The following is a 139,344-nucleotide window of genomic DNA, read 5'->3' as shown; positions in this document are numbered from 1 at the left end:
GGAGATACGGCGGAGTTTTTCTTCAATCGACTTCTCGGAATCATCTCTCCGGTTTCGGAAAACTTCCAAAACTTCATGCACGATTGATTTAAGAACAATCTCCATTAAAGAGTGCGCCCCAGTTTCCAGATTAAGCAATAGATTCTCCATTTTTTTCAGAGTCGATCTGAAAAACACAAACTATTCCTGCAGCTGCAGTGGCTGTAAACACGTGGGTTTGAACACAAAAAGCGAAACATGGTCAAACAGAGGACTTCCGGGTTATCAAATGAACTTCCTTAGTGACCGTTGCTATAAACCACAAAAATATTAGTCTAATAATAATAATCTGAAAAAAAATAGTCCAGAATAGATGTTTGCGTTATATTATAGTGTAACGTATACGACCGACATTTTTATTTTATTTTTATTAAATGTGTAAATAATTTTCAAATACAACTACAAGAGCAGAAAAGGATACAAGAAAAAAAAAACACGAACAGAAAAAAAAATTAACTGCCAGAGGTAACGAAGTAAATTAAATTTTTTACATATATCAAATGTTTTCCTTGCTTTATTTGATTGATTTTTATAGAATTTAAATAATATTTCAACTCCATCTGAAAAGTACTAAAAAGGGGAGTATTATTGGACCATTTTGATTTTATGAATGTGAAATGTACTAAGAATGACTAATAAATTTGCTATAAATAAATGCTTTTTAAAAAAAGTTATCTTACACAGTACAATATCAAAGTCCTTAAACCTAAAAAAACACCTTTAAATGCCTACAAACAAAATTCTGCAAGTCTGTCCAAAACAACTTCACAAACACACACCTTACAACTAAATGTACCAAAGGTTCCCTTTCAGCCCGACAAAAAATGCACAAATCATCCTGCTCATGCTTAAATAAGTACTTTAGAGAGTACTTATTTAACTGGATAAAACCTACGAACAATTTTAAATGATATCTTTTTAACTTTATTTGTAATACAATATCCAACAGGAGTTGTCCAAACTAACTTCCAATTTATATTTTCAAATGGTGCAATCCAAAAAGATCAACTTGACGCACATGCCTTTCCTGTATAAAGTAAAAATCATCTCTCATTTTTTTACAAAACAAATCGCTTTTCTTTTTGCAACATTTCGAATACCGTTAATTTAATAGAAACATCTACCTTAATTTCTTATTTATTCCGCACATCTGCAGTCACTGTTTACATGTCTGCATTGTTTACTTGTACGTTGTCTACTGTTTGTACAGTATATTGTCTTGATGCACTGTCTGTACTTTGTGTAAAGTATCTATATCTATGCTCTCGCAGTCTCCTTCCTCACCGCTCCTGCTCGCTCGACACTCAGTCTCTATGCCTGGGCTCGTTGAATCTCTGTCCAAGTCTTTTGGATCTTAATGACTATATGAACAAAAAATAATTTCAGGTTTACAAATTTGACACCTACTCAATTCAGAGTGCACATGTTTCTTGTTACAGAGGGGAAAAAATGCACATGAAATTTCTCATGCTCACCTATAAGGCTCTGCATGGCTTGGCACCTCATTACCTGTCTGAACTATTATCGCCCTACTCCCCACCTCGCAACCTTCTCTCTTCTACTTCTGCTCTCCTAACTGTTCCCCAAGCCCATCTACATTCTGTGGGTGACAGGGCCTTCTCCTGTTATGCCCCAAGCCCTGGAACTCTCTCCCCAAGGATATCACAGAGTCACCTTCTCTAAACTACTTCAAATCCAGACTCAAAACCCTCTTCTTTAGAAAAGCCTTTACTGAACTGGTTCCATTCTTCACCCCTCTGCTTTTCTTAGTACCACGGTCTCCTCTTTATATTGTAATTGTGTTTTATCTTTTGTATTTTTATTTATTGTTGTTGTCATTCTGTAAAGAGCTTTGAGAAGCCACCTTTTAAGGCGCTATCCCCATGTACCCCATGTATTAAGAAGACCCCCCTATTCCAGTATATTACCTGTAGTGTTATATTCAAAAAATCATAAAAAAATAAAGAACACTTTCACAACCCAAAGCAAGGTTGTATGAGGTGAGGGGGGCTGTCTGGTGTGTAAAACACTTGGTTGTAGCATTGTGAATGTTGTGCTTCAAATGCTATTGAGTCATGAAGAGGACCTCCCTATCCCAGTTTATTACATGTCTAAACGGTGCCGTATTGAAAAAATCATAACAAAAACTGAAAGAGGTTTCACAACCCAAAGCAAGGCTGGGAAAGGTCAGAGGACCTGCTTAGTGTGTAAAACACTTACTTGCAGCATTGTGGATGCTGTGGTTTAAATGCTATTGGCTTGTGAACAGCATCCCCCTATTCTAGTGCACAGTGCCACATTCAATAAAACCATGAGAAGAAGAGATTCACAACCCAAAGCTCTGCCAGTCTTCTGTGTAAACAATCATGGACATCATGATTTGAACATCATGGGTGCTGTTTTTAAAAAGCTGTTGAGTAAAGAATAGGAATTTTCATGCAGAATGAAAACAGGAAATAAAGAAAGGGTTTCAGAAATAAAACAAAGCTGACAGTCTGGGTAATTGGAAACTGCTGTTCTGTTTCCTATGGTCATATATGGGTTTTTTCGCATGAAACTCTATTGAGCAGTATTTCTGCATTGTGAACGTATGTATGTATGTATACAGCGGTCCCCCAGTGTTCCAGATGGTGCGTAATTGCGCATCAATCAAAACCCCGAGTGTCAGAAAAGAATAATTAGCTCACTGTTATGTTTATGGAGGGGTTGTGAAAATTTTCTTGGTCTTGGTCTTGGTCTTTAAAATGCATTTGGTTTGAAGGCGTTCTGTGTTATATGATATGTGATATGGACACAAGAATATTCGTGCGTGGAATAAAAAGACAAACTGAAGGCTGTGAGAACATCCACAATGTACTTTGTACACAGAGCAATTGTATATACAAAGCAATTGTTTCATCAAAACACTACAGGCGTGGCAAAATCATTTTCGAACTTCAAGCTAACTTTACCCAGGTCAAAGTGATGAAGACACAGACATTCAATGAAAACGAATTTGATTCACTCAAGGCTCCGCTCTTTTGTTGTGATGTCATTTTAATTAATGTTAGCTGTGATTAGTTGTCGTTTTTGTCTCTTTTAACTTGAGAGTTAAAGAGTTTAAGAGTCTGCTCCTTTCTTCCTGGTATAGAAATAACATGTTCCATGTTTACAGCCACCACTATAAATTATTTGTTCAGCTCTAACGCCTGTCTGCGTTGACAAGGCATACATGTTTCCATGGGATATTTACTCCTGCTCCCAAACCAATATGCTGCAGCGATATCTGATAATGGTACTGTCACTGCTTGTGAGCCATGTGTTTCAGCTGTCAGCCTACTATCAACCAACGCTAGTAATATTACTGTTGTAGTAGAGGAGCAAGAGAGGTGCAGTCGGTAGAGCTGGTTACCCTTAAGTTCAGAATTGTGGATTCAAGGTTTGTTCGTGTCCTTTCTGATCCCTATAATCTTTTAGTAGGACAGTGCAAGCAAGATGTCATAGCGTACATGTCACGCCCTCTGCAGCCAGAGGGCGCTCCTTCTCTGTCCTGTCCCTAGTTTCCGGTCTGCTGTCCTTCCTGTCCCTCTCTTTCCCTTGGGCTATATATTTCCGGCTCTTGCACTCTGTCCTCGCTCAGCATTGACGTTCGGATGTCCTGAGACCCGCCTAGCACCAGGGCGCCCCACGTCCGCTCCCTGAGGGCATAGGTTTCTATACGGCATTCCTGAACTCTTTGCACTAATGAGCCCGGGCCTTTTTCCCGTCTCGCCGCTACGCATATGGGTCTTTTTCTGCTCTCCTGCTCCCCACGGTTAGTCCCTTTTGGACGTCCGTGACAGTACAGTGACAACCCAATGTCTTTGTGTAATTCAGCTTTCTTACCACTTTGGGGCTCGATTCAGATATCGTTGTTAATGCAAGGGGCGAGCAAAGGCTTTTCTAAATCAAGGTTGGTCTGCTCACAAGTAAATATAAACACTTGAGCGTTTGCTGTTTGAAGACCGCACTTTGTCAAAAATACTGCGGATTCTTAATTTCACATAATGGTATTTAGACGGGGCAAAGTAGTGTAGCCCTTGTGCAACTTTGATTAGCGTTTGTTATTCGGTTTTGAGGTTTGAGGAGCGTAATGCAAATCGAGCTGGTGAATAGAAAATGAAACAGGAATCATTTCTTGGGCTAAGAAATCCAAGAAGCATGGAAACCCGTGGATTTTAACAGTACAGAACACTCAAAAATCGCAGTGTTGCTGCTTTTATATTTCGGTCTTTGACTTTTGAATGCATACCTAACCGGAAATCTTTCTTCACTTACAGACAGCTCAAAAAGTTCTTAAGGCAGAAATCGGAGCCCATCTAAAAGTTCCTTTCTGCTAATCACATTTATCACAAGGAAATCACATTTCCCTGCCCATCATGTTCTTGAAAAGCGGTTTCTCTGTTTTCCTCCTATTGTCATTGTCAGCACAATAAGACAGGAACAATGCACAAAAAATAAAAAAAGTAGCTATCAGAAGTGGGATTTAATCCCATATTTCCATTTGGAGACCAGAACACCCAACCAAGATGAAAGACATCAGTTCTCAAGTCTGACACCTTAGACCACTCAGCCATCCTGACAAGCAATGACAAAAGCTGTGCTGAATTCACCAGTAGTTCACTAAACTGAGTTTCTTCCTTGAACAGATTTGCTTGTCTACAGAGTAAATTGCAACATCCACGTGTGCAAAGCTCATGGAGACTTATTCACAAACACTTACTGCTGTAATAAATGCAAAAGGATCTTCCACAAAGTATTAGTTGGAGGGGTTCACACTTATGCAACCAGGGTGTTTATTAGTTTCAATTATTTTTCCAAAATTTTTCTCTTGAATTTTGTTGGTTGCAAGGTCACATTAAGGATGGAAAGACATCTGACATGATTTATCTTGATTTCTGGGTTAACATCACAAAAACCTGCAATTTCAATAAGGGTGTGTAGACTTTTTTATATCCACTGTACAGTCACTTCCTTTGTTAAGCTCCATGGGGCAACCTAGTTATTGTGAAAGGCGCTATATAAAAAATAATTTAATTTAATTTAATTAATCCAGAGCATCAAGGCACTTTACAAAACATGCATAGAAAAGTAGAGTATAAATGTGTAAAACCGTAGTTTCTGAAGTAACTGCTTGGATAATCCAACTGTCACTGTTGTTACTGCTTCTGCTGCTAATACTACTACTGTTACTACTACTACCACCATGACATCAGATTCTAATACTAATTCTGATACTAATACTCCTGCTACTACTACTGCTGTCATTACTAGTAATAGTGATAAAAACAGGGCACTCACAGATCTGTGGATGTGGGTCTGGACTCTAGAAAGTGATTCCATTCGCAAACAGCTCAGGACCTCAACACCTGTTGATGGATCACTTCTGTCAGACACACCAGTGGAGCCCAAGCCCACCTAAACACACACTCACACACACTGACAGATATACACCCACACACTCACACACATTATCACACACTGACAGACACACATCCAAACACTCACACACAGACACTACACAGACTCACAGACACACACATAGACACTACGAATACTTATAGACACACATCCACACACTCACAAACACAAATTCACACACTGACAGACACCACACACTCACAAACACATACGCTCATAACTACAAATACACTAGAAATAACACTAATACAAATACCAATTATATCGCAACAGTAACACTATCACTAAGACTTACACTATCATCATCACTAACACTGACACAAAATACTACTACACTTATAATACTAATAATAACAGTAATGCTATCAATAAAACTAACATGACTACTAGTGTAAATAATCTAACCTTATCTATATAATTATCATTAATATTAACAGGAATACTAGCATTAAAACAATCAGTAGCACTATCATCATTAATACTCACATGAACAGTAGCATTAATGTTAAAATTACCGATTGTACTCACACTAATATTAACATGAAGACAATATTAGTATTAGTTGCTGTCCGTGACGTCACACCGCTCTTTGTGACGAAGGCGAGACACCTAGCAGTGCACAGTGACGTGACGTCTGTCGCCGTGGTTACCATACGTATTATTTGTAAACAGTGGAAAAATGCATTTAAGCTTTTACTTACACAAATTTATCAACTTGGAATATAGTTTTTAAGAATTTATCAACTTGGAATATAATTTTTAAGCTCTAGCATACAATTCCTAAACAATCATTTGAATAATAATTATTTAATTTCGGATTGAACATTATTAACACTAAGGCGCTATTGAAATTGATCGATACAGGCTGTATTGACTGTTTTCTAGATATTTAAAATAGGGTCAAAACGGGAAAATAATTAGTACTCACCAATCATTGAAGTTAATCGATTAATCTACGGTTCTTCAGTTGAATTAATTGGTTGACGATAGATAAGTGATCAATAACTCTCTGCAGTGCGCTCCGCGCGCCTCCCGCGGTCTCGCTCTCTGATCCCGTCGCTCTGGCTGGTGTCTGTGACGTCACAGGGCTCTTTCTGACAGAGCAGAGCGCGTCTCCGCTGGAGGAGACTCCTGTCCGGAGGCCGGGGGGCTTTTCTTACACATATAACATCTCCAAAAATAAAGGCGATTCATAACAGCTGGAAATGGAGAGCGACAAACCGAGGAATACAATTTATGAAACAAAAAAAATAGTTTACTTCGCAGACTAATGCGTTGTATAGCATACTCCCGTAGAGCAGAAGAGAAAGGGCACAAGTCCCTGTAATAAGCGAAATTCGTTTTACACGAATCTCCACAGAACAGAAGCCAGGAGGATCAGACTCCTGATCCTGGATGTTGAAGAGCATCTCCTGGTTTTATTTCCACTCGAGCTCTCAGTTCCTCAGCCAGTTTGATGATTTAATTAACTGTATAACTGTTATCAGACTCTGTTTAACTGTATATTTAGAAGACTCCGTGAGAGACGTGTGGGAGACGCTGTATCCCAGGGCTGGTGTGGAATCACACACAGACAGGTCTTCTGTGTGATCTGAGTCCCACTGCTCAGAGGTACAGACTGGTCAACTGGTCACTATTGTAGACAAGACCATCATTCTGCTGCTGCTGATAATCATAGATAATGATAATCATACACTTATAAGAGTAGCAATACTGCTGTTCATTAAATCAGTAAAAAATAATAATAAGAGATAATCACATATTGCTCAATTTTCAGTAAAACACTTCTGACACTAAGAGAAGGATGGAGATGAGTTTCTGTCTGTTCATGAGGGAGGAGTTTGGGTAAAGTACTGAGGGATTCAGAGCTCTGTGTGTGAGTCTGAGCTGTGAATCTGACTGAGAGGAGATACTTTTTTTTATTCTGATTCTGAGAAGTCTTTTCCTTTGCCAAGCAATGTTACATCCCCTTCAGATACTCTGCACAGACTGTCACAGTGAGAGAAGAGGAGAGAGAGATGGACAGATAAGAGCACACACTGCGAGAGAGACAGAAAGGGGGAGAGAGAGGAGAAGGAGCAGGAAGACAGTGCAGGTGCTCAACCACACTGTGACCACAGGAGACAGGAGGCTTTTCTCAGCTGCTGAGGAGCTCAGTGCTCATGGCCACTCAGGCTCAGAGGCTCTGGCAGCAGTCAGGTCTGAGAGCTTCTCCTCATACTGACACTGGAGCTCTGAGAGTCAGCCTCCATTCTGACAGGAACAGCCCCTCCTGTTCAGCCCTGAGAGTCACCATGAGAGAGCTGTGTGGGGAGAGGACCTGTCACCCTGTAGAGCTCTGAACACTGGACTCTCCTGTGTCTCCCTGTGCAGCACTGGAGCTCTGAATATTGGGCTCCCTGTGTGTCTCTCTGTACAGCTCAGCTCTCAGCTGCCTCATTACACTGACACCCACAGCCTCACAATAGAACCTGGCTTCCTGTGCTGGAAGAGCTTGGAGGAGCACAAACCACAGACTCACTGCAGAGTCTGACCTGTAGCTCCAGTGAAGCTCTGCCTTAAATCACCATTGTATTAACAAGGACTAAACTTTGTTTTTCATAATTTTGTTGCTTTTTCAAATTTGAAACTGACTCCTGCTCTGTGGCTCCTGATGCTGCAGCTATTATGGTGAAGCTGTAACACAAGAACTCTGCTATATTGAACAGGAGAGTTTAAATACAGCCTAACTGCTAATACTACTACTGCTATCACAACTGCTGCTGCCACTGATACTACTGCTACTACTAATATTTTACTGCTGCTCCTACTGCTGCTCCTACTACCTATAATAATAAGGAAGAGGATGTGAGCTGTGCCCTCACACTGTTCAGACTGGTGGTGTATCAGTGTATCAGTATCAGTTCAGCTCCACTGTGCTGTTAGAGAGTCTCAGTCATGCAGTTGGCTCCACACAGAGAGACACTGGGGTCACAACTGGAGGGGTTGGAACATCTGTGTGGATTGGAGCTGCACAGAGACAGGCTCAGGGTCTGAGGGAATCAACTGGAAGAGCTGCTGTCCACCAGGCTCAGTACAGAGGGGACAATCACTGCTGAGCTTTTCTTTCTTTTTCATTTAAATTATTGATCACAGTCACAGGACAGCCAGTTCTTATTCAGTCCACCTTGTCTCTGTATTCCTGTGCTGACCTGATTGACCTCACTGCCACCTTGAGCACAAGCTCTCCTCACACTGCCCTTGACCAGGACCAGAAGACATTACTGTCTGGAGACACAACAACTCTGTGAGTCACTGCAGGACACCAGTCATTGGACACTGCCTGACACAGACAGCAAGACACACAGGACCACATTCTGGACACCAGTCACTAGACACTTCCTGATACAGACAGCAAGAATTACAGGGCCATATATACATAATTGATTATCTTGATACTGATTTAAAAATATAATACTTGTCTACAATTTTTTTAGTTTAATATCTGATCTCTTCCTGCCCCTGCAGCACCTGCAGCCCTGCTGTCTGTATCTGTATCTGTGTTTCCTCCAGTGAGACACAGAGCTGCTCCTGTCTCTCCTCTCCTCCGCACTGCTGGGAGTGTCTTCAGGGAGAGGAAACAGTGATGTGTCTCTGATATATATGGAGAAGACTGAAAGGGCCCTGTGTGATTGGCCGTCCCGCCTGTGTGAGAGGTTCCTGCTGTCAGTCTGAAAAGGCAGTGCTGTGTGTGATTGGCGGGGCGGAGGGCTGTGTTGTTACTGGGGGTCCAGGGTGCGGAGCAGTAGCTCAGTTGCCCTGTGGGCTCAGGGGTGAAGACAGGGGTCTCAGCTGCGCTCTGTCCTGATGACAATGGAGAGCTGCCTGTCCATCTTCTCTCTCGCTGTCCTGGTGCTGCACAGCTCAGCCAGTAAGTGACCAGTCTTCTCCTGTCCAGACAGACAGACAACAACTGGAATTAAATTAATTAGATTTTTTATGGAAATGGAGCAATAAGTGGGTTGAACAATTTTTGAATTTTTATTTAACATTCAGCTTTGTGGGTATTCATCAAAAATATTATAACCATATTTTATCTTGTTCTGTAAGTAAGGAAATATAATTAGTTGTGTCTAAATATAATTAGTTGCTTTTAATTTTTATTGGATTTTCTAAAAATATTCTTAAGATTTCTAAACATTATATAATAATAATGTTATAGATGGATAGAGCAGAAGCTGGCCATTATCACCCTCTATTGATAATTTGTGAAAACATGGAGTGTATAAAATCTTTAAAAAGTTATTTAACTTAATCGTTACTGTAATAATAAACTTTATATATAAGTGATAATTTGAGTGATATGTTGTGACGTGAAAAAGTCTTCATTTACTCGAAAACAAAAAAAGTGTGAGCAATAAAAAATGTTTCTAGAATAATATCATATTATACAGGATGATTCAGAAATACCCTGGGTTGTTTATTGTTTTATTGTGTTCAATTCTGACTCCTCTGTATTGTCTTATTACAGACTGGTGCATTAATAGAGATACACGTGTTTTTAAATAGTGAATTATTATTGTGACTCATATTAAATTATTACAGACTGATGAATTAATAGATATACAGTAAATGTGTTATTACCACCTAAAGTGTTTACGCTAGAGAAATAAGACTGGAGTTTTAATGCTGCCATTATATCTTTGGTGTATTCAGACAGTCCAGGTTTCTATCGTTAGGCTGTGTGATATTCAGTTGCTGTGAAAACAAGTAGTTCCTCTAGGTGTTATAAGAATATGTGTTCCAATATGATAGGAAGTTATGAGTTATGAGCTCTTGTATTTTTATAGTATTAAAATAAAACTGATATATGTATTACCTGGTTCATAAAGACCAGGTTTGCTTGTTTTCACATTGAAAAGGACAGGCTGATAAAAGTTACATTCTTTATTGCTTTATAAGTTATAAAATGAAAAATATTAACACAATTGTGAAAATTCTTAGTATTGTAGGTGTATTATTATTAACTGGGGTCTCATCAGAAACTGAGGTGTAACATTAATAATTTAACAACTACAAGACATTGTGGCATTACAGCAAGAATTAAAAAATGGTAGTTGTGTTTTGTGTTTATACAGGATTTGTCTATTATTTAACAGCTAAATAACTTATTTTGTGTTTTTAGGATAGTTATCTAATGACAGGTTTTTTTTGTAAATTGTGAAGTTTTAATAAGAATGCTTTATTGTTTTTGACTACATTCGAAATCTGAAATTATTATCAAATGCAATTATATAAGTATGAGTTATACAAATTAAATATTTAATTACATGTTATCATACAAATGCAATATTTAAAAATTAATTCGTAATCACAGGACTCAAGTTTAGATTTTTGAGCAGTTGCTCAGGACAACATCATAATACATGTATCTGTGCCTATATGTTAAACCTGTCTGGTATTTTTGAAAAATGTTGTTCTTTAATATAATTTAATCTGATGATCATGTGTTAAGTTTAGATGTTGGCAGGTAAAGGCTAGAAAATCATTGTCAACAATTCATATACAGACAATGGGAATATACACCTCACACACATTTCAGCACAACATGTGAAGTACCTGTCAGCCTCTGACCACTGTTGTGACCACAGGTCCCAGTAACACAGAAACACTGGTCCCAGGACTTGGAAGCCACAGAGTTAGTACAGTGTCCAGTACAGTGACCACAGTCTCCTGGAACCCAGGACCAGCCATCTGAGGTTCTACAGTTATTACAGCCACTGCCCGCCGTAGTGACCACAGCATGCAGAAGTGCTTTTCTGTTTAATTTAAAACTCAGCTTTATGGATATTCCTTAAAATTATAATTGATTTTATTCTGGTGCTATAAATAAGGAAAAATAATAAACAATTTGCAGTATTAACAAGAATTTCACCTCTACAATTAATCATAATATTAATTCAGCTTATATGTTTTTTAAACTATTTTCTATTAATGCTGTATTAATAGTTTTATATGCAGTTATACACTATTACACACAACACAGACTAAGGATAATGTTTTTTAAGTACTAACATATAATTATTATAACTATTAATATTGTAGATATTTAGCAACCTTATCACAAATGTTGTACAACTTGACAATCCCTTATCTATTACCACAATAATAAAATACAAAATTTTGGTTGTAATTTGGGTCATGTGCTAGGACTTGTGGAAATTTTCCCATTTGCAAACAAAATGGAATATAAATGTTTTAACAATAATACAACATCTTCAAAATATTTACCAGGGGTTGTTTATTTCATTGTGCTCAATTCTGCCCTCTCTAACAGGTATAATAACAGACTAGTGTATTAACAGAGATCAGTGTGTTTTTAAACACTGTTGTATTGATCGGACTGATATTTTATTTTACACACTGATGAATTAATATGTTTAATATGTAATAAGTAATTAACTGATGTGTTATTAAACACTGGAGTATTTTAGACTAATATTTTAACTGAGATAAGTGTTATTAAATACTAGAGTATTATTGAGACTCTAGTATTATTACTATTGATACATTTTATATTTACTGTATTATTAAAGTAACATTAATAATAATAAAATTATAACATTATGGAAATGTTATTAAAAATAGAGTATTTTGAGAGAAGGTGACAATTTTAGTGCAAAGAACTATTACAGACAGGTGATCAGAGATAAAAGTATATTTAAGGCACGTTTCCGATTAACAAATAATATTAGTAACTTGGGCCCTATTGCAGGTGAATGTGCTAATACAAATAAGAGTACTGAAGGTAAATGTATTAAAATATTTTTGATCCATGGTTATTTTTGAGAATGATTACAGTAGTTTTAGATACTATGGTAATTATATTGCAGAAGGATCTAACATTGTAACATGATTGAGGACAAGACATATAGTTGTGTTTATTTGTTATAACAGTCACATTCAGGTGGTAGGTATTTGTATTGCAGTGTGTTGTAGTTTTCTGACCTGAATCCATACTGGGTGCTTTTAGACAACAGTGTCCAGTTTCAGTAACAACACAGGAGTCCTGAGGCAAATCTTGTAGTTTTTTCAACTTTAAACAAAAGTTTGGGATCTGTTCAGACTGGAGTTTTATTTGAGAAATGTGTCTATTATGTTGGAAGAAATGTGTATTTGACCCGGAAGTCCTTCATTTTGAAGAGAGAAAGGTTTAATTATTTTTTCCATGTTTATTCTGCATTTGACTGATACTTCACAGCTAAATGAATTATTGTTTGTTACTCTTAGATCACTAATGATAGGGATAATTTTTCTTACATTATGGAATTAAAAAAAAGATTAATAAAAACAACTGGTGCACTGTGATTCTAGAATATATTATTAAGTGCAACTATAATTCAATCTGTGAATTATGTACTAAGAGGTAAAAGCTAAAACACATTGTTCACATATTTATCATGTAAGCATAGCAAAAAATATATGAATAAAAAATAGTATTTAAATGAATTGTAGCATATAGTGTGTAATGGAAAAAAATATTTCACACTCCAAACTGAAGGTGATTGAAAATGTAATCAAAAAGAACAAATCTAGTTACTGTAAATGTGCCCTGGACAGTAAGTATACACACTTCACGTACAGTCTGGGCTGGGACTGACTTGCGTCAACAGCAACATTCCCTCGAGCACTCACCCTGTCATTCAGACTGGGTCAGGATGTCTTTCAATTAAACCTTCAGTCTTTCATTCAGGCTCCCAGTCACACTAATCACCTCTTTATTTGAAACTGTTCAGAACACCGAATCTCCATCATTAGAGCTAAACCTTGTGAACCTAGCGATCGCATTCCTCTCATAGTCAAGTTTATCACTTGGTTATTTTAATTTCTCACTACTCCTGCTCTTCGATCCTGAAATATTTTCTGTTTTTTAATTCTTTCCTTTTCCTCGCTGACTCTCCAGCCTTTCTTTTCTTTATTTCAGCTGGGAGACAGGTGTCCCTCTTTATTTTTTCTTTCTGTTCACCTTTTTCATTCAGCCCAGCAGCCTGCATGTGATCTGTTACTCCCTGATCATTCAAACTCTGAAAGAGCTCAAAGTCCTGCGCCTGGGTTTCAATTATATCTCCTGCTGCAGATTTTCCATCTTTCTGCAGCATTACACTTCACATATTTCAGCACAAGTTGTGAAGCATCCATCTATTAAGAAAATATTTTTATTGATTCTGTTTCGGATTTTATAACTTATTTTCAAAGTAGACCATTAAAAAGATCAATGTTTAAATCTCTTACTTGATACAGACATGCAGGCAGTGTGCACTGTTAAGTACATGTGGGGCCTGAGACCCAGATACACCAGATACACCAAACCTGGTTTCAGTCATTCAGCCTTCTGACACCACAGCCACTGTCCACTGTACTGACCACAGCTCCCAGAAACACAGGAACATCATCATTACAGCTACTGACCACTATACTGACCACAGCTCCCAGAAACACAGGAACACACTCATTACACCCACTGTCCACTGTACTGACCACAGCTTCTAGAAACACAGCAACACAGTCATTGCAACCACTGACCACTTTACTGACCACAGCTTCTAGAAATTCAGGAAGACCGTTATTACAGCCACTAACCACTTTACTGACCACAGCTTCTAGAAACACAGGAACAGCGTCATTACAGCAACTGACCAATATACTGACCACAGCTTCTAGAAACTGAAGAACATAGTCTTTACACCCACTGTCCACTCTACTGACCACAACTCCCAGAAACACAGGAACACACTCATTACAGCCACTGTCCACTGTCCTGACCACATTTTCCAGAAACACAGAAACACCGTAATTAGAGCTACTGACCACTATACTGACCACAGCTTCCAGAAACACAGGAACTGTCACGCCCTTTACAGCCAGAGGGCGCTCCTTCTCTGTCCTGTCCCTAGTTTCCGGTCTGCTGTCCTTCCTGTCCCTCTCTTTCCCTTGGGCTATATATTTCCGGGTCTTGCACTCTGTCCTCGCTCAGCATTGACGTTCGGATGTCCTGACCCGCCTAGCACCAGGGCGCCCCACGTCCGCTCCCTGAGGGCATAGGTTTCTATACGGCATTCCTGAACTCTTTGCACTAATGAGCCCAGGCCTTTTTCCCATCTCGCTGCTACGCATATGGGTCTTTTTCCGCTCCCCTGCTCCCCACGGTTAGTCCCTTTGGATGTCTGTGACAGGAACACCATCATTACAGCCACTGACCACTGTACTGACCACAGCTCCCAGAAACCAAGGAACACAGTCATTACAGCCACTGTCCACTTTACTGACCACAGATTCCAGAAACACAGGAAGACCATCATTACAGCCACTGACCACTCTACTGACCACAGCTCCCAGAAACACAGGATCACAGTCATTACAGCCACTGACCACTATACTGACCACAGCTTTTAGAAACACATGAGCACAGTCTTTACAGCCACTGTCCACTGTAGTAACCATAGCAGAACAGCCCTCTGCAGTCACACAGTGATATGGACAGAGAGATATATAACAGGATCTGGACACAGGTGTGTGGAGGGAGAGGTAAGATGGCTGCTGGTGGACTTCCTGTCACTCCACTGTCTCTTGTTCCCCATGGGAGAGACTAGCAATCCAATCAAACAGGTAAAACAAAATAAAAATTCTAGGTGTATATCTAAAATGTCTTAATATACAAATATCCTGTAGACATGGTGATAGGGATTGTTTCTCTCTCTCTGCAGGCAGTGCTGATGTGAGGCTGGTGAATGGTGCCAGTCCCTGTGAGGGGACAGTGGAGGTGTATCATGGTGGAGAGTGGGGGACAGTAACTCACTATGACTGGGATCTCAATGATGCTACAGTGGTGTGCAGACAGCTGGGCTGTGGATCTGCTGTATCAGCAAAAAAGAGCGCTCACTTCGGGCCAGGGTCTGGATCAGTCCTGCTAGATGAAGTTTCCTGCAGCGGCTCAGAGTCTGCACTGAGGGACTGTGTAAAAGATGAAGTGAAACAGAAAGGCTATCCTCACATCTGGGACTCTGGGGTGATCTGTTCAGGTAGGAGACACAGACTCTCTCCAGTCTCCAGCACTGAGGAGAATTAAAACTCCTCGATTTATCTAGAGTCCATCATCAGGATCCATCTGTCCATCCTCTCATTCCCACTGCTACTGTCCTGCTGAGAGCTGTGACAGCACCCCTCAAAGTCATTTGTCTTTTCTCCTTCTGGATTGTTTTTCCTGCAGTGTGTAGAAAAGATATTGAAAACTGTCTGAAACCCCCAACCCCACCTGTATGCTTTCTGTTAGGTTTTACAATTGATCAATAAAGAGGCCAAAGGACAGAGTTTGATCATAATGCTATAAATCTACAAATAAATTTACAGTATGTGACCGATAAATCTGTATAAACAAATGTATTCTTGGTCTTGATTTGAAAACTCCAGTTTGTCCTCCTTGTAATTCATCAGGATCATTTTCACTTACAGTTCTGCTATGTCTCTCTTACTTCTCCCTTTTCTCTATTTAAATTCAGATTCAAAGAGCTGTATTGATCAAAGAATTACAGCATTGACATTGAACATCAGTTGCTTTTCTCTGATATATTTACAAACATAACAACAATGACCGCATTCTGTGAGATTGAGTGAAACAAATTAGTTACAACAATATCTAAAAACTATAGAAATAAAAACTATAGAATAAAAACAATATGACTGATATGTATTCTCAAAATGTAATCTATTACAAAGTAGAGGAGATCTCTCAGCTTCCTGGTCCATTTGGTAGTCAGTATTGATCCAAGGATCTCATCCACTGTTTCTTCAAGAAAGCTGGGATATCTGGTAACCTGTTCCATATTCCTACAATCCTTTAGCAAATGTGCCCTCAGTTCTCAGTGTACATATGTAACCTTTTTTAAATACATCATGAATACATTCACGTTCTTAAAAAATAACTAAAAAATCTGATATAACATCTGTTTCTCTAGGGAAAAATGTCCCTCTCCCTCTGTTTTATGTTTTCCAGGGTTGAGGTTTCAGAAAATAAAAACGCTTTGTAAGTTAGTGTCAAACCCAGAAGCCAGCTGCTGTATACAGGCAGCTATTTGGATGAACACAAATAAAGCCTTCATTTCCAAGGTAGTGTTTAATTATTTACAGAACAATAAAAACAACCCAAAAACAAAAAAACTAAAGCTAAACATTTGAATGAGCATCTTCACATGAAGGAATACAACAGGCAGTTAAGCTGTTTACCAGCTCTTTAATAACTTTCTCAAAAGTGATCAGTCCCTTCCTTCTGCTCCCATCTCATCTGGGTGAACTGCTTCCTGCTTTTAAATGTCAGCTTACAGGTGACTGAGGATGGCAGATCAATCTTCATGGGTTTGACAGAAATCACAATCTTGTCTTGTGTCCACATACTCATCGCTTTACAAATTAGAAAATAATATGTAGGCACTGTACCTGAAATAAGTTTACATATGCACACCTCCATAGCCAATATATACTGTAAATACATGAAGAATAATACTGTTTCTATTAATCTTAATAGAAGTGAGCTTCGGTAATTGAGCCTATACTTCCTCAGGGTCTGTTTCTCTTTACTCTGTCTTACCCTCAGCTAGTTTGTGTTGTCATATTGTCCAGAGTGTCTGTCAGTGCCCAGGTCAGTCAGTCCTGCTCCAGCAGTGCCAGGATGTGACAGTCCTGGTCTTGTCCAGAGTGTGTGTCAGTGCCCAGGTCAGACAGTCCTGCTCCAGCAGTGCCAGGCTGTGACAGTCCTGGTCTTGTCCAGAGTGGGTGTCAGTGCCCAGGTCTGACTGTCCTGCTCCTGCAGTGCCAGGCTGTGACAGTCCTGGTCTTGTCCAGAGTGTCTGTCTTTGTAGAAATAAAGGCAATTTATTTCAAGTTCCAGGTCAGACAGATGTCCCAGCAATGCCAGTCTGTGACAACTCACAGTGCCTGTCTGTGGTCTTGTCCAGAGTGTGTACCAGTGCCCAGGTCAGACAGTCCTGCCCCAGTAGTGCCAGGTTGTGACAGTCCTGTTCACAGTTTTTGTCAGGGGGCAGGTCAGGCAGTCCAGCTGCAACAGTAGCTGGACTGGGTGTGATAGGCTTGGTTTTCTATAACCTCTGCACCACTTTGGACGTGACGTCTAAAACAACTTTATTTTTTATGTAAGTGTTCATTTCTGCTTTATATTGAAGGACATTGTTTAGTTCCCAGGTTTTCTCCAGGTTTATCAGGAAGCTTTGGGGTAGAATGTGTTCTTCATCTTGGTTCAGGGTCTCAGATATCTGCAGGTCAATTACTTGTGTTTCACAACCAAATTTCCACTTTGAAGCCCAGAGTTCTAGGATGTCAGCTCCTATGACACAGTGGGGTGCGCAGAGGTTCTGGTCATTTTACTTATTTTTCATTGATCTCTCAGTGTTTCTGTGGAAGTGACTTGATCTGCAGTGAATGTGTGCTTGATAATTTACAGATTAATTTTTGGCTGAGCAATTTCCCAAAATTCCAAAACAGTGCATAGTTTTTCGTATTCTTTAGAATTCATCACAATTTTGTTAAAATAATGAATACTCACTCTCTATTCCTGGTCTCTCTTCCTATCTTTTCTTATATTCAAGCATATCGAGTGGTCAGGGACAGTGATCTCTGTTATTGTTCTGATATTCCAGCTCATTGAGGGGTCAGAAAGGTCAGGGACAGTGATCTCTGTTATTGTTCTGAAATTCCAGCTCATCGAGGGGTCAGAGTGGTTGGAGGCAGTGATCTCTGCTCTGGGAGACTGGAAGTGCAGCACGGAGAGACCTGGGGCTCAGTGTGTGACTCTGACTTTGACTGGCAGGATGCAGAAGTTGTCTGTCGAGAGCTGGACTGTGGGGTTCCCTCACAGGTGCTAAAGGGGGCTCATTTTGGGAAGGGGGAAGGACAGGTCTGGACAGAGGAGCTCCAGTGCCAGGGAAGTGAATCGCACCTGTTCTTCTGTCCAAAGTCCTCCACAAAGACACAGAGCTGCACCCATGAGAACGATGTGGGACTGGAGTGTTTTGGTAAGAGGAGGATAATTTATTTCATTCTGTCTTTAATGGAGCTCAAAACTGAAGTTTAAAAGAGAAACTGATGATTGCTACAATAACTGTGTCAGCACTGGGGGTTGGTGTTTAACCATGAAGATTAACTACACCAATCTTCTTATTAACAGTAAATTAATTCAACTTTAAATTGCCACCTTTGCTAATGAATAAAGCATTCAAATTAAATTGGAATTCAACACGTTCAGGTACTTGTAGGACAGTATTGGTTTGTGTAAGTGTGAAGAGTGTGTGTAAGTACTGCACAATTCCTAACTATAATCCCTGTCCTGTGTGCAGGATACACAGGGTTCAGGCTGGCAAACGGCTCAGACTCCTGCTCTGGCCGAGTGGAGTTGCAGTACGACAGTAAATGGGGGACAGTGTGCGACCTGTACTGGGACCTGAGAGACGCCAGTGTTCTCTGCCAGCAGCTGGGCTGTGGGGAGGCTGTAGCAGCACCTGGACAGGCCTGGTTTGGACAGGGCAGTGGACCAGTATGGGCTGATGTGTTTGAGTGCCGGGGTAATGAAAGCCATCTCTCACACTGCGCTGTTTCCTCATGGGGGAGAGCAGGGTGCTCTCATGGACAGGACGCAGGAGTCATCTGCTCTGGTGAGAACCAATACCCATTTACATCTTGAATATTAAACATTGTAATTATGATGGAGCAATGATTGGCAGACATGAGATAGTTTTGCATGCCTTTATTACGTGCAAAATGAGAGACAATCTTGACACACTTTAGATGTTTTATGTGCAATCACCTTGAGTCAGTCTGTTGTCTCCTAACTCATGAATTAACTTCTTACACTTATATAGCACTTTTCTGGACACTCATCTGAAAGTGCTTTACAGGTAGTGGTGACTCCCTTCCACTTCCACCAATGTGCAGCCCCACTTGGATGATGTGACGGCAGCTAGAGTTTGCCAGTTCACTCACCATACAAAAGCTCTCAGTGGAGAGGAGAACAATTCATAGATGGGGATTATTCTGAGGCCATGATTGGCCAGGGAGGGAAATTTGGCCAGGACACCAGGGTGACACCTCTAAGAAACACCCTGGGATATTTAATGACCCCAGAGAGTCAGGACCTCAGTTTTATATCTCATCCGAACGACGGCACCGTTTTACAGTATAGTGTCCCCATTGCTATACTGGCACATAAGAACCCATACAGGCCGAAGGGTGTGCATCCCCTGCTGGCACCTCTAACACCTTTTCCAGCAGCAAGCTTAGTTTTTCCCAGGAGGACTCCCATCCAGGTATTGACCAGGCTCACACCTGCTAGCTGTAATGGGTTACCAGTTGTGAGTTGCAGGGCGATATATCTGCTGGTTGAAAGGAAATCCTTCAAATTATTAATTTGTATTTCTGAATTAAATGAAATTTGGAAGGGGTTATAAAACAAATGTTTAAAACCATTCACACATGGTTGACTGGTCTTATTCGCTGGCTTCACCCAGACTTTTCATGAGTAAAATACATTGATTGGAGTAACTAGCTGTATCCATTTTTCCTTCAGTTGACCCATGATGTTCAAATGTGCAGGACTTTCATTGAAAACGAGTCTGTGATGATGGGTAACACACAGTTTTCCATGAAGGTAGTTGTTACGACCCCAAGTCTAGGGGTAAAGGGGTGTAGCATTTAGGATAATTCTTTTGGAAGCAGGTAGGTTTAGTGAGGGACTAGGAAGCGTGATAACAAGGGTAAGGAACTAGAGTGGTGCCAAAGGAAAGAAAATAACAAACAAAATGGAGCTGGCTACGACAGTGAGGGAAAGCTAACCTAACTACAAAAGAAGACTACGGTCTTCGGCGTCTTCAACACCCTAGCTAACCTGCACTGAGTAACCAAAACCATACAGGACAAATGGCACTCACCCGTACTAAACTAGTGTACTAATACAAAATCAACTAAGTGTGTAAGTGTACCCAACAACCTAAACTAACCTTCTATACAAAAGTTCACACAAAAACACAAGTGAACCAGGAATACAAATAAGGGAAAACAAGAGTAATCAACAGGAGCAGGGTACAAAAGAACACAAAAGTTGAACATGTAACACTGGGGCAAGGTAATGGCAAAACAAGGATGAACACACAAACAAACCAAAGTACAAAGAAACTAACGTAAAACCAACAAAACAACAAAGCCGAAGCTATACGAAAATACACACACACACACACAAAGCAAAACAAACCAACAAACGAAACCGAAGCAATAACCAGAAGCGAAACGAAATGAACCGATAATCAAAACCAAACGGGACCGAAGTCAAACGAAAGGCCTTTTCTTCCTGAAAGCCTCCATGTTACATAGTGAATAAAATGAGTTCTGATTGGCTGAGAGCTAATTCATCATCACGACATCATACGGACATTGTGGTGTAATGGTGGGCCAATGGGGAAGGGAGAACAATCAAGGGTCAGCAGTGTGGACATAACAGAAAAAAACACACACAGATCATACACTGGGACGTAACAGTAGTCAATCAATGTAATAAACACACACCTAAATAATAACATGATGTACCAACAACATTTGGTTGTACATGAGATAATGGATATTTTCTGATAGAGAAAACAGGGACAGTTCATGTTAAATTTTCCCAAAGGTTGTGATTGTGCATTTGACAGACAAATAAAACAAGTGAAATCAGTCAGATGTTACTGTAACCTGGAGAGGATGAAGCCTCTCATTCTAAATGCAGGTCAGGAGGCAATGCCTCTGTGAGCTTGGATTACAGAGTTGATGTGTGATGATGAAACCTGATGATTATTGATTTTTACAGGTTCCTCCCTGTCAGCTCTAGACGGTGGAGTCCGGCTGTCAGGAGGAGAGAGTCACTGTGATGGCCAAGTGGAGGTTCACTACAATAGCACCTGGGGGAGACTCCTCCAGCACTCCTGGAGCTACAGAGAGGCCTCTGTGGTCTGCAGACAGCTGGGCTGTGGCTGTGGTGCAAATATACCACTCCCCTGTGTTTGAGACAGGCGACAGTGCACTGTGTCTGACAGGTATTCAGTGCTCTGTAGTACAAGTCTATACCTCCTCTGTGTATGGGACAGTGCTGTGTGTCTGACAGGTATTCAGTGCTCTGTAGTACAAGTCTATAACTCCTCTGTGTATGGGACAGTGACAGTGCTGTGTGTCTGACAGGTATTCAGTGCTCCGGGGACGAGTCTCACCTGGTGAACTGCAGTTCTCCACAGACAGTTAGCTGCAACACTGGACAGGATGCTGCCCTGCTCTGCTCAGGTAGGAGCCATTCAAAGTATTTTTTCAAAGTAATTTTTTTTAGATGCACATTGATATGTAGGACAAACACAAACCTAAAAATATTTGTCACAAAATATAACAACTGGACCTGTCAGCAGCAGTTAATATATTGTATGAAGTGATATTTGTTTTTATTTTAAGTCCATTAATATGGACTGGCAATAAACCAGTGATAAATGTATGAAATTTGAGTATGATTGTAGAAGAGATTCCATATATTGTTCAATACAGTCATCCCATACTGTAGAGATGCAGTGTTTAGTCATCAGGTTAATCCACTGCAGATCACAGATGTGAGGCCTGTGCTTCTAATTAATGAAGATCTCCTTTGTTGCAGTTGTAAGCAACAGAGATAAAAAATGAGAATATTTGCATGATAAGTCAATAGATTAATTAAGACAGCTGGGAACGATGAAAGCCTACAGCCTAAGGAAAGAAACATTTTATCTATTTCTTTTTTGAAAAGAATGATTGGTGGGCATTACCGGAAAGTATGGATGTAGATGCACTTACTACTTCATAAGCATTGAAAGTACTGGTACATAAAAATAATCTTTTTAGTTGTATTAATGATATATAATATATAATGATATGTAATATGATATATAATTATATATAATATATATGTTTTATAATGAATGAGCTGGATTTCCATTGATATAACAAGAAAAAAAATATTAAAACATTCAGAATTTTAACAAATCCATTGGAAATGGAGTCTCAGGTTGTCACAGAATCCAGGGAAAATTTCCGCCTGGAAGAAAGTGCCCTTAAACATTTTGGGGTGCAATGTCTTGTGAAGTATAGACAGTAGAGGCCTGGACCAGGGCTTGAATTGAAGCTAAATCCTTGGATATTAAACCTGAATCATCAAATTTCTCGTATGTCCTACTGTGTGCTCTCACTCAAAAGAAATATGGAATGTTTTTTCATTTTCACCAACAAATAAAAAAATATCAAAAGCACTGAACTAGGCAGTGCTAAAGAGGCTATATATAGGAGTTAAGCAGTAAAAAAGAAGACGTCTTACTAACTGATTGCTAGCAAATAAGAATCTGATGAAATTGACATGCAGACAATGAAGATTAAACAAAAACTTGGTTTTTGCTCAGCATTGCCCCAAACAGCAATGATATCTCTCTAAGCCTCCGAATGGTCAGAATTCACTGACTAATAGCTATTTCTATTTGGATTTTCTACAGACAGTTAATTTGAAGACAGGCTAAAAATCCATAGTTTACCCCTTGTTATATAAAACTTTTTTCCCTTATAACTCTATAATCTGAAATCCTCTAAGATGCGTAAACAGGCTGACCAGAGAATTACCACACCACCTATAATGATATATGTCTCTATATCACTGTCTCTCCTAGCCCAGCGCTCCCTCAGGCTAGTTGGGGCAGGTAGTGACTGTGCTGGGAGGCTGGAGGTTTATCACAGTGGCTCCTGGGGGACAGTCTGCGATGACTCCTGGGACCTGGCAGACTCTGAGGTGGTGTGCAGGCAGCTCCAGTGTGGGACGGCCCTCAGTGCCCCAGTGCCAGCCTCCTTCAGCCAGGGAACTGGACCCATCTGGCTGGACGAGGTGGGCTGTATGGGGAACGACTCGTCTCTGTGGGAGTGTCCCTCAGCAGGGTGGGGACAGCATGACTGTGGACACAAGGAGGATGTGAGAATCCTGTGCTCAGGTAAGCGAGCTAAAAAAAAATAATCCATATTCTCGAATTCCACATTGTGGATATGGTTTGCATTTAGAGTGTTTAAATATATCTTATTGAGAAAAATTCAATTCAGTACAATTCAGTTTTATTTGTATTTTTACAACGGACATTGTCACAATGCAGCTTTACAGATTTACGGGCCTGAACCCCCAGTGAGCAAGCCTAAGGCGACAGTGGCAAGGAAAAACTCCCCTAGACTAAAGTAGGAAGAAACCTTGAGAGGAACCAAGGCTCGAAAGGGGGAGCCTATCTGTCACACCCAGTACACCTAGAGGGCACTCCACTTCTGTCCTGTTCCTAGTTCCCTGTGAATATTCATGTCTTTCTGGTGTGTCTTGTTGTGTAGCCTGTTTACTTCCTGCTTCTGCTCTGCTCCTCACTCAGCATTGAGGTTCGGATGTCCTGAGACCCACCTAGCTCCAGGTCACTCCTGTCCATGGCCTGAGGGCGTAGGTTTCTATACAGCATTTCCTGAACAGCTGAGCCCGTCCTGCTGCTACGCATAGGGTCTATTTTCGCTCTCCTGCCATTCCACGGTTCGTCCCTTCCAACATCCGTGACACTATCCTCCTCTGGCCGGCACCGAGTTAATTAAAATGAACAGATATGAAAGTCATCTATATTATATTACATGGTGGAAAAGCAGACTGGTATTTTTAGTTCAGTAATGTATGGTAAAGTCCAGCAATGTCCGGAATGTTCAGTAGTTTCCTCTAGTTGAAATTTCTCTGGGAAGTTGAGTTCGACAGGTAGAAGGAGCTGGATTCTGGGCCTGGGCTTCCAAACAGTCCACCTCAGATTGGATGGATAGAAAAGAAATAAAGTGAATGACAATGAAAGCAGAAATTGGTAGGTTGCATGGCTTGCTTTTCCTAAATATATATCGGAAGGCTAGACTAAACAAATATGTTTTTAACTCAGATTTGAACATTGGGAGTGCTTCTTCATTCCACACATCTGCGGGGAGGCTATTCCATAATTGGGGAGCTCTATAAGAAATTGCTCTGTTGCCAGCTGTGACTTTTTTAATTCCAGGAACAACTAGGTAACCTGCTCCTTGTGATTGAAGTGTACGAGAGGGATTATAAGGGACTAAAAGATCACTCAAATATTTTGGGCCAAGATCACGCAAAGCTTTGTAAAAAGAGACTAAGATATAGTTATGATACAGCTGGGAATGCACATATTCACATCCCAGTAAAAATAAAAATAAAGAAAGAAAGAAACTCTGGCACTGAATGTGAATTCCCCTCCACTATTGAATGGGGATATATTTATCTCAGTCCTCCAGTAAGATCTAGGATCCAATCTTCAAACTTCTCACATCAATTGTCTTTCATGATTTTCTGCCTCAAATGTTTCATTTTGATTTGTTCCAAGAATGGCTTCCGGGCAGATCCTGATGACCCACACGGTGTTAAATGTCACCCTGAGCCTCGTTTTCTCCATTCATAGTGCAGCGCCACTCACCCTGAGCCACACATTCTACTTTCATGCCTCAGTCTTTTAGTTGCGCTGCTGCAAAATAGCCAAGCTGATCAGAATGACGTTTAGGATCAGAACCTGATCATGTAATGGGATTTTAAAGCTCTGTGTGATGCACTGTCCAGATTCTGAATGAACAGAACCACACACTCCTGTCACCTTCATGTCAGCTGTGTCATTGTACAGCTGTCCTTGTTTCATTACGTGAGTCAGTTATAACTGGATTAGTACAGGAAATGAGACTGGTTGTTGTTCACATTGTTTGCTTGTTGTTTCTTTCCAGTTCAGAACTAAACGTTGGGCTGTCTTGTCAGGGTTTGTTTCCTTTGACTTTCCCTGCTGTCTTGGCAGATCACACTCTCCTGAGGCTATCTGCAGGCTGTTCAGGACAGGCAGAGGTTTACTACAATGGCACCTGGGGCAGCATTTGTGCCAACAGCATGACAGACATCACAGTTGCAGTGATCTGTAAACAGCTTGGCTGTGGAGACAAGGGCACCGTCAGAGAGACAAACTCCAGGCTGAGCCCTGATCCCAATTGGCTGGACTTTGTCTCCTGTCACAAACACGACTCCACCCTGTGGCAGTGTCCCTCCTCCCCCTGGGGTCAGAATGACTGCATAGATCGGGAAGTGGCTGAGATCACCTGCTCAGGTACAGAGGGAAGAGTAATGCTCTGTGAATTAGTGTTTTGCCATTTTTAGAACAGACAAAAGCTTTAAACTGAATTCTTATTAATTTATCTCCAAACATGTATAAAATGAAATAATTATTATTAATCTTTGAAGGTCCTAGAAAAGAAGCTGACAGAAGCACTCCAGCCCTTCAGGAAGAGCAGCCTCAGCGGTACTGCCCAGGTGAGTTCAGTGTGTAAAACAGTCAGAGACACTGCAGCCCTGAGCTGAGGAACAGTAACCATACAGCTCTCTTCTAGAGCCACTCAATACCTCACTAACCTCTACTAACGTCACTGAGCTGAAGACACTCAGTAAGCTCTCTGCTCTCGTCTACAGTCACAGATCTAATGACACTGAATAACCTTTCTGTTGACTTTCAGTCCCATTGGCTCTGCGCCTGGTTGGAGGCACTAACTGCTCTGGCCGGGTGGAGCTAAGGTATGAGGGCTCCTGGGGGACAGTCTGTGACGACTCCTGGGACCTGCAGGATGCCCAGGTGGTCTGCAGACAGCTGGGCTGTGGTGATGCAGTGAATGCAGCAATAGAGGCCTCATTCGGACCAGGGAGTGGTGCCATCTGGCTGGACGAGGTGAACTGCACAGGCAGTGAACTTCACCTGTGGGACTGCTGTCACTCTGGACTGAATCAGAGCGACTGTCGACACAAGGAGGATGCAGGGGTTACCTGTACAGGTGAGGAGAGTCTTAGAACTGTAGATGAACAAGGTAGCAGATCAATGGAGAAGTTAGACTGATGTCACCCATACTCTATCACTGCTTAATATCTAACTGAACCAACTAAGATCATCAGTCACAAGATTGGGATGTTTTGTAGCCCTGTGTATGAACAACAATAGGCTTTAATTCCGAACAAGATACCATTCATCCAGCAATCCTAGATTTGACCTCAAGGAACAAATGTAAAGATTTTCTTTTTAAGACCACTGTGGATTCAACCTGCTGTAAAACCAAAGGCAAAATAATGACAGTTCTCCTATCTCTTTTACAGGTTTGTCAGAGACAACAGCCAGTCCAGCAACAGCTACAGGTGAACAGAAATCTTCCTTGTCATTGATAACTCCTGTCTTTCTGTCTCTTCAGATTTCCAGTGTAGCTGTAGTGTCTCCTCTCCTCCTTAAGTGTGAAGATCAGTGTCTCTTCAGATTCCCAGTGTTGTTGTAGTGTCTCCTCTCCTCTCTCAGAGTGAAGATCAGTGTTTTCAGATTTCCAGTGTAGATCTTGTGCTAGTGTCCTCTCTTTCCTCACTGATTTAATGTCAGTCCTGATGGGTTAGATTGGGAATCCTTAACTATTCTTCATTGATCTTGGGTTCACCCTGAAGCCATGATAGCTACATATCGGAACAGGAGGAGAACAGGACATGTGTCGACGTGTATATGAGCCCAAGAGCACCTTTCCTGATCCCTGTTCATCCATTGTCTCCCCCTCTCTCAGGCAGAACCAGGACAACACCCCAGACACAGCCACTGGGAGGCCTGTCTGCCTCGCCCCTGGTCCTCCTGCTGCTGGGGGCTCTGCTCTTCGTGGTGCTGGCCCTGTTAGTGGGGCAGCTGATCCAGAACAGGAATCTGAGGAAAGGTAGGGAGGGAACTCTCCATCCACATAGTGACCTCTAGTGGTCAGTTCTGTCACTCACATGGAACTTATATTTACATAATTACCTTGAGAAATAAACCTGGTAGAGAAAACCATTTAAAGTATAAAAAAGATTATCAACAATTACAGATGGGGATATCAGGAAATTTGGAAATCCAGAAGCATAACATTTATGTGCTGTAATGTCCAAAGAAGGTTTAGTAGTCAATGTTTGATCTTGTACTCCTCTCCCTGCATGTTAACCCTGAGTGTGTTTTCTCACACAGCCCAATCTAAGGGAGCACTCGCCCCCTATCATGATGCCGTTTACGAGGAAATAGAATACAAACTGGCCAGAGAGGGAACCTACAGCGCCCCCAGGAGAGGTGAGTGGAGAGAGTCTTCAGGAGTGATTAGTCTCCATCTTCTGAGGAAGATCTGAGGACTTAACACTTGTAGAAAATCTCACCATACTGGTTTTAAATCTGTAGAGTTTTCTTTCTCAACTGCTGTCAAAGTAAGTGAAGAAAAGCATCATAAACTCTGTGTTTCTGTTGACAACCTGGCTTCTCTCCCAGTAAGAGACAGTGCTGACTGACTGTAGGATTTTTTTTCTCAACTGGTGTCAAAGTAACTGACACCACAGTTCACAGTTCCTGATCTGCCTTATACACACAAACTCTGAGATACTGTTCACACCCTGGCTTCTTCCACAGCCAGTGGAAGACAATGAGTCTGCTGTCTGACTGCAGGTAATACTGATCTGTCCTCCTGTTCACAGGGAGATTCCTCTCTGACGAGCTGCCCTCTGGGTACGATGATGTGGAGGACAGTGAGGGAGACCCAGTACCAGGTGAGGGGAGGTGGAGTCAGGGGGCTCAGTGTGGGAGTGAGGAGGTCTTCAGTCCAGTACTCACTCTCACCTCAAACCAGGATGCCATTTAGAGAACTTATGTAGAAAATCCTGAATTATATAAATATAACCACACGTGTTTCTTCAGTGTTGCCTCACACTAGCCTTATCTCAGCAAAACTAGACCTGGTCAATTCTGGGGTGGTAAACAGGGTGCTGCTCTAATTGGTTTTGATAGAAAAGGAGACTGCGGAAAAGCATGCTGTAAAAACTGCCTTTCAGATCAGATAAATCAGCGACCCTAGAGTTTTGGCTTAACTATACACCACAAAACATTTAAAATCACACTTTCCAATTACTTTGCAGCTCTATGGTCAAAGTAAGTCTGAGTCCTGAAGTGTAAATTCTCTGTCTCTCTGTGTGGTTCAGGAGACTCGATAACCTCTCTGAAAGAAGAGATCCCAGAGTACTATGATGATGCTGTAACTGTACCTCAGAGTCCAGATGGCTTGTCAGGTGGGTTATTTCAGTCCAATCACATGGGGAAACTCTGCACCAATCCCACAGAGTCTGAATCTCTCTACTCTTTCTTGGATCTCAGCCTCTGAATACGGAGTCTGTACTACTCTGCACCAGTTACATGAATCTGACTCTCTCCCTGTGATCTCAGCCCTGCACACTCAGTCTGGTTCACTGCTGCCAGTGTCCGGCTCCTCTTCAGTATCTCATAGGGTTCACATTACCACCCTCTCTGTCCAAATACAGCCAAACTTTCTCTGCCTTGTTTTCCTTCAACATCTTATTTGAAAATCTAGGAATTGTTTTACATTTATTACAGTTGTGAATAGGACTGGAAATCAGGTTCCCCCTGATCTCCTGTACTTTGAGCCTGGAGTTTTAGATCCTGTGTGATGTTCAGTTAATCAGTGTGTTCTGATGAGCTCCAGCAGTCCTGTGCTCTAGATAACTCAGTGTGCTGATGTGTGACAGTGAAGCTGTGCTCTGTGTGCTTTAGGAAAGCTGATGTCCTCTGTGAAAGAAGAGGCCCCTGAGTACTATGATGATGCCATCACTGTGCCCCAGAGTCCAGACACTGTGTCAGGTGAGTTATTATAAATAAGACTAAGGAGTACCCCCTGTACCAGCCCACAGTAGCCTTTGCCATTAGAAATTAGTCTCAACCTAATTTCATATCTGCAAATAAACACTACCTAGAAGAGAAGAGGTCTCTTACAGGCCAGTCTGTGTCAGAATGACAGAGCCATTACTGACCTTCTCTTCTGTTCACAGGGAGACTCCTCTCTGATGAGACACCCTCTGGATACAGTGATGTGGACGACGGTGAGGGAGACCCCACTTCAGGTAAAAGGGGCTACAGCCAGGGGACTCAGTGTGGGTTAGGTAGTTCAGGGATGGGAAAGATAACCTCCAGTAATCCATCTCTGTTGCACTGTCATCCAAGACAGGGGGGAATCAGGCATTTTGCAGTAGCGGTAGCTTCACTCTGTCATGTCCTACAAGGATCAATAACAGCCAATAAAAACTGAGTGACCTGAATTGTACAAAGTTAGATCACAAAGATCACAGTGTCACTGAAACCCACCTACTGACACACCTAGCCAATCAGATTTAAATTGATTTCAATTGATCAGCAGCTGATTAATGATGAGTGAATGAGGTCTGGGCAGAACAAAGCTTTAGATTCCGCAAGACCAGGAATTCTGTTCTCTGACTGCAGAGAGAATTACTAGGCTCGGAAATTACTAGGTCTTCCTCACTGTGGTTTTAGAGCATTGATACTTCATAAGTATAAGTGAATTCTACACTGAATCATCAATTCTTCCAAAAAGATACAATTGAATTAAAAAAACCTATTAAATGCTTTTGAGTACAATATTGTAACATCTATTCTGTATACTATAACTGTTAGCCCACTAATAGCCATTGATATCAAAGCAGAGTACTTCTCAGATACAGTATGTTCTATTATGCTTATTGTTTGTTATGCAAATTATGATTTTATCAATAAATTGTATACTGTCTGGTTAGAATATATGTGTGAGACTATAGATTATTATGTTTGATTAGTTCCTAAAAGTCTACAAGTACTCTCAAAATATACTGCTATAATTTCTGATTGTTACAGAAAATTAAAATCCCCATTAACTACACTATTGTGACTAGATGTTTTAAAAAATCTAGGTACATGTGGCTAATGTCAAATCAATTCCAATTCCAATTCCAATTACAGTACACGGTTAAGGGCTGCAAAGCAAGGAGATGTTTGCTGAGATGTTGAGGTGTGAGATTCAGTGATCAAAGCAACCATAAAGTTTAGTTAAGTTCTGGATAAATGATTGTCAATCAACCGTCCAGGAATGATAGAAGGTGAGAGCTACTTCTTGCTTCTACTACTTGTCCAGATCAACTGGAAAGACCAGACTGGAGTTTAGTTTTTGACCCTCATAAAGAGAGCTTGCCTTTCGTTTGTTTTTAGAAACTTTTATTTCTTCTTTAGAGAATCCCTTAGTTAAAGAGTGCCTCTCCTGGCTAGTGGGAGCATCTTTAGAACAGGGAGATAGGCTCCCATTCATTTTGTAACAATTGGGTTCACAAAGAGAGATTTAACTGTAGGTTGTAATATCTTAGGTTTAGAAGGTTTGGTTTCTCTTTCTTTCATATAGGTGTTCTGTAAAAGCTGAATACTTGGTAGCAGTTTGAGGCTTTTCTGGGTGGTTAGGATGTAGGTGTCTAAAACACCTTGTTAGCAAATTTGTAATTGCGTGCTGTATATTTATGTTGTGTGTAATTTCGTGTGTGTAGTGTTGTTAATAACAAATATTTAATTAATTGTACTTTTTTCAATAAAGCTGTTCCAAAGAACAAATCTCTTATGTGCCTTTAACTATACCAAATGCTTGGGTATATTCTTGGCAAAATCTTTAAAAGTAGGGGGTTATGATTAATTTATTTTTTAATTTATCTACTCAGTCATTTTTGATATTCACAATTTTCATAATCCTAATATGTAACACTATTATTTCAATAACTGGCTCATTTGACAAATCATGAGTCTGTCTCTCTGTCAGGTGTCCTCCAGCCTGGCCCTGGAGTGGACAGGGTCCTGCCCACACTGCCCTCTGAAGAAGGAGCCCCTGCCCCTGATAGGACTGACTACGATGATGTTGGGGACGAGTCTCAGGGAGAGGATGGGCGCTGTGAGACTGACAGAGCTGTCTGGGAGAACCTCCTCCAGCAGGTCTAGACACAGAAGAGCTTCACCAACAGAGTCACACAGTCTTACAACAGTTCTGAGCACTGAGACTGTATGTGACCTGAGTCCACTTCACTCCACTGCTTCCACACTGACACTCTCTGTCACCTGAGAGCTCTGACCAGTGAGTCACTGTCCTTTGTCTACAGGACCTGCAGTTTGTGTTTTAAAACAGGGAGACCTTAAAGTTCCCTATTCCACTCAGTCTTTTTTCTTGTACAATATGTTTCTGAAATAAAACTATTAATTGATATAGAATTCTGAATGTAACATTTCTGATGTGCAGAAATGTATAGACATTTTCTTAACGTTTCCTTTTTAAAAATAAACTTTTTAAAACCATTTTGTCATTCATTTGTAATTTCTTAATTTTGTACAATTAAAGACTTTTAATTAAATATATAAGGAACCTTTGGCCACTCACAATGATAAAATCAATCCCAGAAGGAGAGAATGCCTAAATGTTTGTGATCAATTCATAAGTATGACTTAATCCACACAAGGAGCAAAAGGCACTGTTGACAGAGCCAGATACAACACTACCAAAGAGACAACCTGGCTGTTATTTACATTCCCTTCAAATCAAAAGGTTAAGATAGATAGATACTTTATTGATCCCATGAGAAGAAATTGCATCTATCTATCTAAGACTCCTTGTCCTGCCTTCAGGAGCTGCTCAATTTAAAACGCAGCATCCCACAGCACTAGAGACACCCCAATATTCACTTTATACTGCACCTCAAACCATAGGTATTTTATAGCACCCAGATTGACCAGTACAGCGCACTAGATACAGTAAAACATCTTCATATTTGAAAGAAATGTGAGTGTTTTGCACATTTGCACAAGCTACAACAAGTAAACATTTGATATCACCTGGAATGATAAATAATGACCAACATCGGCAACTTCCAAGAAAATCATTTTCACTCATTGAATTTGATCTTCATACTCACCTTGCATTCTCAGCTATAATACTTCAAAATTACACTGCAGATTTGGTGGAAAACTTCACAAATCTGTACAATTGTATTTTAATATCTTGGTATGTACTTTCATTTTAACCATAAATGCTGTTCAGTATATTGTACTTTTGTTGTACTTTTTAAAACATTTTACCTGAGGACGCAAGGGGACTGTTATATCTTGTGATACATGCAAGACATCAGTAAAAGAAGGTGAAATTTTAATAAAATTGGTGATTAAAAGAAAACCACAACTTGTATGATATTATCCCTCGATATCGAAGACCAGTTGAAGGATTTGAAGAAACTATCAAAGAAACAGCAGCAATAGCAGATGATTTGGGTTTTGAACCAATGATTACACCTCAATAATCAATTCGTCCTCAAAAAATGAAGAGACAGGCATGTTTTGGGCCTCATAATGATCCTCTTCTGGATCCACAAGAAACGTGTTTTAGATGTACTTATAACTTCCATCGAAGAGAGATCTCATCAGTTGCATACAATTGAAACTTGACTTTTTGGATGGTATTGAAAATATTTTAAAAAAATAAAATAAACAATTTTCCAACGAAGATCTTGTATTGCCAGGATCTATTCTTAGCGTTTGGTAGTGATAACACTCCTGATATTGATGGAGTAGAAACGTACGATGCGTTGACATGATTTCTGAAGCGAGAAGTCCTAGAATGCCGCCTATAAATGAGCTAGGATTCATACCAAGAAATACTTTTTGTTTTCCACCCAGAAGGCTGCTATTGCATTACCAGTTTTGGTAGCTTCTGGGCGCGATTTTCCAAAACCGAAACTAATAACAAAGTTATTTAAGATGCACAAGTTATTTGGACATTTACCATGTCCAAAAATTGTAAATCGAGACTAGTATTACTACAGAAGAAAATATTTAACTGAAATATTAATAAGACTATGTAAGTATAAAAAGTAGAACAGTTCAATTTATATAACTTATTTTTTATTCTTATTAGAAATGGGCTCACACACCGGAAGACACTAACGTTTATCTTCGTTAGAGTGTGTGAATAACAGTTTAACCCAAAATGTTTGTAATTGTGATTTTGTTAAAATGCAATAAATCGTCTATCAGCAGTAAGAAATTATTAAGAAAGTAAGAAATTGTTTTATTTCACAAACGGTAAGACGTGAAGAGAGTTTACAGTTCGTATCCTTCGCTTGGTCTTAACTTAAGCGTTCAGGATCCAAGCCCGTGTGTGGATGGTTGTGTTTCTTGAATCTCTTGTAATCATCAAAAGTCGTTGTTTAGTCCTTCAGTACTTTCTCGAGTTGTACCATGGATATTTTAAACGATTAATACTATTCATGCTCTTTTGCCTTTTCCTTCACATATGGAAAAAGTTCAAAGTGTCCTTATGGCTGTGCTCCACATCTACACGAGAGCACCTAACAGTACAGGACACGCAGTGAGGAATTCGCGCAGCTTTCAGTTTAGTGCGGAGTCCAGAGGGAGGACTCACTCGCTGAATGATTTCTCAAGAAATCCCGGGTGAGATTTAACAGGTGATTTCTTCAACAGCCACGACAAGTGTGGAGACGTTCTCTGGATTTCCTGAATATGACGTTAAATTAGTTCAAATCATTTGGTAGTTAACAGAACTAAATGCTTTGGAGGTACATTTAAAATAGCAGAGCAACACTGTAGCACTTTGTGTGTGACTGAACTTAATTGTGTAAACCTGGCTCTCTATGAACACCGACAAAGAGTTCTCACTCAACAGAAGATTGCGATGTGAGCACAATAATATAAAGCACATGGAGATGCCAGGGATTGAACCCGGGACCTCATACATGCGTGTTTCCTCTACTACAGAGTAAATTCATGGGAATGAAGAAATAAGGAAGGAAAAATAATCGCATTGAAGCTTCCAGAGACTGGGCAAAAACGAATCAGTTATTTTTATATCCAGTCACACGGGCGACAGTGGTTAATTCCTCGACGGGGGAGTGCTTTTTTACCGCCTTACTCTGCTGTCTTTTAATTCTGTTTTCTTTGAAAGCTTTTTGCATCTTTTAAGTGCTCTCGGTTAAACTATGCATAGGACAACAGCAGTACTGATGATTTTCATGGACCGATGCACACTTCTTCTGTACAACTCCAGTGATAAAGCCCTGTCTGTAAATATTGTAGAAGAACGAAAAAGGGTGAAACAACGCTCCAACCACAGGAATGGTAACCGGAAGGATCGTGTTCTAATTTAATATGTCATTTTGAGATGCCTTGTCAACGCAGACAGGTGTTAGAGCTGAACAAATAATTTATAGTGGTGGTTGTAAACATGGAACATGTTGTTTCTATACCAGGAAGAAAGGAGCAGACTCTTAAACTCTTTAACTCTCAAGTTAAAAGAGACAAAAACGACACCTAATCACAGCTAACATTAATTAAAATGACATCACAACAAAAGAGCAGAGCCTTAAGTGAATCAAATTCGTTTTCATTAAATGTCTGTGTCTTCATCACTTTGACCGGGGTAAAGTTAGCTTGAAGTTCGAAAACGATTTTGGCATGCCTGTAGCGTTTTTATGAAACAATTGCTTTGTATATACAATTGTTTTGTGTATAAAGTACATTGTGAATGTTCTCACAGCCTTCAGTTTGTCTTTTTATTCCACACACAAATATTCTTGTGCCATATCACATATCATATAACACAGAACGCCTTCAAACCAAATGCATTTTAAAGACCACGACTTTGAAAATTTTCACAACCCCTCCATAAACATATCAGTGAGCTAATTATCCTTTTCTGACAGTCGGGGTTTTGATTGATGCGCAATTACGCACCATCTGGAACACTGGGGGACCGCTGTATACATACATACGTTCACAACGCAGAAATACTGCTCAATAGAGTTTCATGCGAAAAACCCATATATGACCATAGGAAGCAGAACAGCAGTTTCCAATTACCCAGACTGTCAGCACGGGAATAAAGCTTTGTTTTATTTCTGAAACCCTTTATTTCCTGTTTTCATTCTGCATGAAAATTCCTATTCTTAACTCAAGAGCTTTTTAAAAACAGCACCCATGATGTTCAAATCATGATGTCCATGATTGTTTACACAGAAGACTGGGAGAGCTTTGGGTTGTGAATCTCTTTTTCTCATGGTTTTATTGAATGTGGCACTGTGCACTAGGATAGGGGGATGCTGTTCACAAGCCAATAGCATTTAAACCACAGCAAACACAATGCTGCAAGTAAGTGTTTTACACACTAAGCAGGTCCTCTGACCTTTCCCAGCCTTGCTTTGGGTTGTGAAACCTCTTTCAGTTTTTTTTATGATTTTTTCAATACGGCACCATTTAGACATGCAATACACTGGGATAGGGAGGTCCTCTTCATGACTCAATAGCATTTGAAGCACAACATTCACAATGCTACAACCAAGTGTTTTACACACCAGACAGCCCCCCTCACCTTATACAACCTTGTGTTGGGTTGTGAAAGTGTTCTTTCTTTTTTATGATTTTTTTTAATATGGGGGTCTTCTTAATACATGGGGTACATGCGGATAGAGCCTTAAAAGGTGGCTTCTCAAAGCTCTTTACAGAATGACAACAACAATAAATAAAAATACACAAGATAAAACACAATTACAATATATAGAGGAGACCGTGGATGGTGGTACTAAGAAAAGCAGAGGGGTGAAGAATGGAACCAGTTCAGTAAAGGCTTTTCTAAAGAAGAGGGTTTTGACTCTGGATTTGAAGTAGTTTAGAGAAGGTGACTCTGTGATATCCTTGGGGAGAGAGTTCCAGGGCTTGGGGCATAACAGGAGAAGGCCCTGTCACCCACAGAATGTAGATGGGCTTGGGGAACAGTTAGGAGAGCAGAATTAGAAGAGAGAAGGTTGCAAGGTGGGGAGTAGGGCGATAATAGTTCAGACAGGTAATGAGGTGCCAAGCCATGCAGAGCCTTATAGGTGAGCATGAGAAATTTCATGTGCATTTTTTCCCCTCTGTAACAAGAAACATGTGCACTCTGAATTGAGTAGGTGTCAAATTTGTAAACCTGAAATTATTTTTTGGTCATATAGTCATTAAGATCCAAAAGACTTGGACAGAGATTCAACGAGCCCAGGCATAGAGACTGAGTGTCAAGCGAGCAGGAGCGGTGAGGAAGGAGACTGCGAGAGCATAGATATAGATATATCTAGATATACAGTACATTTAGGACTCAGTACCGATAACACTGCTGCTATTGATGGAGTAGAAATAAGTGTATTGGTAGTTTTATCTGAGGCAAGAAGTACTAGAACACCTCCTATACAAATGTTAGGATTCAGAGCAAGAAATATTTTTCCACCTCACCCAATGGTATTGCATTAACGAAGCTGAATCTGGCTTCTTATTCGCCAGCTTCTTCTGCCTTAAATGCTGCTGCTGTGATGTTATGCCGCCTTTCACCTGTAGATGGCTCTTTACAGTAATTTTTAAAAGTACTAATCGGGATGGATTACTGTATTTATCCTCAGCAAAGGGGAATATGTAAGTAGTGAATATCCAAATAGAATTTTTGTGTGAAACACATTTCAGAAAATTGTAAACCAATTTTCAAAACTCACAATAACACAAACACAATAAGTAAATAAGACAAAGGCAAAACATAAGTTCACAGGCACTTTCTGCTTCTTGCTATAAACCTACCCCCTGGTTATAAAAATATCTAAAAAGTCTGACATTGAGGTGTGAGAGACAATTGAACAGACTATCAAAATTCTGAGCTTTAGGAAATTTTACTGTGCCATTTTTTTTAAATATGACCCTGTGAACATGGCATGTCCCTCCTTCCTCATTACCAAAACATCTCAATGTTCCGACACTATGTACATTACAACACTTCACTGTTGCATTTCAGTTGTGACATTGTGAACATGGCATGTTAAAGTATATAGAAAATCTAGATCAGTACAGGCTAAATGCAATTCATAGTGATTTATCATTTTCTTACTTTCTAAATAAAAAAAAAAATTCAGTGATTATGACACTTCGGTATGACATAAAATATGCTTCAATGACAGAATAAATAACCATGGAAAAAATACCCACAGTGGACATTCATATTTGTGATTATAGGAATGTTAAATATCAGGTGAGTAGCTGCGTCAGCATGCGTAGGCTGCAAAGGAACAAGTAAAAGGTTATTCCATGCTGAAAAGAGAAGAAAGGAAACAACGTGTTGGCCGTGGAGCCTTCTTCAGGTGTTAGAAAGACAGGGCAGTATGCAAAGATACATTTCTTTTTAGCTTTGCTGACTGCAGTTTATCTTTGATGACAACATCAAAGACATTAAGGAATTCTTACAGCTAACAGCTCCACATCAACTTCCTTTTATAACTAACCTCATCAGATCTCTCAACTCCCAACTCTTCCAGTTTCTCACTTCAGAGAAGGATAAAAAACTCAATCATCCTCTACAGAGAAAAACCATCAACACCTCCACCAATCCTAACCTTGTTGTTACTGTACCCTCTGACCTTTCCCTTTCACCCCTTTGCATCCTCAGCTAACATTTTAATATTACAACACAATTACAATAGATTGTACAGTATTTACAGTTTAAAATTAAGGTAAATATGTCAAAATATCAAAATCCAACTGCACAGTGCTAACAAAACAATGCTTGTCAAGTTCTCAAACAAATCTGCATTGTATTTTTAAAATATTTCAGCAGAGGATGTGACGGGAGTATAAATGACGATTCAACGATCATTTTTCTTGGGTGAATATGGTTTTCTGGGGAGTTGCGATGTTGGGCATTATTGGACATTTTTGACACGTGTTGAACAGTCGCATTTCCTACAAATATTAAAATAGCTATGGTTTAGCTCAAAAATCCAATCGACCTATGCGAAAACAATGTTTACATCACAAAAGAAACCCATCCCTGGTTGGACTTGAACCACCAACCTTTTGGATAACAACCAAATGCACTAACCGATCGGGCCACAGACACTGACTGGTGGAGAATTTTCTCGAATCCCCAAAAAAAAAATCTCTTACTGTTCTTTTTGCCGGCCGGTAATATTTCTTCTGCACTGATAACCAAGAACTGAATTTCATGTTTCGCAAGCTGTGTGAATTTAATCAAAAACAAGTTTTCCAGAAAGGAAATGAACACATGCATTTAACGAAATCAAGCCCTTTGTGAGTGCCCAAAATGGTACGTTCTGTACTACAAGATAGGAAGAAATACACAGCTGGGATTCAAACCGCAGTTCTTTTGTTTAATAAAGAGGCACTTTAACCAACTTGTTAGGAATCCCTGGTGAGAAGATACACGGATCCTGTGCAGACGCAGGCACGGGTGATAGATGAGGCAGGCGAACAAACCAGAACGAGAGGCAAGGTCGTAGTCAAAAGGCGAAAGGCAAGTCGTAATCCAGGAAGTTTACCGGTAGCAGACAGTCCGAGTCGAGAGGCGAGGTGCAAAGTCGAAAAGGCAGAAGGGGAATCCAAAATCCAGAATAAATGAGGTACGGGGAAAACCGCCAGGTAGAGCTCTCAAGGAGTAGACTCAATACCGAGCAGTGGGAAGCAGGTGAAGATGGTTTAAATAGCAGTGCGCACCGCAATGAGTGTGCGCAGGTGGTTTAACTTGTGCGGCGGCGTTTGTTAATAATCACCCGCTGCTGGGTCTGATTAGCTCGCTTACGCTTTGGTCTTGACTGCCTGGTGGTCGTGACACAACTAAGCTACGGTGACATGACATCCAACCCCTTTTACAGCCACTTGGACACATCGCTCTGAGACATCTGCATTCAGAAAGCGCTGAACCTGCTCTCAGAGCAAATGGCCTCTTTTACATACAGTAGCAGCCCCGACAACGAGAAACTAAGAGAATTGGCTTTTATCTGGCATTTTTCATGTCCAATGCGTTTGACATCTCCCAAGGGCAACAGAGTTCTTTTGCAACACTATTTCTTCTTCTTTTTTATTTCTGTACGTTTTGATAAAAAATGAGAAATCGTGCAAGGGAAAAATGTCTTTTTTTCATAGAGAAAACGTGGACCGTGAAATGTTGTGTTGAGAAGAAGTGATTTAACATGATACGTGACCTGATTTATAGGAGCAAATGCTCACCCAGCAAGGTCTGGAGAAGTTGAAGAGTCTGGTGGATGTGATAAATATACGGTGTTGTGGAAGAAAACAGTCTTTCTTTGAATTCTCAATCAATTGGAATTTCAGTGCGAAACATAAACCCTTTGTCTGATTTAAAGAGATTATATTTTAAAACTCATAAAAAATCAGAAAACACGTTTCTCACTTTGAAATTTTAGACAGGGCGTTATATTACTAGTAGCGACGCTGAGCACACTATGGGGGAATTCAGGTTATGTGAAATACCAGCAGTTTAATAAATAACACATCTGATTTTAGATCATAAGATTGTAGGTTCGACTTCTACCTTGCTTGTGTAAATTTTATTCAAGCTCCTCAGTAATAGATGTCTATTATGTAATGAACCGCACCTGAAAGCAAACATTGGGTCTGTTTCCTCTGTTTTCCAGCATGAAATAGCAAATCGTTACAAAAAGTACCTGCTAATGTCCAATAGCGGTTTTTTTTTTCAAATTACATTTTCAGGCTTCAGACACTTTTTAATAAAACAAAAGTGTCCAGAAACTCCCTAACTTTCAGGTTTGCTTGAACCTGTATTAAAAGAAGTTATTTGAAACTTCCGGGATTCCATTCTCTGATGTAGCTGTCTCTAAAGACGGATGTGATGTTTCGCAGATGTGAACTGTGCCTTCTCTCTTGTGTTCAAGGGTATTCGCTGAGTGAGATCCTAACTGTATGTCCAGTAGGGCTTTATTTTGTTTAGATTATCTATGTGGTGTACAGATAGAACTCAACTACATGGTGTGAATTCCGTGTTCAGGACGAGCAGAACCTGAAAAACTAAAAGCAGACCTCGACATAATTTGAACACACAGCCTTCTGATGTGGAGTCAGGCATGCTACATTTGCGCCACAAGGTCACAGCTATAACCACAGAAACCAAAATAGTTAGAAATATGGAACACAACTGTTGTTCCCCAAGAAGGAAAGCTGTTTTGTACTGACGTCACTCCTGTTTATGTAACCCAGATTGTGAAGACGACTCTGCCCTATCAAAGACAAATGTTAAACAAAAGTTGGAAAGCACACTCTGAACCCATCTGTATATTTGATTCCCGCGATCCTTTCAAAGCTGCTCAGTACTTTGCAAGCAAATCAAATCATTTCAGGGAAGAAACTCAGTTTAATGAACTACTTTCGTATTTTCACTCGTTGATTTTGATCTTTGTATTCTCTTTCCATTCTCAGCAATAATATTTCAAAATTACAGTTCAGATTTATTGGAAAACTTCACAAGCATTATGAGATTAGGACTGTACAATTGTTTTTTAATATCTTGGTATATTTACCTTCATTTTAATATAGATATAACCATAAATGTTGTTAAGCATATTGTACTTTTGTTGTACTTTTTAAAACATTTTAGCTGAGGACACACGGCGACTATTATACCTTGTGATACATGCAAGACATCTGTAAACGAAGATGTAATTACAATAAAATTGGCAATTAACAGAAAACCACAATTTGTATAATATTATTCCTCAATATCAATGATCAAAATGTATAAATTGATTGCTTCCTTAGTATTGCCAGGATCTATATTTAGCGTTCGGTAGCGATAACACTGCTGATATTGATTGAGTAAAAATCTATGATGTAGTGACAGCTTTATCTGAAGCGAGAAATCCTCGAACACCGCTTATGAAGTGTTAGGATTAATACCAAGAAATACCTTTTGTTTTCCCACCCAAAATGCTACTATTGCATTACACATTATGCAAACATTACCAGTTTTAGTAGCTTCTGGGCACGATTTTCCAAAACTGAAACTAAATACAAATGATTTAAGATTAACCATGTCCAAAAATTGTAAATCAGGACTAATACAATATCAAATGAAATTACTACAGAAGAAAAGGTTTAACTGAAATATGAATAAGACTATGCAAGCCTACAAAATAGAATAATTCAATTTATATAACTTATTTTTTTCTTATTTGAGAAATGGGCTCACACACCGGAAGACACTAACGTTTCTCTTCGTTAGAATATGTGAATAACAGTTTAACCCCAAATTTCTGTAATTGTGATTCTGTTAAAATTAAAAAAAAGCATCTATCAATAGTAAGAAATTATCAAGAAAGTAAGAAATTGTGTTATTTCATAAACTGTAAGACATGAAGACATTTACAGGTTATATCCTTTGCTTTGTCTTTTAACACAAGCGTTCAGGATCCAAGCCCATATTCGGACGGTTGTGTTTCTCTTGTAATCATCAAATGGCATTGTTTTGTCCGTCAGTTCTTTCTCGAGTTGTACCATGGATATTTTATTCCATCAATACTTTTCATGCTCTTTTGCATTTTCCTTCACATACGGAAAAGAACTCAAGGCATTCTTGTCACTGTGCTACACAGTACAGGACACGCAGTGAGGAATTCGCGCAGCTTTCAGCTCAGTGCGGAATCCAGAGGGAGGACTCGCTCGGTGAATGATCTCTCAGGAAATCCCGGGTGAGGTTTTTCTGCAACAGCCACGACAAGTGTGAAGACGTTCTCTGGATTTCCTGAATGTGACTTTAAATTAGTTCACATTCTTTGGTAGTTAACAGAACTAAATGCTTTGGAGGTACATCTAAAACTGCAGAGAACACTGTAGCACTTCGAGTTTAATTGTGTAAACCTGGCTCTCTATGAACACGAGCAAAGAGTTCTCACTCGACAGAAGACTGCGATGTGAGCACAGTAACATAAAGCACTTGAAGATGCTAGGGATTGAACCTGGGACCTCATACATGTAAGACAAGCACTCTACCACTAAGCTACACCCCCAACATAGAGACCTTTCGAAGATGTGCAGGTGCTCACAGACCACAATCCATCTTTTGCATCTGATGATTTTCATGGACTGATGCACACTTGTTCTGTACAACTCCAGTGATAAAACCTTGTCTGTAAATATTGTAGAACGTAAAAGGGTGAAACAACGCTCCAACCACAGGAATGGTAACAGAAAGGATCATTTTCTTATTTAATACGTCCTTTTGAGATGCCTTGTCAACGCACACAGACGTTAGAGCTGAACAAATATTTTGTACACAAGACGGCAGTGCGATATTAAAATTCCTGTCTTCTTGATGGATTCAGACTGGTAGCCAGAGGACGCCGGGACAACGCCCATTGGACAACTGCTGGAACAGAGGCTGCAACAGAGCTTGTCAGCTGGTTTGGTGTTCGTGCCAGGAGATTCCAAATCCATACACAGTGGATAAGTAAACCCCATGTTCTACATTCCGTCTCGAGAATTCAGTTGTACCTCAAAAAAAGTTGTTATCAATTTAATTCATGAGTAATGTATTTACTTCCGAGTTTAGAGTAACAGTGGGTAATAACACTGATTAGCGATTTGGTAACCGAACGATATATATTGACATATATTCTCTGTTGTGTATCTTTGTGTTTGCATCTCTTCGAGATTATATACCTTGTATATTGATAACCCTCACAGTAAGGTCTGCCGCTCGTATCCAGGCAGACTAGTATATGTTTGGTGCACAATTTATGTTAATAAATGTATCTCGTGTATTGAACCCGTGTGTGTGCGTTGTTAGTTGTTCTGACGATTGATTTTCTAAAAGCCACAATGAACAACCTCGTGATTACTGCTACAATTAATAATTGTCTCAGTAAACCCATCAAACCTCTACACTTGTATAGTATAATTTATTATCTGTACCTGCAAATCCCCAATATTACTGCTGTCTCCTGAGAAACACAAGTGTAGAGTCAAATCATATGAAATAATACAACAAATCTATTCAATTAACACCCAGATGTGACAGAACACTTTTAAGACTTATACCCCTTTAAATAAGTATTTCCTTAATTTCAGTTCTCTTCCCTCCATGGGATACCTGAAAATTCACTATAGCATAATAAAGGCTGTGCATGCATTACCTGTAATACAGCTACTAATAAAGATAACATTAAAGTTGATTATTAAGAAATCACACTTTTATTAATAAAATATGTTTTGATAAAAGAAGTCTTAATAGACTAGGTAAATCCCTGTAGTAGTCTAACAACTACAAAAAAGAAAAAAAAAACAGAACAACTTCAAAACAAAGAGAAAAAGAACATTAAAAACAAATCTTGGTAACAACAAAAACACAGAAAAGTGAGTGCTTTTTCAAGTCTTCGGTACTCCATCATGCTCCTCTCATTTCAGTAGACCTCTCTCATATATTTGTGTATAGGTCTGCTGGAGGTCCATTGCTGATGGTAATTTAAGTAGGGAGCTGTGTCAGCATGTGTGGACTGCATAGGAACAAGTAAAATTTTATTCCATGCAGAAAAGAGAAGCAAACAACGTTTGAGCTTTGGAGCCTTCTTCAGGTCTGACAAGGAACAAACCTTTACTTGTTCCTTTGATGTTAATTTAGACCTGATCTCCAGCAAATACTTAACAGGACCTAAACTGGTCAGTTAGTTTAAATAGTTGAAGATATAGGCCACACTGCTCCAGGTGAGGCTTGAACTCAATCTCAGCATGAGTTCGATTGCACCACTGGAGCTGCAGAAGTCTTTTTTTACACAGACTAATGCAATTGCAATTAGTCACGAAACAAACGAGAACTGCAGCTGTACACTTGAGACAGGACGCTACTGTATTATTTTTGTTTAACACTCCAGTCGAACAAGCCGACATGTCACTATTGCTAAATCGTTACAAAAGACGCCAACTAATGACCAGTTTTATTTTTAACAGAACTTTACTGAAAGTTAAACTTATAAAACTACCTGAGCAAATAAATACAACAATTATTGTTCCTCTGACCTTCTCAGTATTTCTTTTTTTAAATTAATACATTTATTTATCCATGGTGTGCCTTGTGCTTACTTTTCAGAACTCTCTCTCCTGTGTTAGTAGGAGCTTACATTTCAAATTAAGTTCTTTAATCAGTTCCAATATCTTCCTTTCAAAGTAGGGAAGAGCAAGCTGGCATGTTGTTTTGCCTGTGGTTATTCTTTATGACTATATCTTCTGACACCTGTGCACAATCCTACAACATTACAAGAGAAGCACTATAACAGGAGTCATAAAAATGCAAGAAGCCACTTTGAACAATCTTTCGGAATTGTAAAACAACTAACGCTTTGCTTGGCTGTCATTTGGTTTGTATACCAGTCCATCAAGAGGCAGCACCATCATCATCAGGTCATGTGCAGTCCTACACAACCTTGCGATTGACTGGGATGAGCTACCTTTTCCATCTCCATGGCATGCAGCACACTCTGGCTGTTTCAACACAGTCATTATTGGACCACAGTGCACTGTCTCTTCTGTCCTGTGGCTATCATAATCACTTTTAAGAAGCCAAGTTTTTTTTCTTTAACATGTGCTTGGGTGCCACCCATTTCCTTATTATCCCTGCTTTCCAGCGGCTGACCCTACCTGTGTAAATAATGTCCTAGTAGTTCTAGTGCCCTGTGTAGTCTTATAAGTGTATAGCGTGTTGTTAAGTAATTACCACCCTAAAGATGTGTACGTGTTCTGTCAGTCTCCTCATGTGCATGTATATCCTGTGTTTGGTTTTGTGGTTGTTAAAGAATAAAGCTATTGCTTGGTTTGTTAATCGCGTCTCCACTGGTCCTTTGTTCTGAGAAGAACCTCTAAATGCTACATTGGTGTCAGAAGCGGGCAGGATGGACAAATCTTGGCAGACATTAGCTGATTCTGTCAAGTGCTGTCTGACTCTAAAAGAGACAGAACCCATCGGCAGCGCACATAGGGAGCCTGAGCAACTCCTGGGTGTGACAGGTGGCCACAGCCCTTACCAGGGCTATCCAGTAGTGGTCCTGCCGGTAGAATTGGGGCGACTGCCCGCTACTCCCGCCCAGTGGATGCCCCAAAGAGAAGATACCCTCCCTGCTGGAGCTGACCAGCGATTCCCACACCCATCAGTGCGGGTGCAACCCGGTCGCTACGATGGGGAAGCGCCTTGGGAAACCTACAAGGCGCAGTTCCAGCTCGCGACCTGGACGAATGGCTGGTGCCGGGCAGAGATGGAAGGAGTGGCCTGCCAGGTGCTCCTGGACGTCCCGGAGGAGGACAGAGGCGAATACACGGCGCTGGCGGCGGCTCTCCAGCTGCGTTTCGGTGTGGAGGAGGCGCCGGACTTGATGCGGGAGAGGCTGGCCCTGCGGCGGCACCGACCAGGAGAGCGACTGGGCCCGGTTGCCGCTGATGTCGCGTTCCTCGCCCGCCGAGGATACCCAACTTTTCCCCGGGAGGCGCAGGGGGAGATGGCTCTCCAGGCCTTTCTCAAGGCCCTCTCACCCGAGGAGCTGCGGCACCAAGTGCATCGCTGGAGCAGGCCTTGGCTGAGGCCGTGTTCAGGGTGGCTGGAAGCGCCAGCAGACACTGCTGGCTGACCGAGGCGGCGACGGAGGAGTCCAGCGAGGGGGAAGAGGAGCCAGACCTTGCAGCGACCCCTGCGGAACAGCCCCACACGCTGCTTTGCGACCGCTGCAGGAAGAGGGAACTCTGAGCCCGGTTCTGCCGGGCACCCGAACCTCGCACTCCTTGATCGGCGTCGGGAAACGGGAACGGGGCGACTCAGCGTGTGGAAGGCCGCCACTCGAACACCTCACCCCCCGCTCCGGAGAGCGCTATTAAGACCGGCGCCCCTCACGTCACCGTGGGGCGAGTCGGCTGTAGCCGGGGCCTGTACCTCCACTGCCGAATCGAGGACCAACCCTGCCTGGCCCTACTCGACGCCGGTTCATCGGTAACCTTACTCCGGCCGGGCGTCCTCCCCGACACCGAGGGCACCAACTCCCCAGGATGGGAGGCCTCCGGCCTGCGGCTAAGGACCGTGACGGGACAGCTCGCCGCAGTCCGGGGGAAACGGGTGCTTGCCTTCCGTCTAGGTGCAGCGACGGTGTGCCACCCCTGCTACCTTGCACCCATCCAGGAGGACTGCATTCTGGGGCTGGACGTACTGCAGCGAGTGGGGGCCAGTTTGGACTTGAGCCGGCAGGAGTTGGTGTGGCAGGGGGAGCGACTTCACCTGGTGGAGGGCAGGCCCGGCGAAGGCCGAGGGACGCGGGCTTGCCGGAGCTGGGAGAAAAAGAGGCAGTGGCGGCGGCGGCGGCGGCAGTCGCCGGGGCAGACCAGGCCTGTGAGCCGGGGAGCGAGCGTGCTGGATCCTGCTCCCGAGTCAGCCGGGGGGCCAGACAAGGCGGCGGCGGCGGGAGCCGAGCGTTGCATGGAAGCGAGGCGCGCCGTTGAGGATCTACCAGCAGAGCTGCGAGGGCCTCGATCAGGACCAGCGGCAGCGGCTCCAGGCGCTACTCGCCCAGAACGAGGATCTCTTTGCGGCGATAGATGAGGACTGCACCCGCACTGCCCTGGTCCAACACGAGATCAACACCGGCGACGCTCGGCCCATCCGCATCCCACCGGGACGCATGGTTCACGCCAAGCGGACCGCCGCCGAGGAAAAGATCCGGGAGATGGCCGCAGCGGGGGTGATTGAGCCCTCCGCGAGCCCGTGGTCGGCGCCAGCTGTACTGGTAAAAAAAAAAGACTGCTCGTGGAGGTTCTGCGTCAACTACCGCAAGCTGAACGAGGTCACCCGGAAAGATTCCTACCCCCTGCCGAGGATAGATGACGCCCTAGACTACATCACCGGGTCGACCTGGTTCAGCTCCCTGGACCTCCGCTGCGGCTACTGGCAGGTACCGCTTGCTCCCGATGCTCGCCCGAAGACAGCCTTTTCTATCGGCCAGGGCCTCTGGCAGTTTACTGTCATTCCTTTTGGCCTGTGCAATGCCCCGGCGACGTTCGAGAGGCTGATGGAGAGGGTGCTGGCATCTGTCCCGCGGAACCAGTGTGTGCTGTATCTGGACGATCTGCTGGTTCATGCCCGGGGCTTCGACCAGGCCTTGACGAACCTCCAGGCGGTGCTGGACTGCATCCGCCGTGCTGGCCTGAGGCTCAACCCCTCACCGACAAGGGCCGCCGTTTCGACTGGGACTCGGGCTGTGAGACTGCCTTCGGCCGGTTGCGTGAAGCTCTGGTGGGGGCCCCCGTGCTGGCCTACCCCGACCCGCGGTTGCCATATGTTCTCGATACCGACGCGAGTGACTCGGGGGTGGGCGTGGTGTTGGCGCAGGAGGGGCCGGATGGGGAGCGCGTAGTGGCCTACTATAGTCGGGCTTTGACTAGGGCTGAACGGAACTACTGCGTGACCCGTCGCGAGCTGCTGGCGGTGATGGCGGTGGTCCACCACTTCAGGCCGTACCTGTTCGGGACCCGGTTCCGGCTGAGGACCGACCATGCGTCCCTCACCTGGCTGCTCCACTAAAAGGAGCCGGAGGGGCAGATGGCGCGATGGATAGAGATCCTGCAGGAGTACGACTTCACTGTCGTGCACCGTGCGGGGTCTCGCCATCTCAATGCCGACGCTCTCTCGCGGCGCCCCTGCGAGGCCGCGGACTGCCATCACTGCGCCCGGCGGGAGCAGCGTGAGGTGGCTGTCCGCACCGTGGCGGGGGTGGGCACCGCGGCCACGGCCCGGGAGGGGCCGCTGGGGGTGGGCCTGCCAGACCTGGCGCAGCGTCAGGCAGCTGATCCTGACGTGGGGCCGGTGCTCCGCTGGAGGGCAGCTGGAGTGCGGCCTACACGAGAGGAGCTCGCCCCACACCCAAAGTCCGTCAAGGCCCTCTGCGCCCTGTGGGAGGCCTTGGAGGTAAAGGATGGGGTGCTGCACCGGGGGTGGCGGGTACCCTCCAGTGGTGAGGTACGGTGGCAGCTGGTGGTGCCTCGGTCGCTCCGCGGGGCGGTGCACGGCCAGCCGGGCATGGGGCACTTCGGCGGTAAGAAAACCCTGCAGCGTCTCCGAGGCCATTTTTATTGGGGTCTTTGCCACTGGGACGTGCAGAGGTACTGCCAAACGTGTGCGGTGTGCGTGGCGCAGAAGGGTCCCCCCGAGCACTCTCGGGCCCCCCTCCAACAACACCAGGTGGGGGCTCCTATGGAGCGGGTGGGAGTGGACGTTTTGGGCCCGTTTCCGCGCACCGAGGCTGGGAACCGCTACGTCTTGGTGGCCATGGATTACTTTACGAAGTGGCCGGAGGCCTACGCCCTCCCGGACCAGAGTGCCCCCACGGTGGCCGATGCACTGCTGGAGGGGATATTTGCCAGGCTGGGGGTGCCGGAGGAGTTACACAGTGACCAGGGGCGTAACTTCGAGGTCTTCGCCAGAGTGTGCCAGCGCCTGGGGATCACTAAGACGCGGACCACACCGCTGCATCCCCAGAGCGACGGGTTGGTGGAGCGGTTTAATCGGACGCTCGCCACCCAGCTGGCCACCCTGGTGTCCCGGCACCAACGGGACTGGGACTGCCACCTCCCCCTTGCGCTCTGGGCGTACAGGACCGCGGTCCAGGAATCCACCGGGTGCACCCCGGCCTCGCTCATGCTGGGCCGGGAAATGCGAACCCTGGTGGACCTGGTCTTCGGCCCGCCGCCCGGAGACGGGTCGGCACCGCCGGCTGGACCGGACTACGAGTGGGACCTGCGGCAGCGGATGCAGCAGGTGCACAGCTTTGCACGGACCCACCTGACACAGGCGGGGGTCCGGCAGAAGCGGCACTACGACCTGCGCTGCAGGGGGCCTGCCTTCCAGCCCGGGGACTCGGTTTGGGTGTACAACCCGCGCCGCTGCAAAGGCCTCAGCCCTAAGCTGGCGCCGTCATGGGAGGGTCCCGCTGAGGTACTCGGGGTGGTGGGTGAAGTCTGCTACCGTGTCCGGTTGCGAACACGGGGGAGAGTGGTGGTCCTGCACCGAGACCGCCTGGCCCCCTACCGGGCCCGGGAGGAGGAGCCGTGTGGGGAGGCTCTACAGGAGCAGCCGGGGCTGGAGCCGGACGATAGTGGGGCGTCCGTGGGTCGCCAGCCGTCACTGCGGCGCAGGGTTCCACAGCAGTTAGCCCAGTACGAGTACAGCCTGAGGGGGGTGTTCGACGTCGGCGAGACGCCAGACGCCAGACGCCAGACGCCAGACGCTTCAGGTGGGGGCAGTGTAATGCCCTCGCCTGGTGGTGAGGAGAAAGTGCCCCTAGGCGCTCGTAGTACCGCTGGGCATGCTGGGAGTGGTAGCCGGGGAGAGTCTGAGGGTCAGCACGATGACCAGCGGCTGACCCTACCTGTGTAAATAATGTCCTAGTAGTTCTAGTGCCCTGTGTAGTCTTGTAAAAGTATAGTGTGTTGTTAGGTAATTACCACCCTAACTATGTGTACTTGTTCCCTCAGTCTCCTCATGTGTGTGTATATCCTGTGTTTGGTTTTGTGTTAATGCTTGTTTGTTAATCGCGTCTTCACTCGTCCTTTGTTCTGAAAAGAACCTGCAAATGCTACAGTATTTATTTTATAAACACCAGTATTGACACTTTGATCAGTATATTTATTATTAGTAGCCAGTCTTATAAATTTACAATTTAGATTAAGTCTGGTAACAGTTATACAGTTAATTTAAATCATCAGACCACTAATGGAACTGAGAGCTGGGTGGAAATAAAACCAGGATACACATTTTAACCTCCAGGATCAGGAGTCTGATCCTCCTGGCTTCTTTACTCTGAAGATTTGTGTAAAACTCTTAAAAGCGCTTATTTCAGGGACTCGTGCTTGTCCTCTACTGCTCCACATGGGTACGCTTTGTAACGCAATAATCTGCGATGTAAACTTTTTTTTCTGTTTAATGAATTTTATTCCTAGGTTTGTCGCTCTCCTTCTCCAACTGTGATGATTCGCTTCTCTTCACAGTCCGGTGTGTTTTTTTTGGGGGGGGAGATTTTATATCTGTAAGAAAAGCCCCCCGGGCTCCGGACAGGAGTCTCCTCCAGCTCTGCTTTGTCAGAAAGAGCGCTGTGACGTCACAGACACCAGCCAGAGTGCTGGGATCAGAGAGCGAGACCGCGGGAGATGCGCGGAGGGAACGGAGGAGAATTATTGATCACTTATGTATCGACAACCAATTTATTCAGCTGAAGGACCATAGAATAATCGATTAACTTCACTGATTGGTGAGTACTGATTCTTTTCTTGACCCTGTTTAAATATCTAGAAAACAGTCAATAAAGACTGTATCGATCAATTACCATAGTGCGTTTAGTGTTAATAATGTTCAATCCGAAATTAAACAATGATTATTCATATTATTATTTAGGTAACTCTATCCTAGAGCTAGAAAATTATATTCCAAGTTGATAAATGTATGTAAGTAACAGTTTAAATACATTTTTCCAGTGTTTATAAATCATAAGTATGGTAACCACGGCAACAGCCGGCACGTCACTGTATGTGTCTAGGTGTCTCGCATTCGTCACAGAGAGTGTATGTGACGTCACGGGCAGCAACTAATACTACTACTAGTGTATTCATTTTAACATTAGTGAGAGTACAACTGGTAGTTTTAATGGTAGTGTTCATAACAAAGTGTGAGTATTAATAACAAAGCGCTTGTTTGTTAATCGCGTCTCCACTCGTCCTTTGTTCTGAAAAGAACCTGTAAATGCTACAATATTCTTTACTCAGCAGCTTATTAAAAACAGCTCCTGTGATGTACAAACCGATTTTTTACACAGAACACTGACACAGCTTTGCGTTCTGAATCTCTTTTTCTCGTGCGTTTATTTAATGTGGCACAATGCACTGGGATAAGGGTATTCTGTTCACAAACCAATAGCATTTAAACCACAGCCCAGGTTCGATCTGTCTCCCAGAATCACCAGGGCGCACACACACACACACAACCGTGCCGTTGAAGTGCTCTGCTTCATTTCTAAGGGCAACTCAACATTCACTCCTACCCCGAGTGCAGAAAAGACAGCGTCCGCAGCAACAACAGCTCAGGTCTCTGCACAGGAGCTAAGCTGCCCCCATCTCCTCTGCTCTGCGGAGTGGATTCCTGCCTGGAGCCGTGTTTGCAGGCGGCGGCTCCCCGCTCCCTGTCTGTGCGTCGTGTCCAAGAGCTCCTGGGAGGAAGAGAGAGCCCTCACACTCGGGGGCTTTTCCACGGTCTGTGTGAGGAGGGGCGGGTGTGTCCAGTAGCTTATCGAGCGGAAGCCTGGGGCAGCGGAGAGCTGTGATCGTGCAGACCTTGAGGTGTCACCTCTTTGTCTGCTTTCCCGCCCCCCCTCCGCCCAAGCTCTGCTCCAAAGTAGCCCGGCAACCCCTCACACCTGCACGTGTCACAACCTAAGGTGTGGTCATGAGACACCCATGGGGTGTCGTTCTGTTCTTGCTAATTGTTTCCTGCCCTTCGCAGGCAGGAGTCCATGCGAGGAAGATGCGCTGGACAGAGCTCAGAGGGCGCACCTGGGTGGCTTTCCTTCAGAGTGACGTTCCTGCAACACTCTCCCGCTACTCTTGGTGCGCTCATGCCGCAACACAGGAAGGCTGGAGCAGGTGGCTGTGGGCTCTGCGCACCGCCAAAATAGCTCAGTTGGGAGAGCGTTAGACTGAAGATCTAAAGGTCCCTGGTTTGATCCCGGGTTTTGGTATTTTGTTTCATCGCGCCCTTTGTTCCTCTCTCCAGCGCACCCTGCCTAAAGTGACGCGTCCCTTTCTCAGCCCGAAATGCAAGCAAGACACCAGCAGCGGTCCCTGCAGGTTTCCATAGTGTAGCGGCTATCACGTTCGCCTAACACGCGAAAGGTCCCCGGTTTGAGACCGGGTGGAAGCAGCCTCGTTTTGCACGCTCCTGTACTTCACAGAGGTCTTGAACGACCGGTCATTTGTTCCCAATGTGTTTCCGGTGCCTTCATGCACTCTTGTACCAAACGCACGTTCCTTCTGTACGTGGAGCCGATCATTTGCAATTGGGCTGTGCCGACAGACCAGGACGAGCTCTGTCGGCTCAAAAGCAGCGCAGGACCTGCAAGAACAACAGAAAGATTAGCATCCAGCGGGGGCCTCTTAGTGAGCCCAAGATCTCATCAAGAATCGGCTCCAGCAACAGGGCTGGGCGCATTGTTCCATTCTCCGACCACTCTCGGTGTAAACAAGTCCCTCCTGGTCTCTGCTTGAAATGCACTTTCCTGCGTTTGCTTTGGTGTAACTGGCTTCCCCTGCATGGGCGAATGTGAAGAAGATCCTTAGTAAGTCATTGAAGAAAACCAAGAAGAGGTCGGAGTGGCCTCTGTCGTTCATCAACGATCCAGTCAGGCAGTACTCCTCCTATTCTGCCAGTATGTGGATTCGAACCGGGGTTGTTGCGGCCACAACACAAATTCTGAGCACTATACGATCACAGCGAGTTACCGAGACATACACAGCCAGTAGGAAAGGATGTACTCTCTTTGTGTGACACTAGTCGGAAAAGTCCTGACGCTGCATTTCAACTGAGCCCTAGTATACATCAACCCTTCGACACTCTGAGTGCCAACTCTCTTGTGTGTTTTCTCCATCAAGCAGGTCATGAAGGCAGCAATTACAGTTTGCTTACATGACGCACGCACAACATGGCTGTATGCTCCCATATGGTCTAGCGGTTACGATACCTGATCTTCACCCAGGTGGCCTGGTTTCAGCTCCTTGTATGAGAACGTGTCAGTTTTGCCTCCTGCTTTCCAAAGATCAGCACCATGTTTTATGCCTCCCCCGAATATCGAAGCTGCCTCTAAATCTGCAAATGAAGATGAGTCAATAAACCACTTGTTTTTCGTATAACTATACATATATTCATTTAATACTGATTTCATTCATTGAGCACGGATACAATAGAGGTACAGCTATTCACTGTTTGACATGTCTGCACTGGTACAGAACCTAGCAATCAGAAAACGGGTGAAACTGTCTTGAGAATTAGCATACAGTACCGAGGCCCCCATGACCAAATAAAGGCTAACCTCGATAATCAGCCTAAATAATGCAGACAACAGCAAAACGACTGACTTTGAAAAGGGAATGAATGGAAGGAGTAGTGTAACCAGCTTGAAATGCTTCTCCGGACCTCTAACTAAAAGAAACCGGGAACCAGCAGTGGCATCGACTCCTTTCGAACTGGGATCCTATCGCAGCTCATGGTGTCCTAACTCTCCCTTATCTGATATTTGACCAAGCACATCAGGAGAGAGCGCGAACGCAGTCCCCCACTACCAGAAATTATGCAGTCGAGATTCCCACATTTGGGGAATTCGCAGGGGTCAGCACAGCCGGAGTGCAATGGCCGAGCCTCGCCCTGGGTGAATCGATTTTTTAAGAACTTTATTTTCTTTTCACAAAAAAATACAGGACATCACAAATTAGAAAGCTTTACATTAATATACATACTTAAAACAGTATATATAATCCCATCTCATTACATTTTGACACGGTACCAGTTATATAGCAACAATTTATTTTTTTCTGGTGCAAATCACATTCTTTACTTAAACATGATAATGTTTTTCACAGTTTCTTGAGATATTGACCTATGCTCTCAATTTCCCACAGATTTTCTGCTTCCTCCCTCCCTTCTCTCCACAGATCTCTGAGGTAATAGTTCTCTCGGGTGATGAACAGGGCCAGGCTACCTGCTGCCTTGACTGGGACCTCGATGCCTTTGAACAGCCCCATGTTCCTCACTCTCCACAGGGCGTCTTTCCCACTGTTCACCACGGCCCAGATCCTGTCAAACATGTCAGGAGGAAGTTTGACAGGAGAGATGCCGTTGTAGCGGCAATGCTTGTTAATAAGACAGAATTAGGCGGTGGTATTCTGTCCTAAATGAGGCCCCATCTCACCCTCCATCTTTGTGGTGCAGCCACAGAGAAAGTATTCATGCAGGTTGATTTAAGATGTTTTCTTTTGATAATGGACAGCTCCCAGATGGGGATGCACTTAGCTTAGCCTGGCTATCATGATCAATGGTCATCCATTGGTGCCTATCTGTCTAGGGAGTGCCGAATGGACATCTGGACTGCATTCCTAAGTGTCAAGAGTAAGTGACTCATATCTCACCTTGACCAACCAATCAGGGACTGGCAGGGCGTGGTAATACCACGTGGGTCTCTAATGCCCGCCAAACTCTCAACCAATCAGCACACATCTATGTCTTGGTCAAAAAGGGAGCGCAAGCTCAGATCGGGGCTCTCCTTGGCCATTTTCGCGCATCCTCAGAGACAATCACGTGACAACTGCTGTTGTCTGCAAAGGGACTTGGACTTTGTTCTAAGCGCGAGGCCGAGGATCCCATACGTACTCAGAATTCTACCAACGTGAATGATCCGCTTGATCAACGGCAGCCTACAGTTGGACCCTCATCGACAACCTGAATAGCTTATTCAGAAGCAGCGCTGGACCAGGAACGAACCAGCTTCTTCCCAGGCAAAAGAGTGACTTGGTGTTCGTGCCGGGAGATTCCAAATCCATACACAGTGGATAAGTAAACCCCATGTTCTACATTGTGTCTCGAGAATTCAATTGTACCTCAACACAAGTTGTTATCAATTTAATTCATGAGTAATGTATTTACTTCCGAGTTTAGAGTAACAGTGGGTAATAACACTGATTAGCGATTTGGTAACCGAACGATATATATTGACATATATTCTCTGTTGTGTATCTCTTTGTGTTGGCATCTCTTCGAGATTATATACCTTGTATATTGATAACCCTCACAGTAAGGTCTGCCGCTCGTATCCAGGCAGACTAGTATATGTTTGGTGCACAATTTATATGAATAAATGTATCTCGTGTATTGAACCCGTGTGTGTGCGTTGTTAGTTGTTCTGACGATTGATTTTCTAAAAGCCACAACGAACAACCTCGTGATTACTGCTACAATTAATAATTGTCTCAGTAAACCCATCAAACCTCTACAACCACGATACACCACCATAAACTATATTAATTTAGGAACATAAACATATAGTGTAAACTGTATATGGCTGGTATTGGTAGTTTAAAGAAAAAATACACACCAGTATTCCACTTTCTTCCTAAACATTTTAAGCATCAAAGTCTTACATGTAGTAAGATTTTACCAGGTTTCGGAAACGTTTTTACATGCTCCTTCTGACCATCTTAACTTTATATACTTTGTGAAAAGTCATAAGATATTCACATTTTCTGTGAATGTGCTCGTTATCGGAGTAAACAAAAGCATACTTTTAGAATTTGATTAATAGGGAATATAATATGGAATCACGTACCTAAAGAAATTAATAACGATATAATTATTTTTATGTACTGTAGCTCAAATAGTAGTATAATACACTTTCTATGGATACATGTGCTTCTACGCAATGCAGAAGCACATCCACAAGTAACATAACCTAGCTAAGAGAGGACATTGGCTAGCCATTATGATAAATACAGTGGAAAAAAGCAATTGGGAAAATAAGACCTGCTGATCTGTTATACATACCAGGAAGAGAACAGAATATGATTTTTTTCTGTTCGAAACGTGTGTTGTCTTTATGAAATTCATGTATTTTAAACGTTTAATTAAGAAGAAAAAAACTTACAGAAAGATACTAAGCTGATCACGAGATAGAAAGATCACCCGTTTTTCGCGAATAAAAAGTGGCTATTAACTGGGTGAACTGTTATTAACTGGAGTCAACTGGGTGAAAACACATAATATGAACATGAAACAAAACAAAAAATAAAAATAAGATACAATCTACAGACATTAAAACCGGTGTCATGGAAATATAACTATCAAGGAAGCCACAAGAGAGAGTTCTCACCTGAGTAAGGTCTTTATTTCAATATTGGGAGCAACCAGAGACTCAATTTGTTACAAGCAGTACAGGGTTTTCATAAGACGTTGCGCTGTAAAAAAGCTCAGCGCTTTGTCCATTCTAAAACTTCCACTTTCCCTAAGAGAAAACAGATTACATCAAAAAGCGAAAGAAGAAGCACTAGATATGTTATTCAAAGCTTATCAGTTATTTTCAGCTAATTCTAACGACCCAGACAGCATATATTGTTTTGGTACATTGTCTTCTAAAGTAACCTAAACAGTGTACTTTGTTGACGCACTGTTTTCTAAAATTCTGCACGTACTGTAGCACAGCAATTACATCCTTGAAATATATTATCTAAAAGCCCCAATATATTTCTTTGCAAAGCTCTCTACATTTTAAGAATCAATTTACTTATTAGATTTCCACTTAAAGACTTGTTTGGCTGGCGTTCGGGGAGTCGCGTTTTTCAGAATTGTATTGAGATCGTTTTCCACAGAGCTCAGATGTCAAAGCACAGCAGCAGCTCTCCACAGCGATCCTCTATAGCGCCCTTTCTCCCGCAGCTCCGTCCTCATTGGAAGGAAGCAAGAGTGAAAGGCTGAAGTGAAATAGAGCGGGGACGAAGGCAGTGAAGAGAGAGAACGTGGGAAGAAGAGAAAAACGCAAGGGAAGAAAAGCAGCGTCGTAAAAGAGGTGACGGAGCTGTCCTCTCAATAAGAAGGGTGCCAGCGATCCTTGCTCTCGCTTACGGCCACACCCCCTTGAGCACGCCTGATCTCGTCTGATCTCGGAAGCTAAACAGGGATGGGCCTGGTTAGTACTTGGATGGGAGACCGCCTGGGAATACCAGGGGCTGTAAGCTTTTAAGCGCAGGAGGCGCCCTATCCCCGCTCGCTCGCTCATTCCCCTGTTCACACGTGCAGTGCGGCATGTCCGTCTGTTTATTTGTCAGCTTTGGCGAGACACGGGTGCTTGTGTATTAGCGTGAGCGTTTTTTATTCTGATCATGAACAGTTTAACAAGTCCGCAAAGGATCGAGGAAAGGTTTATCGCCAGCTGAAAAGAGACACAGCGCTTCGGCTGTGGAGACTTGTTCGGCTGGCGTTCGGAGAGTCGCGTTTTTCAGAATTGTATTGAGATCGTTTTCAAAAGAGCTCAGATGTCAAAGCACAGCAGCAGCTCTCCACAGCGATCCTCTATAGCGCCCTTTCTCCCGCAGCTCCGTCCTCATTGGAAGGAAGCAAGAGTGAAAGGCTGAAGTGAAAAAGAGCGGGGACGAAGGCAGTGAAGAGAGAGAACGTGGGAAGAAGAGAAAAACGCAAGGGAAAAAAAGCAGCGTCGTAAGAGGTGACGGAGCTGTCCTCTCAATAAGAAGGGTGCCAGCGAGCCTTGCTCTCGCTTACGGCCACACCCCCTTGAGCACGCCTGATCGCGGAAGCTAAACAGGGATGGGCCTGGTTAGTACTTGGATGGGAGACCGCCTGGGAATACCAGGTGCTGTAAGCTTTTAAGCGCAGGAGGCGCCCTATCCCCGCTCGCTCGCTCATTCCCCTGTTCACACGTGCAGTGCGGCTTGTCCGTCTGTTTATTTGTCAGCTTTGGCGAGACACGGGTGCTTGTGTATTAGCGTGAGCGTTTTTTATTCTGATCAGGAACAGTTTTACAAGTCCGCAAAGGATCGAGGAAAGGTTTATCGCCAGCTGAAAAGAGACACAGCGCTTCGGCTGTGGAGACTTGTTCGGCTGGCGTTCGGAGAGTCGCGTTTTTCAGAATTGTATTGAGTTCGTTTTCCACAGAGCTCAGATGTCAAAGCACAGCAGCAGCTCTCCACAGCGATCCTCTATAGCGCCCTTTCTCCCGCAGCTCCGTCCTCATTGGAAGGAAGCAAGAGTGAAAGGCTGAAGTGAAATAGAGCGGGGACGAAGGCAGTGAAGAGAGAGAACGTGGGAAGAAGAGAAAAACGCAAGGGAAGAAAAGCAGCGTCGTAAAAGAGGTGACGGAGCTGTCCTCTCAATTAGAAGGGTGCCAGCGAGCCTTGCTCTCGCTTATGGCCACACCCCCTTGAGCATGCCTGATCTCGTCTGATCTCGGAAGCTAAACAGGGATGGGCCTGGTTAGAACTTGGATGGGAGACCGCCTGGGAATACCAGGTGCTGTAAGCTTTTAAGCGCAGGAGGCGCCCTATCCCCGCTCGCTCGCTCATTCCCCTGTTCACACGTGCAGTGCGGCTTGTCCGTCTATTTGTCAGCTTTGGCGAGACACGGGTGCTTGTGTATCAGCGTGAGCGTTTTTTATTCTGATCAGGAACAGTTTTACAAGTCCGCAAAGGATCGAGGAAAGGTTTATCGCCAGCTGAAAAGAGACACAGCGCTTCGGCTGTGGAGACTTGTTCGGCTGGCGTTCGGAGAGTCGCGTTTTTCAGAATTGTATTGAGATCGTTTTCCACAGAGCTCAGATGTCAAAGCACAGCAGCAGCTCTCCACAGCGATCCTCTATAGCGCCCTTTCTCCCGCAGCTCCGTCCTTATTGGAAGGAAGCAAAAGTGAAAGGCTGAAGTGAAATAGAGCGGGGACGAAGGCAGTGAAGAGAGAGAACGTGGGAAGAAGAGAAAAACGCAAGGGAAAAAAAGCAGCGTCTTAAAAGAGGTGACGGAGCTGTCCTCTCAATAAGAAGGGTGCCAGCGAGCGTTGCTCTTGCTTATGGCCACACCCCCTTGAGCACGCCTGATCTCGTCTGATCTCGGAAGCTAAACAGGGATGGGCCTGGTTAGTACTTGGATGGGAGACCTCCTGGGAATACCAGGTGCTGTAAGCTTTTAAGCGCAGGAGGCGCCCTATCCCCGCTCGCTCGCTCATTCCCCTGTTCACACGTGCAGTGCGGCTTGTCCGTCTGTTTATTTGTCAGCTTTGGCGAGACACGGGTGCTTGTGTATTAGCGTGAGCGTTTTTTATTCTGATCAGGAACAGTTTAACAAGTCCGCAAAGGATCGAGGAAAGGTTTATCGCCAGCTGAAAAGAGACACAGCGCTTCGGCTGTGGAGACTTGTTCGGCTGGCGTTCGGAGAGTCGCGTTTTTCAGAATTGTATTGAGATCGTTTTCCACAGAGCTCAGATGTCAAAGCACAGCAGCAGCTCTCCACAGCGATCCTCTATAGCGCCCTTTCTCCCGCAGCTCCGTCCTCATTGGAAGGAAGCAAGAGTGAAAGGCTGAAGTGAAATAGAGCGGGGACGAAGGCAGTGAAGAGAGAGAACGTGGGAAGAAGAGAAAAACGCAAGGGAAAAAAAGCAGCGTCGTAAAAGAGGTGACGGAGATGTCCTCTCAATAAGAAGGGTGCCAGCGAGCCTTGCTCTCGCTTACGGCCACACCCCCTTGAGCACGCCTGATCTCGTCTGATCTCGGAAGCTAAACAGGGATGGGCCTGGTTAGTACTTGGATGGGAGACCGCCTGGGAATACCAGGTGCTGTAAGCTTTTAAGCGCAGGAGGCGCCCTATCCCCGCTCGCTCGCTCATTCCCCTGTTCACACGTGCAGTGCGGCTTGTCCGTCTGTTTATTTGTCAGCTTTGGCGAGACACGGGTGCTTGTGTATTAGCGTGAGCGTTTTTTATTCTGATCAGGAACAGTTTAACAAGTCCGCAAAGGATCGAGGAAAGGTTTATCGCCAGCTGAAAAGAGACACAGCGCTTTGGCTGTGGAGACTTGTTCGGCTGGCGTTCGGAGAGTCGCGTTTTTCAGAATTGTATTGAGATCGTTTTCCACAGAGCTCAGATGTCAAAGCACAGCAGCAGCTCTCCACAGCGATCCTCTATAGCGCCCTTTCTCCCGCAGCTCCGTCCTCATTGGAAGGAAGCAAGAGTGAAAGGCTGAAGTGAAATAGAGCGGGGACGAAGGCAGTGAAGAGAGAGAACGTGGGAAGAAGAGAAAAACGCAAGGGAAAAAAAGCAGCGTCGTAAAAGAGGTGACGGAGCTGTCCTCTCAATAAGAAGGGTGCCAGCGAGCATTGCTCTCGCTTACGGCCACACCCCCTTGAGCACGCCTGATCTCGTCTGATCTCGGAAGCTAAACAGGGATGGGCCTGGTTAGTACTTGGATGGGAGACCGCCTGGGAATACCAGGTGCTGTAAGCTTTTAAGCGCAGGAGGCGCCCTATCCCCGCTCGCTCGCTCATTCCCCTGTTCACACGTGCAGTGCGGCTTGTCCGTCTGTTTATTTGTCAGCTTTGGCGAGACACGGGTGCTTGTGTATTAGCGTGAGCGTTTTTTATTCTGATCAGGAACAGTTTAAAAAGTCCGCAAAGGATCGAGGAAAGGTTTATCGCCAGCTGAAAAGAGACACAGCGCTTCGGCTGTGGAGACTTGTTCGGCTGGCGTTCGGAGAGTCGCGTTTTTCAGAATTGTATTGAGATCGTTTTCCACAGAGCTCAGATATCAAAGCACAGCAGCAGCTCTCCACAGCGATCCTCTATAGCGCCCTTTCTCCCGCAGCTCCGTCCTCATTGGAAGGAAGCAAGAGTGAAAGGCTGAAGTGAAATAGAGCGGGGACGAAGGCAGTGAAGAGAGAGAACGTGGGAAGAAGAGAAAAACGCAAGGGAAAAAGAGCAGCGTCGTAAAAGAGGTGACGGAGCTGTCCTCTCAATAAGAAGGGTGCCAGCGAGCTTTGCTCTCGCTTACGGCCACACCCCCTTGAGCACGCCTGATCTCGTCTGATCTTGGAAGCTAAACAGGGATGAGCCTGGTTAGTACTTGGATGGGAGACCGCCTGGGAATACCAGGTGCTGTAAGCTTTTAAGCGCAGGAGGCGCCCTATCCCCGCTCGCTCGCTCATTCCCCTGTTCACACGTGCAGTGCGGCTTGTCCGTCTGTTTATTTGTCAGCTTTGGCGAGACACGGGTGCTTGTGTATTAGCGTGAGCGTTTTTTATTCTGATCAGGAACAGTTTAACAAGTCCGCAAAGGATCGAGGAAAGGTTTATCGCCAGCTGAAAAGAGACACAGCGCTTCGGCTGTGGAGACTTGTTCGGCTGGCGTTCGGAGAGTCGCGTTTTTCAGAATTGTATTGAGATCGTTTTCCACAGAGCTCAGATGTCAAAGCACAGCAGCAGCTCTCCACAGCGATCCTCTATAGCGCCCTTTCTCCCGCAGCTCCGTCCTCATTGGAAGGAAGCAAGAGTGAAAGGCTGAAGTGAAATAGAGCGGGGACGAAGGCAGTGAAGAGAGAGAACGTGGGAAGAAGAGAAAAACGCAAGGGAAAAAGAGCAGCGTCGTAAAAGAGGTGACGGAACTGTCCTCTCAATAAGAAGGGTGCCAGCGAACCTTGCTCTCGCTTACGGCCACACCCCCTTGAGCACGCCTGATCTCGTCTGATCTCGGAAGCTAAACAGGGATGGGCCTGGTTAGTACTTGGATGGGAGACCGCCTGGGAATACCAGGTGCTGTAAGCTTTTAAGCGCAGGAGGCGCACTATCCCCGCTCGCTCGCTCATTCCCCTGTTCACACGTGCAGTGCGGCTTGTCCGTCTGTTTATTTGTCAGCTTTGGCGAGACGCGGGTGCTTGTGTATTAGCGTGAGCGTTTTTTATTCTGATCAGGAACAGTTTTACAAGTCCGCAAAGGATCGAGGAAAGGTTTATCGCCAGCTGAAAAGATACACAGCGCTTCGGCTGTGGAGACTTGTTCGGCTGGCGTTCGGAGAGTCGCGTTTTTCAGAATTGTATTGAGATCGTTTTCCACAGAGCTCAGATGTCAAAGCACAGCAGCAGGTCTCCACAGCGATCCTCTATAGCGCCCTTTCTCCCGCAGCTCCGTCCTCATTGGAAGGAAGCAAAAGTGAAAGGCTGAAGTGAAATAGAGCGGGGACGAAGGCAGTGAAGAGAGAGAACGTGGGAAGAAGAGAAAAACGCAAGGGAAAAAAAGCAGCGTCGTAAAAGAGGTGACGGAGCTGTCCTCTCAATAAGAAGGGTGCCAGCGAGCCTTGCTCTCGCTTACGGCCACACCCCCTTGAGCACGCCTGATCTCGTCTGATCTCGGAAGCTAAACAGGGATGGGCCTGGTTAGTACTTGGATGGGAGACCGCCTGGGAATACCAGGTGCTGTAAGCTTTTAAGCGCAGGAGGCGCCCTATCCCCGCTCGCTCGCTCATTCCCCTGTTCACACGTGCAGTGCGGCTTGTCCGTCTGTTTATTTGTCAGCTTTGGCGAGACACGGGTGCTTGTGTATTAGCGTGAGCGTTTTTTATTCTGATCATGAACAGTTTAACAAGTCCGCAAAGGATCGAGGAAAGGTTTATCGCCAGCTGAAAAGAGACACAGCGCTTCGGCTGTGGAGACTTGTTCGGCTGGCGTTCGGAGAGTCGCGTTTTTCAGAATTGTATTGAGATCGTTTTCCACAGAGCTCAGATGTCAAAGCACAGCAGCAGGTCTCCACAGCGATCCTCTATAGCGCCCTTTCTCCCGCAGCTCCGTCCTCATTGGAAGGAAGCAAAAGTGAAAGGCTGAAGTGAAATAGAGCGGGGACGAAGGCAGTGAAGAGAGAGAACGTGGGAAGAAGAGAAAAACGCAAGGGAAAAAAAGCAGCGTCGTAAAAGAGGTGACGGAGCTGTCCTCTCAATAAGAAGGGTGCCAGCGAGCCTTGCTCTTGCTTACGGCCACACCCCCTTGAGCACGCCTGATCTCATCTGATCTCGGAAGCTAAACAGGGATGGGCCTGGTTAGTACTTGGATGGGAGACCGCCTGGGAATACCAGGTACTGTAAGCTTTTAAGCGCAGGAGGCGCCCTATCCCCGCTCGCTGGCTCATTCCCCTGTTCACACGTGCAGTGCGGCTTGTCCGTCTGTTTATTTGTCAGCTTTGGTGAGACACGGGTGCTTGTGTATTAGCGTGAGCGTTTTTTATTCTGATCAGGAACAGTTTTACAAGTCCGCAAAGGATCGAGGAAAGGTTTATTGCCAGCTGAAAAGAGACACAGCGCTTCGGCTGTGGAGACTTGTTCGGCTGGCGTTCGGAGAGTCGCGTTTTTCAGAATTGTATTGAGATCGTTTTCCACAGAGCTCAGATGTCAAAGCACAGCAGCAGGTCTCCACAGCGATCCTCTATAGCGCCCTTTCTCCCGCAGCTCCGTCCTCATTGGAAGGAAGCAAAAGTGAAAGGCTGAAGTGAAATAGAGCGGGGACGAAGGCAGTGAAGAGAGAGAACGTGGGAAGAAGAGAAAAATGCAAGGGAAAAAAAGCAGCGTCGTAAAAGAGGTGACGGAGCTGTCCTCTCAATAAGAAGGGTGCCAGCGAGCCTTGCTCTCGCTTACGGCCACACCCCCTTGAGCACGCCTGATCTCATCTGATCTCGGAAGCTAAACAGGGATGGGCCTGGTTAGTACTTGGATGGGAGACCGCCTGGGAATACCAGGTGCTGTAAGCTTTTAAGCGCAGGAGGCGCCCTATCCCCGCTCGCTCGCTCATTCCCCTGTTCACACGTGCAGTGCGGCTTGTCCGTCTGTTTATTTGTCAGCTTTGGCGAGACACGGGTGCTTGTGTATTAGCGTGAGCGTTTTTTATTCTGATCAGGAACAGTTTAACAAGTCCGCAAAGGATCGAGGAAAGGTTTATCGCCAGCTGAAAAGAGACACAGCGCTTCGGCTGTGGAGACTTGTTCGGCTGGCGTTCGGAGAGTCGCGTTTTTCAGAATTGTATTGAGATCGTTTTCCACAGAGCTCAGATGTCAAAGCACAGCAGCAGCTCTCCACAGTGATCCTCTATAGCGCCCTTTCTCCCGCAGCTCCGTCCTCATTGGAAGGAAGCAAGAGTGAAAGGCTGAAGTGAAATAGAGCGGGGACGAAGGCAGTGAAGAGAGAGAACGTGGGAAGAAGAGAAAAACGCAAGGGAAAAAAAGCAGCGTCGTAAAAGAGGTGACGGAGCTGTCCTCTCAATAAGAAGGGTGCCAGCGAGCCTTGCTCTCGCTTATGGCCACACCCCCTTGAGCACGCCTGATCTCGTCTGATCTCGGAAGCTAAACAGGGATGGGCCTGGTTAGTACTTGGATGGGAGACCGCCTGGGAATACCAGGTGCTGTAAGCTTTTAAGCGCAGGAGGCGCCCTATCCCCGCTCGCTCGCTCATTCCCCTGTTCACACGTGCAGTGCAGCTTGTCCGTCTGTTTATTTGTCAGCTTTGGCGAGACACGGGTGCTTGTGTATTAGCGTGAGCGTTTTTTATTCTGATCAGGAACAGTTTTACAAGTCCGCAAAGGATCGAGGAAAGGTTTATCGCCAGCTGAAAAGAGACACAGCGCTTCGGCTGTGGAGACTTGTTCGGCTGGCGTTCGGAGAGTCGCGTTTTTCAGAATTGTATTGAGATCGTTTTCCACAGAGCTCAGATGTCAAAGCACAGCAGCAGCTCTCCACAGCAATCCTCTATAGCGCCCTTTCTCCCGCAGCTCCGTCCTCATTGGAAGGAAGCAAAAGTGAAAGGCTGAAGTGAAATAGAGCGGGGACGAAGGCAGTGAAGAGAGAGAACGTGGGAAGAAGAGAAAAACGCAAGGGAAAAAAAGCAGCGTCGTAAAAGAGGTGACGGAGCTGTCCTCTCAATAAGAAGGGTGCCAGCGAGCCTTGCTCTCGCTTACGGCCACACCCCCTTGAGCACGCCTGATCTCGTCTGATCTCGGAAGCTAAACAGGGATGGGCCTGGTTAGTACTTGGATGGGAGACCGCCTGGGAATACCAGGTGCTGTAAGCTTTTAAGCGCAGGAGGCGCCCTATCCCCGCTCGCTCGCTCATTCCCCTGTTCACACGTGCAGTGCGGCTTGTCCGTCTGTTAATTTGTCAGCTTTGGCGAGACACGGGTGCTTGTGTATTAGCGTGAGCGTTTTTTATTCTGATCAGGAACAGTTTTACAAGTCCGCAAAGGATCGAGGAAAGGTTTATCGCCAGCTGAAAAGAGACACAGCGCTTCGGCTGTGGAGACTTGTTCGGCTGGCGTTCGGAGAGTCGCGTTTTTCAGAATTGTATTGAGATCGTTTTCCACAGAGCTCAGATGTCAAAGCACAGCAGCAGCTCTCCACAGCGATCCTCTATAGCGCCCTTTCTCCCGCAGCTCCGTCCTCATTGGAAGGAAGCAAGAGTGAAAGGCTGAAGTGAAATAGAGCGGGGACGAAGGCAGTGAAGAGAGAGAACGTGGGAAGAAGAGAAAAACGCAAGGGAAGAAAAGCAGCGTCGTAAAAGAGGTGACGGAGCTGTCCTCTCAATAAGAAGGGTGCAAGCGAGCCTTGCTCTCGCTTACGGCCACACCCCCCTTGAGCACGCCTGATCTCGTCTGATCTCGGAAGCTAAACAGGGATGGGCCTGGTTAGTACTTGGATGGGAGACCGCCTGGGAATACCAGGTGCTGTAAGCTTTTAAGCGCAGGAGGCGCCCTATCCCCGCTCGCTCGCTCATTCCCCTGTTCACACGTGCAGTGCGGCTTGTCCGTCTGTTTATTTGTCAGCTTTGGCGAGACACGGGTGCTTGTGTATTAGCATGAGCGTTTTTTATTCTGATCAGGAACAGTTTTACAAGTCCGCAAAGGATCGAGGAAAGGTTTATCGCCAGCTGGAAAGAGACACAGCGCTTCGGCTGTGGAGACTTGTTCGGCTGGCGTTCGGAGAGTCGCGTTTTTCAGAATTGTATTGAGATCGTTTTCCACAGAGCTCAGATGTCAAAGCACAGCAGCAGCTCTCCACAGCGATCCTCTATAGCGCCCTTTCTCCCGCAGCTCCGTCCTCATTGGAAGGAAGCAAAAGTGAAAGGCTGAAGTGAAATAGAGCGGGGACGAAGGCAGTGAAGAGAGAGAACGTGGGAAGAAGAGAAAAACGCAAGGGAAAAAAAGCAGCGTTGTAAAAGAGGTGACGGAGCTGTCCTCTCAATAAGAAGGGTGCCAGCGAGCCTTGCTCTCGCTTACGGCCACACCCCCTTGAGCACGCCTGATCTCGTCTGATCTCGGAAGCTAAACAGGAATGGGCCTGGTTAGTACTTGGATGGGAGACCGCCTGGGAATACCAGGTGCTGTAAGCTTTTAAGCGCAGGAGGCGCCCTATCCCCGCTCGCTCGCTCATTCCCCTGTTCACACGTGCAGTGCGGCTTGTCCGTCTGTTTATTTGTCAGCTTTGGCGAGACACGTGTGCTTGTGTATTAGCGTGAGCGTTTTTTATTCTGATCAGGAACAGTTTAACAAGTCCGCAAAGAATCGAGGAAAGGTTTATCGCCAGCTGAAAAGAGACACAGCGCTTCGGCTGTGGAGACTTGTTCGGCTGGCGTTCGGAGAGTCGCGTTTTTCAGAATTGTATTGAGATCGTTTTCCACAGAGCTCAGATGTCAAAGCACAGCAGCAGCTCTCCACAGCGATCCTCTATAGCGCCCTTTCTCCCGCAGCTCCGTCCTCATTGGAAGGAAGCAAGAGTGAAAGGCTGAAGTGAAATAGAGCGGGGACGAAGGCAGTGAAGAGAGAGAACGTGGGAAGAAGAGAAAAACGCAAGAGAAAAAAAGCAGCGTCGTAAAAGAGGTGACGGAGCTGTCCTCTCAATAAGAAGGGTGCCAGCGAGCCTTGCGCTCGCTTACGGCCACACCCCCTTGAGCACGCCTGATCTCGTCTGATCTCGGAAGCTAAACAGGGATGGGCCTGGTTAGTACTTGGATGGGAGACCGCCTGGGAATACCAGGTGCTGTAAGCTTTTAAGCGCAGGAGGCGCCCTATCCCCGCTCGCTCATTCCCCTGTTCACACGTGCAGTGCGGCTTGTCCGTCTGTTTATTTGTCAGCTTTGGCGAGACACGGGTGCTTGTGTATTAGCGTGAGCGTTTTTTATTCTGATCAGGAACAGTTTTACAAGTCCGCAAAGGATCGAGGAAAGGTTTATCGCCAGCTGAAAAGAGACACAGCGCTTCGGCTGTGGAGACTTGTTCGGCTGGCGTTCGGAGAGTCGCGTTTTTCAGAATTGTATTGAGATCGTTTTCCACAGAGCTCAGATGTCAAAGCACAGCAGCAGCTCTCCACAGCGATCCTCTATAGCGCCCTTTCTCCCGCAGCTCCGTCCTCATTGGAAGGAAGCAAGAGTGAAAGGCTGAAGTGAAATAGAGCGGGGACGAAGGCAGTGAAGAGAGAGAACGTGGGAAGAAGAGAAAAACGCAAGAGAAAAAAAGCAGCGTCGTAAAAGAGGTGACGGAGCTGTCCTCTCAATAAGAAGGGTGCCAGCGAGCCTTGCGCTCGCTTACGGCCACACCCCCTTGAGCACGCCTGATCTCGTCTGATCTCGGAAGCTAAACAGGGATGGGCCTGGTTAGTACTTGGATGGGAGACCGCCTGGGAATACCAGGTGCTGTAAGCTTTTAAGCGCAGGAGGCGCCCTATCCCCGCTCGCTCGCTCATTCCCCTGTTCACACGTGCAGTGCGGCTTGTCCGTCTGTTTATTTGTCAGCTTTGGCGAGACACGTGTGCTTGTGTATTAGCGTGAGCGTTTTTTATTCTGATCAGGAACAGTTTAACAAGTCCGCAAAGGATCGAGGAAAGGTTTATCGCCAGCTGAAAAGAGACACAGCGCTTCGGCTGTGGAGACTTGTTCGGCTGGCGTTCGGGGAATCGCGTTTTTCAGAATTGTATTGAGATCGTTTTCCACAGAGCTCAGATGTCAAAGCACAGCAGCAGCTCTCCACAGCGATCCTCTATAGCGCCCTTTCTCCCGCAGCTCCGTCCTCATTGGAAGGAAGCAAAAGTGAAAGGCTGAAGTGAAATAGAGCGGGGACGAAGGCAGTGAAGAGAGAGAACGTGGGAAGAAGAGAAAAACGCAAGGGAAAAAAAGCAGCGTCTTAAAAGAGGTGACGGAGCTGTCCTCTCAATAAGAAGGGTGCCAGCGAGCATTGCTCTTGCTTACGGCCACACCCCCTTGAGCACGCCTGATCTCGTCTGATCTCGGAAGCTAAACAGGGATGGGCCTGGTTAGTACTTGGATGGGAGACCGCCTGGGAATACCAGGTGCTGTAAGCTTTTCAGCGCAGGAGGCGCCCTATCCCCGCTCGCTCGCTCATTCCCCTGTTCACACGTGCAGTGCGGCTTGTCCGTCTGTTTATTTGTCAGCTTTGGCGAGACACGGGTGCTTGTGTATTAGCGTGAGCGTTTTTCATTCTGATCAGGAACAGTTTTACAAGTCCGCAAAGGATCGAGGAAAGGTTTATCGCCAGCTGAAAAGATACACAGCGCTTCGGCTGTGGAGACTTGTTCGGCTGGCGTTCGGAGAGTCGCGTTTTTCAGAATTGTATTGAGATCGTTTTCCACAGAGCTCAGATGTCAAAGCACAGCAGCAGCTCTCCACAGCGATCCTCTATAGCGCCCTTTCTCCCGCAGCTCCGTCCTCATTGGAAGGAAGCAAGAGTGAAAGGCTGAAGTGAAATAGAGCGGGGACGAAGGCAGTGAAGAGAGAGAACGTGGGAAGAAGAGAAAAACGCAAGGGAAAAAAAGCAGCGTCGTAAAAGAGGTGACGGAGCTGTCCTCTCAATAAGAAGGGTGCCAGCGAGCCTTGCTCTCGCTTACGGCCACACCCCCTTGAGCACGCCTGATCTCGTCTGATCTCGGAAGCTAAACAGGGATGGGCCTGGTTAGTACTTGGATGGGAGACCGCCTGGGAATACCAGGTGCTGTAAGCTTTTAAGCGCAGGAGGCGCCCTATCCCCGCTCGCTCATTCCCCTGTTCACACGTGCAGTGCGGCTTGTCCGTCTGTTTATTTGTCAGCTTTGGCGAGACACGGGTGCTTGTGTATTAGCGTGAGCGTTTTTTATTCTGATCAGGAACAGTTTTACAAGTCCGCAAAGGATCGAGGAAAGGTTTATCGCCAGCTGAAAAGAGACACAGCGCTTCGGCTGTGGAGACTTGTTCGGCTGGCGTTCGGAGAGTCGCGTTTTTCAGAATTGTATTGAGATCGTTTTCCACAGAGCTCAGATGTCAAAGCACAGCAGCAGCTCTCCACAGCGATCCTCTATAGCGCCCTTTCTCCCGCAGCTCCGTCCTCATTGGAAGGAAGCAAGAGTGAAAGGCTGAAGTGAAATAGAGCGGGGACGAAGGCAGTGAAGAGAGAGAACGTGGGAAGAAGAGAAAAACGCAAGAGAAAAAAAGCAGCGTCGTAAAAGAGGTGACGGAGCTGTCCTCTCAATAAGAAGGGTGCCAGCGAGCCTTGCGCTCGCTTATGGCCACACCCCCTTGAGCACGCCTGATCTCGTCTGATCTCGGAAGCTAAACAGGGATGGGCCTGGTTAGTACTTGGATGGGAGACCGCCTGGGAATACCAGGTGCTGTAAGCTTTTAAGCGCAGGAGGCGCCCTATCCCCGCTCGCTCGCTCATTCCCCTGTTCACACGTGCAGTGCGGCTTGTCCGTCTGTTTATTTGTCAGCTTTGGCGAGACACGTGTGCTTGTGTATTAGCGTGAGCGTTTTTTATTCTGATCAGGAACAGTTTAACAAGTCCGCAAAGGATCGAGGAAAGGTTTATCGCCAGCTGAAAAGAGACACAGCGCTTCGGCTGTGGAGACTTGTTCGGCTGGCGTTCGGGGAATCGCGTTTTTCAGAATTGTATTGAGATCGTTTTCCACAGAGCTCAGATGTCAAAGCACAGCAGCAGCTCTCCACAGCGATCCTCTATAGCGCCCTTTCTCCCGCAGCTCCGTCCTCATTGGAAGGAAGCAAAAGTGAAAGGCTGAAGTGAAATAGAGCGGGGACGAAGGCAGTGAAGAGAGAGAACGTGGGAAGAAGAGAAAAACGCAAGGGAAAAAAAGCAGCGTCTTAAAAGAGGTGACGGAGCTGTCCTCTCAATAAGAAGGGTGCCAGCGAGCATTGCTCTTGCTTACGGCCACACCCCCTTGAGCACGCCTGATCTCGTCTGATCTCGGAAGCTAAACAGGGATGGGCCTGGTTAGTACTTGGATGGGAGACCGCCTGGGAATACCAGGTGCTGTAAGCTTTTCAGCGCAGGAGGCGCCCTATCCCCGCTCGCTCGCTCATTCCCCTGTTCACACGTGCAGTGCGGCTTGTCCGTCTGTTTATTTGTCAGCTTTGGCGAGACACGGGTGCTTGTGTATTAGCGTGAGCGTTTTTTATTCTGATCAGGAACAGTTTTACAAGTCCGCAAAGGATCGAGGAAAGGTTTATCGCCAGCTGAAAAGATACACAGCGCTTCGGCTGTGGAGACTTGTTCGGCTGGCGTTCGGAGAGTCGCGTTTTTCAGAATTGTATTGAGATCGTTTTCCACAGAGCTCAGATGTCAAAGCACAGCAGCAGCTCTCCACAGCGATCCTCTATAGCGCCCTTTCTCCCGCAGCTCCGTCCTCATTGGAAGGAAGCAAGAGTGAAAGGCTGAAGTGAAATAGAGCGGGGACGAAGGCAGTGAAGAGAGAGAACGTGGGAAGAAGAGAAAAACGCAAGGGAAAAAAAGCAGCGTTGTAAAAGAGGTGACGGAGCTGTCCTCTCAATAAGAAGGGTGCCAGCGAGCCTTGCTCTCGCTTACGGCCACACCCCCTTGAGCATGCCTGATCTCGTCTGATCTCGGAAGCTAAACAGGGATGGGCCTGGTTAGTACTTGGATGGGAGACCGCCTGGGAATACCAGGTGCTGTAAGCTTTTAAGCGCAGGAGGCGCCCTATCCCCGCTCGCTCGCTCATTCCCCTGTTCACACGTGCAGTGCGGCTTGTCCGTCTGTTTATTTGTCAGCTTTGGCGAGACACGGGTGCTTGTGTATTAGCGTGAGCGTTTTTTATTCTGATCAGGAACAGTTTAACAAGTCCGCAAAGGATCGAGGAAAGGTTTATCGCCAGCTGAAAAGAGACACAGCGCTTCGGCTGTGGAGACTTGTTCGGCTGGCGTTCGGAGAGTCGCGTTTTTCAGAATTGTATTGAGATCGTTTTCCACAGAGCTCAGATGTCAAAGCACAGCAGCAGCTCTCCACAGCGATCCTCTATAGCGCCCTTTCTCCCGCAGCTCCGTCCTCATTGGAAGGAAGCAAGAGTGAAAGGCTGAAGTGAAATAGAGTGGGGACGAAGGCAATGAAGAGAGAGAACGTGGGAAGAAGAGAAAAACGCAAGGGAAAAAAAGCAGCGTCGTAAAAGAGGTGACGGAGCTGTCCTCTCAATAAGAAGGGTGCCAGCGAGCCTTGTTCTCGCTTACGGCCACACCCCCTTGAGCACGCCTGATTTCGTCTGATCTCGAAAGCTAAACAGGGTTGGGTCTGGTTAGTACTTGGATGGGAGACCGCCTGGGAATACCAGGTGCTGCAAGCTTTAAAGCGCAGGAGGCGCCCTATCCCCGCTCGCTCGCTCATTCCCCTGTTCACACGTGCAGTGCGGCTTGTCCGTCTGTTTATTTGTCAGCTTTGGCGAGACACGGGTGCTTGTGTATTAGCGTGAGCGTTTTTTATTCTGATCAGGAACAGTTTAACAAGTCCGCAAAGGATCGAGGAAAGGTTTATCGCCAGCTGAAAAGAGACACAGCGCTTCGGCTGTGGAGACTTGTTCGGCTGGCGTTCGGAGAGTCGCGTTTTTCAGAATTGTATTGAGATCGTTTTCCACAGAGCTCAGATGTCAAAGCACAGCAGCAGCTCTCCACAGCGATCCTCTATAGCGCCCTTTCTCCCGCAGCTCCGTCCTCATTGGAAGGAAGCAAGAGTGAAAGGCTGAAGTGAAATAGAGCGGGGACGAAGGCAGTGAAGAGAGAGAACGTGGGAAGAAGAGAAAAACGCAAGGGAAAAAAAGCAGCGTCGTAAAAGAGGTGACGGAGCTGTCCTCTCAATAAGAAGGGTGCCAGCGAGCCTTGCTCTTGCTTACGGCCACACCCCCTTGAGCACGCCTGATCTCGTCTGATCTCGGAAGCTAAACAGGGATGGGCCTGGTTAGTACTTGGATGGGAGACCACCTGGGAATACCAGGTGCTGTAAGCTTTTAAGCGCAGGAGGCGCCCTATCCCCGCTCCCTCGTTCATTCCCCTGTTCACACATGCAGTGCGGCTTGTCCGTCTGTTTGTCAGCTTTGGCGAGACACGGGTGATTGTTTATTAGCGTGAGCGTTTTTTATTCTGATCAGGAACAGTTTAACAAGTCCGCAAAGGATCGAGGAAAGGTTTATCGCCAGCTGAAAAGAGACACAGCGCTTCGGCTGTGGAGACTTGTTCGGCTGGCGTTCGGGGAATCGCGTTTTTCAGAATTGTATTGAGATCGTTTTCCACAGAGCTCAGATGTCAAAGCACAGCAGCAGCTCTCCACAGCGATCCTCTATAGCGCCCTTTCTCCCGCAGCTCCGTCCTCATTGGAAGGAAGCAAAAGTGAAAGGCTGAAGTGAAATAGAGCGGGGACGAAGGCAGTGAAGAGAGAGAACGTGGGAAGAAGAGAAAAACGCAAGGGAAAAAAAGCAGCGTCTTAAAAGAGGTGACGGAGCTGTCCTCTCAATAAGAAGGGTGCCAGCGAGCATTGCTCTTGCTTACGGCCACACCCCCTTGAGCACGCCTGATCTCGTCTGATCTCGGAAGCTAAACAGGGATGGGCCTGGTTAGTACTTGGATGGGAGACCGCCTGGGAATACCAGGTGCTGTAAGCTTTTCAGCGCAGGAGGCGCCCTATCCCCGCTCGCTCGCTCATTCCCCTGTTCACACGTGCAGTGCGGCTTGTCCATCTGTTTATTTGTCAGCTTTGGCGAGACACGGGTGCTTGTGTATTAGCGTGAGCGTTTTTTATTCTGATCAGGAACAGTTTTACAAGTCCGCAAAGGATCGAGGAAAGGTTTATCGCCAGCTGAAAAGATACACAGCGCTTCGGCTGTGGAGACTTGTTCGGCTGGCGTTCGGAGAGTCGCGTTTTTCAGAATTGTATTGAGATCGTTTTCCACAGAGCTCAGATGTCAAAGCACAGCAGCAGCTCTCCACAGCGATCCTCTATAGCGCCCTTTCTCCCGCAGCTCCGTCCTCATTGGAAGGAAGCAAGAGTGAAAGGCTGAAGTGAAATAGAGCGGGGACGAAGGCAGTGAAGAGAGAGAACGTGGGAAGAAGAGAAAAACGCAAGGGAAAAAAAGCAGCGTCGTAAAAGAGGTGACGGAGCTGTCCTCTCAATAAGAAGGGTGCCAGCGAGCCTTGCTCTCGCTTACGGCCACACCCCCTTGAGCACGCCTGATCTCGTCTGATCTCGGAAGCTAAACAGGGATGGGCCTGGTTAGTACTTGGATGGGAGACCGCCTGGGAATACCAGGTGCTGTAAGCTTTTAAGCGCAGGAGGCGCCCTATCCCTGCTCGCTCGCTCATTCCCCTGTTCACACGTGCAGTGCGGCTTGTCCGTCTGTTTATTTGTCAGCTTTGGCGAGACACGGGTGCTTGTGTATTAGCGTGAGCGTTTTTTATTCTGATCAGGAACAGTTTAACAAGTCCGCAAAGGATCGAGGAAAGGTTTATCGCCAGCTGAAAAGAGACACAGCGCTTCGGCTGTGGAGACTTGTTCGGCTGGCGTTCGGAGAGTCGCGTTTTTCAGAATTGTATTGAGATCGTTTTCCACAGAGCTCAGATGTCAAAGCACAGCAGCAGCTCTCCACAGCGATCCTCTATAGCGCCCTTTCTCCCGCAGCTCCGTCCTCATTGGAAGGAAGCAAGAGTGAAAGGCTGAAGTGAAATAGAGCGGGGACGAAGGCAGTGAAGAGAGAGAACGTGGGAAGAAGAGAAAAACGCAAGGGAAAAAAAGCAGCGTCGTAAAAGAGGTGACGGAGCTGTCCTCTCAATAAGAAGAGTGCCAGCGAGCCTTGCTCTCGCTTATGGCCACACCCCCTTGAGCACGCCTGATCTCGTCTGATCTCGGAAGCTAAACAGGGATGGGCCTGGTTAGTACTTGGATGGGAGACCGCCTGGGAATACCAGGTGCTGTAAGCTTTTAAGCGCAGGAGGCGCCCTATCCCCGCTCGCTCGCTCATTCCCCTGTTCACACGTGCAGTGCGGCTTGTCCGTCTGTTTATTTGTCAGCTTTGGCGAGACACGGGTGCTTGTGTATTAGCGTGAGCGTTTTTTATTCTGATCATGAACAGTTTAACAAGTCCGCAAAGGATCGAGGAAAGGTTTATCGCCAGCTGAAAAGAGACACAGCGCTTCGGCTGTGGAGACTTTATTAATAAGGCCCCTCAGTAGTTGAGATCTCTGTTATTCCCATCTAGAAACATGCAATCAGCATGTTATTGCTGAAGCAATAGTCACAACATTATTCCACACCTGGGTGAGATGCGGGTTATGATGACAGTCATGCTTTCTACACCTTATACTGAGCTCAGAAATGGACCAAGCGGACATCTCACGAGCAGATCCCTCCGCGTATAAGAAAGGCAACTTGTCTCAGCAAAAATACAAAAAGGCAAAAACCCCACACTTGGAATGCAAACCTACCCTAAAAAGGAAACACGGTTTTAAAACGAACTTGATTTTCCCCTGGAGAAACCTTTTTATGGACACACATCGCATCTATTACACATGTAGAACTAAATATAAAGATAAAACTTAATATAAGAAGTCATGACATATCACACATGACGAAGTCTGGTCCAGAATAAACAGTTTACACTGACCCACCTTTATTTACCCTGGTCACTCACTTCTATTAACTGTTTAACTGGGTAACAAATTAATATTTGTTTCAATTTGGGATCTACACCTGGGAGCCCTGAAATGTTGGCCAGAGGGGAGAAGCTGATATTCAGACGTGAGAATATATTAAAATAAAGGATCTGATGTTGTTTTTCACCTGTCTAATCAAAGCTTGTTCAAAAATTATCTGATTATAGGACACACGAGTTTATAATCATACTCATTCCACTTTTTAACCCCGTATATATGCACAATATGAAACGTATATACACTAAATCTCACGTGTGACTCCCATAATATACATTTCTTTACGAAAATTAGGAACACTTACTACAATTATCAACCCCCCATGACGAGGCAATATTTCATACCTTTGTTTCTTTGTGGGTTCAAAGTTCTGTCCTGTCGTTTCACACGTAATGTTTTGGTAGTTATCTCAATTTTCCTTTGCAATTATCTCCAAGATCATCATCAACTTTTTGTAAAACGCTATGCACAACTGATATTTAAAGAAAGTCCTGTACCAAAACGTCTTCGTAGGGAAAGACAACTTTTTTTTCCTTACGTTAGTCGCTACACGGTTACTCAAAAAATCCATTCACCGCCTTTAAAAAAAAGTTTCGTTTTTTATTGTGGTTCACTGACATTTCTGTCACAATTCTGAGGGACCCCAAATAAAATTCACTTGCCGGTATAAAGACGCCGGCGAGGATAAGACAGGTATCGAGCCACCTGCGTATCTAGCGGACGTTTAAAATAAAAAAAATGGCGTGTAATGTTGCGAAGGGCTACTGTTTTTTTTTAATAGTTTGTCGATTGTAAGGGACGTGGGCCGCGACAGAAATACTGGACGGGGTGGGAAAAGGTTTATTGATGGTTTATTGTACCGCAACGGTCACAATTGACTCACCAGCAAAGATGGCACCGAGGCCACATCGACTCCCTCCCGCCCTGCCTCTCACCGAAGCTCGAGCTGCGGAGCGCGACGCCAAACCGCCGATCCACGGTCGCGGGCGCCGGACATAGACGTCATAAACCCTTCCGAGGCGCAGGAATTATAGATCACTGTAGTTTCTTCTGGACCCGGGTTAGGGACAGTGTGCCCTCCGTGAGAGTCTTCTGAGGAAGCCAGTGACTCATGGGTGTCCAGGCTTGGTACCATCTGTCCATCACAGGACACACAGACACACACACTCACACACCCTGGACAGGACACCAGTCCATCACAGGACACACACACACTCACTCACACACCCTGGACAGGACACCAGTCCATCACAGGACATACACACACCCTAGATAGGACACCAGTCCATCACAGGACACACACACTCACACACCCTGGACAGGACACCAGTCACTCACAGGATACACACACACACTCACACACCCTGAACAGGACACCAGTCCCTCACAGGACACACACACACAACCTGGATAGGACACCAGTCCCTCACAGGACACTCAGACACACACACTCACACACCCTGGACAGGAACCAGTCCATCACATGACAAACACACATTCACTCACACACCCTGGACAGGACAGCACTCCATCATAGGACACACACACACCAGGGCCAGTTTTCCCAGAAGCCAATTAGCCCAAAAGCCTGTCTTTGGACCCGAAGAACACAGGGAGAACATGCAGACTCCACACAGACAGCCCCCCCCCCCCCCCCGGGTCCAGACCCGAGCCCGGAGCCCCCCCGCGCTGAACCCCTCCGTACAGACGGCCGCACACAGCTCCGTTGTTCCCGATTCCCGAGGTGATCTGTTAAAAGAAGCCGGTGTGTTGCCTCCAGGTGACATTTCCTACTGGAGTCAGGACAGGAGGCTCTTCTGTACACAGAAGGGGATGGGGGTGGGGAACAAGCCGCCCAGCCCTGTGGTTGAAGCCGATACCCCGGCTTCTCTCCAGACACAGCTGGGTGAGCTCCTCCAGTCAGTACAGGGGGCTCTACTGTACACAGAGGGTGGCGGGGGTGTGGAACAACTCCTTTGTTCGGGGCCTTGGGGCATTCTTGTTGTGAAAGGCGCTATATAAAAAAACTGAATTGAAATTGAATCTTACAGGTTTGGGTTTTTCAGAGATCTTGTCAGAGATCTTGTCTGACGTGCCCGTTTCAAAAACGTAACGACACTCCTCACGTCCGAGCGCCGCCGGTCTGTGACGTAACGTATCCTTACACAACCATGACGGTTTCATCATGGACAGCACGAAAGCCCGAAAAGTGGTTGACGTTTTAATTTGGCAACGCCACGATGGATCCCAGTTTTTTTTTTTATTTTGGAGGCCAAAAAGGACAAAAAAGGAAACGTCCGGAGTGGATCGATGGTCATCTCTGCGGTTGTTCTGATGTTCTGAAAAAACAAAACAAAAAAAAAAACGGCTCGCTTGCCCGGTCGTGTAGTGTTTCCACACCCCACGCAAATCAACTTCTCTTCGCCCCCGGGGGCTCGTCGCCCGCAGCACCCCTCTCACGTGATAGGGGCTTCCCCCGGCTGTGACGTACTTACCCTACCCCCTTCCGCCAACGTCATACCGAAGGTCGCGCTTCGGGCCGCGGCGATGTTGACGGACTGTCTTGTAGCGTGAGAAGGGTTTAAATTTCGACTTAAGGAGTTGGCCATCGTTATATTTCGCGAGGTATCATACGGGGGGAAAAAGAACATTTATATTTATCAACCTACTAGTAATACTGGGTGGATGTCACGTTCCCCAAAGTTCAGTGCCTCTCTCTAATAAAGTAGAAACGTGACATTGAACTCCGTTCGAAACAGGAGAAATCACCAGGACACGATACAACTGACGTCCGGAAAAGAAAAAAAGAACTCCTATTCCCATTTGTAATGACCCCGTAGTGTTTTTCCCGGTGTGCGCTCATCTTTCGGAGACCCGTTTCTCTCTGGTGTTTTGCTGTTGGAATAAATGCCGAGGTGACCCTTCTGTGTGGAGTCTGCGTGTTCTCTCCAGCGGGTCGTTTCCTACACCGCAGGGGCTGATCGAACCGGGGTCTCCCAATCGTCACAGAAGTGTGTGTCATTTTGGGTGGTGGTGGGGGGGTGCATCGGGGATACTGCGCCCCGAGGGGATAACCTCTCACCTTACTCCGGACGAAGGGAGAAGACCTGTACCTTCACGAGTCCGGGTTGTGAAAACTTCTTCTGGCAGTTCAAAACGTTTCGAAGAGACTACAGCGCTACCCTGTTTTCCATTTCTATCGTGTATTATTATACAGTCATAAGTATCTGTACTGATCACAGATCCCCCTCTCACTACCAGGACTGAAGCCCAGTGCAGCACGAATAATAATAATAATAATTAATCCGTCTGGACTCTCCACTCAGAGCTCTTCCCAGGTCAGGGGGATCCCCTCCAGCCCCCCCAGTGTGCAGCCCCCACGTGGATGATGCTCCAGTCCGCTCAGCACACAGCAGCTCTTAGTGGGGAGGAGAGCAGAGGGATGGAGCCAGTTCAGAGAGGGGGGGTGATAAGGAGGCCATGATGGGTCAAGACCAGGGGGGGAATCAGGCCAGGACACTGGGGTAACACCCCTACTCCTCTCCAGAAACACCCCGGGATTGTTAATGAGCACAGAGAGTCAGGACCTCGGTTTGACGTCTTATCCGAAGGACGGCGCCTGTTTACAGTCCAGTGTCCCCCGTCACTATACTGGGGCATCAGGACCCACACAGACCGCAGGGTGAGAGCGCCCCCTGCTGGCCCCACTCACACCTCTCCCAGCAGCAACCTCAGTTTTTCCCAGGAGTCTCCCCTCCAGGTACTGACCAGGCTTCTACCTGCTGGGCTCCAGTGGGGAGGGGGCTGCTAGCTGGGAGCTGCAGGGTGAGATGGCTGCTGGGCAAACGATGGCTAAAGAGCTTCCTAGGACACCCTGGAGTTCGTGGTCAACTTCCTTCTCTTCAGACGGAGGTGGCTTGAAATCTGTCTCGTTTCAAGGAGTATTGGACACGATGCCCCCCCTGCTTTAGCCCCGCTAACTGGTGGCACGCCGACAACGAGGGCTCTCGGCCTCAATCCATCAACCACAAACTCTCCGGGATGAAAGAGAAAGACAGACTCTGTTCGTTCGTTTCGGGGGGGGGAGGGAAAAAACCAAAAGCTTTTTTTAAAAAACATTTTAATGATGCTTAACAAAAGAACAAAAATTACAATACAGATTAATGTCAAGGGACACACCCCCCCCCCCCCATCTTACGATCATCACAGGACCTTAAAATAATACTTAATAATACAAGGTCATGCAGACGATCTGAGGACTCAGGTGGAGATAATGTGAAAGTTTTCCACAGTCCAGTCTGGGGTCCCTCAGCTTCAGTCCAGACTGGGGTCCCTCAGCTTCAGTCCAGACTGGGATCTGGGGTCCCTCAGCTCCGGTCCAGTCCAGTCTGGGGCCCCTCAGCTCTGGTCCAGTCCAGTATGGGGCCCCTCAGCTCCAGTGCAGTCCAGTCCAGTCTGGTGTCCCTCAGCTCCAGTGCAGCCCAGTCTGGGGTCCCTCAGCTTCGGTCCAGCACAGTCTGGGGTCCCTCAGCTTCGGTCCAGCACAGACTGGGGTCCCTCAGCTTCGGCCCAGCACAGACTGGGGTCCCTCAGCTTCAGTCCAGACTGGTGTCCCTCAGCTTCGGCCCAGCACAGACTGGGGTCCCTCAGCTTCGGTCCAGACTGGGGTCCCTCAGCTCCAGTGCAGTCCAGACTGGGGTCCCTCAGCTTCGGTCCAGCACAGACTGGGGTCTCTCAGCTTCGGTCCAGACTGGGGTCCCTCAGCTTCAGTCCAGCACAGTCTGGGGTCCCTTAGCTTTGGTCCAGTCCAGTCTGGGGTCCCTCAGCTTCGGTCCAGCACAGCCTGGGGTCCCTCAGCTTCGGTCCAGCACAGACTGGGGTCCCTCAGCTTCAGTCCAGACTGGTGTCCCTCAGCTTCGGCCCAGCACAGACTGGGGTCCCTCAGCTTCGGTCCAGACTGGGGTCCCTCAGCTCCAGTGCAGTCCAGACTGGGGTCCCTCAGCTTCGGTCCAGCACAGACTGGGGTCTCTCAGCTTCGGTCCAGACTGGGGTCCCTCAGCTTCAGTCCAGCACAGTCTGGGGTCCCTTAGCTTTGGTCCAGTCCAGTCTGGGGTCCCTCAGCTTCGGTCCAGCACAGCCTGGGGCCCCTCAGCTCCAGTCCAGTCCAGTCTGGGGCCCCTCAGCTTTGGTCCAGCACAGTCTGGAGTCCCTCAGCTTCGGTCCAGCACAGACTGGGGTCCCTCAGCTTTGGCCCAGCACAGACTGGGGTCCCTCAGCTTCGGTCCAGCACAGACTGGGGTCCCTCAGCTTCGGTCCAGCACAGTCTGGGGTCCCTCAGCTCCAGTCAAGTCCAGTCTGGTGTCTCTCAGCTCCGGTCCAGTGCAGTCTGGGGTCCCTCAGCTTCGGTCCAGCACAGTCTGGGGTCCCTTGGCTCCAGTCCAGTCCAGTCTGGTGTCCCTCAGCTCCAGTCCAGTCCAGTCCAGTCCAGTCCTTGGTGGGGAAGGCGACTCCGATCTTAGCTGGCACAGAACCAGGAAAGGAACCTGGAAAGAATATTGTTATTGCAGGTGTGAGGGACACAGACACGGACATCACCATGACATCAAACAGCAAGAGGAGACTCCTTCTTGAATCACAGACACGACCGGGCGGCGTCCCCCTGTCTGCTCACCTGCACCTCCTCTTCTTCTTCTTGTCCTTCCCGGCAGCCTGCTCCTCCTCTCCCTCGCTCTTCCTCTCCTGACACACGGTCTCCGCCGCCTCCATCGGCTCGTCCTTATCATCTGTCTCCACCGACATGCAGCTCAGGGACTTTAAAAAGACGCACCAGCACTTCTGAAGCAGAGACAGGAGAGTCACGTTAAGAGTCGGACTGGACACTCCAGGACATGAACACTGCACTGAGAGAGAGAGGGGTTCATACACACACACTGACTGGACACTCCAGTACATGAACACTGCACTGAGAGAGAGAGGGGTTCATACACACACACTGACTGGACACTGGACAGGAGTAAAGAGAGAATCAGAGCATTACCCACTTTCTTTTTCTTCTGTCTCACAGGAGGTGGTGATTGGACCTCCTCCAGCTGGAGTCCGAGTAGGGAGAGAGGGGGCAGGAGAGGGACAGCACAGGGAGAGAAAGAGAGAGACAGGTGAGTCAAGTGTCCCAAGAGTACAGAGACTCTGCTGAGATCACACTCGCAGTGAGTGAGCCTGGGTGTAGCCCACTAATACTGACCCACTGTACACCATAGGACAGAGAAGAGGAGGAGGAGAGAGACACACTGCCTAGACACCACAGGACAGAGAGGAGGAGGAGAGAGACACACTGACTGGACACCACAGCACAGAGAGGAGGAGGAGAGAGACAGTGACAGACAGGGCTGACAAGACAGACAAGATGGCGAAACTCCACCACAGACAGGACAGGAGGCAGGGTGGGACCAGCACTGACCTTCTTCCTCTCTCCTGCCGGATGAGCTGTCTCCACCTCCTCTTCCTCCTGCAAGTCAAGAGACAGGCTGAGAGAGAGACGGACTGGTGGGACATCGGCGAACAGAGCTGAAGGCAGAGAGCCGGGGAGACAGGCCCAGCTGGGACAACGCAGGACAGACAGAGAGACAGACAGAAAGGAAGGAGAGAGAGACACAAAGATGAAGGCACAGAAAGACAGCAGGCAAAGAGAAAGATTGAGATTGAGGGACAAACAAACCGAGAGAGAGAGCGGAAGGAGAGAGAGAGAGGAAGGAGAGAGAAGGACAGACAGACTGACAGACGGGGCTGAAAGAGAGAGAGACAGAGAGGCAGGGACAGACAGACAGCAGGACGAGAGAGAGACAGAGATCGAGGGACAATAATTTGGTTTCGAAATTTATTCTGAAAATATACAATCATTCACTCCTGAAAAATATCGAGTTCAAATTATACATTATGTACAATATTGTAATCAACATATGGCTAATTATCAAAAATAAAAAAAACTGTACTGGGGGACACAGCTGGCTGTGCTGTTCTGGACAGAACACACTGAGGTCCAGTTTCCACCTCCTGCAGGATCAAACAGCACCTCCACTGGCTCTCCAGTGAACAGAGGGACAGACAGAGAGGCTTCAGGCTGCAGGGTGACATTGTCTCTGTGAGCTGAAAGACAATCAGGACAGAGGATGATATAAGAACACACTCTGTCAAGAATATAGAGCCCTCTAGTGATCCTACTGTAGACCTGCTCACCACCCACAGTGACGATCACAGTGCTGATACTGCTTCCATTAAGGTCCCTCACTGTGTAGTTGCCCTGATCAGCTGGAGTGAGGGAGCGGAGTGTCAGAGAGCTGTTCTGCACTGACACTCACTGTTCGTACCTGGGGCCAGGGAGCCCTGCGCTGCTCAGTAAGACTATACGATTCCGGACAGATCGTGCAGGATCAAACAGCACCTCCACTGGACCAGCAGTGTGGAGGGGGAAGACAGAGAGGCACCAGGCTGCAGGCTGTGGACTTCTGAGTGAGCTGAAAAGGGACAGGTAGAAACATGTTGAATATTTAGTTTTACAACAATACCTTGAGTTTGGACTGCGATCAGCTTCATTTTGTATTTCAGCTGTGAAAATGCAATTTCAAAAATGCACGCCACAGTCATGTTAGGTTCAAGTTACAGTTGCATCACAACTCAATACATTTGCAATTCACTTCTGAGATAATTGTTCCTGGTGTTTGTGTTGTGTATGCCTTGCAATGGAGGGGTGAGAAATAATGGACTTATTACATTATAATGAATAATAATTGCTTACACTTATATAGTGCTTTTCTGGACACTCCACTCAAAGCGCTTTGCAGGACATGGGGACTCCCCTCCACCACCACCAATGTGCAGCATCCACCTGGATGATGGGACGGCAGCCATAGTGCACCAGAACGCTCCCCACACACCAGCTATGAGTGGGGAGGAGAGCAGAGTAATGAAGCCAATTCATAAATGGGGGTTATTAGGAGGCCATGATTGGTAAGGGTCAATGGGAAATTTGGCCAGGACACTGGGGTAAAACCCCTACTCTTTTCGAGAAACACCCCGGGATTTTTAATGACCACAGAGAGTCAGGACCTCGGTTTTACGTCTCATCTGAAGGACGGCACCTGTTTACAGTTTTTCCAGTGTCCCCGTCACTATACTGGGGCATTAGGACCCACATGGGCCACAGGGTGAGAGTTCCCCCTGCTGGCCCCACTAACACCTCTTCCAGCAGCAACCTTAGTTATTATTGTGAAGAATGAAAGAATATTAGGAACATGAAAAGGTTGAATGTTTTAAATGCGTTTTTTTACTGAAACATCCGCTACAGAGATGCGCACACACGTCATTACAAACGCACACCTGCACAGAGACGTCCTCAAGCGCCTTGTTCACAATTATGGGCTCCAATAGGAACAAAAAACGCCAGCCTGACAACTCGAGCATTCAAACCAAGAACCCAACACGTACTTATGTTGGCAGCCTGTGCAGAAAAGCAGAAAGAACCACAAGCCTTCTCTATTGGGAGGAAAAACACACACTCCCTCTCTCACACTCCTGATTTCCTTAAATAGCTCATTCTTCATCTCTGGCTCCTACATACAGTATAGCAGCGCTCAGTCTGCTTTGAATAAGCCATAAATCTAAGATTTGTTTTATCTGTTCCTCTTGTCTAGGCCTAGAGCTGCTTTTCATAAAAGAGCTGTTTGCATAAATAGCTAGGGTTACAGCTGAAGACACCAGCTTCATCCCCCAGTGTGTTATACGTCGGGAGCAAGAGAAGAGGGCCAGGCCGTGCCTTTTCATAGATTTTTCTTCTGAAAAGTCAGTTTCTCAGAGGCAGATTTAGCCCCTCATGCATTGTAGAGAGATAGACACGCCCGCGCGCGCACAGTTAGAGCTGCACCCTCACACAGAGTCAGACCTGCACAGACACATCCTCTTGTTTAAACAAATACACAAACCTGACGGCGCTCACAATGATCCACACACACACACACACACACACACACACACACACACACACACACACACACGACATCAGTAGTCACTCTTGCACACTGGACCCCAGCTCAGTCCTCACCTCCAGCTCCTGCAAACCGCTTCGAACAAACTGCATTAAGAAAATTAGGTTGCGTTCCGGTAGCAGGCCATCCTGGGCACCAGTGTGAGTTACACACTCATTTGTAAAAGCCCTTCCGCATCGTCGGGCATGCTTCACAGTGCTGGACCTGGGGTGTGGGTGCTGTCTGTGTGGAGTTTGCATGTTCTCTCCCTGGTCTGTGGGGGTTTCCTCCAGGTGCTCCAGTTTCCCACAGTCCAGGGACAGGCTGCCACTTTCACTGGGCAGTGCACCGTCACCGTGGCAGCATGGTGGGTCGGATCTGATTTCAGTCTTTATTTCCTTTTTTAGAGATCCTGTAACCAGGACCTGTTCACTGCCATGACGGACATAAGGAACAATAAAGCCGAAGTCTTGTTTCCCACAAGAAACAACAAAACCGAAGTATTGTTCGATGTGCCGGTACAAACTTTTAGGTTATATAGTCCTTCCTTGCTGCTTCAGACGTCATTCGGTGTTATGGTAAGGGGGGGGTCGTGGTATTTGGCCAGTTAAGAGACCCTGGCCAAATGGTCAGTTTAAGATTATGCCCCCTCGCATCTGGAATCCTTATCAGTTAACCCCCTTTCCTGCCATAAACCCCTGTTGCTTAGAAGTCTAATTTTCAGGCAGAACTGACTTAAGTTAACCCTATTTACATCTTGTCTCTTACTTCAGCCCTCTTCCATTTGCTAGTTAAAAGTTGTACAACCCATTTGTATGCGACAAAAGAAGCCAGTCTGTTTCCGCCCGGTTTCGAACCGAGGGCCTTTCGCATGCAAGGCGAACATGATAACCACTACACTACGGAAATGGTGGTAAGATGTGCCCAGCGGCCCAGTGCTGAGCTTCGCCAATGCGTTTCAGCTGCTTCCAGTGCCTTTATTGGAGTGCGCTGATGGACCGTGCTCTCTCTCCAGAGACCAGCACGCCTGTCATGGACGGAGCAGGAAAGGCGGTGCCACATTCTACAGCCCTCTCCACGCAATCGGGCTACTGAAGTGGAGAAAATCGCCTCTCCAGAAAGTGCAAATATCATAGAGGTAGAGGTAGGGAGAGAGGAGGAGTACAAATTCAAGCAGAGGCCTGAGTGGAGCACTGTCGTATGGCCCTGACATCAATCCCTCAACTCTCTGCATAAAGCAGTGTCTTATGGCCATAACATCCCACCCCCACCACTCTCAATGGAAAGCACTGTCGTATAACCATGACATCCCACCCCCACCACTCTCTGCATAAAGAAGTGTCGTATGGCCCTGACGCCCACCCCTCCACTCTCTGCGTTAAGCTGTGTTGTCAGGCCCTGACATCCCACCTCCGCCACTCTCTGCGTAAAGCAGTATCTTCAGGCCCTGACATCCCACCCCCGCCACTCTCTGTATAAAGCAGTGTCATATGGCCCTGACATCCCACCCCCACCACTCTCTGTGTAAAGAAGTGTCGTATGGCCCTGACACCACCCCTCCACTCTCTGCGTTAAGCTGTGTTTTCAGGCCCTGACATCCCACCTCCTCCATTCTCTGTGTAAAGCAGTGTCATATGGACCTGACATCCCACCCCCACCACTCTCTGCGGAAAGCACTGTCATATAGCCCTGACACCCACCCCTCCACTCTTTGAATAAAGCAGTGTCGTCAAGCCCTGACATCCCACCCCCGCCATTCTCTACGTAAAGAAGTGTCATATGGCCCTGACACCCACCCATCCACTCTCTGCGTTAAGCTGTGTTGTCAGGCCCTGACATCCCACCTCCGCCACTCTCTGTGTAAAGCACTGTCGTATGGCCCTGACATCACACCCCCACCACTCTCTGCGTGAAGCACAGTCATATAGCCCTGACGACCACCCCTCCATTCTTTGCATAAAGCAGTGACGTCAAGCCCTGACATCCCACCTCCGCCACTCTCTACGTTAACCCCTGTTAACTCGCTTGCTGAATGATCTCTCAAGAAATCCCTGGTGAGATTCAACAGGTGTTTTCTTCAACAGCCACTAAAAGTCTGATGACCTTCTCTGGATTTCCTGAATATGATGTAAAATTAGTTCAAATCATTTGGTAGTTAACAGAACAAAATGCTTTGGAGGTACATTTAAAACAGCAGAGCAACACTGTAGCACTTCGTGTGTGACTGAGTTTAATTGTGTAAACCTGTCTCTCTATGAACACGAGCAAAGAGTTCTCACTCAACAGAAGATTGCGATGTGAGTACAATAATGTAAGACATCTGGTGATGCCAGGGATTGAACTCGGAACTTCATACATGAAAACCATTGAACTACATCCCCTATGGCACAGATGGTGGAACTGACTTAAAGATGTGCATATGTTCACTGACCACAATCCACCCTTCATGAATAATTGAAATGAATAATTTATTTTTATATCCAGTCACATGGGCGACGGTGGTTGATTCTTCAATGGGGGAGAGCGTTTTTCTACCTCCTTACTCGACTGTCTTTCAATTATGTTTTCCTTGAAATCTTTTTGCATCTTTTAAGTGCTTGCGATTAAATTACGCATAGAAAAACAGCAGTACAGTTGATGTTCATGGACCGATGCACACAACTCCAGTGATAAAGCCCTGTCTGTAAATATTGTAGAAGAACGTTAAAGGGCGAAACAACGCTCCAACCACGGGAATGGTAACAAGAAGGATCGTGTTCTTATTTAATATGTGCTTTTGAATTGCCTTGTCAATACACACAGGCTTTAGAGATGGACAAATAATTTACAGTGGTGTTTGTAAACAAAGATGGAACATGTTTTTTTCTATACCAGGAAGAAAGGAGCAGACTCTTAAACTTTAAGAGACAGAAACAATACCTCATCACAACTAACACTAATTAAAACAACATCACAACAGAAGAGTGAAGCCTTGGGTGAATCAAATTAGTTTTCATTGGTCGTCTGTGTCTTCATAACTTTGTAGGTGAGAGAGAGGATTGCGAAAATGTGCGGGTGCTTCTTAGAAGTGTGTTGGTAGTACAGGTGACTTCCAAATAATTGAGCCGGGTTTTAATCCCGGCCAGTGCATCCCCAAACCTTTTCAAGATAATCATTTATCCGGTAGCACATCTCCTGAAACTAACATTCGAGGTAGGAAGCGTGCTCTTAAACACCAAAACACTCAAAAAGGAAGAAGCAGATCTCTGTACACAAGACAGTAGTGCGATATTAGAATTTCTGAGTTCTTGATGGATTCAGGCTCCTTCTCAGAGGTCCTTGCTCGCCAAATAACTTTACATCTGAGGAAGAGCACCACGGAAAAAAAACCCAACTCAACAAGCGAGCGTGTTGGTTGCTCTTGCTCTTAATGCAAGGAGCTGTTTTTTTTCCTTGCAATAATCATTATTAACCAAAAACAGCAGCACAGGTAAGTCGCATTTGTGATTATGTCACTTCTCTGCTTCAGCAAGGTCAATAAAAGACTCTGAAAGTAGTAAAGCAAAACTGAACTCAAAATCATATTAGGAATTCTGAGCGATATCTCCATACAGGTAATCCAATAAGAACATTTAAATATTTGAATATAATCTCTCTATATATTTCGCTGCTTTTTACCCGGAGTAAAACTATTGGATTGAAGGAATGCTAACCGCTGGGTTAAAATGTATAGTTGTTATTTGGAGAAATCTGTAAACTCGTGATCTTATATGTTTTAAAAGACAGCACAGGGAAAAACGACAGTGCTGATTATTTTCCAGAGACAGAGCACTGATGACCTCTCCGAGCTGATTGATAAAGCCCACCCAGTGGATACTCTAGCAGAACGTCAAAGAACATTCACCTCTGTATCCAAAGGAACAACATCAGGAAGCACAATCAATTCCCCTTTTAAATCTTTCCTGTAAGGTATGCTATGTGAATCCATGAAGTTAATCCTCTGATCTCTTTTGATCACGAACAAAGTATTTCTGATGGAGCGCTATGTTCAAAGATTTAATAAGCTTTACCCCTGCCAACGATTCGGCGTGAAGAATTAAAAGTTTCACAGACAAAAGCAGCTCACCACCACAGCCAATATTAAATGTACTTGCCGGTACACTATCATGTGCACTGCCTCAAAAGTGATCTCGGCAGACGTTGTTCCCTACATAAAGCTGAACGTGCCAAAGAGAATTTCTATTGAGAAAAAATATTTTTTCTGCCTTGATGTTAAGCCTGTCTTTTAGAAAGTCTATCTCTAAACACCTCCCGCAGCCTAACAAAAAGCGCTTTTACTGATTGTATTGCAGGTCTTAAAACATTAATATTTGGCAGCAGTGGGATTCAAACCCACGCCCCCAGAGAGACTGGAGCCTAAATCCAGTACCTTAGACCACTCAGCCACGCTACCTTCCTCCATACCCATCTTCACATTGCTGGCTTGGACTAGGGGGGGCTTCAGCTCTTGTCGTCAGATCTAATGATATCATGACATGTGGAAGTGACTGCACCTTCATCTTCCGAGATGCTTTCAATAACACAAACGCTACTTTCACTGGCACAAACACAGCAATAATGAAGGTGGTGGGATTCATCCTTTGTGCTGTTTGTAGGGGTGTAACTCTACGGTGATCTGCTGACTTGAAGAGCAAAAATCAAAATCCTCTGCTATTACTGTTGCTTTTTTCATAGTTTCTTCAAATCCTTCATTTGAACGTAGATTTTGAAGGATATTGATGATAATACCACATAAATTGTGGTTTTCTTGTGATCGCCAATTTTATTCAAATAACAGCCTTTTTTACAGTTCCTTGCGTGTTTCACAAGGTATAATAGCCCCCTTCGCATCCTCAGCTAACATATTTTAAAATTACAATAGCTTATACAGCATGCATGTTTACATTTATATTAAAATTAAAGTAAATATACAAGAATACATACAGTGCTAACCCAATAATTCTTGTCAGGTTCTGCAACAAATCTGCGTTGTTATTTTAACGTTTCAGCTGAGGGTGCAACAGGAGTATAAATGAATTTTCCCGCCAGCCATTCAAAGACCAAATTCCATGAGTGAACATTATTTTCTCAGATGTTGCCGGCATTGGACTTTGCCGGTGGTATTGAATTATGTCCACAACTGTTGTAGTAGTTCCTTCTTGAAATTCGACACGTGCAAAGCACTCGTAATATCATAGGTGTTAAAGTTCGCTGAGTCTATTCGAGTCATGGTGTGTATCCCTGCCTATCATTGGGAGACGGGTAACTTTTTTACACTCAGATTCCAATCTTCAATGCTTTGTGTGAGAGCTTACATAACTTTCATTTTCTCACAATTTCTGACGATTGTTCCAAAGGGGCACCCTGTCAATTCCGAATACTTTTCAAAAATCTGCCTGCATGTGTGATTATTGTCATTTCACTTAGAAAAAGTTCAATATTGATCATAACTAAAGAAAATAATGATCACGAACAAAAAAGGGATAAAGATGCAAGTCGATCTTGAATCAGAGCTGGGTGAAATGGGCTTCTGTTCTGATATGGTTGTATGAGAAACAGGAGGAATCGCCAATCTCCTATAGAACATGAGTTGAATCAGGAGTGAGACATTTAGTATACTCGTGCATATGTCAACGCCTGACCTACATCGTAAAACTAACATTAAGTTGTCAGAGACATTCATTTATATACAAACAAGAGACAGACCAAGTAATAATTCTACATTAGTTCAGGTGGGTAAACCTGAACTAACTAACTAATAAACCTTTTAATAATTCTACATTAACGTGTCCTACATTGATCAGACTAATTGACATGGTCTGATTCAGAGCCTGTGCAGTTCGTGCTAATTACAACAAGGACAGTTCTGGTCCCTCATCACCGAACTGAACACAAGTTCAGCTGTTCTCCAGTTTTGTTACGCATGGTTTTTCATTGCAATTGAGTTCAGAGCTGGAGCTGATCTCCAGACAGTACAGTGTTTTGGGTAAGTTGTCGAAATTCGCATGAGGCTGCAGACAACTTACCCAAAGTGTTTTCTATAGCTTTCAGGTGGAGTTCATTTATATAAAACAACGTAAGTGGTATAAACGCAACAAGCCAGACGGCAGTCCAACTTATAATTTTCTGACGCGAGGCCTGACGCGTTATTCATTATGCCACTGACCCTGCTATTGTAGTGCTAAAAAACACGTTTTCTACATTTATGTCTGTTCACTCTAAAAACTCTAAAAAGGACAAAGGGTTTGTGTGTCCCGCTAAAATTCCGCTTCATATCGAATGCAAATAAAAACCGTTTTGTTCCAAGAAATCATAGATTTGTCACATCCTTCATACTATACTTCTCTCTTGTATTAGTAAAGCATTTTGATTTAAACTGAACAATATATGAAAGGTTTCATCTATACACTTACACATAATAAGTATACGAATAAATACTCGGAAGAAGCCGCAGCTCAGGTATTAGAGAGATTTAAAATCGGATCGGAGGATTTAGAGTCCAGACTGCAAACCAACAGCTTACACAGGTCTTTTATAGAACCCTTTTGATTTCCTCTACTTTGTCCCTGTGATGTCATTGTCCTGCTCGCAGCCGAGCCCGACACACGTCTGGTTTCTGTCGCTTGACGCACACCCTGCGGTCCATGCGGGTCCTAATACCCCAATACAATGAAGGGGACACTAAACTGTAAACAGGTGCCGTCCTTCGGCTGAGACGTAAAACCGAGGTCCTGACTCTCTGTGATCATTCAGGAGAATGGTGGTGGTGGAGGGGAGTCCCCATTACCTGTAAAGCGCATTGAGTGGAGTATCCAGAACAGCGCTATATAAGTGTGCGTAATAATAATAATGATTATTATTATTATAATTGTAATGTAAAATGCAATAAAAAAAATATCAAACTTTGATTCAAAATAGATTAATGTAAAAACTGATAAAGCTAATGCTTTTTTCAGGGCTATAGCTGTAGCTGCGAGAAGGTTAAAAGCGCACAAGTGATCTGTCTTTCGTCAAAGTAATTGCCAGAGCAGTAAGACGCAGAGCACCATCCAGCAGCTGTAGACGATGTTCGGGGAAGAGCTAATTCTGTTTTTAGCACAGGGAGTGAGAATGAGCTCAGTCCGGCTCCGAGCAGAATCCATCCTGGTTTGGTTACAGTGCGCCTGAGGATCTTTGGATCGCAACGTAAAAAAAACAATTGCTCACATCGTGTGACTTCCACGACAGGAAGGAAAGATATCACTTAAAAAAATCAGAACTGAAGATTTGGATCCTGGGCCTCAATTTGATCAAATTATTAAAATAATAATTCTTAAAATATCAAATTGTGTTTCTGCAACATTTCGTGCACAGTACGCCATTTTTATCTAAAAATAAAACAACAGTCACAACGAGAGCTTATACGCAGTCTGGGGTATATTCCCCTTTTATATTTTTGCCACTTTATATCGAACCTGTTATACTCCCAGAAGTGCACAGTAGCTTGTACAAATGTACAATTCACCACTGGTATAAACAGATGTGTGCCCTGTTTGCCTTTGTAAGCATTTGTTTAAAAAATAAGTTCACAATACGATAAAAACACAGAAAGCACAAACTTCATAATACAACGATACAAAATCAATACCAAATCATTATGCCAATTAAGTACCTATCCTTTGAAAACAGAGAACACCTTTATATCTACAAAAAACTTGACATTTGTATGTATTTTTGAATTACAAAGCAGACAGAGTAGTCCCTTAATTCAAAGATCGGATCTTGGCCAAAACAAGACAATCAGACGTGGGCTGAATTCGGAACAGGAACCTCTACTTCGTCGTTTATTGAACTTTTGATAAATGTCTGAATGAAACAGATTCGCTTTTTTAACTCTTTGATTAAAGTACACAAAAAGCACCTTCCTTCGAGCCTGAATCGAACCAGCGACCTTAGGATTCCCGAATGACTCTACTACAGTCCTCCGCTCTACCAACTGAGCTAGCGAAGGGATGTCAAGCAATGCTCCCTAGCACATACTGCCCAATGTAGTGAAATGTTCCGGGTGATTTAAATCCCACTTCGACATCAAGTTTCCAACTCGTTTCCTTAGTCTTGTTTACCTTGAATTTACGCCACGAACCAGGATTCTACTGTATAAACTTCCAGGGATATTACAAAATGTTTGATGGGGCATCAATCATTCCAGGCGGAAATTGACTCCTTTTTTTTCTCGAGGGATCATATTAAACATGTCATTAGTATCGAGAGGAGGATCACTATGAGACACAAAACAAATAGTTTCTTTCTGTCTTTATTAGAAAGTAGCGTTTGTGCTACATTAATAATATTTTCGTGGAAATAAAGAAGTTTCGAAATGTGGTTTTGAGTTAAATATTAGCGTGTTCATGTAATTAGTTTGTGTTTGTCATTACTATATATATATATTGCCATGTTACTAGAATTTGTAACTGAAGTTTACTAGTTGTGTTTTTTATGATGGTTAGACATTTGTTGATTACAATATTGTATATAATGTATAATTTGAACTACATATTTTTCAGGTGTGAATAGTTGTATATTTTAAGAATAAATTTCTAAAATAAATCATTGGCTTTATTTACTAGTTTCTACACCTATAAAAATCTTTCTTTGATGTATAATAGACCTTTAACTATATAGTTCAGGTGGGTAGCTGCGTCAGCATGCGTAGGCTGCAAAGGAACAAGTAATAGGTTTATTCCATGCTGAAAAAAAGAAGAAAGAGAACACAACGTTTCGGCCGTGGAGCCTTCTTCAGGTGTGAGAGAGACAGGGCAGTAGGCAAAGGTAAAGTAGCTGGAGAACAAAGGTTGGGAGGGAGGAGGAGTGAGAGGCGGGAGCAGGGGACAGAAAGAGAGGCCAATCAAGAGGTGTGAAGTCAGAATGGGTGCAGAGAGGTGTGAAATGAAACTTCCAATGAATGGAGAAAATTTAAAAGAACAGTAATCTGTCGTTAAGGGAAGGGAGAATGTGTGATCCTAACTGCAGAATAATTTTAGTTTCGGTGGTCTTTCTGATGTATGAGTTCGGAAAACCGTCTTTGAGAACACAGACGGAGAGATTAGTGTGGTCGTGGCCGTCAGAGGTGAAATGAGAAACAATGGGCTTGGAGAGATCTTTAATCTTCACAGCCCTGACGTGTTCTCTGAAGCGGTCTCCGAGTCTCCTTCCTGTTTCACCAATATAGATGGCTGGGCATTTACTGCAAGAGATACAGTAAATAAGGTTGCTGGAGGTACAAGATGCTGTCTGGGTGATCCGGAATTGTCCTGAGGGGCCTTGAATGAGTGTGGTGGTGGCTGTGTACTTGCAGGTGATACAGCGAGCTCTGTTGCAAGGGAAAGTGCCTGGTGTGGATGGTTGTTGAGGGCGGTCAAGGGAGCTGTGAACAAGGAGGTTACGCAGATTAGGTGGTCGGCGATATGAGATGATAGGGCGATCAGAAAAGAGGGCCCCAATGGAGGGATCATCCTGTAGGATGGAAAAATTCTGGTTAATGGTCCTGGGGATAGGAAGTGTGTTAGGGTGGTAAGGAAGCACCAAGGGAATGCGGTTGTTACGGTGGGAGTTCCTGATCGGGTTGATGGTCCGGGGGGTGTTTTTGGCTCGGGCAAGGGCCCTGTCAATCACACTGCTGGGATATCCTCTGTTGATAAAAAATGAGTACATTTCGAGGGCTTGGTTCTCGAAGTCGATGTCGTCGCTGCATAGTCTTCGTAACCTAAGGAACTGTGAAAAAGGAAGAGAGTTTTTAGTGTGGTTGGGGTGAAATGAGCTGTACAGGAGGTAGCTGTGTGAATCCGTGGGTTTGTAATAAACTGAAGTGGAAAGTCGGGGGTAGTTGATAGACAAGTGGATGTCTAGAAACGGAAGAGTGGTGGAAGATATGTGAACTGTATATTTGAGGGACGGGTGGAAGTTGGTGAAATGGTGCAGGAAGAACTCGAGCTGATCGTTGGAGCATGTGGCGGCACCGACGCAATCATCAATATATCGTTTGTAGAGGTCAGGGACATAGCCAGTGTAGGAGGCGAAGAAGCGTTCTTCTACCCAGCCGACAAAAATGTTGGCATAGCTGGGTCCCATTCTGGTGCCCATGGCAACTCCACTGACCTGTTGGTAAAAAAGATTATTGAAAGAGAATGCGTTCAGTGTGAGGACCAATTCTGCAAGGCGTACCAGGGTGTGGGTGGGTGGATCAAGCACTGTGCGTTTGTCCAGCGTGTGCTTGAGTGCTGTAAGGCCGTCATTATGGGGAATGACGGTGTACAGAGATGTGATGTCCATGGTAAAAATGTGGCATTCGGTACCCTGAAATTGGAAATCATTGAAAAGTTGGAGCGCGTGGTTGGTGTCTTTGATGTATGAGGGAAGATCTTCAACCAGCGGTCTCATGAGGCTGTCGAGAAAGGCTGAGATGTAAGTAGTTGGACAGTTACATGCTGATACGATGGGGCGTCCAGGGGTGTCCGGTTTGTGGATTTTGGGGAGGAGGTAAAATTGAGATACCTGTGGATGTTCCATGATGAGCCGGTTCGCCTCCTGGGGGAGCTCGTTACTGCTGATAAGAAGGGAAATGGTGGATACCACTTCCTTTTGGTAGTCAGTGGTAGGGTCCTGTTGGAGAGGGAGGTAGGCAGAAGACCCTACCAAAAGGAAGTGGTATCCACCATTTCCCTTCTTATCAGCAGTAACGAGCTCCCCCAGGAGGCGAACCGGCTCATCATGGAACATCCACAGGTATCTCAATTTTACCTCCTCCCCAAAATCCACAAACCGGACACCCCTGGACGCCCCATCGTATCAGCATGTAACTGTCCAACTACTTACATCTCAGCCTTTCTCGACAGCCTCATGAGACCGCTGGTTGAAGATCTTCCCTCATACATCAAAGACACCAACCACGCGCTCCAACTTTTCAATGATTTCCAATTTCAGGGTACCGAATGCCACATTTTTACCATGGACATCACATCTCTGTACACCGTCATTCCCCATAATGACGGCCTTACAGCACTCAAGCACACGCTGGACAAACGCACAGTGCTTGATCCACCCACCCACACCCTGGTACGCCTTGCAGAATTGGTCCTCACACTGAACGCATTCTCTTTCAATAATCTTTTTTACCAACAGGTCAGTGGAGTTGCCATGGGCACCAGAATGGGACCCAGCTATGCCAACATTTTTGTCGGCTGGGTAGAAGAACGCTTCTTCGCCTCCTACACTGGCTATGTCCCTGACCTCTACAAACGATATATTGATGATTGCGTCGGTGCCGCCACATGCTCCAACGATCAGCTCGAGTTCTTCCTGCACCATTTCACCAACTTCCACCCGTCCCTCAAATATACAGTTCACATATCTTCCACCACTCTTCCGTTTCTAGACATCCACTTGTCTATCAACTACCCCCGACTTTCCACTTCAGTTTATTACAAACCCACGGATTCACACAGCTACCTCCTGTACAGCTCATTTCACCCCAACCACACTAAAAACTCTCTTCCTTTTTCACAGTTCCTTAGGTTACGAAGACTATGCAGCGACGACATCGACTTCGAGAACCAAGCCCTCGAAATGTACTCATTTTTTATCAACAGAGGATATCCCAGCAGTGTGATTGACAGGGCCCTTGCCCGAGCCAAAAACACCCCCCGGACCATCAACCCGATCAGGAACTCCCGCCGTAACAACCGCATTCCCTTGGTGCTTCCTTACCACCCTAACACACTTCCTATCCCCAGGACCATTAACCAGAATTTTTCCATCCTACAGGATGATCCCTCCATTGGGGCCCTCTTTTCTGATCGCCCTATCATCTCATATCGCCGACCACCTAATCTGCGTAACCTCCTTGTTCACAGCTCCCTTGACCGCCCTCAACAACCATCCACACCAGGCACTTTCCCTTGCAACAGAGCTCGCTGTATCACCTGCAAGTACACAGCCACCACCACACTCATTCAAGGCCCCTCAGGACAATTCCGGATCACCCAGACAGCATCTTGTACCTCCAGCAACCTTATTTACTGTATCTCTTGCAGTAAATGCCCAGCCATCTATATTGGTGAAACAGGAAGGAGACTCGGAGACCGCTTCAGAGAACACGTCAGGGCTGTGAAGATTAAAGATCTCTCCAAGCCCATTGTTTCTCATTTCACCTCTGACGGCCACGACCACACTAATCTCTCCGTCTGTGTTCTCAAAGACGGTTTTCCGAACTCATACATCAGAAAGACCACCGAAACTAAAATTATTCTGCAGTTAGGATCACACATTCTCCCTTCCCTTAACGACAGATTACTGTTCTTTTAAATTTTCTCCATTCATTGGAAGTTTCATTTCACACCTCTCTGCACCCATTCTGACTTCACACCTCTTGATTGGCCTCTCTTTCTGTCCCCTGCTCCCGCCTCTCACTCCTCCTCCCTCCCAACCTTTGTTCTCCAGCTACTTTACCTTTGCCTACTGCCCTGTCTCTCTCACACCTGAAGAAGGCTCCACGGCCGAAACGTTGTGTTCTCTTTCTTCTTTTTTTCAGCATGGAATAAACCTATTACTTTAACTATATATGTATAGTAGTCTTCTAAATTTATCCGTATAATAGAACTACAACCATTTATGAATAATAAACATATAATCAATTTCATTCTAGACCAGTTACGGAGCACAGTTACACGTCTGGTATGCGTTCAATAGTCGTATATTCTACATCTTTTGCCCACTGGGATGTGCCGATTTTAACTTGGCAAACCAAGATACACATTTTCTAATGAAACCTTAATTAAAAGACAGTTTGTTTCTCGAAAGCGTGTTATGTAAAAAAAGAGAAAAACGAAAATATATGGATGGTAATCTTTCAAAGCTGAAGATTTTACTTTTGAAAAATTGACATTTTATGTACTGTATGCAGATGCATTCGCTGGTTTTAGAACTTTGCTGTACTTCCTGAATCATTTTCAGTATTATAAAGTGGGTGTAGATTTTTCTTTCAGGTTAGGACGCGAGTGTGTACATGTGTTTGATTTTCGTTTCACTGATTCTCATTGAAGATTTGGGAATTAACGACGAAAGAATCAGTTGCCTCGGAAAGCAGAAGGTTTGGTTCTCAACGATATTGAAGACACGCCCATGTAGAGCAGCGGGTGATGATTTGTGCTATAAAAGACCAAGTGCTCAAAGTGACGTCTGCGTTTACCGTTTAGACTTTTCATCTCGGGCGCACTTTTAGAAAGCAAAGATAGAGCAGTTGTGTTGAATCACATTATAGCAGCGGAAGCGTGCTGGGCCCATAACCCAGAGGTCGATGGATCGAAACCATCCTCTGCCATGTACACTCTATGCACGATTGATAAGCATACCATCAGTTTAATGAAGTGCATTAAAACTGTTTTTTTCTCTCGTGTGTATGAAAGCTTCACACTTAAGGTACTATTTCATCTTTACCAATAGCAGATGCCCAAATGTATCTTTGGTTGTTCTGCGATCCTTCATAGTTTCCTCAATTCCTTCAAATGAACATCCATATCAAAGCAATTATGTATATATATATTACAATTAAGGTACATATTAAAAATATCAACGCACATTTGTATAATGCTCATTTAATAATGATTGTCAAGGATTGTCAAGTTCTCCAACAAATCTGTGTTCTAATTTTAAAATATTTTTGCTAAGGATACAACGGGTGTATAAATGAATTCTCCCAACAGCCAGTTAAAGAAAAATTCCACACGTGAAGATGGTTTTCTTGGACATTGACTTAGGTACTTATTTGTTTACTTGTTGTAGTTGCACACGAGTAAAACACAAAGATTTCCTGCCACATTCAAGAGGGTTTGCGAAGAAATCCCTTCAATTTTTAGCGGAGATTTTGTTTACATCATCACAATCTGAAGCACGTCCCTGAGTACGTTTGACCCACCAGCCCTTTGTTTAACAGCTGCACAGGGACACATTCCCGTTGCTTTTCACAACTCACATGTTTGTAGTTAAAGAAAATAAAATACTGTCATTTTCCTGCCAGCTGGCAGTATTTCTTCTGCACTGACTAAGAGTAACCAAGAAGTTCATTTCATCTTTCGCAGGCTGTAATCTACAGAAAAGGAAGTGAATACTTGTATTAAGCTAAATCAAGCCGACGGAGTTGCACTGCTGTTGTTTTTCTCCACTTTTCGTTAAAAGGAGAAAAAATCACTGGCATTTTTTGGAAGCATTTCTTCTGTCCTGAGAAGCAAGATTTGTATTTTATCTTTCAGAAGTTGTATGAATTTCTTGAAGTTCAGAAACAACTTGTTCCAGAAAAGAAATTAACACTTGCTTCAAAGTAAATCAAGACCTCGGTGTCTCTTGCTGTGTGTGCTCTTATCTGTCCATCTCTCTATCCTCTTCTCTCTGGCAGTCTGTGTAGAGTATCTGAAGGGGATGTAACACCACTTGGAAAAGAAAAAAATTCTCAGGAAAATTCTCAGGCAGAATAAAAAATCATTATTCTCTTCTCATTGAGATTCACAGCTCAGACTCACACTCAGACAGGATCTCAACTCCGTACTGCTCTCTATCCTCACAATCCAGAACCAGAAGATATTCAGACAATCAGTGCTGCTACATGAACAATATCAGACAGAACAGCCTGGACTCATGTCACATTTCCCCCTTTTATCTTTCCTCCCAGCCCTCTTAGAGACATAGAAGAGCTCCTGGTTCTCCTCTCTGTGAACTGGGCTCAGGGGTCACTGATCTGGCAGTTGTGGGCTCTGTTCCAGGTCGAAAGCAAGAAGGATCTATTAACGCTTTCCAGGACTTCCAAACTCTTCAGTATTACTTTCTTTACTGTATGTCAGCCTCCCAAAATGTTTATAAATGTTTTATGAGTGTGGAATTATCTTATTATTTATATACAGTATTTATGTAATAAACAACAGTAGTGACACTATGATCGGTATATTGATTATTTGTAGCCTATGGTCCGATGGTCGTGTCTACAATAGTGACCATTTGACCAGTCTGTAGCTCTGAGCAGTGGGACTCAGATCACACAGAAGACCCGCCTGTGTGTGATTCCATACCAGCCCTGGGATTCAGCTACTCTCACAAATGTCTCACAGACCGTCTTATAAATTTACAATTAGATGAAGTCATGTAACAGTTTTAGAGATAATTTAAATAATCAGACAGCAGTTTTGGCAGTGGATACATCTCCACATGGGAGAAAGGAACTGAAATATATGTGCTCACTGTAAAGTAGGAAGAGGTGGTCAGACAAGCAAAACAACTTTGCAGATAATGTGAAGTGACATTGTTTTGTGTCAATCAGCTCACAGATTTCGCTTCATGTGCCTTAAGCTGTGCAATTTGTATGGTTGTTGAATGAGATTGATTTCTTCACAAGCCCAGTCAATTGACAGTGGAGAGCTTGCCGACACACACCTTCATGAAGACTCTCTTCATTGTCAAGTCGCCTCCTTTGCATACAATAGTAGCACCGACACTAAGAGAAAGGATGAGAAATAGCGTTTATCAAGCGATTGCAGTGTTTGTTTGACTGAGGATCCTTGTGTGCTGAACTGGCCTCTGGAGAAGTGTAGTGCAGTAAAACAGAAGGTTTGTGTCACTCAAGATTGTTACAGAACAGAACAATACAATTACAATACTTTTATGAGAGTAAATATTACTGGTGCATCACAGTTCTTATAATGGTGAAAACAGGAGCACCTTCTCTACATTTTTGACTGAAGTATTTAAATGGAAAGAAATACTATCACTATGCAATTCATAAATGCAATTGACCTCCTCTAAATGTTCTAGTTTGATGAAACAATGTATGGAATTAGGTGACAATATCGGAATTCATTCAAATGCTCAGGATTAATTTTCAGCAACAAAAAAAGTGCTCGGAAATATTTTACAAGAATGAAACCTTACATTCACCTAAATAAACATTCACCATCTACATTAGCAGAGAACAGTAGGACAGAAGGTTAGTGTCACTGGACACTGCATCAGAGAGGCCGATCTCTTCTCCCTCATTATGCAGGCTTACCCACTCATGATGAACTGTCCTCCAGCGATACTCAGCTGCCATCATCGACTCAGACATGACGTTCATGTACATATTATACCTTAATATGGCACTGCGTTACAATAATTTGATCAAAACAACTGGTGAAAAAAAAGATAAAGACTTTGTCCAAAAAAGAAGCATTTATACCTTTCCTCTCCTACCAGCCATTACAAGTCACCTAGTTTTTAATTTAGAGCTAGATTAAAGCTCTAGTCTCTTTGGGGGTGTGAGTTGGAATCCCACTGCTGCCAAATAAGAAGCAAAAAACACACATTTGCTGCAGAAGTAACAGGAGAATTTGTGCCATTCAGCCTCATAGCGTGATGTCATTTTCTCAGGCTCATTTTTAGATGCTTGTGATCGAATCTATGATTCTTATGAGTGTGCCCTCCATAAAGGTAGCACAGATATAACGTGCCAAGTTTTCAGAGAATCGCATTAAATACAGGTCAGAAGAAGGCGACAAAGTGTCCGCTAGGCAGTTCAGCTATTTCAACGGTGTTCTCTGTTGTTTAGGTCCAGAATGACACCCGTTACAACCAGGAAACACACAGTGTCAGGCATCAAAAAGACTTCCCAAAACCCTGATCCTCTCCTTGATCCGGTGATGGCATCCAGACATTTCCTGCAACAAAGCCAGGATACGGTCTTCAACAACACGAGTGAAAGGCTAATTCCCAGCTTTTGCAATCCTTTGCAAAGAAGGACCGCATGTGCTCAGTGTTAAATGCGCTGTTCATTATTATTATTAATAATAATAATCTATACATTATATAGTGCCTTTAAAGGTGGCTTTTCAAAGTGCTTTACAGAATGAAACCAATAAAGTTAAAAAATACACAAGATAAGCAGGATGAGAATACACAGTTAGAGGAGACAATAGGTGGTGGTATTAAATACAGTAGGAACGGAGGGGTAAAGAATAGTTCATTAAAGGCTCTTCTAAAGAAGAGGGTTTTGAGTCTGGATTTGAAGGAGTTTAGAGAAGGTGACTCTCTGATATCCTTGGGAATAAAGATCCAGAGCTTTGGTACAAAACAGGAGAAGGCCCTGTCACCCATAGAGTGTAGATGGACTGGGGGACAGATAGGAGACCAGAATTAGAAGAGCGAAGGTTGTGAGGTGGGGAGTAGGGCGATAACCCAGACAGGTACTGTGGTGTCAAGCCATGGAGAGCCTTATAGGTGAGCATGAGGATTTTGAAGTTGACAGGAAGCCAGTGCAAGGAGTCCAGGACAGGAGTAATGTGATCACAGTCCAGTGCTAATTTCTTTCTTGTGGCTGCTGGTTCATTTTCAACTGTGGACTCTTAAGAAGTCCTTTATTTGACTTGATCAACACTGATCCCTAGAGGATTTTGAAAGGTTGAATCAAAATGATACATGACTCTGGTGGGACTCGAACCCACAACCTTTGAATGACTTCATTCTATCAAAGCCTAGAAGTCCAATGCGCTCTCCATTGCGCCACAGAGCCAACCAATGCATTGCTATATAAAACAGCTACAGAAAGCTGTAACTCATGCTTCTCCCGTTGTCTTTAAATTAAGCTCCATAAATATTGACAATGAGTGGCCTGTTGTCTACGAATAGATACCGCTGGGATTCACACCCAGGGTCTCCTGGTTTTTAGTGAGGCGTCTTAACCAGCTAAGCCATGGTGCCAAACCTGCTAAATGTTATCCACAACTTCAACCACCTGTGAGAAACGGGCAACTGCAGTGTTACGCCTGCTGGCTCAACAGATAATCCTTTTCGAAGTTTAAGGAGAGGATTTCTTTGTCAATTCAATTAAACATTTTAGAAATGCTGAACGATTGATGTGTTTCACGCGCAGAAATATTTTATCGTTACGTACTTTTTCTGTGCAGTAAGTTCTCCTTCAACTCCGCCCAACAACAGAGGTCGTTTTTAATACAGGAGTAAAGGCACACTGCACATCAGCAAAACATCCCGTACAGGTTTAGGGAGAGCGACATCAGTGATTGGAAGGTTGGAAGTTTCGGGTCACTTTTTTATTATAGATTCAAGCAGCCCTGAATACCTTTTCAAGAAACATTTCAGAATCCCAGTCACGTCCAGTATGATTGCTACACAGGTCTACAGTATACAATCAGAATACTGTTTGTGCATTATATAAAACACACCGTCCAAAGCATTTCTAAAACAGGAATTACATGTTTCTGAATGGCCCTCCTTTATAAATAAAATAAAAGGTCTGAAGCCTGCTCCAAAGAAGCACTTTATTCAGAGCTGACAAAGATGTGATAGGAAACATCTCGGAAAATGAAGATGCAGTCATTTCCACGCGTCGCACAACAAGAGCTGAACCCACCCGACGTTCTCAAGAGAGTAAGGTGTAAGGAGTGTGGCTGGGTGGTCTAAGTGCTGGGTTTGTGCTCCATTTTCTTCGCTGGGTTAGGTTTGAATCTTGCCACTGCTAAGTGTTGGTGGGTTAAGACCTTCCTTCTATTGCGACGTCAATGGGTAAAAGCTTTGCTTGGCAGTCTGTCGAGAGACTGAACTAGGTGTTTCAAGATAGTCTTTGTCAGCTTAACATCAAGGCATAAAAAAACCTCATTTTGTGTTCCCAACAGCAATGCTCTTTGGTCCCTTCAGCATTATGCAGGGAACAACATCTGCCGTGATCACTTTTGAGTCAGTGTGAATCGTAGTGTGCCGCAATTGTTTTTAAAATTGGTTCTGTAGTGTAAGAAAAACTGGCCGTTCAGGGACGCCAAATATGTAACTGTAGTGGCTCTCTGAAGGCACCAGTTCTGTAGGGTTTGGGCATTTACTGAGACAATTATTTATTGTAGCAGTAAATCACAAAGTTGATTCTTTTGATGGCTTTAGAGTCCAACCATGCGACATAACTCAAACAACGCACACACACAGGTGCTAATACACGAGGATACATTTATTAATACATAGAATATGCATGTAAACCTAACAGATCTTATCGAGAGGGTTATCAGAATACAAAAGATATATATTCAATCAGTTACAAAGTGTTACACATATCAAGAGGACATACGTTCAGTATATCATTCATTAAGACCGTTTCGTAAAGTGAACTTGGTTACAACTTCTACATTAGATACTCAAAACAAGTACATAACTCTTAGGAATTAAATTGATATCAACTGGTTTGGATAACAATGGAATTCTCGAGCTGTAATGCAGTGAAGTTGAATACTCATCCAATTTCTGGGGATTCAGATCTCCTGCGGGCACAAACAAACAGTTGCAGGCTGTTGCTGTCCAATCCGCGCTCTCTGGCTCGGTGCCAGGCTGTGCTGTGCGGCTTGTGACGGTGCACTGCTGATGCTCACTGTTGGCTTTAACTAGCAAAGTTTGTGCACAGGAGAAAAGATGACTGTGGGTCCCAGAAAGTCAGGAAGAGGACCGGTTCGTTCCTGATGAAGAGCTAGTTCTGAATAGTGATTCAGCTGTCCATGGAGTTTTTTTGCGACACTGCTTTTCCCTTTTTTCTTCTTTCTGTACTCTGATGGAAAAAAAAAGAGAAATCATGTAAGGGAAAAATGTATTTTTTTCATGGAGAAAACGTGCACCAGGAATGTTTTGTTTTGAAGAAGTGATTTAACATGATACATGACCTAATTTACTAGAGTAAATGCTCACACTGCAAGGTCTGCTTTACTACAAGAGAGAAGTAGAGTGAAAGATGTCATAATTGCACTGCGTTGTTGAAGAAAACATCTTTTTCTTTGAATTCTAAATCAATCAGAATTTCAAAGTGACACACAAACCCTTTGTCTGTATTAAAGAGATGATATTTTAAAACTGATAAAAATGTAGAAAACACGTTTCTCACTTAGAAATTTAGGATGGGATTATTACTATTACTAGTAATTACTAGTTGCAGTGCTGAACTCACCATGGTGCAATTCAGTTACATGATTGGCCAGTGGTTTCATGGATAATGCGTCTGATTTTGCATCATGAGATTGGAGGTTCGATTTCTACCGGGTTCGTGTGTTTTTAAATCAGGCTACTCAGAAATAGATGTCCATTATGTGAATGAACCGCACCTGAAAGCAAACGTTGGTCGGGTTTCCTTCTTTCCAGCATGAAATAGCAAATCGTTACAAAAAGCACCAGCTAATGTCCAATAGCATTAGTCATTTTAATTAACATGAATATACTGTAAGGTCTTGGTACATGGGATTGGATTTCATCCACAATTTAAAAAAGGGCAAATTATATTTATAGGCTTCAGACACATTTTAATACAAAAGTGACCTAAAACTCTGTAACTTTCAGGTTAGTTTGAACCTGTAATGAAAAAGGGGCCTGAAACTTCCATTCTGTGATGTAACTGTCTCTAAAGTCGGACGTGATGTTTCACGGATGTGCAGTGTGCCTTTTCTCTTGTCATGTTCAAAATGACTTGCTGTGTAATTTCCTGAATGCGTGTCCTGTACTGCTCTGTTATTTCATTTAGATTATCTATGTGGTGTACAGATAAAACCAAACTGCAAGGTCTAATTCCTGGGTTCGGCACCAGCTGAACCTGAACATACATCATCCGATCTCAACATGATTTGAACACACAACCTTTTGATGTGGTATCAGATGCACTACCATCACACCACTCCCCATAAGTGCTTTTAATTCCCCCAAGGAGAAAAATATTTTTTTTTCATTCTCTCCTGTGAGAAGCGCCGCTCTTCCAACGAGGGTCTCTTCTTCCCAGACCACAGATTATTTTTCCTGTCCGGCTCTCACACAGAGAGCAGACACACTGTCTCCACTAATGTGTTTACTACATCTATAGATCTGACCCCCTTACAGCCCTGATATTCCTGGACAGGATCCCATATTGAGCAGTATTTCTCACGTTCTGAACTTACAGTGTGTACACAATATACTTTATACACAAAGTAAGTGTTTTCGTAACTCTTGGACGTTTTGTCAAAATGTTACTGGCATGCCAAAATTGCCCCCTCAACTGAACAGTCCCACCCCCCTCAGTTTTGGATAAAAGGTTTGGATAAAAAGTTTTTGAACACTTTCACTTACTTAACTTGAGCCGTAAAAAATAGTTGTACTTTGTCAATGGTCAGATAACTACACTAACCCCGAATTCACAGTTACTACATCAGACTGTTTGATGTGCAGGAGGGCTATCTGTCCAGGAACAGCACGTTACATAGTGTCTATGTTTTGGGGTGTCAACATTATTATGACCTTATTTGCTCAGGTGGACCAATGCCTTGCAGTAGTTTATCCTTATACTTACAATCGTTATATAACTAGGACTGTAGTTATAGAAGTTTGTACTTTCTGTTGGTTTTACAATGATTTCTTAATGATTCAGAACCTCGTTACCGTTGATGTTGTTGCAAAAATGAACACATATGGTTGATGCTCCAGGCAAAAATAATCACGTGAGTTCTGATGAACGTGGAACTGTTCTTCATCACTAAATACCAGATTGCTTGTCGTTATCTTCTAACATGAAATACTAATCAGTGGCATGCTTGCGAGAATTCACTTGGATGGTTGCAATGGCTCCATTTAAACCGAAATATCACTACCCCCCTCAGGATTTCAGCACTGTTTGAGTGCACTGAGGAAAATGTGCTACTGTGCTGTGCTGCTTCAGTAGCGCAATTGGTCAGGTTGTGGTGCTTTTATAGTGGAGTTATACCGAGGTTGTGAGCTCAATCATCACGTGGAGTATGTTCTGTTTTCAGCTGCAGAAACGTGCTGTTGAATTTATGTCGGTTCTTGTGTTTCTTTTTCCTCTCGATGGAGCTGTATTAATGCAGGCACACCTGCTTCCATGTCAAGTTATTTTATCGTTGCTTACAAACCAACACACTACAGACACCTCTGATATTGTCACTGCTTGTGGGCCACGTGTTCCTGCTGTCAGCCTACCATGATCATACACCTATAGAAATATTACTGCTGTAATACAGGAGCGAAGAAACAAAACGAAAGCACACCAAGTTTAAAAAGGTCAAAATGTGTCAAAGCCCTTCCTCGAGGAGAATGGTGTTCAAACCTACTTGTGCAGAGTATCATGTATTAAGAGGAGATTGCCTTAACCACTAGGCCACCTCCATACACACTTCAGCCCCCTCCGGACATGAGTTGCCTCTTTCCCCATACTCAAGGGTAATTTTCCTCTTCCACCTACAATTTCAACATTTACCTTGTGAGATGTCAAACCACAGAGCCTGTGCTGCGCTTCAGTGTTAGCTGTAGTGGACACCCCATTGAACATAAAAAGCATATTGAACTCCTTGGACATAAGCCATTTCTCGTCACTTGCTCAGCGAGCAGGCTCAGCGCACACTGAATGCAGGTGTCTCAGAGCAATTGAGATGTGTCCAAGTGGCTGTAAAAGGGATATCTGATGCCAGTGCCATGGCTTAGTTCTCCGACGGCAGGCATAGCGGCGCGCCGGTTGGAGTATTCTCGGTCGCATTTAATGGCAACGTCATGGCAACGTCAGCTCAAACCACCAAATGGAGACAGGCGTGCTGACAAGCTGACCCTGCTGATGCAGAATTAACACTAGGATGTGAGAATGCTGTGGCTTAGTTGGTTAGAGTGCCTGCCTAGTAAACAGGAGATCCTGGGGTTGAGTCTCAGTGGTGCCTGTCTTGCCACACAGTTTATCATTATGGAAAGCAACATCCTTCTACATTAAATTTAATGGAAGTGTTCATTTAATTTTTGGAACAACTTGTTTTTAAAAAAATCCATACAAATTGCGAAAGATAAAATACTCATCTGTTTTGTCAGTGCAGAGGAATTACTGCCAGCTGGCAAGGAAACAAAAACGATTTTTTTGTCTTTAGCCAAAAACCTGTGAATGTAGAAAAAATGTGATGTGTGCGTTAGTTTTTATGGCACAGTCAGTCCGCATATCCTTCAGTTAAACATAACGTTGGTAAATCAAAAGTCCCCAGAGACGCATTTCAAATTAATCGGACCTCAACACCGTCTCCCCTAAATGTGATGGGGTTTCTTTGGATGTCCTTAAGCATCCTGATAGTTGCAGAGATTTCAAACTTTTGGCTAAAGTCAAACTACAAGAAGTTAATAGTTGAGCGCCTAAGTCAATATCACTGGGAATGTGACTATGTAAACTTAAATAGTATTCAAAATATTGCAATTTTGTTGTAGTTTAAAAAGATATTTTAGCTGGGGATCCTCAAATGATGAGGGTAGAAAAGAGAACTATTCGACACCATCAGGAGTGCTTAACGTGTGATAAAAGTGTTTTTTAATCACAAAGTGAAAATAGTGAATTTGTCTTTCACTTAGATGTTCATCAAAAGCTCATTAAACAATGAAGGAGAGGCTCGTGTTCCAAATTCACTTCGTGTCTCATTATCTTGCTTAGATTTTTAAAATGTACACTGTTGACTATACACTCTTCCTAACACGATTAAAGAGCCAAGTTTAGTTCAGAGGTAAAGCATCTCATGCATCGTATGAAGCTCTGTTTTCTATCACCAGCGTCTCCACTCTGATTTCTTTTTAAGCGCGATATCTTTTCTGTGATTTCTTTCGTTTGAATGCCCTCATGTGTGAATTTCAGCACAACACATAAACTTGTTTGTCTGTTTTAAAGAGATGCAATTTTTAAAACAGACAAAATGAAAGACTTATTTACTAAATACACATAGAAAACGTGCACCTAATTGAGAAAATTTGGACTGGGGCGATGTATTATTGTAACGGCGCAAGCTCACAGTGGTGCACTTGAGGAATGCGGTACAAGGGCCAGTGGTACATTGGATAACGCATCTGATTACGGATCAGGAGACTGTAGGATCGTAATGCTCTTAAACCCAGTACCATAACCGTAGTGTGTTCAGTCCTACACAACCTTTCTATCGACTGAATAAGCCTCCTGTTCCATCTCCATCTTCTTCCCACACATTCCGGCTATTTCAGCACCGTTATTGTTGGACCACAGTCACAGATACGTAAGGGACACTATTCTGAAGAACCGTCTTAAATAAATAACGTTGCAAAAGGTAACAATAATGTTTTCTTAACGTAACCTTACATTTGGGCGTACAATACAATTTTCTGTACCCTCAAATAAAACAAAATCTTACTGCTTTCTCCTGAGAAACACAAGTGTAGTGTTAAATCACAATAAATAATACAACAAATATACTAAACTAACACCCAGATGTGACAACACACAGCTATGACAGAACACATTGAAGACTTAAAAGCCCTTTAAATTTTTATTTCCTTAATTTCCATTCTCTTCCCTCCCCAGGATAACTGAAAACTAACTATAATGAAGACTGTATATGCCTTACTTGTAATACAGCTACTAATAAAAATATACATGGAACATATACATAATTATTAATAAATAACACTTTTATTAGTAAATACGTGTAATGATAACATTCATTGTGAATATTTGTGGTGTCTGGAAAGCAATTTTAGTTAAATATAATAATAATTTTCAAGCAAGTGGTGCATAAGCTTGTTACTTAATGAGTACATTATTTCCATTACATTCAAGACAGTTCTAATGTGATCGATTGTTCTGCTTAGTCCGCTACTGAGTTGCTCAAAACCTATGAAGAGGTGGTTTAAGCTAGACTCCTAATGCAGTAACATCTAACGGGCAGCAGCTGTTATTTTAGGTTTGTTGCAATTGAGAACAGGTTTAGTACAGAGCTGCTGACAAATTTCAGTGGAGTTTATTGTATAAGGGTTTATTGCAATTGACCCATTGTAGCTACCAATCAGCAGCAAGGAAAAACAAACTTCACTTGTGCCTTTTAAAAAAAGGGAAACAGAGTAGTAGTTTATGTGGTAATTTCAGGTACAATGTAAGAACTAAAGTTATCTACTCCCATAGTAATGCGTGGGATCCTATAAATAGAAAAAAACAATTTTAACCCGAAAACACAACAAACACAAAACAAGAAGTCTTCCAGGAACCTAGGTAAATCCCTGTAGTAGTCTAACAACTACAAAAAAAAAAAAAAACAAATGCAACAACTTCAAAAGAAAAAGAACATTAAAAACAAATCTGGGGAACAACAAAAACACAGAGTCTAATTCGAGAGCTTTTTCAAGTCTTCAGTGCTCCTCTCGTCTCAGTAGACCTCTCTCATATATTTGTGTACAGGTCAGCTGGAGGTACACAGCTGATGGTAATTTAAGTAGGGAGCTGCGTCAGAATGCATGGGCTTCAAAGGAAAAAGTCAAGGTTTATTCCATGCTGAAAAGAGAAGGAAACACAATGTTTCAGCTGTGGAGCCTTATTTGATTGTGACTCGAAGTAAACCTTTACTTCTTCGTTTGATGTTAATTTATCTCCATCAGATACCTAATAATATCTAAACTTGACAGTTGCTTTCAGTAGCTAAAGACGCTGCTCCAGGTGAGGCTCGAACTCACAACCTCGGCATAACTTCGCTGTGCACTGCTGTATAAGTACCGCGCGCTGACCGATTGCGCCACTGGAGCTGTGCAAAGTGTGCTCCTCATACAGACTGACGCTGCAGAAACACAGGGTGAAAACGGTTTCGGTTGTGGATCCATCTATACATGGGGAACACTGAAATAGCAAGGAGAATACAAGAAAAGAAACTGAAAGAATTGTGCTAACAGCAAAGGGGGACGGAGGGAGGTGGTCGGACAAGTAAATCAGCCTGGTAGATTGTTTGTAGCGACATTTTTGAGTCAATCGGCACACTGATTTCTCTTCATGTGCCTTGAACTGTGCAGTTTGTATTTTCGTTGTAGATAGGTTTCTTCAGAAGTCCAGTAAATTGACAATAATGGAGAACTAGCTGACGCACCCCGTCGTGAAGACCCTCTGTAAGGTGATTACACGTTTCATTTTCAAGTCGCCTCCTTTACACTCAATTGCTTCCTCGACACTGAGAGAACATGAGAAATGGCTTCAATTTCAATGTGAAGCGCAGTTCAGGCTCGATGGCTTCACATCTCCAATCAATCAAATAAAATTGCAGTGAAGCGATCTAAATAAGACTCTGAAGTACTGGGAAAGATGATTATTTTGAGCGTGCCTCCCAGGGTCTGCTACGAGGCTGAAGTTGGCTTCTTATTCGCCAGCTTCTTATGCGTGTTTTTCGTTCCACCTTAAATGCTGCTGCTGTGATGTTATGTCGCCTTTCGCCTGTAGATGGCTCTCTTCGATCAGTACTAATCCGGCTGGAAAACTGTAGACATCTTCACTGAAAGGGAATATCCAAATAGCGACTATCCAAACTATATTTTTGTATGGAATATATTTCAGAAAATCGCAAACCAATTTTAAAAACTCACCATAACACGGACTTACACTGGGAAAAAGTGATTGCACTTTCTGCTTATTTCTACGGCCTCCCCCCCGATTATGAAAATGTCTCACAGTTCTGACACTGATGTGTGAAAGACAATGTAACAGACTATCAAAATCCTGAAGTACAAACAATTTTAATGCACCAGTTTTTTAAATATAACCCTCTGATCTTGGCATGTCAGAATACATCGGGAAAAAGTATGGCACGAATTGCAATGTCACGCATTGTTGAGAATATCACTGACCTTGCCGATATTTGCAGGGGATACGAATGTTTTGCACATGTTGAACTACAACATGTAAAAATTGAGCTCCTTAGTCAATATCACTGGGAATGTCCAATAATGACGTACATCAGTAGCCTCAAAGAAACTTAGACTCACACATGGAGTTTTATCTTTGTATGGAGATTGGGAGAATTAATTTATACTCTCGTTGCTCATTAGCTAAATTATTTTAAAAATATGACTCAGATTTGTTTGAGAAACTTGTAATTGCCTTAAAGAGAGTCTTCTTGAAGATGTGCACCAGCTAGCTCTCCACTGTCAATTGACAGGACTTGAGAAGAAACTGTTCTCATACAACCAACATACAAATTACACATCTTAAGGAACATGATGAGAAATCCGTGTACTAAATAACATAAAACTGTCGCTGCAAATTATCACCAAGCTGTTTTATGTATCTGACCACCTCTTTCCTACTTTGCAGCGAGCACAATTCTTTCTGTTTCTTCATTGCTATTTTACTGTCTCTTTCCCCCATGCGGAGATGGATCCACAGCCGAAACTTTAGGTCGGTTCCTGTTACTCTGTCCGATTGAAAGGGCTGTATGAAAGGCACTCCCATCTCTGCAGGAAAGTTATTGCTGCTCTCAACACAATATACTGCAGCCAGATGTGATAGCGATACTGTCACTGCCTGTGGGCCACGTGTTCCTGCTGTCAGCCTATTATGTCATGTTCATCCACACCCAGAAACATTACTGCTGTAGCACAAGAGTTATAGGTGCAGTTGATAGAGCATGAATCTCTTAATCTCAGAACTGTGGGTTCAGTCCCCACATTAGGTCCCTCTGTGTCAGTTTGATCCCCCAAATCCTCCTAGCATGACCTGATGGTGTAACAGTGATACCCAGTACCCAGCGTAATTCAGCTTTCTTTCCACTTGATTCAGATTTTGATCTGAAATCATCGGCCGAACAAAAGTTTGTCTAAATCGAGGGAGATCTGCTCTCAATCAAGTATTAAACACTTCAGCATTTACTGTTTGAATACCGCACTTTGTCAAAACACTGCCGCTTCTTAAGCTAATAAGTAACGGTTTTTGAGCATGCATTGTATTGTTAATGCTTATATTAAAAAAGCATAAATTCACATAATGGAATTTTGACGGAACAAAGTAGTCCAGCCCCTTTACAACATTACACACCCACTGATTAAAGCTTAAAACTACAGTAGCAGGAGTAATAATAATGGCAAGAACATGTTTGGAGTTCGGCATTTCATTTATTCTGCGGAAACATCGTATCGGAATGAACTGCCCGAGATAAAAGAGTAATTGCAGCTTCAGATCATATTTTCCAGAGCATTGCATTGTTCTGTTCATGCTGACTACACGCTTTAAATTTGTAATTTACTGCAAGCGTTGCTTTTCCAGATTGTTCTGAAATTCCTCGCATTTGACTTGACTTGAACTTTATTGCCATATGTAACCGGTGCTGGTACAATGGAATTCTTACTTACAGAAAGTCTCTCGATTGTAAAACAAGTGTAAAAAAAACAAAACAAAGTGCAAACAGTGCATCAAGACAATGTACAAACAAACAATAGACAATGTGCAAGTAAACATGCAGACAGTTTGAATATAAACAATACAGACGTGTAAACAATGACTGGAGACGTACAATAAATAAATTAAAATGAGGTAGATGGTGATGGTGTAGGTGTGGTCCGAGGGGGATGGCTAAATGTGTTCGCCAGTCTCACTGCTTGTGGATAAAAGCTATTGAAGAATCTAGTGGTAAGTGTCCGTATGCTCTTATATCTCTTGCCTGAGGGCAGTGGGGTGAAGAGCTCATGCCCGGGGTGGTGACTGTCCTCTGTGATGGCCAGAATTCTACCATGGCAGCGGTCCTCATAGAGCTGTTTAATCTTGGTGAGACCGCAGCCGATGATCTTCCGGGCCATATTTACCATTCTCTGCAGTGCCTTTCTTTCTCGCGAAGAGGTGTTGCCATACCACACGGTGATCCCGTTGGTGAGGACGCTCTCGATAGTGCAGCGGTAGAAGTTCACCAACACATGTATTGGCATCCCCCATCGCTTGAGGCACCTCAAGAAATAAAGGAGCTGCTGAGCCTTCTTCATGATAGAGTCAGTGTTCACAGTCCAGGTTAGATCTTTAGAGATGTGAATTCCCAAAAACCTAAAGCTGGTGACTGTTTCCACTTCCGTTCCATCAATACTGAGTGGGCTGTGAGTGTGTGGCCTGTGTCTCCGAAAGTCCACTATTAGCTCTTTCGTTTTCTTTATGTTCAAGTCCAGGTTATTGCTATGACACCACCGAAGCAGCTGTACAACTTCATCCCTGTAAGTGGACTCGTCATCATCACTGATCAGTCCTATTATAGTGGTGTCATCGGCAAACTTAATGATGTGGTTGTTGCTGTGTCTTGCTGTGCAGTCGTGAGTAAATAGGGAGTACAACCTTGGACTCAGACAGCAGCCTTGTGGGGTTCCAGTGCTCAGGGTGAGTGGTGTTGATGTTTTATTGCCTATCCGCACCACCTGTGGTCTCTCGATAAGAAAGTCCAGCAGCCAGTTGCAGACAGAGATGCATAGACCTAATCCCCTGAGCTTTGTCACCAGTTGACTGGGTATGATGGAATTGAATGCTGCACTGTAGTCCAAAAACAGCATTCTCACATACGAGTTCTTAGTGTCCAGGTGTTCCAAGGCTGTATGCAGAGCCAGGGAGACAGCATCATCCACTGATCTGTTGCTCTGGTAGGCGAACTGCAGGGGGTCCAGGGACTCTGTGATGGAGGAGTTGATGTGTGACAACACCAGCTTCTCCAGGCATTTTATCACCACAGATGTTAATGCTACTGGGCGGTAATTATTCAGGCATGCCACTTTTGTCTTTTTGGGGGTTGGAACAATAGTGTTTTTTTTAAAGCAGAGCCAGCACTAAAATATTTAATTCCCGTCGCTGAATACATCGTGGAAACGGTATTTGCAACGGAATGCTGTCACACATGAAACCTTTTTGTTTTTCGGTTCTGAAGTTTGAAAATGTAAATAAAACGGGGGTCACCTCATAGGCTTGAAAGAAGTCCAAGCAGCATAAAAACCCGCAAATTCTCACAAATTGTGTTGCATTGTGCTGCACCTTTCTTCTGCTGCTTTTTTAAATCAGCCTTAAACATTTGAATGCATACCTTACTGCTGCTAATCACATTCACGTGTTTACGAAGCTTTTTTCTGTCCGTTATGTTTTTGCTAAGCAGTTTCTCCATTTTCCTCGTACTGTGATTGTGAGCGAGCACAACAACACTGAAACAGTGTAAAGACAGATAAAAAAGTCAGGGTAAAACGCCTGAATGTCGGGAGTGGGATTTGAACCCGTGCCTCTATTTGGAGAGCGAAACACAAAGCTTAAAAGACATGAAGCTGTGAATTTGCTGTTTTAAACCGCTTGGCTATCCTGAAAAATGTGTGCTGATTGTACCAGTCGCATCCGATTTTCCGTAACTTTAGAACGATTGATATGACTGGACGAACACAATTTATGGCGTTTAGCATGACATGGAAAACGGTACCGGAGCATTCGGGTCCGGACTACCAGACTCAGAAACAGTTTTTACCCCCGCACTATCAAACTATTAAACTCCCAGCCTCTCTCACTCTCTCCTCACCTCTCACCTATGATCTGAACCTCACAGTGCCTTCTTTCTTACCAAAAACCCAAACACACATTGAAAATCTACCTCTACCATACATGTCAAAAGCTCACTCCCCATCATTTCTATCCCTTTATTTCATTCTTTTGATGCATGTTTTTGCACATAACCTGTTACCTTTTTGTTGTTTTGCACACTGCCTGTTGTTGTTTTTTGCACATCGGCTGTTGTCTCTTTCTTTTGTTATACAATTGTATTGTTGTTGTGTTTTTTTCTTTGTACTACTTATGTCCGAGAGCTAGCTAAATACCATTTCGTTATTCCATATACCTGCGTATGAGTATAATGACAATAAACTTGAACTTTTAACTTGAATTTGAACTTGAACTTGACATAATCTTGCAGGCAGTATATTATTTTATCGTTTACTCGTATAAAAAAACATGGTCTTCTCGTTCCTAAGTCAGATTTTTAGTGCTTTCGAACGTTACTTCCAACCTGGACTGACAGCTCACCCGATCTGTTTGTGATCAGACCATGGAGTCTGGGGCTGTACCAAGCGCACGTTCCTTCCCAATGCTGGGGCGATCATTCAGAAGATGGGTGTGAAGAGAGATAAGCTTTGTCGACTAAAAAACAAGGCAGGATATGCACGAATACTAATCACTGGCGACAGTTATGCTCTCTTACTATTGAGATCCCTACATTGCAAGTTTTTTTAAGACTTTGAAACTAAAGGAAAGCGGTGACAAATGAAACAGGCACAGGTGGGGTTTGAACCCACGCTCTTCAGTTTACAAGGCCAACGCCTTACCACTTGGCCAACGTGCCTTTGAGTAAGCATGGGAATAAGGTTGTTCAAATTATTTTTTTCTGAATCTGGTTTACATCGCCTGGATGCAGCAACAACAATAAAAGGTATACTTGTCCTTAAACTCGGACGTGATGTTCTGCAGACATGTGCACAATGTCCTGTTTTCTTGCAGTGTAGACATTTTGCTGTTCACGCTCCGCATTCATCTGCTTTGTGCGTTGTTAGTCCGCACCTGTAACATGTAATGTCAGCCGTCCCCTGTTCTTCTATTTCTCTAGCATGACTGTGTCCTGCTGCTCGGCTTTTGTTTGTAAAGTTTGAGCGAGCGCCCCGTTCAGTGTCACTTTGTCACTGTGGTCAGAAAGCATTCTTGATTCTGCTTGAGCTGCTTCATGAATTTTAGCGACTGTAAGAGCTCTTTTTAAAGTCAGCCCTTCCTCCTGCAGCAATTTATAGTCTCTTATGTGCACATTTTTCCACAAGTTGATCTCTTAACATGTCAGTTTCCAATACTCCAAAGTCACAAGATTTAGCCAATTCTCTTAGTGCAGTCACAAAAGCATCAACAGATTCGTCCTGAGACTAAGTTCTCTGCCTAAATTTATGCCGTTCCAAAACCACATTTCTCCGCGGTGTAAAGTAAGCGTCTAAGGCAGCTACAGTCTTTTCATATGTACCTTTTTCTCCAGGGAGATTGGCGAAAATCCGCTGCACGGGAGCCCCGATACAGTGCAGTAATGTAGCACGTCTCACGGCATCCTGAGCTTCTGTAGATCCACCGGCTATTTAAAAAAAATCTGTACGACTCCATCCATATCTTGTATTCCGTATACAAATCCGGAGCTACGAGGTTCAGTAGAAGCGGTGAAAAAAGCCGGGCATAAGCAAAGCTTCTCGGCGCGGCTGCCATATCTTCCAATGGGCAAGCTAAACGAACAGTCAGAAAATTCAAATGTTCGTTTCTACCAGCAAGAGAACTAAAATCTGCAGTGTTCTGCTCGCTCAAGCACTCGTCTCTCGTCGCCATAAATGTTGTGTATCTTAATAAAGAGACGTTTTAATATTATTTTAACTATTTTGTTAACTACACAGATCATGCCCTTACACCTTATATTCCTGCTTTCTACTCTCGTTCTGTTGTCTCGCGATGTCCACTCACTAAACTACATTTAGCATGACTTCTTGTTGCAGTTGAGCTCAAAGCTGGAGATGATCTCCATATTCTACCGCACTAACTAGTCCGAAACGTAGTACACAGTACACACTTTTTAAGTGAAGTCAGATTGTTAAAAAATTAAACCAGCGCCCTGTCACAGAAACGTACCCCAGTCTCCCGCGCAACACCCTGTACTAACGAGGAGCGCTTGTCTGCAGCTGAGCGTCAGCTCTGTTTACTGTCGGCAGTCATTTCCTCATTTCCAAAGACTTTTTCACCTGCTCTCAACTTTTAAAGACGGTCATAAACGCTCAAGAAGTAATTAATGTCAGTTGGAAGTCTGTTTCTGTTGTCTCAGCTCTTGATAAAGACAAGCCGTGCGTGGGAGACTCCCTCCCCGAAGACGTTTGCCGTCACCCTGCGAGGGAGAAGAGCCATCAATCACCAAAGCAACCACTGAGACAGTTAACATTAAACACGTGAAATGCGAGATGTTGTGATTTTTTCCCCCGCTTAAGGCTTCTATCGTTTCTACTCTAACGAGAAAGACCTCTTTATTAGAAGTGAGATTTTAACAAACGTCTCCAGGGGTAACTGCGACCTGAACGCAACGGCATCTTGCCTGTGGTACTTATAATGAAGTATATATTTTATTTCTTTCTACTCGTTGATAAGAAAAAAAGTGAAATCATGTAATTAGGGATATGTCTTTTTTTCATGGGGAAAACTAGCCCGAGCAAATGTAAAGTTTAGAGCAGCGCTCAATAAAAATGATCAGAACCCGAAAGCGCTTCTTATGCGGATCAGTATATTCCGATACCACTGGTTCTGCAGAAGAAATAAGAAAAGCCGAACTCAAAGCAGAAACGTGTTGCCATTACGGGTACTCTGTCTGCAGCTGCTTTAAGATCTACTCACACCGCGATGCCATTAAGGCTACCTAGTTAAAAAAAAAACATCGTCACCTTTTTGAACGTGATTATTAGACACCCGTAAAATCTCAACCGAGGTTTCTTGAGAGATCGTTCAGCGAGCGAGTAATAAAAAACTACTTCGCTTCCAACCTCTGCTGTCACTGTAAACTCGGACGTGATGTTCTGCAGATGTGCAGTGTGCCTTTCCTCTTGTCGTATTCAAGAGTACTCACTGTGTGAGCCTCTCACTGCGTGTCCTGTACTCTACTGTGATTTAATTTAGATAATGACGTGGAGTAGAGTGACAAGATCTACTTGAACATTTTCGGTTTGTGAAATGAAACACTAAATACACTACTGTAAATACAAGTAATGGACATTTAAAATAACCACAGTACAGCTAGAAGAGTGAAAGATAAAAGACTATTTAGAATGACATTCACAATAGACTTAAGAATAGCACATCCACCGAACAGGGACTTGAACCCTGGGCCCTCAGATTGAAAGTCTGATGCTCTACCGACTGAGCTATCCGGGCTCTGAAAGAAAATCGACACTGTCGGGATCCTCGCAAGTCACGTGTACCATTCCCAGTAGAATGAGTGAGAAATACAGCATGACATGGGTAGTTAAGGGGCTCCCACAGTCCATCTTTCCTCACATTATTGATTTTTTTCAATAGCATTTTGACCTTTTTTCACATTCAGATTTTTTTCACATTTAATAAAATCTTTTAATCAACAACATTAAAAAGAAAACAAATGGAACATTTTTTGGAACAATAATTAAAAAAAAACTTTCAATGCCTTGGTTGTATACTTGTGCACACCCTTTATAAAGGGAGTTGCAACAGTGCTGAAATTTAAAGAGCATTTCTGTAGAGAAAACAGCCTTGATGTTAAGCTTAGGGAGCCTGTCTTTTAGAAATTCTATTTCTTAACACCTTGCACAGCCTCCCGCCAGACTAACAAATATTTTTTTGGAGAAATTGACTCACACACCGGAAGACACTAACGTTTATTTACGTTAGAGCATGTGAATAACAGTTTAACCGAAAAAGGTTGTAATTGTGATTTTGTTAAAATTCAATAAATCGTCTATCAACAGTTAGAATTCATTTAGAAATTGTTTTATTTCATAAACTATAAGACAATTAAGAGAGTTTATAGGTCATATCCGTCGCTTATGTTCTTTTAACTCTAGCGTTCAGGATCCAAACCCAGGTGCGGACGATTGTGTTTCTTGAATCTCTTGTAATCATCAAAAGTCGATGTGTAGTCCTTCAGTACTTTCTCGAGTTGTGCCATGGATATTTTATACGATCAATACTTGTCATGCTCTTTTGCATTTTCCTTAACAAACGGAAAAAGTTCAAGGTGTGTTTACGGCTGTGCTTCACATCTACACGAGAGCAGTACAGGACACGGAGTGAGGAGTTCGTGAAGCTTTCAGTTTAGTACTGAGTTCAGAAGGAGGATTCGCTCGCTGAATGATCAATCAAGAAATCCCGGGTGAGATTCAACAGGTGTTTTCTGCAACAGCCACGACAAGTGTGAAGCAATCTCTGGATTTCCTGACTTTGAACTAAATTATTAGTTCAAATAATTTAGGATTTAACAGAACTAAAAGAGGTATATTTAAAATAGCAGCGCAACCCTGCAGCACGTCGAGTTTAATTGTGTAAACTGCATTTAATTGTGTAAACCTGTCTCTCTCTGAACACGAGCAAAGAGTTCTCACTCAACAGAAGATTGCGATGCGAGTACTCTAATATAAAAGCACCTGGAGATACCAGGGATTGAACTCGAGACCTCATACATGCAAAGCATGCGCTCTACCACTGAGCTACATCCCCGATGATAAAGTTTATGGAACAGACTTAGAGATGTGCAAATGCTCACTGATCACACCACTCACGAAGAATGCCTGCAGTTTCCCACTTTCGCGTTTCTTCTACTACAGAGTAAATTCATAGGAATGAAGAAATAAGGAAGGAAAAATAATCGCATCGAAGCTTCAAGAGACTGGGCACAAATTAATCTGTTATTTTTGTATCCAGTTACATGGGCGATGGTGGTTGATTCCCAGACGGGGGAGTGCTTTTTTTCTACCTCCTTACTCGACTGTCTTTCAATTCTATTTTATTTGAAAGCTTTTTGCATCTTTTAAGTGCTCTTGATTAAACTATCCATAGAAAAACAGCAGTACTGATGATTTAACGCAAAAGGGTGAAACAACGCCCCAACCACAGGAATGGTAACAGGAAGGATCGTGTTCTTATTTAATATGTCCTTTTGAGATGTCTTGTCAATGCTCACAGGCGGTGGAGCTGAATAATTTACTTTTAGTGGTGTTTTTAAACAAAGATGGAACACGTTCTTTCTATCCCAGGAGAAAAAGAGCAGACTTTACCTTTAAGTGGCAAAAATGACACCTTATCAAAGCTAATATTAATTAAAATGATATCACAACAAAGGATTTGAGCCTTGAGCTTTCATTGGACGTCTGTGTCTCCATAACTTTGTAGGTGAGAGAGAGGATTGTGATAATTTGTAGGTGCTTCTCGGAAGTGCGTTGGTGGTACAGGCGCCTTCCAAATAATTGAGTCAGGTTTGAATCCCAGCCAGTGCAAACCCAAATCTTTTCAAGATAATCTGTGGTCCGCTAACACATCTTTTGAAATACTACAACAGGTAACACCCCGTGTGAAACATCGTGAGCATCTGTTAAACCTCTCTACCTACCCGTTCCTCACAGAGACATGACGAGGGTCTAAAGGGACATTTTGAGCCGTAGAAACATTTTATCATTCTGTACTTTCCTGTGCGGTCAGGCCAGTTCCACTTTAACTGCGCCCGACAACGGAGGTCGTTTTGAAAACAACGAGAGTAAAGGGACACAGCACGTCTGCAGAACATCACGTCCGAGTTTTACGGACAGCAAGAGATTGGAAGCTAGGGAGATTCGGGTCTGTGTTTTTATTATAGGTTCAAGAAAATCTGAATACCTTTTCAAGAAGTATTTCAGAATCCCAGTCAAATCCAGTACAAATGCCGCATAGATCTGCATTGTACAATTAGTATACTGTTTGTCCATTGAATCAAACATGCCTTATGAAGCATTTCTAAAACAGGAGAGATCGTTAGGGAATGCGTCTTCCTGTAAAAATAAAATGACTTCAAGGGCACTATAAGCAGAGGTGCTCTACAGGAAAAACTATAGCCAGAGATGCCAAAGAGGTCGAGATTTCACCACATAAGAGAAAGCATCTCAGAAAATGAAGTTGCGGTCGTTTCCACGCGTTATAAAACCACTAGGTCAAACAACAAGAGCTGAAGAGCCGCTGTTGAGAGTAACACGGCCGAGCGCTCTAAGGAGCTGGCTTAAACCTCCAGTCTCTTCAGGAGCATCTGTTGGAGTCGCACTGCTACAGCGCATCTCCTTGTTAAGTATCCCTTTTATTGTTGTTGCTGCCTCCAGGCGATGTAAACCAGGTTCAGAAAAAAATAATTTGAACAACATTATTCTCCTGTTTATTTGAAGGCGCGGTGGCCAAGTGGTAAGGCGTCGTTCTCGTAAACCGAAGATCGTGGGTTCAATCCCCACCCGTACCTGTTTCGTTTGTCTCCGCTTACCTTTAGTTTCAAAGTCTTCAAAAAAAATGTAGGAGTCTCAATAGTAAGAGAGCACAACTGTCGCCAGTGATTAGTATTCATGCTTATCCTGCCTTGTTTTTTAGTCGACAAAGCTTGTCTCTCTTCACACCCATCTTCCAAATGATCGCCTCAGCATTGGGAAGGAACCTACGCTTGGTACAGTCCCCGACTCCATGGTCTGATCACAAACAGATCGGGTGAGCTGTCAGTCCAGGTTGGAAGTAACGTTCGAAAGCACTAAAAATCTGACTTAGGAACGAGAAGACCATGTTTTTTTATACGAGTAAACGATAAAATAATATACTGCCTGCAAGACTATGTCAAGTTCAAGTTCAAATTCAAGTTAAAAGTTCAAGTTCAAGTTTATAGTCATTATTCATACGCAGGTATATGGAATAACGAAATGGTATTTAGCTAGCTCTCGGACATAAGTAGTACAAAGAAAAAAACACAACAACAATACAATTGTATAACAAAAGAAAGAGACAACAGCCGATGTGAATAAAACAACAACAGGCAGTTTGCAAAACAATAAAAAGGTAACAGGTTATGTGCAAAAATATACATCAAAAGAATGAAATAAAGGGATAGAAATGATGGGGAGTGAGCTTTTGACATGTATGGTAGAGGTAGATTTTCAATGTGTGTTTGGGTTTTTGGTAAGAAAGAAGGCACTGTGAGTTTCAGATCCTAGGTGAGAGGTTAGGTGAGAGTAAGAGAGGCTGGGAGTTTAATAGTTTGATAGTGCGGGGGTAAAAACTGTTTCTGAGTCTGGTAGTCCGGACCCGAATGCTCCGGTACCGTTTTCCATGTCATGCTAAACGCCACAAATTGTGTTCGTCCATTCGTATCAATTGTCCTAAAGTTACGGAAAATCGCATACGACTGGTGCAATCAGCACACATTTTTTCAGGATAGTCAAGCAGTTTAAAACAGCAAATTCCCAGTTTCGTGTCTTTTAAGCTTTGTGTTTCGCTCTCCAAATAGAGGCAGGGGTTCAAATCCCACTCCCGACAATTAGGCGTTTTACCCTGTCTTTTTTACCTGCCTTTACACTGTTTCAGTCTTCTTGTGTTCGCTTGACAATCACAGTACGAGGAAAACGGAGAAACTGCTTCGCAAGAACATAACGGACAGAAAAAAGCTTTGTAAACACGTGAATGTGATTAGTAGCAGTAAGGTATGCATTCAAATGTTTAAGGCTGATTTAAAAAAGCAGCAGAAGAAAGGTGCAGCACAATGCAACACAATTTGTGAGAATTTGCGGGTTTTTATGCTGCTTGGACTTCTTTCAAGCCTATGAAGTGACCCCCGTTTTATTTTCATTTTCAAACTTCAGAACCGAATAACAAAGAGGTTTCATGTGTGACAGCATTCCGTTGCAAATACCGTTTCCACGATGTATTCAGCGACGGGAATGAAATATTTTAGTGCTGGCTCAAATGCGAAGAATTTCAGAAAAACCTGGAAAAGCAACGCTTGCAGTAAATGACAAATTTAAAGCGTGTAGTCAGCATGAACAGAACAACGCAATGCTCTGTAAAAACGATCTGAAGCCGCAATTACTCTTTTATCTCTTTTATCTTAAGTTCATTCCGATATGATGTTTCCGCAGAATAAATGAAATGCCGATCTCCAAACATGTTGCCACTATTGTTACTCCTGCTGCTGTAGTTTTAAGCTTTAATCAGTGGGTATGTAATGTTGTAAAGGGGCTGGAATACTTTGTTCAGTCCAAATTCCGTTATGTGAATTTATGCTTTTTTTAATATAAGCATTAACAATACAATGCGTGCTCAAAAACCGTTACTCTTAAGAAGCGGCAGTGTTTTGACAAAGTGTGGTATTCGAACAGTAAATGCTGAAGTGTTTAATACTTGCTTGTGAGCAGATCTCCCTCGATTTAGACAAACTCTTGTTCGGCCGATGTGGAAAGAAAGCTGAATTACGCTGGGTACTGGGTATCACTGTTACGCCATCAGGTCATGCTAGAAGGATTGGGGGATCAAATTGACACAGAGGGACCCAATGTGGGGGCTGAACCCACAGTTCTGAGATTAAGAGATTCATGCTCTATGGACTGCACCTACAGTGCCTTGCGAAAGTATTCGGCCCCCTTGAACTTTTCAACCTTTTGCCACATTTCAGGCTTCAAACATAAAGATATAAATTTTTTATTTTATGTGAAGAATCACCAACAAGTGGGACACAATTGTGAAGTGGAACGAAATCTATTGGATTTTTGAAACTTTTTTAACTAATAAAAAAATGAAAAGTGGGGCGTGCAAAATTATTCGGCCCCCTTGCGTTAATACTTTGTAGAGCCACCTTTTGCTGCGATTACAGCTGCAAGTCGCTTGGGGTATGTCTCTATCAGTTTTGCACATCGAGAGACTGAAATTCTTGCCCATTCTTCCTTGCAAAACAGCTCGAGCTCAGTGAGGTTGGATGGAGAGCGTTTGTGAACAGCAGTTTTCAGCTCTTTCCACAGATTCTCGATTGGATTCAGGTCTGGACTTTGACTTGGCCATTCAAACACCTGGATACGTTTATTTGTGAACCATTCCTTTGTAGATTTTGCTGTATGTTTGGGATCATTGTCTTGTTGGAAGATAAATCTCCGTCCCAGTTTCAGGTCTTTTGCAGACTCCAACAGGTTTTCATCCAGAATGGTCCTGTATTTGGCTGCATCCATCTTCCCCTCAATTTTAACCATCTTCCCTGTCCCTGCTGAAGAAAAGCAGGCCCAAACCATGATGCTGCCACCACCATGTTTGACAGTGGGGATGGTGTGTTGAGGGTGATGAGCTGTGTTGCTTTTACGCCAAACATATCGTTTTGCATTGTGGCCAAAAAGTTCGATTTTGGTTTCATCTGACCAGAGCACCTTCTTCCACATGTTTGGGGTGTCTCCCAGGTGGCTTGTGGCAAACTTTAGACGAGACTTTTTATGGATATCTTTGAGAAATGGCTTTCTTCTTGCCACTCTTCCATAAAGGCCAGATTTGTGCAGTGTAAGACTGATTGTTGTCCTATGGACAGACTCTCCCACCTCAGCTGTATTTCTCTGCAGTTCATCCAGAGTGATCATGGGCCTCTTGGCTGCATCTCTGATCAGTCTTCTCCTTGTCTGAGCTGAAAGTTTAGAGGGACGGCCAGATCTTGGTAGATTTGCAGTGGTCTGATACTCCTTCCATTTCAAGATGGTCGCTTGCACAGTGCTCCTTGGGATGTTTGAAGCTTGGGAAATCTTTTTGTATCCAAATCCGGCTTTAAACTTCTCCACAACAGTATTACGGACCTGCCTGGTGTGTTCCTTGGTCTTCATGATGCTCTCTGCGCTTTCAACAGAACCTTGAGACTATCACAGAGCAGGTGCATTTATACAGAGACTTGATTACACACAGGTGGATTCTATTTATCACCATCAGTCATTTAGGACAACATTGGATCATTCAGAGATCCTCGCTGAACTTCTGGAGTGAGTTTGCTGCACTGAAAGTAAAGGGGCCGAATAATTTTGCACGTCCCACTTTTCATTTTTTTATTAGTTAAAAAAGTTTCAAAAATCCAATAGATTTCGTTCCACTTCACAATTGTGTCCCACTTGTTGGTGATTCTTCACATAAAATAAAAAATTTATATCTTTATGTTTGAAGCCTGAAATGTGGCAAAAGGTTGAAAAGTTCAAGGGGGCCGAATACTTTCGCAAGGCACTGTATATAACTCTTGTGCTCCAGCAGTAATGTTTCTGGGTGTGGATGAACATGACATAATAGACTGACAGTAGGAACACGTGGCCCACAGGCAGTGCCAGTATCGCTATATTTGGCTGCAGTATATTGTGTTGAGAGCAGCAATAACTTTCCTGCAGAGATGGGAGTGCCTTTAATACAGCTCTTTCAATACAGCTCTTTCAATCAGACAGAGTAACAGGAACTGACCTAAAGTTTCGTCTGTGGATCCATCTCCACATGGGGGAAAGAGACAGTAAAATAGCGATGAAGAAACAGAAAGAATTGTGCTCGCTGCAAAGTAGGAAAGAGGTGGTCAGACACATAAAACAGTTTGGTGATAATTTGCAGCGACAGTTTTATGTTATTTAGTACACGGATTTGTTCCTTAAGATGTGTAATTTTTATGTTGGTTGTATGAGAACAGTTTCTTCTAAAGTCCTGTCAATTGACAGTGGAGAGCTAGCTGGTGCACATCTTCAAGAAGACTCTCTTTAAGGCGATTACAAGTTTCTCGAACAAATCTGTGTCATATTTTTAAAATAGTTTAGCTAATGAGCAACGAGAGTACAAATGAATTCTCCCACCCTCCATTCGAAGATAAAACTCCATGTGCGAGTCTAAGTTTCCTTGAAGCTACTGATGTTCGTCATTATTGGACATTCCCGGTGATATTGACTAAGAAGCTCAATTTTTACTTGTTGTAGTTCAACATGTGCAAAACATTCGTATCCCCTGCAAATATCGGCAAGGTCAGTGATATTCTCAACAATTTGTGCCATTCAATTAGTGCAATTCATGCCATACTTTTTCGAAATGTATTCTGACATGCCAGGATCAGAGGGTCATATTTAAAAAACTGGTGCATTAAAATTTCTTGTACTTCAGGATTTTGATCCTCTGTAACATTGTCTTTCACATGTCGGTGTCAGAACTGTGAGACATTTTCATAATCGGGGGGAAGGCTGTAGCAATAAGCAGAAAGTGCAATCACCTTTTCCCAGTGTAAGTCCGTGTTGTGGTGAGTTTTTAAAATTGGTTTGCGATTTTCTGAAATATATTCCATACAAAAATATAATTTGGACAGTCGCTATTTATTTGGATATTCACTTTCAGTGAAGATGTCTACAGTATTCCAGCCGGATTAGTACTGATCGAAGAGAGCCATCTACAGGCGAAAGGCGACATAACATCACAGCAGCACCATTTAAGGTGGAACGAAAAACACGCATAAGAAGCTGGCGAATAAGTAGCTACTGTAACTTCAGCCTCGTAGCAGTCCCTGGGAGGCACACTCAAAATAATCATCTTTCCCAGTACTTCAGAGTCATATTTAGATCGCTTTACTGCAATTTTATTTAATTGATGGGAGATGTGAAGCCATCGAGCCTGTACTGCGCTTTCACATTGAAATTGAAGCCATTTCTCATGCTTTCTCTCAGTGTCCGGGCTGCAATTGCGTGTAAAGGAGGCGACTTGAACATGAAACGTGTAATCACCTTACAGAGGGTCTTCACGACGGGGTGCGTCAGCTAGTTCTCCATTATTGTCAGTTTACTGGAATTCTGAAGAAACCTATCTACAACGAAGATACAGACTGCACAGTTTAAGGCACATGAAGAAAAATCTGTTTGCTGATTGACTCAACAAATGTCGATACAAATAATCTGCCAGGCTGATTTACTTGTCCGACCACCTCCCTCCGTCCCCCTTTGCTGTTAGCACAATTCTTTCAGTTTCTTTTCTTGTATTTTCCTTGCTATTTTAGTGTTCCCCATGTATAGATGGATCCACAACCGAAACCGTTTTCACCCTGTGTTTCTGCACACCTTGCACAGTTCCAGTGGCGCAATCGGTCAGTGTGCGGTACTTACACAGTAGTGCACAGCGGAGTCATGCCGAGGTTGTGAGTTCAAGCCTCACCTAGTGTCTTTAGCTACTGAAAGCAACTGTTAAGTTTAGATACTATCAGGTATCTGATGAAGATAAATTAACATCAAACGAAGAAGTAAAGGTTTACTTCGAGTCACAATCAAATAAGGCTCCGCAGCTGAAACATTGTGTTTCCTTCTCTTTTCAGCATGGAATAAACCTTGACTTTTTCCTTTGAAGCTCATGCAAGCTGACGCAGCTCCCTACTTAAATTACCATCAGCTGTGTACCTCCAGCTGACCTGTACACAAATATATGAGAGAGGTCTACTGAGACGAGAGGAGCACTGACGACTTGAAAAAGCTCTCGCATTAAACTCTGTGTTTTTGTTGTTCCCCAGATTTGTTTTTAATGTTCTTTTTCTTTTGAAGTTGTTGCGTTTGGTTTTTTTTTCGTAGTTGTTAGACTACTACAGGGATTTACCTAGGTTCCTGGAAGACTTCTTGTTTTGTGTTTGTTGTGTTTTCGGGTTACAACAATTTTTTTTCTATTGATAGGACCCAACGCATTACTATGGGAGTAGTTAACATTAGTTCTTACATTGTACAGTACCTGAAATTACCACATAAACTACTACTCTGTTTCCCTTTTTTTAAAAGGCACAAGTGAAGTTTGTTTTTCCTTGCTGCTGATTGGTAGCTACAATGGGTCAATTGCAATAAACTTATATTCACAATGAATGTTATCATTACACGTATTTATTAATAAAAGTGTTATTTATTAATAATTAAGTTCCATGTATATCTTTATTAGTAGCTGTATTACAAGTAATGCATATACAGTCTTTATTATAGTTAGTTTTCAGTTATCCTGGGGAGGGAAGAGAATGGAAATTAAGGAAATAAAAATTTAAAGGGCTTTTAAGTCTTCAATGTGTTCTGTCATAGCTGTGTGTTGTCATATCTGGGTGTTAATTTAGTATATTTGTTGTATTATTTATTGTGATTTGACACTACACTTGTGTTTCTCAGGAGAAAGCAGTAATATTTTTTTTTAGTTTTTTGAGGGTACAGAAAATTGTATTGTACGGCCAAATGTAAGGTTACGTTAAGAAAGCATTATTGTTACCTTTTGCAACGTTATTTATTTAAGACAGTTCTTCGGAATAGTGTCCCTTACGTATCTGTGACTGTGGTCCAACAATAACGGTGCTGAAATAGCCGGAATGTGTGGGAAGAAGATGGAGATGGAACAGGAGGCTTATTCAGTCGATAGAAAGGTTGTGTAGGACTGAACACACTACGCTTATGGTACTGGGTTTAAGAGCATTACGATCCTACAGTCTCCTGATCCGTAATCAGATGCGTTATCCAATACGCCACTGGCCCTTGTACCGCATTCCTCAAGTGCACCACTGTGAGCTTGCGCCGCTACAATAATACATCGCCCCAGTCCAAATTTTCTCAATTAGGTGCACGTTTTCTATGTGTATTTAGTTAATAAGTCTTTCATTTTGTCTGTTTTAAAAATTGCATCTCTTTAAAACAAACGAGTTTATGTGTCGCGCTGAAATTCACACGAGGGAATTCAAACGAAAGAAATCACAGAAAAGATATTGCGCTTAAAAAGAAATCCAGAGTGGAGACGCTGGTGATAGAAAACAGAGCTTCATACGATGCATGAGATGCATTACCTCTGAACTAAACTCGGCTCTTTAATCGTGTTAGGAAGAGTGTATAGTCAACAGTGTACATTTTAAAAATCAAAGCAAGACAATGAGACACGAAGTGAATTCGGAACACGAGCCTCTCCTTCATTGTTTAATGAGCTTTTGATGAACATCTAAGTGAAAGACAAATTCACTATTTTCACTTTGTGATTAAAAAACACTTTTATCACATGTTAAGCACTCCTGATGGTGTCGAATAGTTCTCTTTTCTACCCTCATCATTTGAGGATCCCCAGCTAAAATATCTTTTTAAACGACAACAAAATTGCAATATTTTGAATACTATTTAAGTTTACATAGTCACATTCCCGGTGATATTGACTTAGGCGCTCAACTATTAACTTCTTGTAGTTTGACTTTAGCCAAAAGTTTGAAATCTCTGCAACTATCAGGATGCTTGAGGACATGAAACCCCATCTTATTTAGGGGAGACGGTGTTGAGGTCGGATTAATTTGAAATGCGTCTCTGGGGACTTTTGATTTACCAACGTTATGTTTAACTGAAGGATACGCTGACTGACTGTGCCATTGAAACTAACGCACATCACCTTTCTTCTACATTCACAGGTTTTTGGCTAAAGACAAAAAAATCGTTTTTGTTTCCTTGCCAGCTGGCAGTAATTCCTCTGCACTGACAAAACAGATGAGTATTTTATCTTTCGCAATTTGTATGGATTTTTTAAAAAACAAGTTGTTCCAAAAATGAATGAACACTTCCATTAAATTTAATGTAGAAGCATGTTGCTGTCCATAATGATAAACTGTGTGGCAACCCCAGGATCTCCTGTTTACTAAACAGGCACTTTAACCAACTAAGCCACAGCATTCTCTTAGCCTAGTGTTAATCCCGCATCAGCAGGGTCAGCTTGTCGGCACGCCCGTCTCCATTTGGTGGTTTGAGCTGACGTTGCCATGACGTTGCCATTAAATGCGACCGAGAATACTCCAACCGGCGCGCCGCTACGCCTGCCGTCGGAGAAATAAGCCATGGCACTGGCATCAGATATCCCTTTTACAGCCACTTGGACACATCTCAATTGCTCTGAGACACCTGCATTCAGTGTGTGCTGAGCCTGCTCGCTGAGCAAGTGACGAGAAATGGCTTGTGTCCAAGGAGTTCAATATGCTTTTTATGTTCAATGGGGTGTCCACTACAGCTAACACTGAAGCGCAGCACAGGCTCTGTGGTTTGACATCTCACAAGGTAAATGTTGAAATTGTAGGTGGAAGAGGAAAATTACCCTTGAGTATGGGGAAAGAGGCAACTCATGTCCGGAGGGGGCTGAAGTGTGTATGGAGGTGGCCTAGTGGTTAAGGCAATCTCCTCTTAATACATGATACTCTGCACAAGTAGGTTTGAACCCCATTCTCCTTGAGGAAGGGCTTTGACACATTTTGACCTTTTTAAACTTGGTGTGGTTTCGTTTTGTTTCTTCGCTCCTGTACTACAGCAGTAATATTTCTATAGGTGTATGATCATGGTAGGCTGACAGCAGGAACACGTGGCCCACAAGCAGTGACAATATCAGAGGTGTCTGCAGTGTGTTGGTTTGTAAGCAACGATAAAATAACTTGACATGGAAGCAGGTGTGCCTGCATTAATACAGCTCCATCGAGAGGAAAAAGTAACACAAGAACCGACATAAATTCAACAGCACGTTTCTGCAGCTGAAAACGGAACATACTCCACGTGATGATTGAGCTCACAACCTCGGTATAACTCCACTATAAAAGCACCACAACCTGACCAATTGCGCTACTGGAGCAGCACAGCACAGTAGCACATTTTCCTCAGTGCACTCAAACAGTGCTTCTTCCCTAGCCTACCAGCTTCAAGACTTTTTTAAATTGATCAAAGATTCATTGGAAAAGGTTTGTCGATGGGTCAGGTGGGAATCACACCCAGATTCACTGCTTGCAAGGCAGCTATGTTCATCATTATACCCAGGACTGGCGCCAGGGGAATGATCTGTAGGGGGGGGGGGAGGTCTGAAATCCTGAGGGGGTAGTGATGTTTCGGTTTAAACGGAGCGATTGCAACCATCCAAGTGAATTCTCGCAAGCATGCCACTGATTAGTATTTCATGTTAGAAGATAACGACAAGCAATCTGGTATTTAGTGATGAAGAACAGTTCCACGTTCATCAGAACTCACGTGATTATTTTTGCCTGGAGCATCAACCATATGTGTTCATTTTTGCAACAACATCAACGGTAACGAGGTTCTGAATCATTAAGAAATCATTGTAAAACCAACAGAAAGTACAAACTTCTATAACTACAGTCCTAGTTATATAACGATTGTAAGTATAAGGATAAACTACTGCAAGGCATTGGTCCACCTGAGCAAATAAGGTCGTAATAATGTTGACACCCCAAAACATAGACACTATGTAACGTGCTGTTCCTGGACAGACAGCCCTCCTGCACATCAAACAGTCTGATGTAGTAACTGTGAATTCAGGGTTAGTGTAGTTATCTGACCATTGACAAAGTACAACTATTTTTTACGGCTCAAGTTAAGTAAGTGAAAGTGTTCAAAAACTTTTTATCCAAAACTGAGGGGGGTGGGACTGTTCATTTGAGGGGGCGATTTTGGCATGCCAGTAACATTTTGACAAAACGTCCAAGAGTTACGAAAACACTTACTTTGTGTATAAAGTACATTGTGTACACACTGTAAGTTCAGAACGCGAGAAATACTGCTCAATATGGGATCCTGTCCAGGAATATCAGGGCTGTAAGGGGGTCAGATCTATTGATGTAGTAAACACATTAGTGGAGACAGTGTGTCTGCTCTCTGTGTGAGAGCCGGACAGGAAAAATAATCTGTGGTCTGGGAAGAAGAGACCCTCGTTGGAAGAGCGGCTCTTCTCACAGGAGAGAATGAAAAAAAAATATTTTTCTCCTTGGGGGAATTAAAAGCATTTATGGGGAGTGGTGTGATGGTAGTGCATCTGATACCACATCAAAAGGTTGTGTGTTCAAATCATGTTGAGATCGGATGATGTATGTTCAGGTTCAGCTGGTGCCGAACCCAGGAATTAGACCATGCAGTTTGGTTTTATCTGTACACCACATAGATAATCTAAATGAAATAACAGAGCAGTACAGGACACGCATTCAGGAAATTACACAGCAAGTCATTTTGAACATGACAAGAGAAAAGGCACACCGCACATCCGTGAAACGTCACGTCCGACTTTAGAGACAGTTACATCACAGAATGTAAGTTTCAGGCCCCTTTTTCATTACAGGTTCAAACTAACCTGAAAGTTACAGAGTTTTAGGTCACTTTTGTATTAAAATGTGTCTGAAGCCTATAAATATAATTTGCCCTTTTTTAAATTGTGGATGAAATCCAATCCCATGTACCAAGACCTTACAGTATATTCATGTTAATTAAAATGACTAATGCTAATTGGACATTAGCTGGTGCTTTTGTAACGATTTGCTATTTCATGCTGGAAAGAAGGAAACCCGACCAACGTTTGCTTTCAGGTGCGGTTCATTCACATAATGGACATCTATTTCTGAGGAGCCTGATTTAAAAACACACGAACCCGGTAGAAGTAGAAGTCGAACCTCCAATCTCATGATGCAAAATCAGACGCGTTATCCATGAAACCACTGGCCAATCATGTAACTGAATTGCACCATGGTGAGTTCAGCACTGCAACTAGTAATTACTAGTAATACTAATAATCCCATCCTAAATTTCTAAGTGAGAAACGTGTTTTCTACATTTTTATCAGTTTTAAAATATCATCTCTTTAATACAGACAAAGGGTTTGTTTTTCACTTTGAAATTCTGATTGATTTAGAATTCAAAGAAAAAGATGTTTTCTTCAACAACGCAGTGCAATTATGACATCTTTCACTCTACTTCTCTCTTGTAGTAAAGCAGACCTTGCAGTGTGAGCATTTACTCTAGTAAATTAGGTCATGTATCATGTTAAATCACTTCTTCAAAACAAAACATTCCTGGTGCACGTTTTCTCCATGAAAAAAATACATTTTTCCCTTACATGATTTCTCTTTTTTTTTCCATCAGAGTACAGAAAGAAGAAAAAAGGGAAAAGCAGTGTCGCAAAAAAACTCCATCGCCCTTGGGAGATGTCAAGCTCATCGGATATGAAAAGTGCCCAATAAAAGCAATTTCTTTTCATTTATCTTAGCGTCAGGGCTGCTATTTAGTGTAGAGGAGGCAACTTGCTCAGCCAGCAGACTCACCGCTTACTGAATACAGGTATGTTTTGAGTGTCATGCTGATCGTCTTATAAATGCAAAAGAAACTTTTAAAGCTGATAAAGTTTTCCATTGTAATTTGCATGTAGCTACAACGTCCCTGGAAGAGAGATTTTATCAGTTGCACGTAATCAGTATTTTTTACTTTTTGTTTAGTACTGGAAATATATATTTTTTTAATTTTTCTAAAGAAGATCTCAAGAAGTATTGCCAGGACCTACCTTTAGCATTCAATAGCGATATTAATGGATCAGAAATGTAAGGTAAATTGATGATCTGAGCCAAAATAGTCCTTACACGCCTCCTGGAACAGTGTTCATATTCATAGCAAGTTATATTCTTTTTCAACCCCAAACGTTGCTATTGCATTAAGCTTTGTGTGACCATTAGAGGTTTCGGTAGCTTCTGGAGAGCGCACTTTTCCAAACTGAAACCTATAAGAACATTATTCAAGACGCACCATGTCCCAGAATCATTCATCAGGACTAGGATTAATATCAATGGAAAGTACTTCAAAATAAAAGATTTTACTGAAATATTAAAAGAGTAGGAAAGCATTTAAAGTAGAAAAAAATCAGTTCAGATGATATTTAATTTTTTGAGAAATGGGCACATACATCAGCTCAGTGAGCAGTGCGAGGTGCTCTTCTGGAGATGATGTTAAATTAGTTAAAATCATGTGATAGTTAAAAAAGCTTAATACTTAGTTAAACAGCCAGTACAAATGGTTGCGTTTGTGATTATGTCACTTCTCTACTACAGCAGCGTCGGTAAAAGACCCTCTGAAAGCAGTAAGGCTCTGCACAACTGAATTCGTTGCTATTTGGAGAAATCCACAAACTCGTGTTTTTCATGTGCTTTAAAAGACAGCCATACTCACCGACAAAATAAAGACACTGCTGCTGATTTTTTCCGAAGCACAGTTGACCTTTCTGAGCCAATTGATGAAGCTCACCCAATGAATACTATAGCAGAAGGTGGAGGAAAGTGCAACTTTGTAACTATCACAACCACAGGAACAACTGCAAGAAGTAGAATCAATTTCCCATCGAATGGTGGTGTTGTCTGAGGTACGCGATGTGAGCGTGTGCAGAGAATCCCACAATCTCTTCAAAACTTGGACAAAGTATTTCTGATGGAGCGCTGTGCGCAAAGATTGAATAAGCTTTGCTCCTGCCGATGATTCTGCGTGAAAAAGCACAGCATTCAAGTTTCACAGACAAATGCACCATGCCTACTGTAGCGGAGAGGCTTATTAATAAGAAAGAATTAAGTGTTCTGAGCCTTCCCAAATGAGGCCCCATTTCTCTGTTCATCTCTGTGGTGCAGCCACAGAGAAACTATTCATGCAGGCTGATTTAAGGTTCCTGATAAGGACAGCTCCCAAAGGGGGATGCACTTAGCTAAGCCTGGCTATCATGATCAATGGTCATCCATTGGTGCCTATCTGTCTAGGGAGTGCCAGTTGGACATCTGGACTGCATTCCTAAGTGTCAGGAGTAAGTGACTCATATCTCACCTTGATCAACCAATCAGGGGCTGGTAGGGCCGAGTAACCCACGTGGGACTCTGATGCCCATGGAACTTTCAGCCAATCAACGAGCTGAAGTTCCTCCAGGTAAAAACAGGCAACACAGAGAGCCTGAGAGATTCAGTAAGATTCAGGGAGATTCAGTAAGATTCTGGAGAGGATTCTGTGGACTGTTCTAAAGGGAATTCAAAGGAGAATTCCAGGGCAGGACGGCCCAGGAGCAGAAGGCTCCCAAGGGCAGGACATTCTTGCAGCGTGCCTCCTGACCATCCTGAGACTCAGCTCGGACAACCACGGAACGGCCAGTGTGTCCGAGTGCCAGAACTTTCCTTTGTTCTAAGAGTCTAGAGTGGAGGTTGCCAGAGAGTAACCAGCAGCAGGCCTCGTGAACAGGTCGGAACTGTGGACAGCTGAATCACTGTTCAGAACTAGCTCTTCATCAGGAACGAACCGGTCCTCTTCCTGACTTTCTGGGACCCACAGTCATCTTTTCTCCTGTGCACAAACTTTGCTAGTTAAAGCCAACAGTGAGCATCAGCAGTGCACCGTCACAAGCCGCACAGCACAGCCTGGCACCGAGCCAGAGAGCGCGGATTGGACAGCAACAGCCTGCAACTGTTTGTTTGTGCCCGCAGGAGATCTGAATCCCCAGAAATTGGATGAGTATTCAACTTCACTGCATTACAGCTCGAGAATTCCATTGTTATCCAAACCAGTTGATATCAATTTAATTCCTAAGAGTTATGTACTTGTTTTGAGTATCTAATGTAGAAGTTGTAACCAAGTTCACTTTACGAAACGGTCTTAATGAATGATATACTGAACGTATGTCCTCTTGATATGTGTAACACTTTGTAACTGATTGAATATATATCTTTTGTATTCTGATAACCCTCTCGATAAGATCTGTTAGGTTTACATGCATATTCTATGTATTAATAAATGTATCCTCGTGTATTAGCACCTGTGTGTGTGCGTTGTTTGAGTTATGTCGCATGGTTGGACTCTAAAGCCATCAAAAGAATCAACTTTGTGATTTACTGCTACAATAAATAATTGTCTCAGTAAATGCCCAAACCCTACAGAACTGGTGCCTTCAGAGAGCCACTACAGTTACATATTTGGCGTCCCTGAACGGCCGGTTTTTCTTACACTACAGAACCAATTTTAAAAACAATTGCGGCACACTACGATTCACACTGACTCAAAAGTGATCACGGCAGATGTTGTTCCCTGCATAATGCTGAAGGGACCAAAGAGCATTGCTGTTGGGAACACAAAATGAGGCTTTTTTATGCCTTGATGTTAAGCTGACAAAGACTATCTTGAAACACCTAGTTCAGTCTCTCGACAGACTGCCAAGCAAAGCTTTTACCCATTGACGTCGCAATAGAAGGAAGGTCTTAACCCACCAACACTTAGCAGTGGCAAGATTCAAACCTAACCCAGCGAAGAAAATGGAGCACAAACCCAGCACTTAGACCACCCAGCCACACTCCTCACACCTTACTCTCTTGAGAACGTCGGGTGGGTTCAGCTCTTGTTGTGCGACGCGTGGAAATGACTGCATCTTCATTTTCCGAGATGTTTCCTATCACATCTTTGTCAGCTCTGAATAAAGTGCTTCTTTGGAGCAGGCTTCAGACCTTTTATTTTATTTATAAAGGAGGGCCATTCAGAAACATGTAATTCCTGTTTTAGAAATGCTTTGGGCGGTGTGTTTTATATAATGCACAAACAGTATTCTGATTGTATACTGTAGACCTGTGTAGCAATCATACTGGACGTGACTGGGATTCTGAAATGTTTCTTGAAAAGGTATTCAAGGCTGCTTGAATCTATAATAAAAAAGTGACCCGAAACTTCCAACCTTCCAATCACTGATGTCGCTCTCCCTAAACCTGTACGGGATGTTTTGCTGATGTGCAGTGTGCCTTTACTCCTGTATTAAAAATGACCTCTGTTGTTGGGCGGAGTTGAAGGAGAACTTACTGCACAGAAAAAGTACGTAACGATAAAATATTTCTGCGCGTGAAACACATCAATCGTTCAGCATTTCTAAAATGTTTAATTGAATTGACAAAGAAATCCTCTCCTTAAACTTCGAAAAGGATTATCTGTTGAGCCAGCAGGCGTAACACTGCAGTTGCCCGTTTCTCACAGGTGGTTGAAGTTGTGGATAACATTTAGCAGGTTTGGCACCATGGCTTAGCTGGTTAAGACGCCTCACTAAAAACCAGGAGACCCTGGGTGTGAATCCCAGCGGTATCTATTCGTAGACAACAGGCCACTCATTGTCAATATTTATGGAGCTTAATTTAAAGACAACGGGAGAAGCATGAGTTACAGCTTTCTGTAGCTGTTTTATATAGCAATGTATTGGTTGGCTCTGTGGCGCAATGGAGAGCGCATTGGACTTCTAGGCTTTGATAGAATGAAGTCATTCAAAGGTTGTGGGTTCGAGTCCTACCAGAGTCATGTATCACTTTGATTCAACTTTTCAAAATCCTCTAGGGATTAGTGTTGATCAAGTCAAATAAAGGACTTCTTAAGAGTCCACAGTTGAAAATGAACCAGCAGCCACAAGAAAGAAATTAGCACTGGACTGTGATCACATTACTCCTGTCCTGGACTCCTTGCACTGGCTTCCTGTCAACTTCAAAATCCTCATGCTCACCTATAAGGCTCTCCATGGCTTGACACCACAGTACCTGTCTGGGTTATTGCCCTACTCCCCACCTCACAACCTTTGCTCTTCTAATTCTGGTCTCCTATCTGTCCCTCAGTCCATCTACACTCTATGGGTGACAGGGCCTTCTCCTGTTTTGTACCAAAGCTCTGGATCTTTATTCCCAAGGATATCAGAGAGTCACCTTCTCTAAACTCCTTCAAATCCAGACTCAAAACCCTCTTCTTTAGAAGAGCCTTTAATGAACTATTCTTTACCCCTCTGTTCCTACTGTATTTAATACCACCATCTATTGTCTCCTCTAACTGTGTATTCTCATCCTGCTTATCTTGTGTATTTTTTAACTTTATTGGTTTCATTCTGTAAAGCACTTTGAAAAGCCACCTTTAAAGGCACTATATAATGTATAGATTATTATTATTAATAATAATAATGAACAGCGCATTTAACACTGAGCACATGCGGTCCTTCTTTGCAAAGGATTGCAAAGGCTGGGAATTAGCCTTTCACTCGTGTTGTTGAAGACCGTATCCTGGCTTTGTTGCAGGAAATGTCTGGATGCCATCACCGGATCAAGGAGAGGATCAGGGTTTTGGGAAGTCTTTTTGATGCCTGACACTGTGTGTTTCCTGGTTGTAACGGGTGTCATTCTGGACCTAAACAACAGAGAACACCGTTGAAATAGCTGAACTGCCTAGCGGACACTTTGTCGCCTTCTTCTGACCTGTATTTAATGCGATTCTCTGAAAACTTGGCACGTTATATCTGTGCTACCTTTATGGAGGGCACACTCATAAGAATCATAGATTCGATCACAAGCATCTAAAAATGAGCCTGAGAAAATGACATCACGCTATGAGGCTGAATGGCACAAATTCTCCTGTTACTTCTGCAGCAAATGTGTGTTTTTTGCTTCTTAACACTGAGATAGTTGGAGATATTTGGCAGCAGTGGGATTCCAACTCACACCCCCAAAGAGACTAGAGCTTTAATCTAGCTCTAAATTAAAAACTAGGTGACTTGTAATGGCTGGTAGGAGAGGAAAGGTATAAATGCTTCTTTTTTGGACAAAGTCTTTATCTTTTTTTTCACCAGTTGTTTTGATCAAATTATTGTAACGCAGTGCCATATTAAGGTATAATATGTACATGAACGTCATGTCTGAGTCGATGATGGCAGCTGAGTATCGCTGGAGGACAGTTCATCATGAGTGGGTAAGCCTGCATAATGAGGGAGAAGAGATCGGCCTCTCTGCTGCAGTGTCCAGTGACACTAACCTTCTGTCCTACTGTTCTCTGCTAATGTAGATGGTGAATGTTTATTTAGGTGAATATAAGGTTTCATTCTTGTAAAATATTTCCGAGCACTTTTTTTGTTGCTGAAAATTAATCCTGAGCATTTGAATTAATTCCGATATTGTCACCTAATTCCATACATTGTTTCATCAAACTAGAACATTTAGAGGAGGTCAATTGCATTTATGAATTGCATAGTGATAGTATTTCTTTCCATTTAAATACTTCAGTCAAAAATGTAGAGAAGGTGCTCCTGTTTTCACCATTATAAGAACTGTGATGCACCAGTAATATTTACTCTCATAAAAGTATTGTAATTGTATTGTTCTGTTCTGTAACAATCTTGAGTGACACAAACCTTCTGTTTTACTGCACTACACTTCTCCAGAGGCCAGTTCAGCACACAAGGATCCTCAGTCAAACAAACACTGCAATCGCTTGATAAACGCTATTTCTCATCCTTTCTCTTAGTGTCGGTGCTACTATTGTATGCAAAGGAGGCGACTTGACAATGAAGAGAGTCTTCATGAAGGTGTGTGTCGGCAAGCTCTCCACTGTCAATTGACTGGGCTTGTGAAGAAATCAATCTCATTCAACAACCACACAAATTGCACAGCTTAAGGCACATGAAGCGAAATCTGTGAGCTGATTGACACAAAACAATGTCACTTCACATTATCTGCAAAGTTGTTTTGCTTGTCTGACCACCTCTTCCTACTTTACAGTGAGCACATATATTTCAGTTCCTTTCTCCCATGTGGAGATGTATCCACTGCCAAAACTGCTGTCTGATTATTTAAATTATCTGTAAAACTGTTACATGACTTCATCTAATTGTAAATTTATAAGACGGTCTGTGAGACATTTGTGAGAGTAGCTGAATCCCAGGGCTGGTATGGAATCACACACAGGCGGGTCTTCTGTGTGATCTGAGTCCCACTGCTCAGAGCTACAGACTGGTCAAATGGTCACTATTGTAGACACGACCATCGGACCATAGGCTACAAATAATCAATATACCGATCATAGTGTCACTACTGGTGTTTATTACATAAATACTGTATATAAATAATAAGATAATTCCACACTCATAAAACATTTATAAACATTTTGGGAGGCTGACATACAGTAAAGAAAGTAATACTGAAGGGTTTGGAAGTCCTGGAAAGCGTTAATAGATCCTTCTTGCTTTCGACCTGGAACAGAGCCCACAACTGCCAGATCAGTGACCCCTGAGCCCAGTTCACAGAGAGGAGAACCAGGAGCTCTTCTATGTCTCTAAGAGGGCTGGGAGGAAAGATAAAAGGGGGAAATGTGACATGAGTCCAGGCTGTTCTGTCTGATATTGTTCATGTAGCAGCACTGATTGTCTGAATATCTTCTGGTTCTGGATTGTGAGGATAGAGAGCAGTACGGAGTTGAGATCCTGTCTGAGTGTGAGTCTGAGCTGTGAATCTGACTGAGA

At 43.9% G+C, this 139,344-nt stretch overlaps 36 non-coding genes and 4 pseudogenes across 36 annotated transcripts; 31 read left to right on the top strand and 9 right to left on the bottom strand.

Annotated features, from left to right (window-relative positions):
* The first annotated feature begins 52,017 nt into the window (after positions 1-52,017).
* On the top strand, positions 52,018-52,090 carry trnaf-gaa (transfer RNA phenylalanine (anticodon GAA)). The gene has a single exon. It is a non-coding gene; the product is annotated as a tRNA-Phe (tRNA).
* A 109-nt stretch (positions 52,091-52,199) lies between these two features.
* On the top strand, positions 52,200-52,272 carry trnav-aac (transfer RNA valine (anticodon AAC)). Its single transcript has one exon. It is a non-coding gene; the product is annotated as a tRNA-Val (tRNA).
* A 1,383-nt stretch (positions 52,273-53,655) lies between these two features.
* LOC138243609 (U1 spliceosomal RNA) lies at positions 53,656-53,820 on the bottom strand. The gene has a single exon (XR_011192264.1). It is a non-coding gene; the product is annotated as a U1 spliceosomal RNA (small nuclear RNA).
* A 3,186-nt stretch (positions 53,821-57,006) lies between these two features.
* On the top strand, positions 57,007-57,125 carry LOC138216360 (5S ribosomal RNA). The gene has a single exon (XR_011180072.1). It is a non-coding gene; the product is annotated as a 5S ribosomal RNA (ribosomal RNA).
* A 535-nt stretch (positions 57,126-57,660) lies between these two features.
* On the top strand, positions 57,661-57,769 carry LOC138219102 (5S ribosomal RNA; annotated as a pseudogene).
* Positions 57,770-58,306: 537 nt separating this feature from the next.
* Positions 58,307-58,425, top strand: LOC138218473 (5S ribosomal RNA; annotated as a pseudogene).
* Positions 58,426-58,958: 533 nt separating this feature from the next.
* On the top strand, positions 58,959-59,077 carry LOC138244860 (5S ribosomal RNA). The gene has a single exon (XR_011193475.1). It is a non-coding gene; the product is annotated as a 5S ribosomal RNA (ribosomal RNA).
* A 537-nt stretch (positions 59,078-59,614) lies between these two features.
* On the top strand, positions 59,615-59,733 carry LOC138243658 (5S ribosomal RNA). Its single transcript, XR_011192306.1, has one exon. It is a non-coding gene; the product is annotated as a 5S ribosomal RNA (ribosomal RNA).
* Positions 59,734-60,270: 537 nt separating this feature from the next.
* Positions 60,271-60,389, top strand: LOC138243647 (5S ribosomal RNA). Its single transcript, XR_011192300.1, has one exon. It is a non-coding gene; the product is annotated as a 5S ribosomal RNA (ribosomal RNA).
* A 537-nt stretch (positions 60,390-60,926) lies between these two features.
* Positions 60,927-61,045, top strand: LOC138218094 (5S ribosomal RNA; annotated as a pseudogene).
* A 537-nt stretch (positions 61,046-61,582) lies between these two features.
* On the top strand, positions 61,583-61,701 carry LOC138243636 (5S ribosomal RNA). Its single transcript, XR_011192289.1, has one exon. It is a non-coding gene; the product is annotated as a 5S ribosomal RNA (ribosomal RNA).
* Positions 61,702-62,238: 537 nt separating this feature from the next.
* LOC138243625 (5S ribosomal RNA) lies at positions 62,239-62,357 on the top strand. Its single transcript, XR_011192280.1, has one exon. It is a non-coding gene; the product is annotated as a 5S ribosomal RNA (ribosomal RNA).
* Positions 62,358-62,894: 537 nt separating this feature from the next.
* LOC138245030 (5S ribosomal RNA) lies at positions 62,895-63,013 on the top strand. The gene has a single exon (XR_011193646.1). It is a non-coding gene; the product is annotated as a 5S ribosomal RNA (ribosomal RNA).
* A 537-nt stretch (positions 63,014-63,550) lies between these two features.
* On the top strand, positions 63,551-63,669 carry LOC138216206 (5S ribosomal RNA). The gene has a single exon (XR_011179918.1). It is a non-coding gene; the product is annotated as a 5S ribosomal RNA (ribosomal RNA).
* Positions 63,670-64,206: 537 nt separating this feature from the next.
* LOC138245106 (5S ribosomal RNA) lies at positions 64,207-64,325 on the top strand. The gene has a single exon (XR_011193720.1). It is a non-coding gene; the product is annotated as a 5S ribosomal RNA (ribosomal RNA).
* Positions 64,326-64,862: 537 nt separating this feature from the next.
* On the top strand, positions 64,863-64,981 carry LOC138243613 (5S ribosomal RNA). The gene has a single exon (XR_011192268.1). It is a non-coding gene; the product is annotated as a 5S ribosomal RNA (ribosomal RNA).
* A 537-nt stretch (positions 64,982-65,518) lies between these two features.
* Positions 65,519-65,638, top strand: LOC138216314 (5S ribosomal RNA). The gene has a single exon (XR_011180025.1). It is a non-coding gene; the product is annotated as a 5S ribosomal RNA (ribosomal RNA).
* Positions 65,639-66,175: 537 nt separating this feature from the next.
* Positions 66,176-66,294, top strand: LOC138216906 (5S ribosomal RNA). Its single transcript, XR_011180619.1, has one exon. It is a non-coding gene; the product is annotated as a 5S ribosomal RNA (ribosomal RNA).
* A 537-nt stretch (positions 66,295-66,831) lies between these two features.
* Positions 66,832-66,950, top strand: LOC138243602 (5S ribosomal RNA). The gene has a single exon (XR_011192257.1). It is a non-coding gene; the product is annotated as a 5S ribosomal RNA (ribosomal RNA).
* A 533-nt stretch (positions 66,951-67,483) lies between these two features.
* On the top strand, positions 67,484-67,602 carry LOC138243591 (5S ribosomal RNA). Its single transcript, XR_011192246.1, has one exon. It is a non-coding gene; the product is annotated as a 5S ribosomal RNA (ribosomal RNA).
* A 537-nt stretch (positions 67,603-68,139) lies between these two features.
* Positions 68,140-68,258, top strand: LOC138243580 (5S ribosomal RNA). Its single transcript, XR_011192235.1, has one exon. It is a non-coding gene; the product is annotated as a 5S ribosomal RNA (ribosomal RNA).
* Positions 68,259-68,795: 537 nt separating this feature from the next.
* On the top strand, positions 68,796-68,914 carry LOC138243569 (5S ribosomal RNA). Its single transcript, XR_011192224.1, has one exon. It is a non-coding gene; the product is annotated as a 5S ribosomal RNA (ribosomal RNA).
* A 533-nt stretch (positions 68,915-69,447) lies between these two features.
* LOC138245105 (5S ribosomal RNA) lies at positions 69,448-69,566 on the top strand. The gene has a single exon (XR_011193719.1). It is a non-coding gene; the product is annotated as a 5S ribosomal RNA (ribosomal RNA).
* A 537-nt stretch (positions 69,567-70,103) lies between these two features.
* On the top strand, positions 70,104-70,222 carry LOC138243558 (5S ribosomal RNA). Its single transcript, XR_011192213.1, has one exon. It is a non-coding gene; the product is annotated as a 5S ribosomal RNA (ribosomal RNA).
* A 537-nt stretch (positions 70,223-70,759) lies between these two features.
* On the top strand, positions 70,760-70,878 carry LOC138245487 (5S ribosomal RNA). Its single transcript, XR_011194097.1, has one exon. It is a non-coding gene; the product is annotated as a 5S ribosomal RNA (ribosomal RNA).
* Positions 70,879-71,415: 537 nt separating this feature from the next.
* Positions 71,416-71,534, top strand: LOC138218562 (5S ribosomal RNA; annotated as a pseudogene).
* Positions 71,535-72,071: 537 nt separating this feature from the next.
* Positions 72,072-72,190, top strand: LOC138218523 (5S ribosomal RNA). Its single transcript, XR_011181513.1, has one exon. It is a non-coding gene; the product is annotated as a 5S ribosomal RNA (ribosomal RNA).
* Positions 72,191-72,723: 533 nt separating this feature from the next.
* LOC138243547 (5S ribosomal RNA) lies at positions 72,724-72,842 on the top strand. The gene has a single exon (XR_011192202.1). It is a non-coding gene; the product is annotated as a 5S ribosomal RNA (ribosomal RNA).
* A 537-nt stretch (positions 72,843-73,379) lies between these two features.
* On the top strand, positions 73,380-73,498 carry LOC138243536 (5S ribosomal RNA). The gene has a single exon (XR_011192191.1). It is a non-coding gene; the product is annotated as a 5S ribosomal RNA (ribosomal RNA).
* Positions 73,499-74,035: 537 nt separating this feature from the next.
* Positions 74,036-74,154, top strand: LOC138245103 (5S ribosomal RNA). Its single transcript, XR_011193718.1, has one exon. It is a non-coding gene; the product is annotated as a 5S ribosomal RNA (ribosomal RNA).
* Positions 74,155-84,736: 10,582 nt separating this feature from the next.
* trnaa-ugc (transfer RNA alanine (anticodon UGC)) lies at positions 84,737-84,809 on the bottom strand. The gene has a single exon. It is a non-coding gene; the product is annotated as a tRNA-Ala (tRNA).
* Positions 84,810-88,250: 3,441 nt separating this feature from the next.
* Positions 88,251-88,332, bottom strand: trnal-uag (transfer RNA leucine (anticodon UAG)). Its single transcript has one exon. It is a non-coding gene; the product is annotated as a tRNA-Leu (tRNA).
* Positions 88,333-91,820: 3,488 nt separating this feature from the next.
* Positions 91,821-91,908, bottom strand: trnay-gua (transfer RNA tyrosine (anticodon GUA)). Its single transcript is given in 2 exon segments — positions 91,821-91,856; positions 91,872-91,908. It is a non-coding gene; the product is annotated as a tRNA-Tyr (tRNA).
* Positions 91,909-101,388: 9,480 nt separating this feature from the next.
* Positions 101,389-101,481, bottom strand: trnar-ucu (transfer RNA arginine (anticodon UCU)). Its single transcript has 2 exons — positions 101,445-101,481; positions 101,389-101,424 (listed from the first exon to the last, which is right to left on the bottom strand). It is a non-coding gene; the product is annotated as a tRNA-Arg (tRNA).
* A 7,921-nt stretch (positions 101,482-109,402) lies between these two features.
* On the bottom strand, positions 109,403-109,496 carry trnai-uau (transfer RNA isoleucine (anticodon UAU)). The gene is made up of 2 exons: positions 109,459-109,496; positions 109,403-109,438 (listed from the first exon to the last, which is right to left on the bottom strand). It is a non-coding gene; the product is annotated as a tRNA-Ile (tRNA).
* Positions 109,497-115,000: 5,504 nt separating this feature from the next.
* trnat-ugu (transfer RNA threonine (anticodon UGU)) lies at positions 115,001-115,072 on the bottom strand. Its single transcript has one exon. It is a non-coding gene; the product is annotated as a tRNA-Thr (tRNA).
* Positions 115,073-117,583: 2,511 nt separating this feature from the next.
* trnae-uuc (transfer RNA glutamic acid (anticodon UUC)) lies at positions 117,584-117,663 on the bottom strand. The gene has a single exon. It is a non-coding gene; the product is annotated as a tRNA-Glu (tRNA).
* Positions 117,664-118,908: 1,245 nt separating this feature from the next.
* trnaa-ugc (transfer RNA alanine (anticodon UGC)) lies at positions 118,909-118,980 on the bottom strand. The gene has a single exon. It is a non-coding gene; the product is annotated as a tRNA-Ala (tRNA).
* Positions 118,981-120,667: 1,687 nt separating this feature from the next.
* On the top strand, positions 120,668-120,739 carry trnat-cgu (transfer RNA threonine (anticodon CGU)). Its single transcript has one exon. It is a non-coding gene; the product is annotated as a tRNA-Thr (tRNA).
* Positions 120,740-136,280: 15,541 nt separating this feature from the next.
* Positions 136,281-136,373, top strand: trnar-ucu (transfer RNA arginine (anticodon UCU)). Its single transcript has 2 exons — positions 136,281-136,317; positions 136,338-136,373. It is a non-coding gene; the product is annotated as a tRNA-Arg (tRNA).
* Positions 136,374-139,344: the final 2,971 nt, after the last annotated feature.

The sequence above is a fragment of the Lepisosteus oculatus genome, chromosome 14 (assembly GCF_040954835.1).
Source record: "Lepisosteus oculatus isolate fLepOcu1 chromosome 14, fLepOcu1.hap2, whole genome shotgun sequence".
NCBI classification, from domain to species: Eukaryota; Metazoa; Chordata; class Actinopteri; order Semionotiformes; family Lepisosteidae; genus Lepisosteus; species Lepisosteus oculatus.
Note: the sequence above shows the minus strand (reverse complement) of the source record. Positions and strands in the feature narration are given on the sequence as shown.